We start from the raw sequence: 144,179 nt of genomic DNA on the forward strand, positions 1-144,179 counted from the left end.
CTTTCGGTGATGTGTATATTTGCCAAACCCCCAGCCTTGTGCTAGGTGTGTTACTCAGCCAACCCAGCCCCTGACCTTGGCAATGTAGTTTGGGTTTGTGGGAAAAGCAGGTACCGTCAGGCGGGCGTTACGGACCCCTCTATGTCTCATGACCAGAGGCACTGACGCTTAGATAAATACAGGGATGGATGCAGGGCGAGTCAGCATTCTAGAAGTCTGCAGAGGTACAGAAATGGCCCTGCTCCCTCTCCAGCATTCGGCCAGCAGCTTTGCCTGGTTTCCCGAGGCACCGTGAAATTCACACTCCAGTCTTCTCTTGGAAATCTTGAGGGAGCTGAGGTCTGGGTTCTAGCCCTGCCCTACCAGGGACCTGCTCTGCGGCTGGGAGAGGAGGACCCTGTGGCTCTCCCAAGTGTCCTTGGAACAAAGAATGCTTTGAGGGGAGGAGAGTCACAGAGCTCTGAGTGGCGCGGGGAGATAGGCCTGGGCCACGGGCTTCGATCCCGCCTGGGACGAGGTTAAACAGAACTAGGATGGGTTCATCATGACCTGGCAGAAAACCATCAGACCCAGATTTTTGCTTTTTCAGCTGTTTAACTTCTGTTTCATACAGGATAAAAAATGGTCAACCGTGATCTTAAATAATCGATGTAGTAGCCATGGGCACTTTGTCAGACCAAAGCAGACAAGGCGAAAGTGTTTGGAGTGCTGTCGGATCGTCACGAAACCTTAGCCCACAAGCTTTCAGTGAGACACAAAATAACGTGGATTTCTATCTTGCAATGAAGTCAGCACCACTGTCCATTCTGTGTTACACACTAACATTTCAGAGCTCCCTCCCTGGGGCTGCAGACATCCATGTGAGAGACACTTGAATGCTCTGTCTTTATAATTTAACTTAAATTAAATAAAACTTAAAATTCAGCTGTCAGTTGTTCTGGTGACATTTGAAGGGTTTTGTACCATATGTGGCTCGTGGACACCATCCTGTACCGTGTCTGTGGAGAACAGCGCCACCCCTGCGGGGAGTCATGTTTCACAGCGCCGCCCTGCATGCCCAGCAGCCTGGGGAGCAGGAGATTTCCTTCCACGTCAAAGACTGGCCACACGGTACAGAATCTGACAGATCCTGAAGTCAGCCCTTAAATATACTGCAAACTGTCAACGGCGTGTTCTCTGGAATGCCGGGGTGGATCAGAGGTATGCTACATTCAATGCTAGAAGATTTATAGAATTTTACTTCTGTTATCCTGGTGACTCAGAGCCCTGTTAAATCAGTTTCAGCATCAGGCTGCGGTCCTGGTTTTAAAGAGAATGATAGCAGCGAAGTTGGAATCGCAGTGATGTCACTCAGTGCCCTGGGTCTCTCCACTCACCTGGCCCTCCAAAATCCCAGGGCCTTGAGCGCATGGGCTCCTACTGGAGCCCAGTTTTGGCTGAGTGGGGGGCACTTCCTATGGGAGGGGGACCCCATCTCAATGCTGAGGCAGCCACTCCCGAAGACAATAGGCTGAGCTGTCTGGGGGCAGGTTCTGAGGCAGGCCATGAGACAGACTCAGCTGGATAACACAGATGGCAGGCTGGATTCACGTTGCCCCCACACCTCCCGCATCTGCTGATGACACCCAGAATTGTGGCCCTGGGCCAAACCTCAGCTCCCTGTCCCATGAAAGTGTGGGTTGCAGCTTGGGTGATAGAGCGGGGCTGCCAGTGCCCCCTAAGCTCCTGCTGTGGGTCCAGCCTGCAACTGAGGAAGCCACACACAGCTGTGCCAGAGTGTGTCTGTTTGAGAGTGCCTGTCTGCTGTGGGTCCTTGCTGTCCCCACCTTCTGGCTTCCTGGCTGAGGGAAGCTGAGTGGGCCAAAGCCCCTGTGCAGTGTTCGCCTTGGCTCTCACACAGCTCCCACGTGGCTGCTGCTGCTCCAGCTGCGATGTGACTCTTCCACACTGCTCTGCGTGGCCAGTAAGTCCTCTCACCCGCTCCTCGGGGGGCTGCAGAGCACAGCTGTGACTGTCTGTCTGACAGGGGTCTGTTAGAGCTAGAGGTTAGAGAGTGGGAGGCCCTCCAGGGAAGTGCTCTTGCTCTGTGGGTCAGATCCCCAGGCTTGCTGGGAAGGGTGGCTGAGGCTTTGTGTTGACGGTGCTGGAAGCCGGGACTTCAGACTCCAGGCTCTGCCACTCTGTTCCTCCTCCAGCCCCCAAGGCCCTTTCCCAGTGGCACCCACGTGGGGCAGGTCCTCGGGTCTGTAGTTTGTTGTCTGAGTGTGGAGCCTGCGCCTGGCAGAGCTCCCTTCTGTTACAGCAAGGGTTGGGCTGATGAGGGTGAGGACCCTATGAGAGACTGGGGCAGGTGTCTGCATGGTCGAGGGTGAGTGTGGGCCGGCAGAGCCTGCTTCCTGTAGTTAAGCCCAGTGTGAAAACTGGCATGTGGGGAGTGGGGAGGCACTTCTGCTGCCTGGTTGGGGAGGGGTCCCCTTTTGGCCTTTAAATATGTGGAAGCCTCTTTGGGCAAGCCAAGCCATGAGCCCTTTCGCTGGCCCCCAGGGATGAGACAGCATGGTCAGCTGAGCCTCTGGAGGCCGTTCAGATCAAGCCGGAGCACAGGATGGTGCTGCCTAGAGGCCGAAGCAGACTTCCCATGGGCCTCCTGTCCTGGCTCAGGAGGTTGGCAGGAGAACTGGATGGGCATCAACTATATGTGGATGAAAGTTCCTGGTAGCCGAGTTCTCCCCAGAAGATGAGCTGAGGCTGTGCTGAGGGGGACGAACTCGGGATTAGCATTCCACATGGGGCCAGATCACCCAGGAAGCAGGCTGGAATATGTGGGGCACCAGTAAGGCACACGTTTTTGGACAGATTTTAATGTTTTATTTTATTATTTTATGAGATGGAGTCTCACTGTCGCCCAGTCTGGAGTGCAATGGCATGATCTCAGCTCACTGCAACCTCTACCTCCCTGGTTCAAGCCATTCTCCTGCCTCAGCTTCCTGAGTAGCTGGGATTACTGGCACCTGCCACCACGCCCAGTTAATTTTTCTGGTATTTTTAGTTGAGACAGGGTTTCGTCTCGTGATCCACCCGCCTCAACCTCCCAAAGTGCTGGGATTACAGGCGTGAGCCACCGCGCCCGACCGACACTAGTGCTCGCGGGCTGCAGGGACAGGACGGACTAGAGGCGAGCACCCCAGCGGCACCTGGGATTCCCCGACCCAACCGGGTCGCCAGCCGCACGGCCCCTGCGGCTCAGAGCGGGGAGCCGCTGCTCGGCCCCATCCCCAGGCAGCGGGATGCCCAGAACTGGTCCCCTGGCTTAGGCACCAGCCGAGTAGGAGCTGGGCTGGCAGTGGCGTCGGGTAGGCCCTTCCCTGGGGGCGGGCAGCTCGCTTTGACCCAGCCGCCTGACTCGGCTTGTGTCCTGGCAGCGATGACTCTGGGGCAACTCCGCTGCGGTGGCTAGCCCGGGGCGGCCAAGCGATGGCGGCACAGGGGCGGGAACCGGTCCGCACGCCTGACCTGAGCAAGCCGAGGAGCAGGTGCTCGGCGGCGCTGTGAGGCGGCACTCCCTGATGACAGGCAGGCTGGACGGCGCCACCCGGAAGGACCCCCCAGCCCAGGCCGGCGCCGGAGCTGCAGCGCCACCTATGGCCAAGGAGTTTTCTCCGGTGACGGGGAAAGCAGGAAGCAGGCCGGAATGTGTGGGGCACCAGTAAGGTGTGCGCAGGTGCAGTGACGTCACAGGAGCAGGAGCAAGTGCGATGACGTCACACGCGAGGGCCTGGCCGTTACCCGCGTGGCTTGGCGTTACCCGCGTGGCTTGGCGTTCGTTGTCCGTGAGGCTTCGAGGCGATCGCTTGGCTTGGCGGTGGTCGCTTGGCTTGACATTTTTTACTTGGCTCGGCCGTAGTCCTTTCAGTGATTGGAAACCTCAGACTTTCCTCGTGGGAGGTTGTGGCCAAGGCAGTAACTCCTACTGTTGGCCTCCTGAGGTGGAGAAAAGCGGGGAGGGGCGGGGAGGGGCTGAGGGGGTCTCCGAAGGCGGCAGTCTCCGCCATGAGGAGGAGATACAGAGTTTGGAGCCCACCCGACAGCTCGGACAGCGGAAGCGAGCATGCAGCGGACGCCTTCAACCCGATTTGCTACTTCATCCTCCCCCCGCCTCACTATCACGTCCACCTGGAAGATCTCGGGGAGCTCCACAGAGCTGCCTGGCTGGGCGACGTCCCCGGGCTGGAGCGCGTCCTGGTGCCCGGAGGCCCTGGCGTAGACAAGAGGGACAGTGAGAATAGGTAATGGCCAGGCGAAGGAGGCGGGCGCGCCGTCCTGTCGGGGACCCGGGCTTTCTGGTGCCCACAGGTTCCATGGTACCCCGGATGGAGAAACCTCGGAAGGGTCGGGGGCCCAGGCCTCTCCATGAGCCAGGAGCAAATATGAATGGTTATTTCTATTGCAAAAGTGTTGCAGGCCGGGCGCGGTGGCTCACGCCTGTAATCCCAGCACTTTGGGAGGCCGAGGCGGGCAGATCGCGAGGTCAAGAGATCGAGACCATCATGGTCAACATGGAGAAACAAGAAGTGACAGATCTTACAGTAGGATTTCACTTCAAGGTGAACTGAATCCAGAGGCGAAGCATTTTTTTTTTCCTTTTTTTTTTTTTTTTTTTTTTTTTGAGATGGAGTTTCACTCTTGTTACCCAGGCTGGAGTGGAATGGCACAATCTCGGCTCACCGCAACCTCCACCTCCTGGGTTCAGGCAATTCTCCTGCCTCAGTCTCCTGAGTAGCTGGGGCTACAGGCACGCACCACCATGCCCAGCTAATTTTTTGTATTTTTAATAGAGATGGGGTTTCACCATGTTGACCAGAATGGTCTCAATCTCTTGACCTCGTGATCCACCCGCCTCAGCCTCCCAAAGTGCTGGGATTACAGGCGTGAGCAGAGACGAAGCATTTTCTATTCAAATAAGCTACATTTCATTAATGTAGTAAATAAGAGCTGGTAAATACTGTGCTTTCTTCTCAGGAAAATTAAATAATTGTTTTAAAGACAGAGGACTAACATTCTATCCAGTGCTATGGATATATGTGAATCATTGTGTGTTTTCAGATAGTACAATACAACTTCCTAAAAAGTCTTCTTACTGTCATAGGACGGCTCTGCATTTGGCATGCGCCAGTGGACATCCAGCAGTGGTAGCTCTCCTGGTGGACAGAAAATGTCAACTTAATTGTTTTGACAGCAATAAGAGGACAGCTCTGATAAAGGTATATAGTAACCAAGTATTTCAGCATGAGATGGCTCTGATTACATAGTAGAATGACTGAGAGCAAGCTCGGCCGTAGAGACTCCCACCCAGGCAGCACTGAAGAAAATGAGAGGCAGACACCCAGATAGAACAGCAAAGTGGGTCAATCAGGGGGACCAGCAGCCTTCCAAACTGAGAGGCTCAGGGCTGACAGCATTCCAGGCTGAAGGCCCCAGGTAGACTCTGACCCATGCAGTTAATCTCTCTGAACAGGTGATCATTATTAACAAACAGGTGTTCAGTATTTTCTCATAACACAAAACACCAAGTAGGCAGCTGGTGCCCAGTTACCACTGATCAAACAACCTAAAATGTATTCTTCATGAGGGAGCCACTGGGGCAGGGTCAGATAGCTTAAAGAATAGTTTTAACAGGTGTATGATATTTACATATTGTCCTGCCACTTTGGAATGCACCAAGTGGTTTTCTGTGGTGGGGGGTGGAGCTGCTAGGTTTTCCTTGCCATTGTTCTTCCTAGCAAACAATATATTCTATCATACACTTAGCATTAATCAGTATTCATAAACTTTACATTTCTCAACAGAACAAAAATGAATTCATCTCATTTAAATGTAACTCATTAGCAAAACCTCTATTTTGAATTCCTAGCATTTGTAATCTATTTCTTGGTCTAATAATGACAGGCCGTACAATGCAGAAAAGAGGAATGTGCAACTATTTTGCTGGACGGGGGTGCTGATCCAGACCTTCCCGATATCTACGGCAACACCGCTCTGCACTATGCTGTGCATAATGAAGACGAATCACTAGCAGAAAAACTGCTTTCATACAGTACAAACAAGGAGGCAAAAAATGAGGTATTGACCAACCAACTTTATTTTCAAACTATTTGAAATGCATTTAACACTGACATATGTAACTGTCAGTTTCCATATTTGGAAGCTCAAGAACCCCCTGAGTAAGAATATTTTGAAATAATTACCTAATATTTCAAATCTTGATACTTTTAAAGCAGCATTAGAGGGCACAGCTTTCTTTTATGCACATATGGTAAATATTTTTGAAAACACTGAATTTGTCAAAGTTAATACTTAAAAATTGTTTTTTCTTCCCAATTTTTTTTTCTAAGGAAAAACAACACAAGAAAGCAAAATTTGCCCTGGAAATAGACTTCATCCTAAAACTCCAAGAAAAAACAAGTTCTTAAATAACACACATTCAAGCAGTTTAGCTCTTAGTGGCAAAGCTTAGGAGGGCAAAATGGAAAGGGCAAAAAAAGCAGCTACCAACCTCCAGCTTGGAGGTTAGGTAATTGAGGGAAAAATACCAAGGTGACCTTTTTTTAAATGTGTTTTGTTGTTATTACTATTTCTTTTTTCTAGTTTATATGTTTAGACAAGGTTTTCTTCAGTTTTGGGGATAATCGGATCATCGTTTTCAGTTTGGAAGAGAGTGAGTTGTGAACTTGCCTAGGAATCCAATTTAGGAGGACTCTGAGGAAACAAGATTAGCTGCGACTAGGTGGTGATGAGTAGGAAACAGTCACTTAGATAAGCGTCTGCGCTCAGCCCTCAAATCTAGAACGTCCTGATGGGAAGATGGGCGAGGCGGAGTTTAGAAATAGCAAAATCAAGTTGGATTTTGAGTTTACTAGTCCCTGTGCTACTCCTACCCAGGAAAACTAAAATGGAGTTTTTAGCAAATGACTGTCTCTTATTCTTTCCTCTTTTTGACAAAATCCTCAAATGTTAAAGGGAACTGGTCACGTGGGTGAGAGATGAGACTGAAGTAATTGTTGTTCTAGTTCTCAGCTAGAGTTGTGCATCACAGCAACCTGAGGAAATGAAAACAAATCTACAAGTCTAAGCTCTTCCCTGAATACTTTTGATATAATAAGTCTAATAAAGCCTGAACAAGTTTATGTTTTAAAATATTTCCTTGATGCCAGGCATAGTGGTACTTGGCTGAAGTCCCTGCTAGTTGGGAGACTGAATTGGGAGGATTGCTTGAGCCCCAGAGTTTGAGTCTAGCCTGGGCAACATAGTGAGACCCTGTCTCTAACAACAGCAGTAAATTCCTAAAACTTCAGATACAGTCCTGGTTAAGAGCCAGTGAATAGGTAGGTGTAATATGTAAATGTCCATTCTCAGAAATGTAAGAAATCTCTAGAGGAGTTGGAGTTTGATAGGTGCTACTTCCTTTAAATCTGTCTCTTTTCAATACTATTATCCTGACTTTTATCTTTCTTTACCTCTGGGTTGGGAAGTTAAAAGGAATGTTATTGGTAATATCTCTCAGCTTCCAGAATACGTTTTCCTTCCCAACCTCATAGCCCTTCAGTAAGCAGAGGCTGACTGCTTTAGGATTTTCTGTCTTTTTTTACCATCCAGGTGATTATTGTTTATTACAAGCAGCTTAATCTTTATTACAAGCAGTTTTCTCGATTAGAGCTGGCAAACACTTAGCCTTTTTTTTTTCATTGAAGCTCTGTTATGAACTATCTCAGTATCTCTGTTAAGTTCACAGAGTTTTGAAATAATCAAGATGGCAGTTTTAAGCACTGAAAACCCTGAAATTAGTAAGAGTACAAATATTGATTCTTTTAACAATTTAGTTTCGGCAGTCATGTGGACTAATTATCCATTTGGTTAACAAGCTGGGAAAAATAAATACAAGTAGATTTTAATTGAATAAGTATTGGAAAAATTCTTGAAGTGTGAGTGTTTTGAGCATGTGAGTGTTTTGGGCCTGTGAGCATTTTTTTTTTTAATTCTGAAGAAACAGGGTCTCACTGTGTTCCTCAGGCTGGTCTCAGACTCCTGGGCTCAGGTGATCCTCTTGCCTTGGCCTCCCAGGGTGCTGGACTTGCAGGTGTGAGCAACTGTGAGTTTTAATAGCATTTTTTATTACATGTTGGGGCCTGATTTGTTTTGGTAAAACATCTGAAATTAAAGGAAATGTTTTACAAGTAAATACTTTACACACAACCATTTTGAAACACATCTATAACAAGTATAAAAACACAAGGGCTGTAGTCAAAATGTGGCCCACAGATATGTTTAATTTGCCTCCACAAATTGTGTCAATGTGTAAAATTTAGGAGACTCATGCACAGACCTGGATTTCAGGCTTCTCTTTAAGAATCAAGCCTGTTGTCCCTTGAGCCCATGTCACTGTTCGGTGTGCTGCGACTAGGTTGCCCCTTCGTATGAGGTATATGTTCTCTGGTTTGCTGCTGCGCCCACCTAGGTACTTCACTCAGGTCCCTTCCTTTGCATTGGTAAGATTTGAGTTTACAGCTCCTTTCATGGCATATTTTGATAAAGATTTGAAGTTTTTCAAAACAGTTTATATTTGTTTATAAAATATAGCCTAAATTTTATAGATATCCCTTAGTAATGGGGTTGAACTTTAGGGTTTGGAAGTTGTTTTTTAAAAACTCTTTTGCCGGCCCGGTGCGGTGGCTCAAGCCTGTAATTCCAGCACTTTGGGAGGCCAAGACGGGTGGATCACGAGGTCAAGAGATCGAAACCATCCCGGTCAACATGGTGAAACCCCGTCTCTACCAAAAAATACAAAAACAATTAGCTGGGCACGGTGGCGCATGCCTGTAATCCCAGCTACTCGGGAGGCTGAGGCAGGAGAATTGCCTGAACCCAGGAGGTGGAGGTTGCAGTGAGCTGAGATCGCGCCATCGCACTCCAGCCTGGGTAGCAAGAGCGAAACTCCATCTCAAAAAAAAAAAAAAAATCTTTTGCCTTATAGCTACCACAAAGAGTCACCTTCCCATTAGCATGCCTGTAAGCCTGTTTGGGTTATTCCTGACTGTAGGTGGCTGGCTATTCATATTGCAAAAAAAAATTATATTTTTCTCCTCAGCATTGTTTCATAGAAATGCAGGTGACTTAGTGGCTTTCATTATTATAGAAACAATCCAGATAGATCAGTATTAGATAGTTTTATTGATAAGCCATTGTATTTGTATTTCTGATTTACATTTTGCCTAAAATGAAAGATAGTTTTAAGAGGCAGTAAAAATGGAAACAAAATTAACAAAGAATTTTAACAGTAGATGTGCATTAGGGTCTTAGTATTATAATTAAAAACAGAATTTTATACTGTGCTTTCTAACATCTAAGATAAAAATCTCTCCTCTTGTAGGAGAAAACCCGTGAGCCTTTTAGTAATAAGCAATGGAAGTTCATTTGAAGCTGATTTCTGTAATTCACAGACCATTTTCTTAGTGATCCATTTGTAGTAGAAGGGCCTGACACTGGGCTCTGACATTGGGCATCTGGGATCCTGACACCACTGGTAGAAGAGAATTAAGCAAGTTTGTGTAACCTGGAGGACACACCCGCCTTTACTGGAAAGCTCTCACCACGGTATTCCCGAAACTCTAGATCCTCAAATGTTACTGTTTGCCACAAAGAAAGTATTGCCAAATAGGAATTCGGCAAAATTCAAGAGATTTCTTGAATACTGGATTTTTAATGTGCTGTTTAATAATATTTCCCAAATGTAGATGATCATGGAATCTTCCTGTTGGGAAGATATACAGTCTATAACTTCTGGTAAAGTAAATATTTTGGAATGTAGCTTAAGAAACACTGATCTAAAGGCAAATACATTAGATCATTAATTTAGTAAAAATACTTGAAGCATTTACTGGTATGTCTCAGGGATTGGAAATATGGAGCTAAATACAGAGACATATATAGCGATAAAGAGCCTGCCCTCCAAGAAGCTCTTGGTTTACATTGGAAGCAATACCACCGTTACAATATTCCATGCTAAATGCTGTGATAGAAGCAAAGATTTTTGGAACCAGTAATATTTGAAGGGAGTTTTGGAGATGACTAGAGTTGATGTGGTGAGGCAGAGGAAGGTGGCCTCTAAGGGAAGGAGCAGCGCATGGGAAAACACAGAGTGAGAAGGAAGAAGCTATTTTTAATTTACTTTCTGTTTTACACATTTAAGTCTATAGGATCTTATGTAAGGTTTCCAGTCCAGTTGAGAAATAAGAATTTTGTGAATTGTAAATCGTTGTTGGTGTATTACAGAATGACCTCACACCACTTCTATTTGCCGTAAGTGGAAAAAGACAGCAAATGGTAGAATTTTTACTGGAGAGAGGAGCAAATTTACTTGCAGTTGATAAGTGTCAAAGGTATGTTTTTTTTTTAACGCTCAGTGTGGTTCTGGAGTGAAAACAGTCAAGTCAGAAATATTAAATTAATAAAAAGATTAATAAAATTATTGGGATATAGTAAAAAATATAAACACAAATCATCTGGTGGAAAATTATTTGGACTGGGCGACATGAACAGTGTATAGTGGGATTCATCTTCTCTTCTTACACTGACTGGTGTTTGTTATTTGTAGTTGGATGTTTTGGGTCATATGATCTTGTATTAGCTACAGAGGTCTCCTATTAGTTTATTAGTTTATGGAGTGTGGACTTTGTAATTTTTACTTTACGACTTGATACTGAATTTCTTAACCCTTTTATTAAAAAAATTCTCCTTCTTACATGATTTTCTTTAAACATGCTATGTTAAATAAACATGAATAGAGTTAAAAAGAATTTTGCCTTTTGGATAACTCTTTGCTTTATTTCTTTGAAAAATATTAATGTTAGATTATCTCTACATGACTGTGAATTGCCATAATCAGATATGTGGGTTTCCTTTTTCACTTCTAATGTATTTTGATGTTTTTTAAATTGGCATGGGCAGAGGGAGAAAATACAGGTTTCGGTGGATAAACTTTTCCTTTCACGAAGGCAGCTCATAGGTGGATGATAAAGAGAAAAGAGTTAAGCTTCAGATTCACACAAGACTGAGTTTAAATTTCTAGCTTTCCCATTTGCTAGGTGTGTGACCTTGGGAACATTACTCATCACCAAATATGTTTTTCTGTATTAAAAAGAGGATACGAATATATCCTTCCAGGGTTGTGTATGTAAGAAAGATGGTGTGTGTAGCATTTAATTCAGTGCCTAGCACATGCTTATCAGTATCAGTAACTGAAACCACTGTGACTACTAATATTACCATTGTTATTGATATTATTGTTTTTCAGCCTGCAGATAGTTCTCACTTATCTGACCCCTGGCTGATTTTGAATTACAGCATATTGGTCTAGGGAAGCAGTGGTGAAATCTTCACTTAAATCTTTGCCTACTTTAGATAAGTGACCTCAGCATAGTTTCTTGCTAATCAGTGGACTGAAAGTTAGTAACTTCTACTATGACATACCCCACTGGGACAAGAGACTTCCTCTTTGTCCCTTCCTTTTAGCCTTGGTGGTAATTTACAAAGATGAACACTTGAGCACCCAAGATGCTGGTGTCTGTTAGTACAAGTAAATGTTTAGTTCTACACGGATGGGCAAGCTATTAAGTTGGTAAAGTATATTGAATAAGCTTTTTAAATAGCTTTTTACAGTTCCTAAGGGAGAAGTTATCGCTCTGTCATTTTAGAACAGCGCTCATTCTCGCTGTGCAGTGTGGATCAGCGAACATAGTTAGCCTTCTTCTGCAGCAACAAATTGACATCTTTTCTCAAGATACATTTGGGAGGACTGCAGAAGACTATGCAGTTTTAAATCAGTTTACTGGGTAAGTGTTTACATTAAAAGGCTAGTTAACACCAAACTGAGGTTTAAAATAATTATAATGATTGTATTGTATACATCAGGTGAGATTTTATAGTTTGGTTCAGGTAGTTTTGGAGTGGCAATGAATTATTCCATGTCATTAGCCTGAAATCCAGCAAAAGGCCAAACTAGTTAAAAGTAGCAAAGGGTACAGGCTTCTTTATCTCAGGACTTTAAAGACCTTTATCCTTAGGGATCCCAGCATTGTCCATTTCATTCCAAGTGTAACCCCTGTGCATGAGACAAAAAATAGTGTCACAGCTTAGGGTTTTCTAATTAGGTATTTGGGTCTTGAAATGTCCAGTGTAGCAGAAAATGTTGTACTGTCTTCTGGGAACTGTCTCCTCTACCCTCTTCCTTGAATTTTTTCAGAATTTATGGGGTTCTTTAAGTTTCAGAAGACAATCCTCTTTTGCAAGTCAGAAGGAGGGAAGAAAAGGTCACTGTAATCATCCTGTTGTTTCTGCTGTTGTTTCTGTTGCTGTGTCATTGCACTGAAACTGGTCCTGCAGTCCAGTAATGGTTGACCTTTGCCACCAGGATGCCCTCAAGTCTTCATGGTGATCCATACATAGATTTCAAAGCTAAACTTTTTTTGCTTTACATACATATGCTCAGGCATTGTTCCCAGCATCCTGCTCTGGCAGCTGAGCCTCCTAGCATTATCCACACACATAGTGAGCCAACCGACCCTTCACCCCTCACTCAGAACCTAGGTGGAGCCAACATCTTAGCTTAGACTTAGCCAAGACCTTTATGTTAAGTTATCCTTTAGGCCCTCTGGTTCAGTTCAAATAATGTTGCAGAAAGAGATGAGTTTCCTTTTTTCATTAATACCAGATCTGTACGCTGAGGGCCCTGTATATCCAGTATAGTACCTTTTCTTAGATCGTGGAAGGTCCCATATTATTTTTCCCAAGAGTTGTGGCAGGAAGCCATCAGCAGAATTCAGAGTCTCAAGTATGTTAGTTGGATTTAACAAAGCTAAGCCTCATTCATGACTCACGAGTATCCATGTAGAAAAGGAGAGTTTTGTACTTGCTTCACCAGCAAATATATGCTAAAATTGAAACAAAATGCAGAGAAAATTAGTATAGCCCCTGCATAAGGATGATGCACAGATCTGTGAAGTGGTCCATATTTTGCACCATCACTGGAAGTTCATTTGACTATTTGCTGACTAGCTCCAAAGAAACAGTGTAGTCAAAGCAAATTGGGTGTAACCTAATATTAAAATTGTGATTTTCACCACAAAATATGCAGTAAGGTAATCTATGGAGTGAGAATTGAGCTGAGTAACATGTGGGATGTGTGTGCAAATATATTGTTAGTATGTATCTCAGAAATGAGAGAATGTCAACTTGTATCTCTTTCAGGGAACTGAAAAAATAAAAGTAGAATTTTGTTTTCTGTGTCAGCTGGAGGTTAACATGGGATTGAGCATCATTCTAACAAGGATCTGCCAATTCAGAGTTTGAGTCTGGAACAGTAGTTCAAGCTAGGTCTTGACATGTTAGCTTTCTGCCCTTAGTGTGATTGATGAGTTCAGTCATAGTGGACAGGGAAGTTATCTAGTTTGCTGAAATAATATATTTATTAGAAAATTTAGTTACAAAGTATGAAATAGTTGTGATGCCCTGAATTATAAGCCACAAAGAATGAAACAACTGATAAGCAAAACTAGGACTTAATAACAGTTTCAGAAAACTGCAATGGGAATTTTAGAACCTCTGAAAAAATACACATTGGGAGATAGTTTTGGCAATAAAGTTCAAGAACAAATTATTTTATTGCTTCACTGTTTATCTGAGCATTTTCAAAACATTATTTCATTAAATCTTTAACAACCTAGTGAAATAAGCCAGTAAAATCCTTGCTTTCTAGAAGAATACATTGAGCCTAAGAGAAGTGACTTGTCAGACAACAAGTAGCTGCTGATAATAGGGCTAGGACACTTTCCATTATGTCAAGCAAATGTGAGTTAATTTATACTGAGCTATACTCCCTTCAATTTAGGAGTACTTCATCTGTTTTCTTCATTAAAAGCTTAAAGAAAAGTTGGTAGAACTCGCAAATTAGGATATAGGATAAAGTTCTAATATTAACCCTAATATTGTTTGAAATACTCTAAAAATTTAATATATTTGGTATTTTTCATTTCTTTTAAAATAGTAATTTCATTTATTACATTTTTATCTATAGCATTCAGCAACTAATTTCTGAATATAAGGAAAAACAGACACCTGAAAGTCTTCCTCAAAATAACAATCCAGGTAAGACTTCTGACTGTGAATTATTTTTGGTGGTCCTATAGATAAAAAAGTAAGAGTAAAGAAGTTTTGATCATGAAAAGCAGTTTTTTTAAAAGCCCTGTGTGTGTAAGTTGCTTGTATATTTTTCTCTTAATTTCTTTCTTGGTAGGTTAGATTTCACAATAATGTAAAAAGTTAATTGCAGGTCATTTATTATCTCAAAAAATCTTGTCTGAAAAAAAAATTATTCAATTATGGTTCCTAAAATCCTATATGCTATCTTTGTATAAATAAGAAAAAGATACTTTTTTCATTGCATTTTAGGTTTGGGGGTACATGTGCAGAACATGCAAGATAGTTGCATACGTACACACATGGCAGTGTGTTTTGCTGCCTTCCTCCCCTTCACCCACATTTGGCATTTCTCCCCAGGCTATCCCTCCCCAGCTCCCACCCATCGCTGGCCCTCCCCTATTCCCCCAATAGACCCCAGTGTGTAGTACTCCCTTCCCTGTGTCCATGTGTTCTCATTTTTCATCACCCGCCTATGAGTGAGAATATGCGGTATTTCATTTTCTATTCTTGTGTCAGTTTGCTGAGAATGATGTTCTCCAGATTCATCCATGTTCCTACAAAGGACACGAACTCATCATTTTTGATTGCTGCATAAAATTCCATGGTGTATATGTGCCACATTTTCCCAGTCCAATCTATCATCGATGGGCATTTGGGTTGGTTCCAGGTCTTTGCTATTGTAAACAATGCTCCAATGAACATTTGTGTGCATGTGTTTTTATGGTAGAACGATTTATAGTCCTTTGGATATATACCTAGTAATGGGATTGCTGGGTCAAATGGAATTTCTATTTCTAAGGCCTTGAGGAATTGCCACACTGTCTTCCACAATGGTTCAACTAGTTTACACTCCCACCAACAGTGTAAAAGTGTTCCTATTTCTCCACATCCTCTCCAGCACCTGTTGTCTCCAGATTTTTTAATGATCGCCATTCTAACTGGCGTGAGATGGTATCTCAATGTGGTTTTGATTTGCATCTCTCTAATGACCAGTGATGATGAGCATTTTTTCATATGTTTGTTGGCCTCTTGTATGTCTTCTTTTGTAAAGTGTCTGTTCATATCATTTGCCCACTTTCGAATGGGCCTGTTTGTTTTTTCCTGTAAATCTGTTTGAGTTCTTTGTAAATTCTAGGTATCAGCCCTTTGTCAGATGGGTAGACTGCAAAAATTTTTTCCCATTCTGTTGGTTGCTGATTCACTCTAGTGACTGTCTCTTTTGCCATGCAGAAGCTGTGGAGTTTCATTAGGTCCCATTTGTCTATTTTGGCTTTTGTTGCCAATGCTTTTGGTGTTTAGGTCATGAAGTCCTTGCCTACTCCTATGTCCTGAATGGTTTTGCCTAGATTTTCTTCTAGGGTTTTTATGGTGCCAGGTCTTATGTTTAAGTCTTTAATCCATCTGGAGTTAATTTTAGTGTGAGGTGTCAGAAAGGGGTCCGGTTTCTGCTTTCTGCACATGGCTAGCCAGTTTTCCCAACACCATTTATTAAACAGGGAATCCTTTCCCCATTGCTTGTTTTTGTCAGGTTTATCAAAGATTGTATGGTTGTAGATATGTTGTGTTGCCTCTGAGGCCTCTGTTCTGTTCTGTTGGTCTATATCTCTGTTTTGGTACAAGTACCATGCTGTTTTGATTACTGTAGCCTTGTAGTATAGTTTGAAATCCAGTAGTGTTATGCCCCCCGCTGTGTTCTTTTTGCTTAGAATTGACTTGGCTATGCGGGCTCTCTTTTGGTTCCATATGAATTTCATGGTGGTTTTTTCCAGTTCTGTGAAGAAAGTCAATGGTAGCTTGATGGGGATAGCGTTGATTCTGTAAATTACTTTGGGCAGTATAGCCATTTTGATGATATTGATTATTTCTAACCATGAACATGAAATGTTTCTCCATCTGTTTGTGTTCTCTCTTATGTCATTAAGCAGTGGTTTGTAGTTTTTCTTGAAGAGGTCCCTTACGTTCCTTGTAAGTTGTATTCCTAGGTATTTTATTCTTTTTGTAGCAATTGTGAATGGCAGTTCATTCTTGATTGGGCTTCCTTTAAGTCTGTTGTTGGTGTGTAGGAATGCTTGTGATTTTTGCACATTGATTTTATATCCTGAGACTTTGCTGAAGTTGCTTATCAGTTTCAGGAGTTTTTGGGCTGAGGCAATGGGGTCTTCTAGGTATACTATCATGTCATCTGCAAATAGAGACAATTTGGCTTTCACCTTTTCCATTTGAATACCCTTTATGTCTTTTTCTTGCCTGATTGCTCCAGTACTATATTGAATAGGAGTGGTGAAAGAGGGCATCCTTGTCTAGTGCCGGATATCAAAGGGAATGCTTCCAGTTTTTGCCCATTCAGTATGATATTGGCTGTTGGTTTGTTGTAAATAGCTTTTATTACTTTGAGATACGTTCCATCGATACCAAGTTTATTGAGAGTTTTTAGCATAGAGGGCTGGTGAATTTTGTCAAATGCCTTCTCTGGGTCAATTGAAATAATCATGTGGTTTTTGTTTTTGGTTCTGTTTATGTGGTGAATTACCTTTACAGACTCGCATATGTTGAACCAGCCTTGCATCCCCGGGATAAATCCTACTTGATCATGATGGATAAGCTTTTTGATGTGCTGTTGCAATCGGTTTGCCAGTATTTTATGAAGATTTTTGCATCTATGTTCATCATGGATATTGGCCTGAAGTTTTCTTTTCTTGTTGAGTCTCTGCCGGGTTTTCGTATCAGGATGATGTTGGTCTCATAAAATGAATTGGGAAGGATTCCCTCTTTTTGGATTATTTGGAATAGTTTCAGAAGGAATGGTACCAGCTCCTCTTTGTGTGTCTGGTAGAATTCGGCTGTGAACCCGTCTGGACCTGGGCTTTTTTTGTGTGGTAGGCTCTTAATTGCTGCCTCGACTTCAGATCTTGTTATTGGTCTATTTATAGTTTTGGCTTCCTCCTGGTTTAGGCTTGGGAGGACACAGGTGTCCAGGAATTTATCCATTTCTTCCAGGTTTACTAGTTTATGCGCATAGAGTTGTTTGTAATATTCTCTGATGATGGTTTGAATTTCTGTGGAGTCTGTGGTGATTTCCCCTTTATCATTTTTTATTGCATCTATTTGGTTGTTTTCTTTTTTTTTTTTTATCAGTTTGGCTAGTGGTCTGTCTATTTTGTTGATCTTTTCAAAAAAACAGCTCTTGGATTTATTGATTTTTTGAAGGGTTTTTCGTGTCTCTATCTCCTTCAGTTCAGCTCTGATCTTAGTTATTTCTTGTCTTCTGCTGGGTTTTGAGTTTTTTTGATCTTGCTCCTCTAGCTCTTTCAATTTTGATGATAGGGTGTCAGTTTTGAATCTCTCCAATCTTCTCATATGGGCATTTATGGCTATATATTTTCCTCTGGAGACTGCTTTAAATGTGTCCCAGAGATTCTGGTATATTGTGTCTTCGTTCTCATTGGTTTCAAAGAACTTCTTTATTTCTGCCTTCATTTCATCGTTTATCGAGTCAACATTCAAGAGCCAGTTTTTCAGTTTCCATGAAGCTGTGCGGTTTTGAGTTAGTTTCTGAATTCTGAGTTCTAACTTGATTGCACTATGGTCTGAGAGACTGTTTGTTATGATTTCAGTTGTTTTGCATTTGCTGAGCAGTGCTTTACTTCCAATTATGTGGTCAATTTTAGAGTAGGTGTGATGTGGTGCTGAGAAGAATGTATATTCTGTGGATTTGGGGTACAGAGTTCTGTAAATGTCTATCAGGTTTGCTTGTTCCAGGTCTGAGTTCAAGCCCTGGATATCCTTATTGATTTTCTGTCTGGTTGATTTGTCTAATATTGACAGTGGAGTGTTAAAGTCTCCCACTATGATTGTGTGGGAGTCTAAGTCTCTTTGTAAGTCCTTAAGAACTTGCCTTATGTATCTGGGTACTCCTGTATTGGGTCCATATATATTTAGGATCATTAGCTCTTCTTGTTGTATTGATCCTTTTACCATTATGTAATGACCTTCTTTGTCTCTTTTGATCTTTGTTGCTTTAAAGTCTATTTTATCAGAGGCGAGAATTGCAACTTCTGCTTTTTTTTTTTTTTTTTTTTTTTTTTTGCTCTTCATTTGCTTGGTAAATCTTCCTCCATCCTTTTATTTTGAGCCTTTGTGTATCCTTGCATGTGAGGTGGGTTTCCTGGATACAGCACACTGATGGGTTTTGGGTTTTTATCCAACTTGTCAGTCTGTGTCTTTTGATTGGTGCATTTAGCCCATTTACTTTTAGAGTTAAAAGGTATTTTTAAGTTAGTAAGTTATATGTTTTCTTTATGGTCACATTATAATGAATTAGACTTGATATGAAATTGGAACTTTTATTTAATTTTTAAAATAAATGGCTTGTGTTTAGTAAATAAATATCAATCACAGTTGACCCTTAATATCATGGGATTTAGGGATGCTTGATCCCCTCTGCATTCAGAAATTTGTGTATAACTTTTGACTCCCCCAAGAAGGTGACCAGCAGCTTATTGATAACATAAACAATCAATTAAGATGTGTTTGGTGTGATGTATGTATTAATATGCTGTATTCTTACAATAAAGGAAGCTAGAGAAATAAACTGTTATTAAGAAAATCATAAGAAAAAGTAAGTTTACTATTCATTTAATGCAAGTGGATCATTATGTAACTCTTAATCATAGTCTTCAAGTTGAGTAGGCTAAGGAGGAGGAGAAAGATTGGTCTTTGCTATCTGAGGTGGGAGAAAATCTGCCTATAAGTAGACCCCTGCAGTTCAAACCTGTGTTGTTCAAAGGCTTACAGTATTACATAGTGATTTGTGTCACTCAAGTAACACAAAGTAGTTTCAAAACTGGAAAATTAACAATGCCTTTCTGGCACCATAAACAAATGGCAATAAGAACTGCAAAACGGCCGGGTGTGCTGGCCCACAGCTGTAGTCCCACACATTGGGAGGCCTAGGCAGGAGGATTGCTTCCATCGGGAAGCTCAAGACCAGCCTGGGCAACATAGTGAGACCACATCTCTACAAAAGCAAGTAAAAACTTAGCTGGGTGTTTTGGTGCACACCTGTAATCCCAGCTACTTGGAAGGCTGAGATGGGAGGATCATTTGAGTCTGGGAGTTGAGGCCGCAGTGAACTATTATTGTGATCATGCCACTGCACTCCAACCCAGATGACAGAGTGAGACCCTGTCTCCGAAAAAGGAAAAAACATGAAAAACCTATCCAGTGTGCATACTAATAGGAAATTATTTTTTTAAATATCTACTGAGTGCAGAAGTCAGAAAAGCAATTTCTTGTTGAGAAGTACAGGTCATGTTACATACTTATAAACCAACAAGCTCTCACTATTATTAACTTTTCCCCTAATTTGAAATCGAGGCTGGGCACAGTGGCTCACACCTGTAATCCCAGCACTTTGGGAGGCCCAGGCGGGCGGATCACAAGGTCAGGAGATCGAGACCATTCTGGCCAACATGGTGAAACCCCATCTTTATTAAAAATACAAAAAAAATTAGCTGGGCATGGTGGTGCATACCTGTAATCCCAGCTACTCAGGAGGCTGAGGGAGGAAAATTGCTTGAACCCAGGAGGCGGAGGTTGCAGTGAGCCGAGATTGCGCCACTGCACTCCAGCCTGGCACCTGGCAACAGAGCAAGACTCTGTCTCAAAAAAAAAAAAAAAGAAATCGAATGAGGTATATTTACTTCATTAGAACAAGATGTGTTCTTCTACCTGCTGGTTAGTTGTTATGATAACAATAATTTTGTTAGCACAAGATATCCTGTTACCATTAGCCAAAAGATGATCATAATAAATATTCAAGTAGCCCAACTCTAGGCTCAACAAATTATAATAAAAGTATAAAAATGTTTCACAATAACAAAAATGCTACTGTGCTACTGAGATGTGCTGCCTCATGCATTGGACAACCTGAATTGTAAGAGGACACCTTTAATTTAGTACATATTAATCAAAGAACTTCTGTAAGTTAGGTTTTGCAAGTTATTGGAGACAAACATGAAATAGACATAGTTTTAGTCTTTGAGGTAGTCCTAATAGAACTTTCTCCATTTAATTTCTGTGTTTTTTTCAACAGAATTTTCAAGGAAATCATTCACTTGTCCACTTAACAAATAATTATCAAATGTCTGTTAGATACTAAGCATTTTTTCTAATGTTACAGAATACAAACATTTAAAAATATAGCCAGGGCCAGCTCAGTGATGCATGCCTCTAATCTTGGCAATTTGGGAGGCTGAGATGAGAGGATCACTTTAGCCCAGGAGTTTGAGACCAGTCTGGGCAGCGTGACAAGACCTCATCGCTACTAAATTTTTTTAAAATAATAAAACATTAGCTGGGCACAGTGATAGGTGCTTCTGTTTCTAGCTACTTGGGAGGCTGAGGTGGGAGGATTTCTTGAGCCTGGGTGTTTGAGGTTATGGTGAGCTATGATCATGTCACTGCACTCTTGTCTGGGTAACAGAGTAAGACCTTGTCTCAAAAAAGAAAAAAAAAAAAAAAAACCCAGGAGCTTGTTATTATCATTGTCATTTTATTTATTTGCTGAATTATTTATTCAGTGCCTACTACTGTGGGCTAGATGCCCTCTGAAGCGTATAATGATAATTTATTGTGTTAAATATGTGCCAACACTTTATGTGGTGAGGAATGAAAGCTGTAAAACAGTGGGTAGGATTTAAGGTAAGCATGCAGAGAAAGTAGAACTTTATTAGGTAAAGAGGCAGAAGGATGATGTGGGCAGAAGAAACATCTAACAAGATTGTGTGTTTGGCAGAAGGAGAAGCAAGTGCAAAAGTCAGATGCCTGAATGAACTTTGCAGGGTTTATGAGCAGTTCAGTTTTGCTAGTGCAAGTCGTGTGAGATGTGAATGCTTGGGAATGAAGTGAATACCTAAGGCAAGCTTACCACAGACTTCTTTTTCTTTTTTTGAGACAGAGTCTCACTCTGTCATCCAAGCTGGAGTGCAGTGGCATTCTCTTGGCTCACTGCAACCTCCACCTCACAGGTTCAAGTGATTCTCGTGCCTCAGCCTCCCAAGTAGCTGGGATTACAGGTGCGAGCCATCATGCCCAGCTAATTTTTGTATTTTTAATAGAGACAGGATTTTGGCATGTTGGGCAGGCTGGTCTCGAACTCCTCACCTCAAGTGATCCATCCCCCTTGGCCTCCCAAGTGCTGGGATTAGACATGAGCCACCACTCCCTGCCCAGACTTTTTAATACTGTAGAAATGAGTAGATCTTTTCCTGTAGGCCATGGGAAATTTACCAGGTGGAATACTTTGGGCTGCAAATACTAGATGACCTAACTAACAGTGGCTAAAACAGTAGGGACCAGAGTCGTTTTGACTGTTCAGTGACATCACAGTGTTTTGTTCATGTCTCTTTTCATGGCTGGCTAATTAGCAGCAGCTCCAAACATCATGGTCTCACTGACAATATCTGAAGCTGAAAGGGTGGCTTTTGTTTACATTTTCTTTTAATTAGGGAGAAGACTCAGAAGCATGCAGTGGACTTCCTGTAACATTTTATTGGCTGCTACATGCTCATTCCTACACCAGGCACTGGGAAAGCAAATGTAATTACTGTGATAAGCTTAGAATAATCATTTCTTCTTTTGGAGTTGGGAGGGCTATTGGCATGATAAATATCCAAATAGATGTGTGTTTCTCCAGCAACACGAGTAGGGAATCGGGTAGGGAGACAGCAATGTTTACTGTAGGGGTTCATTGGAGAATTGTGAGCTGGGAGTCACACAATTAGATTGGAGCATTAGGGCATTCTGGTTATGATATAAAGCAGGGAATGGGAAGCTTTTTCTATACAGGGATTTTTCATGTTCTCTGTCATTCCTACTCAACCCTACCACTGAAGTATGAAAACAGTCATAGATAACAGGTAAGCAAATACACATAACTGAGCTCCAGTAAAACTTTATTTACAAAACTATAAGGCAGACTGGATTTGGCCCATGGCCTGTAGTTTGCTGACTCCCTCATATGGAGGGCAGCTAGAAGATCACCATATAAAGAGACAGGAAAACAAAGGAAGCATTTGCAGTTAGCAGAGCTATAGTTCCCTTGTCCTGTCCTCAGACTAGTAGCAGTCTGTTGTGAGGTTTTCACCCAGCCCTGGTGAAATCAGGAAGAGTAAGGAGCTCAGTTACTCATTTAAAAATGTTGGTCTCATTCTTGGCATGATGCCTTTTTAATTTATTTTACTTAAACTTTTTTTTTCCATTTAAGAAATAACATTAATAGTTGTTTTTTCCCTATAAAAGCCACTACTTAAGAACCCATGTTTAACTAGGAAATATAAGCATAAAATGAATGTGTGGTGGTGGAAATATAAAGCGGATGCAGAAAAGAGGTACAGTTAAAATGATTTAGTGATTATTGAATGTAAAACAATAGGGGATAAGGAGAAATCTCAGATGATTCTCATGTTTCTGGCTTATGCCCTCGCACCTAACCGGGACACGAAGTAGGCAGTTTTCAGGTGTGTAAAGGAGAGCAGGTCAACAGGCATGACTAGCATTTCTCAGCATTGTTAAGTTTCCTGGAATGTCCATGTAGGATATTTTCAGTAAGTAATTGGATAATAGGCATTTATGGCTGGAGAAGGAACTCTGAGGTTGGAGATGCAGACTTGGAATAACGGAGGCAAAATCATAGATTTGAGTGAGCTTATCCATGATGGACAAGGTATAGAATGAGCAGAGGGCCAGTGACAGAACCCTAGGAATATCAGCATTTCCCAGAGGAGTTAAGAAAGAAGCCTGAGCAGTAGCTAAAGAGAAAGAGGAGAGGAATCAAAAGGGATGTTGCAAAAACTTACAAAGGTGAGAATTTCAGGGAGGGAGTATAAATTCTAACCGATAAGATTACTAAAAAGTCAAGTAAGTTAACCTTTTAAAAGCTCTTCAGTGGGCCGGGTGCGGTGGCTCACGCCTATAATCCCAGCACTTTGGGAGGCCAAGGTGGGTGGATCATGAGGTCATGAGATGGAGATCATCCTGGCAAACATGGTGAAACCTGTCTCTAAGTAAAAATACAAAAATTAGCTGGGTATGGTGGCACATGCCTGTAGTCCCAGGTACTCAGGAGACTAAGGCAGGGGAAGCGCTTGAACCCAGGAGGTGAAGGTTGCAGTGAGCCAAGACCACACCACTGCATTCCAGCTTGACGACAGAGCGAGGCTTCATCTAAAAAAAAATAAAAAATAAAAACCAGAGAGAGAGAGAGAAAAGCTTTTCAGTGGTACTCTCTTCTAAAGAACAATCATGGAGTTGCAGGGTTGGCTGATTACGTGATCAGTACTTCTGGGGTTCAAATGTGGAAGAATACACCTACCAAGGTCCTACCTAACTTTTGTAACTGCAGCAGCTCCCTATACAGGATCAGGGAAAATGGGCAAGACTGGTGAGTTCATGTACCACCACTTTCCTAGAATTGTCTAAACCTAAAGGTCCTATGTGAGGAAGAGTGTAGTCTTTCTTACCTGTTGTTTTGTGGAAATGCTTGTTTTGTACTCAAATTCTTGATAAGGTCTTCTGGATGCATTCCCAAACAAACAGTGGCAGCAACTTGAAGCCGCTATCAGACGGTACATATATCCCTCCTTTGACATGGAATCATAATATAGCAACGTTTTGACAAAATTTAAAGTTTTAATTAGAAATAGTTTACAGACCAGCACTTTAGTGGAACCAGCATTAAAAAAATAGTTTATTGCAGGAAACTAATATAATGTCCTGGAGAAAAATGTACAGTGAAATGCTGAATATAGTAGTTCTGTATTTGGGGAACACTGGTCACATCGGTAGAAAAGTCAGTGCCTGACTCTTTGTTAGTGCAGTTCCCTTTGCAGTTACCCTTGTGATACTTCTGCTTTTACTGCTTCCTTTTGAATTTTATTTCTAAAAAAAAATACTATTAAAACACATTTCAAATACACTTCTTTATATCTGCACCACAATGACACAATGATGATGGTCTGCGAAGATTTTAAGTGTCTTCTGGTTGTCAAATACAAATTGTTTTATCTGACATAGTTTAAATGTAAAGTGCTTTTCTAGTAATTGCATTTCTTCAGAAATGGGTAATCTGTGATTTAACTAGAATATGTGGTCTATTGGATTATCACACTTTTAACTATCTATGTGTAAGATAAGTCTCTTCTCCTGGCCAGATAAGCTAAAAAGTCCTGTTGATCCTTACTGATCAGTTCCACTATATGGAGGGAGAAATGGATAATTTATACTACATTTTGGATGCGGTCTTTCTTTTTGAACAGGTGATTAGGAGCTTTAGTTTCCAGCCTCAAACCTCCTGAATAGGTGCAGCTACAGATGTGTGCCACTGCACCTGGCCTGCTGCACACTTATTGTAAAAGTGAATTAAACCCTACCGAGTTGGAGAAAATTTACTATGATCTTTTAATTTTTTGTGTCAGAAACTTTTATACTATAGAACATACTGTCAATCATCAAGATTTTCTATTTTTTAATTGGGTTAATATAGGATTGTTGCTTTTAAAAATTACTTTCTGACATCATTGATGCATTTTTAATGCCTTTAGTTCATTGGATACGGAAGTGCAGGAATTTCCAAGGCAAATGTCAAAAACTAAAAAATTAGTATATTAAAGAAAGGTATTCTGTGAAACAAGCTTCTGATTGCAGTCAGATGTAACATATCAACTTAAAAAAAAAATTATATGATGCAATTGTATCAGGGGTTCCCAAGACCACCCCAGGTTTGGTAATTTACTGAGAAGGACTCACAGGACTCAGCAGATAGTCATTCTTAGAGCTTTGATTTATTACAGTGAAAAGGCACAAAGCAAAATCTGAGAAGGGAAAAGGTGCATGTGTCAAAGTCTGGAGGAAGCCAGGCACAAGCTACAGGAGTCACCTCCTGTGTAGTTACCAGGATGTGCTTAATTCCCCCAGCCTCAAATTTTGAAAACACACGTACGATGTTGTCTACCTTACCAGAGTTTCTTTAGAGGCTCAGCACCCATCTTTTAGATGGAGGCTAGTCATGTAGGCATCCTCTCCTCTCCTTCACATGTACCAAAATTCCAGACTCCTAGGAGGAAATGAACTGTTCATAGTAAACCACATTTATATTTGCATTTGCACAAACAGTTTAGGCACGGTGAGCCATTCCCTTCTTCTAAGTTAGGGAATGGTGGGAGCCCTCCCAAATTCAAGGTCCCGAACACCAGCCAAGGACCAGCCTTGCAAGCAAGCTCTCTAAGGATGGCTGTCTCGTGCCTGCTATATGCAATCCTTGCTGCCCAGCAGCTATGGCCCTGACTAAATTTTTGGTGTTATCATAAAACTTGATGTAATATGATAGCAAATAATAGAATGGTAGACCATAACATGGTACTGGTTTCAGTTGCATCATTCATATTAAGTAGCAGTGCTGCTTACAGTTTTGACATTTGGTGAATACTTAACAGGTAATTGTACATAAGTCACTATGGCAATATTAAATAATTATAACCTGTCCTTATCTGATTAAACTTTCAATAAAATTGTGGATAAAATGGGCATAATAAGTTCTGATTTAAAATTAGAATAAAAATTGTGTTTCATTTTATGTACATGGATGGACCAGTTTTGATTCATATTGTATTAAATCCCTGTTTATAATTGTGAAATAATGATTTCAATCATTTTTATCAATTTTTTTGCCTATGTGTGCAGTTAAATTAATTGCTTTATGTGTTTTTATATGCTTCAATTTGGGAGCTTATACTCATATTCTGTTACCTTGATCTTTAGTGATTCACAATTTTCAAGGTGAAAATTGTCTTTTTATGATTTAGGGTAATAGCAAGTTTAGTATGTTTTTTATAATTCATAACATTATTTTCCAAGCAGTTTTAGATTCACAGCAAAATTGGGAAGGTATAGAGATTTTCCATATTCCCCATGACCCCAGACATGTGAGTAGCCTCCCCATTATCAGGACCCCCCATGAGAGTTACAGTTGAGGAACCTACTTGGACAGACACATCACCCCCAAGGTCCACAGTTTTTGTTAGGGCTCACTCTTGGTGTTGTAAATTCTCTGCTGTTGGACAAATGTGTAATGGCATGTATATATCCTTGTAGCATCATAGACAAAATAGTTTCCCAGCCCGAAATATCCTCTGTCCTCTGCCTTTTGATCACTTCCTCTCCACTGGCTTCAGGCTACCATTGGTCTTTTTGGTGTCTCCATAGTTTTGCTTTTTCCAGGCTTGTCATATAGTTGGAATGAAAGAGTGGATATCTTTTTGAACATTTAAAAAATAAAGTGCTGGAGGACTCAAGATGGCGCTGTGAGAATAACCCAGGATTGGAGCTCTTCTCGTTGAATCCGCAAACGGTGAGTCAGAGCGGCATTTCCAGACTGATCTTTGTTGCCCACAGAACGGGGAAACTCCCAAGTATAAAAAAGACACGGGACGCCAGACAGTAGGTCTGCCTGGCAAAGCCGGCAGCCGGGGCGGCGGCGGCCGGCCCTACCCAGCAATCCCCACAGGGCGCGCTTGTCCGGGTGCCCTGTTGAACCGGCAACCTGAGACTTGAGAGGGCTGGACTTGAGACTGAACGAGACTTGCACAGTAGGCCAGCCCAGGGGATTGCAGGGATTGGGATACCCAGTGGGACAAACAAAACCGCAATTTCAAACTATCCCGAGCAGACGGTCCGAGACGCTCTGTGGGGGAGGGGCGTCCACCACTACCGAGGCAACCCGCCCCAACTGAGATACACGCCCACTGCTGACGCAGCCAGCCGTTGCCGAGGCAACCCGTCCCTACTGAGATACATGCCCACTGCTGACGCAGCCTGCCGTTGCTGAGGCAACACGCTACAACAAAGAGACTCCGCCGCAGGGCGTGGCGGAGACCACAGCAGAGCCGGCAGGAACAGCGCGAATCACACAACAGCAGGGCGGAGCCTCAGCAGCCAAACAGTGGCTAGTCTGCCTTCTAGCTGGGCAGGACACCTGATCGGACATCCAAAAATAAAGCCCAAACCCCTCAACACAGAGCATTTGAGAAAAAAAAAAGGGGGTTTTTTAATGAGCTGTGTTGCAGCAGAATAAAACATAGCAGCCTAACAGCCCTGAATGAACAATAGAGTGCACAGCTCAGCAATTAAACCCCTATAAAGTACAAACTATCTCCTCAAGCAGCTCCCTGACCCCTCTATATCCAAAAGACTGACATTAGGCAGGCATCATCCTGGGACAAAGCAGAAAAAGAAACTGGTAGCATCCCTTGCTGTGCCACAGCTACTAGAGGTGCACCCCAGACAAGCAGGGTCTGGAGCGGACCTCAGCAGTCGTACAGCGAAGGGGCTAGACTGGTAGAAGGAAAACCAAGCAACAGAAATACTTCATCATCAACATTCTGGGTGTCCACTCAGAGACCCAAACGAAAAGTCAGCAACTACGCAGACGACCAGCGGACAAATCCACAAAGATGGGAAGAAACCAGCGCAAAAAGGAGGAAAACACCCGAAACCAGAACACCTCACCTCCTAGAAAGGACCAAAACTCCTCACCAGCAAGGGAGCAAAGCTGGACGGAGAACGACTGTGACGAAATGACGGAATTAGACTTCAGACAAACCGACAGCCAATATCATACTGAATGGGCAAAAACTGGAAGCATTCCCTTTGAAATCTGGCACTAGACAAGGATGCCCTCTGTCACCACTCCTATTCAATATAGTACTGGAAGTTCTAGCCAGAGCAACCAGGCAAGAAAAAGAAATAAAGGGTATTCAAATAGGAAAGGTGGAAGCCAAATTGTCTCTATTTGCAGACGACATGATAGTATACCTAGAAGACCCCATTGCCTCAGCCCAAAAACTCCTGAAACTGATAAACAACTTCAGCAAAGTCTCAGGATATAAAATCAATGTGCAAAAATCACAAGCATTCGTCTACACCAATAACAGACTTAAAGAAAGCCAAATCAAGAACGAACTGCCATTCGCAATTGCTACAAAAAGAATAAAATACCTTGGAATACAACTCACAAGGAACGTAAGGGACCTCTTCAAGGAGAACTACAAACCACTGCTCAACGAAATCAGAGAGGACACAAACAGATGGAGAAACATTCCATGTTTATGGTTAGGAAGAATTAATATCGTGAAAATGGCTATACTGCCCAACGTAATTTACAGAATCAACGCCATCCCCATCAAGCCACCATTGACTTTCTTCACAGAACTGGAAAAAACCACCACGAACTTCATATGGAACCAAAAGAGAGCCCGCATAGCCAAGTCAATTCTAAGCAAAAAGAACACAGCGGGGGGCATCACACTACCGGATTTCAAACTATACTACAAGGCTACAGTAATCAAAACAGCATGGTACTGGTACCAAAACAGAGATATAGACCAATGGAACAAAACAGAGGCACCAGAGGCAACACAACATACATACAACTATACAATCTTTGATAAACCTGACAAAAACAAGCAATGGGGAAAGGATTCCATGTTTAACAAATGGTGTTGGGAAAACTGGCTAGCCATGTGCAGAAAGCAGAAACTGGACCCCTTCCTGACAGCTTACACTAAAATTAACTCCAGATGGATTAAAGACTTAAACATAAGACCTGGCACCATAAAAACCCTAGAAGGAAATCTAGGCAAAACTATCCAGAACATAGGAGTAGGCAAGGACTTCATGAACAAAACACCAAAAGCATTGGCAACAAAAGCCAAAATAGACAAATGGGACCTAATGAAACTCCACAGCTTCTGCACGGCAAAAGAAACAGTCACTAGAGTGGATCGGCAACCAACAGAATGGGAAAAAATATTTGCAGTCTACCCATCTGACAAAGGGCTGATATCCAGAATTTACAAAGAACTCAAACAGATTTACAGGAAAAAAACAAGCCCATTCAAAAGTGGGCAAAGGATATGAACAGATACTTTACGAAAGAAGACATATATGAGGCCAACAATCATATGAAAAAATGCTCATCGTCACTGGTCATCAGAGAGATGCAAATCAAAACCACATTGAGATACCATCTCACGCCAGTTAGAGACAACAGATGCTGGAGAGGATGTGGAGAAAAAGGAACACTTCTACACTTTTGGTGGGAGTGTAAATTAGTTCAACCATTGTGGAAGACAGTGTGGCGATTCCTCAAGGCCTTAGAAATAGAAATTCCATTTGACCCAGCAATCCCATTACTGGGTATATATCCAAAAAGACTATAAATCGTTCTACTATAAGGACAAAATGTGGCACATATACACCATGGAATATTATGCAGCAATCAGAAATGATGAGTTCGTGTCGTTTGTAGGGACATGGATGAATCTGGAGAACATCATCCTCAGCAAACTGACACAAGAACATGAAAAATGAGAACACATGGACACAGAAAGGGGAGTACTAAACACTGGGGTCTATTGGGGGGAAAAGGGGAGGGCCAGTGGGAGGGGGAGGTGTGGAGGGATAGCCTGGGGAGAAATGCCAAATGTGGGTGAAGGGGAGAAGAAAAGCAAAGCACACTGCCATGTGTGTACCTACTCAACTGTCTTGCATGCTCTGCTCATGTACCCCGAAACCTACAATCCAATAAAAAAATTAAAAAAAAATAAAAATAAAAATAAAGTGCCATGGTAATTTCATTCTGTCATTTTAGATGTTCTTTGTCCTTGCCTTTGTTTTCCTCATGTCTTGTTCATCAGCATAGGATCTGATGACATATGACTTGACGTGCTGAGAAAGTGTGATTTCTATAGACATTTGCCATGTAATGGGGAGAGGGGGAAAATGGCATCATGCAGTACTCCACAGCAGGAGATGGGTCCAGAGAGACTTTAGCAATGGGGCAGGATAATCTCAAGAGCTGGACTTTATAAACCTGGAATCACAAAGTCTTTCATACTTACCTGGCATTTAAAAAGATCGGGCAGTGAATATGACAGGTGAAACTAAATATGTTCCCCACCGATTCTCTTCCTTTTAGAGATGAGTTTGGAAACTCATTTCTATATTATTATAACATGGCTCATCTACAGTTAGATTCCCTGTCATAGGAAATGCCAGTGTTTTGCTTTACAAGAACTGAAAAATAATTTTGTTTTCACCAGCGAGAGCAACAACTGTTGGCCCATTCTGGTAGTGTGAGTGAGTTGATAGTTGTGTTCGTATGTATTTTTCATATCAGATCGCACTCCCTGGCAACCTGCCACCATTGTGGTATTTCTTCTTAAGCTTCTCTCTGAATGAGTGGTATGGCTCAGAGTGAATAAGCTCTTTAAGGGAGTGATCTTTCCAGTGGTTCTTTCCATGGGAGGTAAAATGGGAGTGAATTTGAGCCTTGTTTGTGCTAGAGAAAATAGCCAGAAGTAAGTGAACATAACCAGCATCTGCCCCACAAGAGGATTATTGAGAGTGAATACATTGATGTCCCTTGAGCTCTTCTCCACTGGCAGTGAAAGTCTGTGCAAAGATCCTTGTCCCTGGTCTGTTTCCTATGTTTTGCCATATGACATAGCACAGTACCCATAGACCTAGCTTCCTTGTGCTAGGATGTTTTTTTCCTAAACGGAACAGTTTTAACTGAAGATCTGGAGAAGTTAGGTTGTGACACAACAAAATGTACAGTTTCCCCACTTATCCACGGGGGATATGTTCCAAGACCCCTGGCGAATGCCTGCAACTGTGGATACTATTGAACCCTAGATATGCAATGTCAGATTAGAAGGAAGAGGTTAAGAGTAAAAGGGGGAATAAAGAACGAGGAAGGCAGAGAGTGTAGGGAGCAAATGAAGGGAAAAGAAGCAGGTGCATATGATGGAGGGTGGTAAAATGAAATAACACCTCCGAAGAAGGAAGAGTGGGTATTAGGAAGGTGGAAAGAATGTAAGGTCAACATGTAGCACCAAAACTTATCAGATAAGACAAACTTTACCTGCCAACATGTGAGCTGTGCTTTAAGTTTAATTATTTCTTCATACTGTGGCTATACTGATGATTTTAAGCCAGTCAGATATTCTAGTTAGCAGACCGTGTGTGTGAGTGTGTGTGTGTGTGTGTGTGTGTGTGTGTGTGTATTGGGGGGAGGGTATCTTTGATTATCAAGAATGAGGAAAGTAATTAATCACTCTTTACTGAGTATGTGCTGGACATAGTCTTTTAAAACACTGGTTCCAAAACTTTCTGGCCTGAAGTTTCTTTTATATGATTAAATATTATTGCCTAGAGGTAACTGATACCCCAAATTATTATTTCCATTTATCATTTTCATTCTCTTTTAAAACATTTTATTACATTTTATTACATATGTGTATGGTCATAAATAATATGTAGAATTTGTTTTTATGTCCTAAAAGTGCATATATATGGTTGTACACTCTAAATATTTTGCAACTTTCTTTTGTCTGGTCACATTACATTATTGAAGTCAGTCCTTATTGACACAGGAAGCTCTGGTTTTCTATCAAATTACTGAATCTCAGTTAAACCATCTTCATAATGATAAATGAAATGATTGCATTTTAAAAATGATTGATTTTAAAAATGATTGCAGATTCCAAAGAGCTTTTAAGTTGGTTATATCTATTGATATTTACTATTTTAGAAATAAAAACTAAAATATTTAAAAAACAAGCATGCACAACGATACATCCCAATAGATATTAGGACTATGACCCATTCACCATTAGAGCTATGCCGTTATGACACATCATGTCTATGAAAAGCTCCACTGTCCACTTAAAAGAGAATGAGAGGCCGGGTGCGGTGGCTCAAGCCTGTAATCCAGCACTTTGCGAGGCCGAGGCGGGTGGATCATGAGGACAAGAGATCGAGACCATCCTGGTCAACATGGTGAAACCCCGTCTCTACTAAAAAATACAAAAAATTAGCTGGGCATGGTGGTGCGTGCCTGTAATCCCAGATACTCAAGAGGCTGAGGCAGGAGAATTGCCTGAACCCAGGAGGCAGAGGTTGCTGTGAGCCGAGATTGCGCCATTGCACTCCAGCCTGGGTAATGAGAGAAACTCCGTCTCAAAAAAAAAAGAGAGAATGAGAGTGAAAATGGCAAATAACATTTTGTATTATTTGACCTTTTAGACCTCCTGCCTGGATCTTGAACTCCAGGGATTCTCAGATCACAATTTAGAGTCAACATTTTATTTTTTATTTTTTTTATTATTTTATTTTTTTTTTTTTAATTTTTATTGGATTTTAGGTTTTGGGGTACATGAGCAGAGCATGCAAGACAGTTGCATAGGTACACACATGGCAGTGTGCTTTGCTTTTCTTCTCCCCTTCACCCACATTTGGCATTTCTCCCCAGGCTATCCCTTCCCACCTCCCCCTCCCACTGGCCCTCCCCTTTTCCCCCCAATAGACCCCAGTGTTTAGTATTCCCCTTTCTGTGTCCATGTGTTCTCATTTTTCATCACCCACCTATGAGTGAGAATATGCGGTGTTTCATTTTCTGTTCTTGTGTCAGTTTGCTGAGGATGATGTTCTCCAGATTCATCCATGTCCCTACAAATGACACAAACTCATCATTTCTGATTGCTGCATAATATTCTATGGTGTATATGTGCCACATTTTTCCAATCCAGTCTATTATCAATGGGCATTTGGGTTGATTCCAGGTCTTTGCTATTGTAAACAGTGCTGCAATGAACATTCGTGTGCATGTGTCCTTATAGTAGAACGATTTACAGACTTTTGGATATATACCCTGTAATGGGATTGCTGGGTCAAATGGAATTTCTATTTCTAAGGCCTTGAGGAATCGCCACACTGTCTTCCACAATGGTTGAACTAATTTACACTCCCACCAACAGTGTAGAAGTGTTCCCTTTTCTCCACATCCTCTCCAGCATCTGTTGTCTCCAGATTTTTTAATGATCGCCATTCTAACTGGCGTGAGATGGTATCTCAATGTGGTTTTGATTTGCATCTCTCTGATGACCAGTGATGATGAACATTTTTTCATATGATTGTTGGCCTCATATATGTCTTCTTTCATAAAGTATCTGTTCATATCCTTTGCCCACTTTTGAATGGGCTTGTTTGTTTTTTTCCTGTAAATCTGTTTGAGTTCTTTGTAAATTCTGGATATCAGCCCTTTGTCAGATAGTACTGGAAGTTCTAGCCAGAGCAATCAGGCAAGAAAAAGAAATAAAGGGTATTCAAATAGGAAATATGGAAGCCAAATTGTCTCTATTTCCAGACGACATGATAGTATACCTAGAAGACCCCATCGTCTCAGCCCAAAAACTCCTGAAACTGATAAGCAACTTCAGCAAAGTCTCAGGATATAAAATCAATGTGCAAAAATCACAAGCATTCGTCTACACCAATAACAGACTTAAAGAAAGCCAAATCAAGAACGAACTGCCATTCACAATTGCTACAAAAAGAATAAAATACCTTGGAATACAACTCACAAGGAGCGTAAGGGACCTCTTCAAGGAGAACTACAAACCACTGCTCAACAAAATCAGAGAGGACATAAACAGATGGAGAAACATTCCATGTTCATGGTTAGGAAGAATTAATATCGTGAAAATGGCTATACTACCCAAAGTAATTTACAGAATCAACGCTATCCCCATCAAGCTACCATTGACTTTCTTCACAGAACTGGAAAAAACCACCATGAACTTCATATAGAACCAAAAGAGAGCCCGCATAGCCAAATCTAAGCAAAAAGAACACAGCGGGGGGCATCACACTACCAGATTTCAAAGTATACTATAGAGTCAACATTTTAAACCACATACATATGTGGTTTAAATATGGATAAACGGGCTCTTGATGATGAAATGGCTTTTAAAGTTTCACCTCTGTGTTTTTTTGCTTTTTTTTCTTTCACCTGTCTTAAAAAATTTAAAACACAACAATTCTATTTAGATAGAAAAACATATGGAAAAAAAGCTCTTCATCACTGGTCATTAGAGAAATGCAAATTAAAACCACATTAAGATACCATCTCACACCAGTTAGAATGGCAATCATTAAGAAATCAGGAGATGTTGGAGAGGATGTGGAGAAATAAGAACACTTTTTCACTGTTGGTGGGAATGTAAATTCGTTCAACCATTGCGGAAGACAGTGTAGTGATTCTTCAAGGATCTAGACCTAGGAATACCATTTGACCCAGCAATCCCATAACTGTGTATATACCCAAAGGATTATAAAACATTCAATTATAAAGACATGTACACGTATGTTTATTGCAGCACAGTTCACAATAGCAAAGACTTGGAACCAACCCAAATGCTCATTAATGATAAACTGGATAAAGAAAATGTGGCACATATATGCCATGGAATATTATACATCCATAAAAAAGGATGAGTACATGTCGTTTGCAGGGACATGGATGAAGCTGGAAACCGTCATCCTGAACAAACTGACACAAGAACAGAAAACCAAACACCTCATGTTCTCACTCAAAAGTGGGTGTTGAACAGTGAGAGTGCATGGACACAGAGAGGGGAACATCACACACACCAGGGCCTGTTGGGAGGTGGGGGGGTGGGGAAGGATAGCAGGGGATGGGAGGATAGGGGAGGAATAACATTAGGAGAAATATCTAATGTAGATGACGGGAGGATGGACACTGCAAACCATCATGGCACGTGTATACCTGTGTAGCAGTAACAAAGCTGCACGATCTGCACATGTAATCCCAGAACTTAAAGTATAATAATTTTTTTAAAAAAGTTGTTTCCATACAAAAAAGAAAAAAGGAAAATGTTTTTTTATATATTCCTTTCTCATCTCATGGTACTGCGTGCTCTTTGGATCTAATGTGGTCCTAGACTAATCCTGTTTTTATATGGGAACAATTAGGTCCCTTAAGGCTCTCATTTTGCATATAAATATATGAAGTTTATCCAAGTATTTGAAAGTGAATTCTGAAGACAGTGGTACATTCAGGAAAGACTATCTCATTATAATTAAAATAGTTTCTAAAATATATTATGACTTTTTGTGAATCCTGTAAGTCTGTTTTTTATTAATAAACAAGAAAAGATGAGCATTGGAGTTACGGTTCTCTCAGGGAATACTACTCTCCATGACGTGTTACAATCACAGCTGTCAGAAAGCGAAGAGAGCGAAGAAGGTAACAAAGAAGCAGGGAGAATTCAGTCCTAGAGTGCCCCTGTTTGGCCGCATAGTGCTATGGTTCTAACTTTAAAAACTTATTTCCTGGTAACATGTGCGTTGTGTTTACTCTCCTTTTGCACTGAACAGAATACCTTTTGGCAGGACATTTGTATTCTTCCTTTAACTAAAGCGACAACTAAATAACAGAGAATTAGGGGAAAGCACGATTTTCTTTAGAAAGTAGGATTAAAGTTAGAATGTAGAGACTAAATATTTTAGGGACTAACATTGGTTTATATTTAGGATAACTCAGTAGAGACCTAAAGATTGCTGGCTCCAACACAGTCTGGTTTCTTTGCTTTATTTTTACAGCTCTGAATTCACAGCTGTTAGTGATAACTATATGCACTACAAACTTAAAAGGCACCTTCCAAAAGCAAATATTCAGTGACTTCCTATCCTGTCTATGACTTTATGTATTATAGAATTGATTTTCCAAGTAAGTGATTAATGAGAATCATAGAAAATTAGCTGCATAGTATCTCCTCGGCTGTGTCCCCGTGAGCTACCACCTGTGTTAATAAATGTGTTCACTAGGAATGTTGGTTTTGGCATTGAGAGTGTTCTCTGGTCAATGCAAATAGGACTCTTGAGAACATTAATGTCCAAGTGTTTTTAAATTACACATAAGGCTTTCATAACGTGAGTTCTGCTCAGCTCTCCATCTTTAGCCCCTTCCCCTGTGTGCCTTACTGAACTGCTGGTCCTGTCCTCTTCACCCATCCCTCGATTGTGGGCAAATACATATACCCTTTCAGGCCTCTCTCTGCCTTTCGTTGCTGCCTGGCATGCTCTCACCCTTTCCTGCCCCCTACCCCTTCTAATTTGGCTCTCATTCTTTAAGTGTCAGCTTGGGCAGGATCTCTAGAAAAGTCATCTCTGACATGCTGTCTTTTCCCTCTTTAAATCCTTGTGCTTAGCACATAGCAAGACTCAGTAAAAAAATTGCTGAGGGAAATAGATAATGACTCTTTGTACAAAGATGATTTTCCAGATTGTTCCTATAGCGTAGGAGCAAAGGGAATAGATGTGTAAAGCAGTTATAGACAGTTCAGATGGTAGAGATGCAGTAGAAAGATCAGTAAAGTCCTAGGGGAGCCCCAAGGAAGGAGATACCGAGATACCTGTTTACCTGGGGAAAGACAGCCAGGAGGAGGGTTAATTTCATCTAGCACTCTGTTTTTATTTATTTTTAGCAGTCCATTTTAAAAGATGAACAGATCAATACGTTTGTCAGAATAATACAGGAAAACATTTCAGATGTTAGGAAGAGGGTGTACACCGATAAAGGTGTCCACAGACATTCTGGAAATCATTAGTAGGGTACTCCTATGAAGTAGAGAACAGTATACAGCACTGCCTAATAATATTGCTCCTGCATTCCAAAATGCCTTGTTTGTGATGGCTTTGTTCATTGACGTTCGGTGGATGAACCTGTTAGTGAATCTTCGACATGATTGTATTTCTTTAACCTGGTGGCATCTAGTGTCTCCCACAAAAAGGTTTGTTGAAGTGTTGGAGAATTGGAAATATTTCTTAAAGAAGGAAGTATTCCACTAAAGATCAAGCTTCATTTAAACTCTCAATTTATGAAATAAAATGAAATGTAATTTAAAATCCATTTTTGTAAAGACTCTCTTTTATCTAACTTCTAAGTAGTTTAACTAAACATTTGGATTTCGTAGAAGAACAAGACTTGGAGCTGCCATCAGAGGAAGAGGAAGAAAGACTTAACGGATGTGAAAATAAGCAGACGCAGGTGTGTAAACATTTAAATTAAATCTAAATTTCTGGTTTAATACTGTTTTCTTTGCTTTAATAATTTAAGATAGCCCAAATCTTTTTTGGCTTTGTTCCAGTTATCAATAGATAGTGGGCTAAAGTAGATTCTTTTTTTTTTTTTGTATCTGACAGCAATAGATTTATTAAGTATCCCCAAAAATATAAACACAAACCAGTAATAAACAAAACCGTAAAACATCAGGCCAGGAGCTGCAATAAAACAGACAGGAGCAGCACACAGGTGGCCTGGGTGGGGAGGAGGAGGCTGTAAATACTGCAGAAGGCGGCACGGGAGCCTGAGGGTGGGGGGATAGCAGGGGTGGCAGCAAGATGGCTCTGGGGGTCAGGTACTGCTGGCATTGGCCCTGGCCGCCACCTGCCCCTCATGCCAGCTGCAAGCACCTTCACTTCGGGCCCTGGGCCTCTGACTCCTCGTCCTAGTCTTCATACCTCTCGCCCTCCTCCTCGGCCGTGGAGTCCTAGTACTGCTGGTACTCGGACACCAGGTCGTTCATGTTGCTCTCGGCCTCAGTGAACTCCATCTCGTCCATGCCCCCGCCCGTGTACCAGTGCAGGAAGGCCTTGCGCTGGAACATGGCTGTGAACTGCTCAAAGATGAGCTTGAACAGCTCCTGGATGGCAGTGCTGTTGCCAATGAAGGTGGAGGACATCTTGAGGCCGTGGGGTGGGATGTCGCACACATTGTTGGGGATCCACTCCACGAAGTAGCTGCTGTTCTTGCTCTGGATGGCCAGCATCTGCTCGTCCACCTCCTTCATGGACATGCGGCCCCGGAACACAGTGGCCACGGTCAGGTAGCGGCCATGGCGTGGGTAGCAGGCGGCTATCATGTTCTTGGCGTCAAATATCTGCTGGGTGAGCTCGGACACGGTCAGGGCCTGGTACTACTGGCTGCCCTGGGCCGTAGGGGCGCAAAGTTGGGCATGAAGAAGTGCAGGCGGGGGAAGGGCACCATGTTCACCGCCAGCTTGCACAGATCGGCGTTGAGCTGCCCTGGGAAGCGCAGCGAGGTGGTCACCCAGCTCATGGTGGCCGACACCAGGTGATTGAAGTCCCCGTAGGTGGGCGTGGCCAGCTTGAGGGTGCGGAAGCCGACGTCGTAGAGCGTCTTGTTGTCGATGCAGTAGGTCTCATCCGTGTTCTCCACCAGCTGGTGGATGGGCAGCGTGGCGTTGTAAGGCTCCACCACTGTGTCGGACACTTTGGACTAGGGCACCACGCTGAAGGTGTTCATGATGCGGTCGGGGTACTCCTGGTGTACCTTGCTGATGAGCAGCGTGCCCATGCCAGAGCCTATGCCCCCGCCAAGCGAGTTGGTCAGCTGGAAGCCCTGCAGGCAGTCGCAGTTTTCACACTCCTTCCGCACGACGTCTAGGGCCGAATCCACCAGCTCCGCACCCTCCGTGTAGTGGCCCTTGGCCCAGTTGTTGCCGGCCCCACTCTGACCGAAGATGAAGTTGTCAGGCCTGAAAAGATGTCCGAAGGCTCCAGGGCAGGCGCTGTCCATGGTTCCAGGCTCCAGGTCCACCAGGATGGCCCGAGGCACATATTTGTGAGAAGATGCCTCATTGTAGTAGACGCTGATCCACTCCAGCTGCAAGTCAGAGTCGCCCACATAGTTGCCACTGGGGTCTATGCCATGCTCATCACTGATGACTTCCCAGAACTTGGCCCCGATCTGGTTGCCGCACTGGCGGGTCTGGATGTGCGCAATCTCACTCATGCTGGGCGCCTCTGGCGGGTTGCTGAGGACTGATGCGGGCAGCCGGGCTGGCTGCTCAAGTAGAGTCTTATCCTGTATATCCTCCAGCTACAAACTTTTATGGCTATTGAATGTGAAATTTGGGAAGCATCTCATTTCCATAATTCCACACTGGCAGCTTAGCAGTTTCACTCTGCTTTTTGTATTGAGGCAGACTTGTATTTCAGTGAGCTTTGGCATCCCAGGATTCAAATGAAAAAAAAAATGACAAAAGTTAATGGCGGAAAAGAATAGCTTAGTGCAGAAAAGAGAAAGCTTCCTTTCTGTTCCTGAAGCCCCACAGTGTCACATCCTCTCAGTCTGGCTGTTAATGTTGAAGCCAGGTGGTGAAGACAGAAGAAAAGACATGCTTTGTGTCTTTGTCTTCTTATTTATGTCTTTGTGCCAGTCAAATGAGGTAAAAATTCATAATACATAGTGAAGTGTGGTTGGGAATAAAAGCACAAAATTAAGAAGGGCACTTGTTGAAATTTTGGAAAATTCTGTCTCATTGATAGAAACAGAAATAAAGCTGACTTTACAAAACGGTTAATGATACAATTATAATAATTATAATTCTATTATAGTTTTAGATATGATAAAGTAAGCACAAAGTATTTTAATGACTAAAATTGTGATAAGTAAACTGAGTCAAGTGATGAAATCAATGAAAACAGAACAAAATTCTTTGTATTGAATAAAGTAATAGCAATCATCCTTAACATCAAACTTTCACTCAAGGTCGAAGAAGAAATGAAGCAGCACACAAGTGATGACACGGAGTTATCCGGAAGCCTACCTGACGGTGCCGCTGCTGGCAGTGATGATAATGGACTTAATCAGCAGTTTCCTAGGAAGGAGAATGAAGTGCATGACAGGTAAGCCTATAGCAACACTTAACAGGAGACAATTGGGTGGGAATGGTGGCTCAGGCCTGGAATCCCAGCATTTTGGGAGGCTGAGGCGGGCAAATCACCTGAGGTTGGGAGTTCGAGACCAGCCTGACCAACACAGAGAAACCCCATCTCAAATAAAAATACAAAATTAGCTGAGTGTGGTGGTATATACCTGCAATCCCAGCTATTCGGGAGGCTGAGGCAGGAGAATCACTTGAACCCAGAAGGTGGAGGTTGCAGTGAGCCAAGATTGCGCCATTGCACTCCAGCCTGGGCAACAAAAGCAAAACTCCATTAAAAAGACAATTATGTGCTAGGACATGAATTCTAATTTTGGCTAATATTCATGCTGAACAAATTTTATACTTTTACTAGGATATTAGCCTTTTTCAGTTATCAGAAAAATGAAAATTAACAATGAGATGCCATGTTTTCCAATCATATTTTTATTTATAAAAATAGGAAGCATTGGCAAATATGAGGAAAAAGGCATTTTCATACACAGTTGTTAAATGAAATTGGCAAATCCTTTTTGCAGGGTAGTTTAGTAGCATGCATCAAAATTTCAAACATGTCACTCGTTTAACGGCTTCACCTTTGGGATGAGAGCCCAGAGGAAAATATTACTTGTGTAAACACATACACATATGCATTAAGGACATTTATTACATGTAGTATATAATATACGACAGGCTAATGGGTAAATATGTCGTAAGTATGACATATGTACGTTAAGGTTACTTATATGTGTTCCATATGTACTTATGTATAAAGATATTTATTATAGCATTTTAATATCAAAAAGTTGGAGATAGGCTAAATCCTTAGCAATAAGGAAATAGTACAATTGTCATAGCTGGAAAATCATGTAGTATGCAGTCATTTTAATAAATGAAGTTCTTAGATCTAGAGTGTCCTGATTATTTCACAAAGTGTATTTAAAGCATTTAGTTTGGTGACACATCTTAAGCCAGTTTTGTTGAAATTCTCGTAATACCTGCTCAGTTACAACAGGAAGCTAGCTACATGCTACACTGACACCGTACCTTGTTAGCAACAGAACTGCTAGTTATTAAATTTTTGTTTTTTTTTCTCAGTGTGTGGGTGCTGAAATACCAGACCCTCAAATTAATCTGTATATTGCTAAGGGATTGCACAAGGGGATTCATATTCCACATAAGTGTTTCAGTATATCGGGTAAAACTTGCTAAAATACATCAGAGGATCTTAGATGTACTGAACCAAGAGTTAGACAGCCCTTTTTGTAAAGAGCCAGTTAGTAAATATTGCAGGCTTTGTGGATTATAAAGTGAGTGTGTTTCAAGGAAATTTCCTCGTGAAACGGGCAGCGGTCTGGATTTGGCCCACAAGCGCCAATTTGCTGACCCTTGTGCTAAAACCAAGGTGCTCTTATGCAGTGAATCCTCTTTTTAAAGGTGCCCTACATGCATGCCATTATCCTTGCTTTTAAAAGATAATATATTTCAGTAGGTAGCACACCATATTTTTCAACAGTGGCTTCATATAATTTCAACAAATTTGGTTTACAAAATAAGACTATTTTCTGCATTTGTCCCCTTTTATTCCTGTTAATAGAATTCTGTATTTTGACTATTGTTTTTGTATATTTGATGAGTATAACATATTCTAGAGTTGGATTTTTATCAAGCAAGAAATGCTTCTTCTGAAACTTTTAGTCTTCCTGGATCTTTATGTATAAGCATGAGCACAATGATCATCAGCTTATGTAATCTAGAAAAGTTCAATCTTTTGGTTCTACAACTTCATGAATTTTTTATTCAATACCTTGATCTGGCATTGCAAAAATACCATATAGACATAATTTTAAAAACTTTTAAAGGGTAAAAATATACTATATAGTAATATAAGAATTGAAAAATACAGCTAAACAAAAAGAAAATAAGGTCATCTACATCATGTCCCTAGGTATGTTGGTCTTAAAGGAATGGTTTATACTCATGGATTTAGATTTCCTGTCCATTCACTCTTGAGCTGACACCAGTAATTTTCACTCCCACCGCTCTTCCAGGATTGTTGTTCTCAGTTTACCACTGATTTGCACTTCAGCAAATCTAGACATTGTTTCTTAGACCTCATTTTATTTAACCTGTCAGCGATATTGGACCTGGTGGAAACCTCTCTCTCCTCCATAGCAGTGTCTTCACTTGGCTTTCAGGATCTTCCTTACTCACCTGGCGTTTCTTCCTGCCTTTCTAGTCCATCTGTCATAATCTGTTTTGGTTTCTTCTCATATCCCACATTTTACACATTGATGTGTCCCGGGGCTCAGTCCTCAATCTTCTTTCTCGTGGCTTACCACCTTGAGTGTGCTAATGATTTCCAAATGCGTGTCTCCTGCCTCGATCTCTCTCCTTAATTCCAGACTTCTGTACTAACCTGGCATCTCTGTTTGGTTGATCACAAACTGTTGGGTATCACAATCTTACCAGGTCCAATATTGGGGTACCAGTGTTCTTTCTCATACCTGCCCCTCACATAGTCTTTCCTACTTGCATTCATGGCACTCTTGCAGTTGCTCTGCTAGAAACTAAAGCGTCATCCTTGACTCACCTCTCTCTCTGACACCTCATGTCTAATCTGTCAGCAGATCTTGTCAGGAGTACCTGAAGAATATATCCAGGAGCCAGTTGTATCTTCCATGTCCAAGTCACCACCATCTGCTGTGTAGATGCAAGTAATAGACTGTTAATTGGTCTTTCTGTTTTCTTAAAAGAATCTTCTTTTCATCAATCGTTAACTCAGTGGCTGTCTTTAAAACATAAGTCAGATGATGTCATTCCGCTCCTCAGACCCATCTGATTGCTCCCCTTTCACTCTGAGTATGTGTCAGGGTTCCTCCTAATGCCCCTCTCTCAACTTAAATTTCTGTTTCTTACTCCCTTTGCTCTGCTTCAGCCATGCTGAACGTCTTGCTCTTTCTTATATATCACTCTTGCTTAAACACTCCAGGCATACCTCTGTACCAGGCAGTTCCCTGTGTCTGGGATGCCTTTTCCTCAGATAGCCTCCTGGCTTTCTCTTTCCACTCCTTCAGTTCTCTACTTAAAAGCCCCTTTCCCAGTCAGGACTTTTCTGGCCATCCTAAAATTCCCACCACTCCTCCTCTCAAACCTGTAAACATTTCATTTTCCTGCTTCAGTTTTTCCCTCTAACATTATATATTTGCCGAATCTATCTACTGTCATTGTGTGTTTATTTCACTCATGAGTAGGATTTTTGTTGTTCTCTACCATATCCTGTGTGCCTAGAAAAGGGCCTAGCATGCAGTAAGTAGCTACTCAACAAATACTTACTAAATGAGCAAGTGAAGTTTACCCTTTGGTGTATTTTAAAAACATTAGACTGATTCTCATGTAAAAAAAAAAAAAAAAGAAAAAAGAAAAGAAAAGAAAGAAAGACCGAGCACAGTGGCTCATGCTTGTAATCCCAGAACTTTGGGAGGCTGAGGCAGGTGGATCACGAGGTCAAGAGATCGAGACCATCCTGGTCAACATGGTGAAACCCCGTCTTCTACTAAAAATACAAAAAAAATTAGCTGGGCGTGGTAGCACGTGCCTGTAGTCCCGGCTACTAGGGAGGCTGGGGCAGGAGAATTGCTTGAACCCAGGAGGCGGAGATTGCAGTGAGCTGAGGTCGTGCCACTGCACTCCAGCCTGGCGCCTGGTGACAGAGTGAGAGTCTGTCTCAAAAAAAAAAGAAATGAAGAAAGGTTTGACATGGGTTCATTCTAACACTTTTGCTTGGCAATTATATTCCTTTTTGGATTTTTTTTTAGCTCTTTGTAATAGGCTGCATTCTTTATATTAATAGTTTTCCATTTAGAGACTAAAGCTTAATATTATGTTTACTCAGTATTTACTGTTTTAGTCATAATCATGATAGTTTTACTTATGATAAAATGAATCAAAGGAATTACAAACTTCACTGGTAATTTATAAAGAAAAAAATATAAGGGTGGTAAATTTAATGGACTTAAAAATTGTTTCCAAGCAATTAGGAACCTTCAGTATTTGAAGTTAAAAGACCAAGTCGGAATGTATTGCTTTGTACCAGAGAGCTGTGCTGATCAGGCACTCTGAGCAGCTGTGGCTCTTACATAGGGTATTGGGAGGAGTGGACTTGAAGGATTGGCAGACTCTCAGGGCATAAGAGAGTCTGGAGAAACATGGCTATGTGAGGGAGGCTGCTGTGGGTTGGTCAGCACTCCCAGGCTTGTGGATTGGAGTAAGTTTGTGTTTGATCGCCTGTCTTTCAGAAGCAAGTGGCCCACATTGATACTGGTTGATTGATTGACTGTATTTAGAACTGGCTGTGGGTGGTTGCTTGTTACTACCGTGCTTCGGGTCAGTTCTTTCCTAAGGCTGAGGCAACTTTAAACTGCAGTTTTCTGTTTAAAAGTTGCCTTCCATCAACTATGTCCAAAATGAAAGTGATTTCATATTCCAGAACTATGTAATTAATTTGGACTATGGGTCAAGAGGAATTGTTTAATAATTGGTCTCAGCAAGATTACTGTCTCTTTTTTTTTTTTGATTAGTTTTAACCAGAGTTCTCTACATAGTTAAAAACAAACAGCAATTATTAGTTTTGTTTCAGTTTTTGGTATTTTCAGAGGCTTCTGCTAAACTCCTAACATAATCTTCAGTGGTAAATGTTTGTCTCTTTGTTAATGTGTATAGCTATATGATAGTGATACTTTTTTTTATTCCTTAATCTATTTTGTTGTTGTTGTTCACTTTCTGTTCCATGCAATGGCAGTGATGCTATGTGTTTACTTCATTAAAAAAAAAAGGCATTATAATTTTCAGCTGGCAAATTCAGCTTTCTGTGTTAAGATTTAAAAACTAGGCTATGGGCCGGGCACGGTGGCTCACGCCTGTAATCCCAGCACTTTGGGAGGCCGAGGCAGGTGGAGGCCGAGGTGGGTGGATCACGAGGTCAAGAGATCGAGACCATCCTGGTGAAACCCCATCTCTACTATAAATACAAAAATTAGCTGGGCATGGTGGCGTGTGCCTGTGGTCCCAGCTACTCGGCAGGCTGAGGCAAGAGAATTGCCTGAACCCAAGACGCAGAGGTTGCAGTGAGCCAAAATCATGCCATTGCACTCCAGCCTGGGTAACAAGAGCAAAACTCCGTCTCAAAAAAAAAAAAAAAAACTAGACTAAACATATAGAAAATTTACCAAATTATTTTCAAACAAACTTCTGTAACTAACAAAAATATTGCTATTTTTGAACTGTATACACTGACATTTAGGAATTTTAACAGTAAGATTTTTTTCTTCCCAAGACATTTTTCTGATTTCTTTAATGTAATTTGTGCCTGTTATTTTTAAAACCTTGTTTAAACTGTTTAAATATTATTCTATTTAAAAACAAAACCCAAAACATAGAACAGATCTAATTATGAGTTTCATGTCTAAGAGTCATTGTCTGTATGCTCCAGCTGTCTGATGTAGCATTCATTTTCCATTCTTAGTTTCCTTGTGTTTTACACTCTTCCTTTCAAGTTCCTAGGAATCACCTAGACTCCATGGGACTAATCTTCGTGCTCTCATTCTGTTCTCTGAGTGGAGTCGTTTTCTCTATTTTTCCCTGGTGAGCTCCTATTTTGCCTCTTCTGTAAAGCCTTTCTTGTGCTAAAATATAATTTTTTATATATCACCTCTTAAACAACACATTGTATCATAATTGTGTATTACTTGTTTTCTGAGGCAGGAAATATATATATTTTTATATGTTGGTAATTCATAACTGTTTTTTTAAATTAATGAATTGAGATAGGGAAGAGTTGGAATTTTATTGTTTTTTATTTGTTATCAAAATTATTATAAAACATTGGCTTTTTATAGATTTTTTTTTTTTTTTTTGAGACAGAGTCTTGCTCTTTTGCCAGGCTGGAGTGCAGTGGCCCAATCTCGGCTCACTGCAGCCTCCATCTCCTGGATTTGAGTGATTCCCCTGCCTCAGCCTCCTGAGTAGCTGGGACCAGAGGTGCATGCCACCATGCCTGGCTAATGATTTTGTATTTTAGTGGATACAGGGTTTCACCATGGCTAGGATGGTCTCGATCTCCTGACCTCATGATCTACTTGCCTCGACCTCCCAAAGTGCTGGGATTATAGGCATGAGCCACTGCACCTGGCCAGATTTTTTTAAAGTTGTGGTTCTGTATTACATATGAAGGAAGTAAAGAAAAATGAAAATAAAAAATGGACCTCACAATAATGTGATTACACCAATGTTTGAGAAGGCTAATTTAGTAACTCATGGTCTGCTGCAAGTAGATGATGACAGTGGTTTAAGTGAAGTAGATGAGGATGAAAGGAGGTGAAATTTAAATGTTCTTTATTTCTCTGAGAAGGAACATTTGCAGTGGTTACTTTTTCTGGAAATGGAATAGTGTAGACTGCCAAAGCTAGAGGATACTCAACTATCAACGCTGAAAGACCGATTATTCTGAGGGTTGGTGACTTTGACAAGGAGCAGTTTCAATAAATAATTGCTGTGGAACCCTGACTATCATGGATAAGCATAGACACCCCTTGGGGAAATGTTTACTGGGAAAGAGAGTAGAGAAACGGGTGATAACTGAAGAAGAATATGGAATTCAGGGACTTTTCTTTCTTTTTTATTTTAAAATAGAAGCTTTTAGAGTGTGTTTGTATGATGCTGGCAATGATCAGGAAAGAAGCACATGTTTATGAGATTTAGTTTTGTTTGCATGTCTCAGTGCTTGAAAGCTCGACTCATTATCTTTTATAGGCTTTTAGCAACTAATTGTCCTTAAAATGTTTATTCATGTAGAGTTTTATGGTAAGAGTTGTTCCTTCAGCATTGCTTCAGAAATGTAACATTAGTCTAACTGAGCATGTAAATGTGAACTAAAATTCAAACTGTTATGTACAGATTTTTTTTAATTGTGAAATAATAAACATGCGAACACTTGGGCCATACTAACAGAATTTAAACATCCCTTGATGAATAGGTATGATTTACTAAGGTACTCTAAAATGCCAGGCGTATCAACTTTAGAGTTGTTTAGATTCTGGGGAGAAGGGGAGGTTTTTGTTCAAGTACTTTAGAAAAACTAATTGTTGACAGTCTATCACAGATTATTACTTCTGAGTTTAAAAAAATTTTAATCAAGTTGACCCACAATGGATTCTAAAGTTCTAAAGTATCAAAACACCATGTTTCCCTGGACCAGCATTGCCATCAGGATGTATTGTGTGCTTAATTAGTATTTATTTGTTAAATGTGCAAATAAATGGGTGAATACATGAAGGAATGCCTGTTGATGAATTTCATTAAAAATGATTTTTAGTTTTTGAACGTAGGCTTCCAAACTTGCCTCTGTATAGTTTATCAGAAGAAATTGCAAAATTCTGAAATTATTATTTATAGTTAGAAATGGAATGACAGTGTGGATTAATTTGCTGTTATATCTCTTTAAAACACTTGAAAATGAAAATAAAGCTTACCTTCACAGCATCTCATGAAACACATGTTTTTGAGGTGGAATTCTTGGGTTTGAGTGCTGGGTCTGCTACTGGCCAACTGTATCGGCTGAGGAGAGTCATGGGGTCTTTCTGTGCCTATTTTCTTTCTTTATAAAATACCTAATACGTTACCAACCTCATAGTGTTACCAACCTCACACTGTTAAAAGGATTATATGAGTTTGATACATGGACAGTGCTTAGAATGATGCATGATGCATAGTACCTGCATAGTAAGTCCAGAAAAAGCTAACTAATATCATCATTAAAAAAGGGATTTCCCTTATATAAGAATGTGAGTAGGCTGGGCGCGGTGGCTCACACCTGTAATCCCAGCACTTTGGGAGGCCAAGGTGGGTGGATCACGAGGTCAAGAGATTGAGATCATCCTGGTCAACATGGTGAAACCCCATCTCTACTAAAAATACAAAAAATTAGCTGGGCACGGTGGCACATGCCTGTAATCCCAGCTACTCGGGAGGCTGGGGCAGGAGAATTGCCTGAACCTAGGAGGCGGAGGTTGCGGCGAGCCAAGATTGTGCCATTGCACTCCAGCCTGGGTAACAAGAGCAAAACTCCGTCTCAAAAAAAAAAAAAAAGAATGTGAGTAATATTTTCCAAATAGGTTTTAGGGCCTGTAAACACTGTTTTTATTGAAAAGGACAACAATGAGAAGAACTTGATGTATATCTTTTTATTACATAATGCAGGTAACATGTTTTTTTATTTTGGTTTTGATCTCAGAAAGCTGGACCTAAATTTAATTATTTGGGGTAGTAGTAGATTTCTTTATTCCTTAATGTCAATGTTTATGTTTATAATTTAATGTTCATTGTAGAAAATTACTGTATTTTGCATTACCTGTAAAAAAAATTGCCTGTGCACTTGATGAATAGCAGAAGTAATACAAATGCAGATATTTTATATGATAAAACAATAGTATTAGATATTCTTTATATTTTACGTCTTTGCTATTTTTCTAATAGGAATTGTTTCTTTTTCAGGGCTGAAAGTAAAACATCTACTGAAAAGAACCAGGTATTGTAAAAAAAGTAAATGATCTAAAATATTATTTTAAAAAAACATTCTAAAAGGTAAGGTGGAAAAAAAGAATGTTTTGTTATAAAGCTGTTTGCTTAGAAAAAGTGATGAAAAAAACAGCCATTGATTACTGTATCTTCTAAGAACAGTCTGTTTCTTTAAGAAGTACCTGTGTTTTTGCTCATACAAAAAAAAGAACACAATGGAGAAATACTACTTCTGTACATTTAGCATATGTGATAAATCTTTCTAGGACATTGTGAAACAGTATTATTTATCTTATAGGTCAAAAACCAAATACATTTTGAGGCTGACTTTGCTGACTCAATGCAACCATCTGAAACAGACTCACAATGCGAGTTGTCTGACTCTTCCTATAAGAATATTTTGTTGCAGATTGAACAACTTAGAATGAAGTGTAAAGGTAGGACCATTGCATAAATGCAAGGCCTTTTAATGTGTCCTGCAGTAATGTGTGTATACATTGCTGAGAACTGATGCATGATAGTGAAGCTCATCTCAGAAATATGCTCAGTGTTAAAATAAAAAGAGAACAAATGTATACTGTACACCAAAGAGCTATGATAACTCCACTGTACTTTTCTCGGTGTGAATGGCACTCCCAGTCTTTTTGTTGGCTCTGTTTCTCTCCTGTGCCTTCCCCCAATGTCAGGTTACCATTTTTGTCCACCTGGAATGCTACAGGAATCTTAGGAATCATAGAACTCTTTTCCCTAATACCCTATCTCCTAAAACCATGGTCTACTCTGCAATCATAACTATATGTTTTTAAATATTTGGATCTGATCATGTTATTCCTTTGCTTATAACTCAGCTTCTTCTACTCATTGCTATAAGGTTAGAGATCTGAATCGTCTAGCTTTATCCTGCATCGTTTTTACCCTTCTCTTTCTCTGTGTCCCACCCAGTGTCTTAGATGATTGTTCCAGCAGTCGATAGTTTCAGTGAGGTATAACTGACACACTATAGACTGCACATATATAAAATGTACAATTGTATAGATATGAGAAACCATCACCATAATCAAGAGAGTTAACATGTTGATAATCCATCAAAGTCTTTTCCTGTCCCTTTGTATTTCTTTATTAAGAAACTGCTGAATTGTTTCCCAAGGTATTTGAATTGATTTTCCATTCCAACCAGAGGTATATCACATTTCTTGTTCTGTAGCATCTCAAGATCTTATTATTGCTGTTTTTTTAATTTTTAAATTTCAGCCATTATAATGGATATGTATTCATATCATTATGGTTTTAATGTGCATTACTCTAAGGACTAATAATGTTGAACATCCTGTTTGGGCTTATTTGCTGCCTGTATATCTTCTTTGGTGAACTGTCTTTTCCAATTGGGGTAGCTTATGAACATTTAAAATTGAGATTTGAGTCAATCAGCTTTTATACATACACCAAAGGTTGTCAGACCTTTTCATTTTGAAACTAACTTGTGGCAAAATGGCCTCTGTCACAGCCAATCAACTCTGCCATTGTAGTATGAGACCAGCTGTAGACAATGCATATGTTAAAAAGCACAGCTGTGACTGTTCTTCAAGATGGCCAAATAGGAACAGCTCTGGAGTGCAGTTCTCAGTGAGAATGCAGAGGCCACCACAGGTGATCCTCAGGCAAACAGGGTCTGGAGTGGACTTCCAGCAGTCCTACAGCAGAGGGGCCTGTTAGAAGGAAAACTAAAAAACAGAAAGAAATAACTTCATCATCAACAAAAAGGATGTCCACTCAGAGACCCCCATCTAAAAGTCACCAACTACAAAGACCACAGGTAGATAAATCCACAAAGATGGGAAGAAACAAGCACAAAAAAAGATGAAAATATCCAAAATCAGAACCCCTCTCCTCCTCCAACGGATCACAACTGCTCACCAGCAAGGGAACAAAGCTGGATGGAGAATGAGTCTGATGAATTGACAGAAACAGGCTTCAGAAAGTAGGTAATAATAAACTTATTTGAGCTAAAAGAACATGTTTTAACCCAATGCAAAGAAACTAAGAATCTTGAAAAAATGTTAGACAAAACGCTAACGAGAATAAACAGCTTAGAGAACATAAATGACTTGATGGAGCTGAAAAACACCACACGAGAACTTCGTGAGGCATATACAAGTTTCAATAGCCCAATCGACCAAGCAGAAGAAAGGATAACAGAGATTGAAGATCAACTCAATGAAATAAAATGAGAAGGCAAGATTAGAGAAAAAAGAGTAAAAAGAAATGAACAAAGCCTCCAAGAAATATGGGATTATGTATAGCAGCCTAACAGCCCTAAATGAACAACAGAGTGCACAGCTCAGCAATTAAACTCCTATAAAGTACAAACTGTCTCCTCAAGCAGCTCCCTGACCCCTCTATATGCAAAAGACTGTCATTAGGCAGGCATCATCCTGGGACAAAGAGAGCAGAAAAAGAAACTGGTAGCATCCCTTGCTGTGCCACGGCTACTAGAGGTGCACCCCAGACAAGCAGGGTCTGGAGCGGACCTCAACAGTCATACAGCGAAGGGGCTAGACTGGTAGAAGGAAAACCAAGCAACAGAAATACTTCATCATCAACATTCTGGGTGTCCACTCAGAGACCCAAACGAAAAGTCAGCAACTACGCAGACGACCAGAGGACAAATCCACAAAGATGGGAAGAAACCAGCGCAAAAAGGAGGAAAACACCCGAAACCAGAACACATCGCCTCCTAGAAAGGACCAAAACTCCTCACCAGCAAGGGAACAAAGCTGGACGGAGAATGACTGTGACGAAATGACGGAATTAGACTTCAGAAGATGGATAATGAGAAACTTTTGTGAGCTAAAAGATCATGTATTAAATCAATGCAAAGAAACTAAGAACCTTGAAAAAAGATTTGAAAAAAGATTCGAGGAAATGATAACAAGAATGGATACCTTAGAGAGGAATATGAATGAATTAAAGGAGCTGAAAAACACAATACGAGAACTTCGCGAAGCAAACGCAAGTTTCAATAGCCGAATTGACCAAGCAGAAGAAAGAATATCAGAAGTCGAAGACCAACTCAATGAAATGAAACGAGAAACCAAGATCAGAGAAAAAAGCGCAAAAAGGAATGAACAAAGTCTCCAAGAAATGTGGGACTATGTGAAAAGACCTAACCTACGTTTGATAGGTGTACCAGAAGGGGACGAAGAGAATGAATCCCAGCTGGAAAATACTCTTCAGGGCATCATCCAGGAAAATTTCCCCCACCTAGCAAGACAAGCCAACACTCAATTGCAGGAAATACAGAGAACACCACAAAGATATTCCGCAAGAAGAGCAACCCCAAGGCACATAATCGTCAGATTCAACAGGGTTGAAATAAAGGAGAGAATACTAAGGGCAGCCAGAGAGAAAGGTCAGGTCACCCACAAAGGGAAGCCCATCAGACTCACAGCAGATCTCTCGGCAGAAACACTACAAGCCAGAAGAGAGTGGGGGCCAATATTCAATATTCTTAAAGAAAAGAACTTTCAACCCAGAATTTCATATCCAGCCAAACTGAGCTTCAGAAGTGAAGGAAAAATAAAATCCTTTGCGAACAAGCAAGTACTCAGAGATTTTGTCACCACCAGGCCTGCTTTACAAGAGCTCCTAAAAGAGGCACTACACATAGAAAGGATCAATCAGTACCAGCCATTCCAAAATCACACTGAATGCTAAAGAGCTTCAACATAATGAAGAATCTACAACAACTAACAGGCAAAACAGCCACTTAGAATCAAAATGGCAGTATCAAATTCACACATAACAATATTAACCCTAAATGTAAATGGACTAAATGCACCAATCAAAAGACACAGACTGGCAAATTGGATAAAAATCCAAAACCCATCAGTGTGCTGTATCCAGGAAACCCATCTCACATGCAAGGATACACAAAGGCTCAAAATAAAGGGATGGAGGAAGATTTACCAAGCAAATGGAGAGCAAAAAAAAGCAGGAGTTGCAATTCTCATCTCTGATAAAATAGACTTTAAAGCAACAAAGATCAAAAGAGACAAAGAAGGCCATTACATAATGGTAAAAGGATCAATACAACAAGAAGAGCTAACGATCCTAAACATATATGGACCCAACACAGGAGCACCCAGATACATAAGGCAAGTTCTTAATGACTTACAGAAGGACTTAGACTCCCACACAATAATAGTGGGAGACTTTAACACTCCACTGTCAATACTAGACAGATCAACCAGACAGAAAATCAACAAGGATACCCAGGGCTTGAACTCAGACCTGGAGCAAGCAAACCTGGTGGACATTTACAGAACTCTCCACCCCAAATCCACAGAATACACATTCTTCTCAGCACCACATCACACCTACTCTAAAATTGACCACATAATTGGAAGTAAAGCACTGCTCAACAAATGCAAAACAACTGAAATCATAACAAACAGCCTCTCAGACCATAGTGCAATCAAGTTAGAACTCAGAATTCAGAAACCGACCCAGAACCGCACAGCTTCATGGAAACTGAACAACTGGCTCTTGAATGTTGACTGGGTAAACAACGAAATGAAGGCAGAAATAAAGAAGTTCTTCAAAACCAATGAGAATGAAGACACAACGTGCCAGAACCTCTGGGACACATTTAAAGCAGTCTCTAGAGGAAAGTATATAGCAATAAGTGCCCATATGAGGAGAATGGAGAGATCCAAAATTGACACCCTATCGTCAAAATTGAAAGAGCTAGAGGAGCAAGATCAAAAAAACTCAAAACCCAGCAGAAGACAAGAAATTACTAAGATCAGAGCTGAGCTGAAGGAGATTGAGACACGAAAAACCCTTCAAAAAATCAATAAATCCAAGAACTGGTTTTTTGAAAAGATCAACAAAATAGACAGACCACTAGCCAGATTGATTAAAAATAAAAGAGAGAACAACCAAATAGATGCAATAAAAAATGATAAAGGGGAAATCACCACAGATTCCACAGAAATTCAAACCATCATCAGAGAATATTACAAACAACTCTATGCACATAAACTAGTAAACCTGGAAGAAATGGATAAATTCCTGGACTCCTGTGTCCTCCCAAGCCTAAACCAGGAGGAAGCTGAAACTATGAATAGACCAATAACAAGGGCAGAAGTCGAGGCAGCAATTAAGAGCGTACCTCACAAAAAAAGCCCAGGTCCAGATGGGTTCACAGCCGAATTCTACCAGACACACAAGGAGGAGCTGGTACCATTCCTTCTAAAACTATTTCAAACAATCCAAAAAGAGGGAATCCTTCCCAAATCATTTTATGAGACCAACATCATCCTGATACCAAAACCCGGCAGAGACCCAACGAGAAAAGAAAACTTCAGGCCAATATCCATGATGAACATAGATGCAAAAATCTTCAATAAAATATTGGCAAGCCGATTGCAACAGCAAATCAAAAAACTTATTCATCATGATCAAGTAGGATTCATCCCAGGGATGCAAGGCTGGTTCAACATACGCAAGTCTATCAACATAATTCACCACATAAACAGAACCAAAAACAAAAACCACATGATTATCTCAATTGACGCAGAGAAGGCATTTGACAAAATTCAACAGCCCTTTATGCTAAAAACCCTCAATAAACTCGGTATCGATGGAACGTATCTCAAAGTAATAAAAGCTATTTATGACAAACCAACAGCCAATATCATACTGAATGGGCAAAAACTGGAAGCATTCCCTTTGAAATCTGGTACTAGACAAGGATGCCCTCTCTCACCACTCCTATTCAATATAGTACTGGAAGTTCTAGCCAGAGCAATCAGGCAAGAAAAAGAAATAAAGGGTATTCAAATAGGAAAGGTGGAAGCCAAATTGTCTCTATTTGCAGACGACATGATAGTATACCTAGAAGACCCCATCGCCTCAGCCCAAAAACTCCTGAAACTGATAAACAACTTCAGCAAAGTCTCAGGATATAAAATCAATGTGCAAAAATCACAAGCATTTGTCTACACCAATAACAGACTTAAAGAAAGCCAAATCAAGAGCGAACTGCCATTCGCAATTGCTACAAAAAGAATAAAATACCTTGGAATACAACTCACAAGGAACGTAAGGGACCTCTTCAAGGAGAACTACAAACCACTGCTCAACGAAATCAGAGAGGACACAAACAGATGGAGAAACATTCCATGTTCATGGTTAGGAAGAATTAATATCGTGAAAATGGCTATACTGCCCAAAGTAATTTACAGAATCAACGCTATCCCCATCAAGCTACCATTGACTTTCTTCACAGAACTGGAAAAAACCACCATGAACTTCATATGGAACCAAAAGAGAGCCCGCATAGCCAAGTCAATTCTAAGCAAAAAGAACACAGCGGGGGGCATCACACTACCGGATTTCAAACTAGACTACAAGGCTACAGTAATCAAAACAGCATGGTACTGGTACCAAAACAGAGATATAGACCAATGGAACAAAACAGAGGCACCGGAGGCAACACAACATACATACAACTATACAATCTTTGATAAACCTGACAAAAACAAGCAATGGGGCAAGGATTCCATGTTTAACAAATGGTGTTGGGAAAACTGGCTAGCCATGTGCAGAAAGCAGAAACTGGACCCCTTCCTGACACCTTACACTAAAATTAACTCCAGATGGATTAAAGACTTAAACATAAGACCTGGCACCATAAAAACCCTAGAAGGAAATCTAGGCAAAACTATCCAGGACATAGGAGTAGGCAAGGACTTCATGAACAAAACACCAAGAGCATTGGCAACAAAAGCCAAAATAGACAAATGGGACCTAATGAAACTCCACAGCTTCTGCACAGCAAAAGAAACAGTCACTAGAGTTGATCGGCAACCAACAGAATGGGAAAAAATTTTCGCAGTCTACCCATCTGACAAAGGGCTGATATCCAGAATTTACAAACAACTCAAGCAGATTTACAGGAAAAAAACAAACAAGCCCATTCAAAAGTGGGCAAAGGATATGAACAGATACTTTACGAAAGAAGACATATATGAGGCCAACAATCATATGAAAAAATGCTCATCGTCACTGGTCATCAGAGAGATGCAAATCAAAACCACATTGAGATACCATCTCACGCCAGTTAGAATGGCGATCATTAAAAAATCTGGAGACAACAGATGCTGGAGAGGATGTGGAGAAAAAGGAACACTTTTACACTGTTGGTGGGAGTGTAAATTAGTTCAACCATTGTGGAAGACAGTGTGGCGATTCCTCAAGGCCTTAGAAATAGAAATTCCATTTGACCCAGCAATCCCATTACTGGGTATATATCCAAAAGACTATAAATCGTTCTACTATAAGGACACATGTACACGAATGTTCATTGCAGCACTGTTTACAATAGCAAAGACCTGGAATCAACCCAAATGCCCATTGATAATAGACTGGATTGGAAAAATGTGGCACATATACACCATGGAATATTATGCAGCAATCAGAAATGATGAGTTCGTGACATTTGTAGGGACATGGATGAATCTGGAAAACATCATCCTCAGCAAACTGACACAAGAACAGAAAATGAAACACCGCATATTCTCACTCATAGGTGGGTGATGAAAAATGAGAACACATGGACACAGGGAGGGGAGTACTAAACACTGGGGTCTATTGGGGGGAAAAGGGGAGGGCCAGTGGGAGGGGGAGGTGGGGAGGGATAGCCTGGGGAGAAATGCCAAATGTGGGTGAAGGGGAGAAGAAAAGCAAAGCACACTGCCATGTGTGTACCTACGCAACTGTCTTGCATGCTCTGCTCATGTACCCCAAAACCTATAATCCAATAAAAAATTAAAAAAAAAAAAAGAAATATGGGATTATGTGAAAAGACCTAATCTACGTTTGATAGGTGTACCTGAATGTGATGGAGTGAGTGAATCCAAGCTGGAAAACACTCTTCAGGATATTATCCAGGAGAACTTCCCCAACTTAGCAAGGCAGGCCAACATTCAAGTCCAGGAAATCAGAGAACACCACAAAGATATTCCTCAAGAAGAGCAACCCCAAGGCACATAATCATCAGATTCACCAGGGTTGAAATGAAGGAAAAAATGCTATGGGCAGGCAGAGAGAAAGGTCAGGTTACCCACAAAGGGAAGCCCATCAGACTCAGCAGATCTCTCGGCAGAAACCCTACAAGCCAGAAAAGAGTAGGGGCCAATAGTCAACATCCTTAAAGAAAAGAACTTTCAACCTAGAATTTCAGATCCAGCCAAACTAAGCTTCGTAAGCGATAGAGAAATAAAATCCTTTATGAACGAGCAATTGCTCAGAGATTTCATCATCACCAGGCCTGCCTTACAAGAGATCTGAAAGAAGCACTAAACATAGAAAGGAACAACCAGTAACAGCTACTCCAAAAACGTACCAAATGGCAAAGAGCATTGAAGCAATGAAGAAACTGCATCAACTAATGGGCAAAACAGCCAGCTAGGATCAAAATGGTAGTATCAAATTCACACATAACAATATTAACCTTAAATGTAAATGGGCTAAAGGCCCCAATCAAAATACAAAGACTGGCAAATTGAATAAAAAGTCAAAAACCATTGGTGTGCTGTATCCAGGAAACCCATCTCATGTGCAAGGATACACATAGGCTTAAAATAAAGGGATGGAGGAAGATTTACCAAGCAAATGGAGAGGAAAAAAAAAAAGCAGGAGTTGCAATCCTAGTCTCTGATAAAATAGACTTTAAACCAACAAAGATCAAAAGAGACAAAGAAGGGCATTACATAATGGTAAAAAGGATCAATGCCACAAGAAGAGCTAATGAGCCTAAATATACACGCACCCAATACAGGAGCAGCTAGATACATAAAGCATGTTATTAATGGCCTACAAAGAGACTTAGACTCCCTACACAATAATAATGGTAGACTTTAACACTCTAGTGTCAATATTAGACAGATCAACGAGACAGAAAATTAATAAGGATATCCAGGACTTGAACTCAGATCTGGACCAAGCAAATCTAACAGACATTTACTGAACTCTCTACCCCAAATCCGTAGAATATACATTCTTCTCAGCACCACATCACACCTCTAAAACTGACCACATAATTGGAAGTAAGTCACTCCTCAGCAAATGGAAAAGAAGGGAAATCATAACAGTCTTTCAGACCACAGTGCAATCAAATTAGAACTCAGGATTAAGAAACTAACTCAGAACTGCACAACTTCATGGAAACCAAACAATTGGCTCTTGAATGTGGACTGGATAAACAATGAAATGAAGGCAGAAATAAAGATCTTCAAAACCAACAAGAATGAAGACACAACATACCAGAATCTCTGGGACACATTTAAAGCAGTATCTAGAGGAAAATTTATAGCAATAAATGCCCACATGAGAATCAAGGAAAGATCTAAAATCGACACCCTGTCATCAAAATTGAAAGAGCTAGAGGAGCAAGATCAAAAAACTCAAAAGCTAGCAGAAGACAAGAAATAACTAAGATTAGAGCATAACTGAAAGAGATAGAGACACAAAAAAAAACCTTCAAAGATTAATAAATCCAGGAGCTAGTTTTTTGAAAAGATTGACAAAATAGATGGACCACTAGCCAGATGAATAAAAAAAAAAGAGAGAAGAATCAAATAGATGCAACAAAAAACAATAAAGGGGGATATTACCACCAATTCCACAGAAATACAAACTACCATCAGAGATTACTGCAAACAACTCTGTGCACATAAACCAGTAAACCTAGAAGAAATGGATAAATTCATGGACACTTGCACCCTCCAGGCCTAAACCAGGAAGAAGTCAAAACCCTGAATAGACCAATAACAAGGTCTAAAGTTGAGGTAGCAATTAATAGCCTACCAACAAAAAAAAAAGCCCAGGTCCAGATGGGTTCACAGCTGAATTCTACTAGACATACAAAGAGGAGCTAGTACCACTTCTTCTGAAATTATTGCAAACAATCCAAAAAGAAGGAATCCTTCCCAAATTATCTTATGAGACCAACATCATCCTGATACCAAAACCTGGCAGAGACTTAGCACAAAAAGAAAACTTCAGGCCAATATCCATGATGAACATAGAAGCAAAAATCTTCAATAAAATACTGGTAAACTGATTGTAACAGCACATCAAAAAGTTTATCCACCATGATCAAGTAGGCTTCATCCCAGGGATGCAAGTCTGGTTCAACATACTCAAATCTATAAACATAATTCACCACATAAACAGAACCGAAGACAGAAACCACATGATCATCTCAATAGGTGCAGAGAAGGCCTTCAACGAAATTCAACAGTCCTTAATGTTAAAACTCTGAATAAACTAGGTATCGGCGGAACATATCTCAAAATAATAAAAGCTATTTATGACAAACCCACAGCCAATATCATACTGAATGGGCAAAACTGGAAGCATTCTTTTTTAAATCTAGCACTAGACAAGGATGCCCTCTCTCACCACTCCTATTCAGTAGAGTATTGGAAGTTCTAGCCAGAGCAATCAGGCAAGAAAAAGAAATAAATGATATTCAAATAGGAAAGGAGGAAGTCATATTGTCTCCATTTGTAGACGACGTGATTGTATGTTTAGAAGACCCCATTGTCTCAGCCCAAAATCTCCTTACTGATAAGATTCTTCAGCAAAGTCTCAGGTTACAAAATCAATGTGCAGAAATCACAAGCATTCCTATACACCAATAACAAACAGAGAGCCAAATCAAGAATGAACTGTCATTCACAATTGCTACAAAGAGAATCAAATACCTAGGAATACAACTAACAAAGGATGTAAAGGACCTCTTCAAGGAGAACTATGAACCACTGCTCAAGGAAATAGGAGAGGACACAAACAGATGGAAAAACATTCCATGCTTCTGGTTAGGAAGGATCAATATTGTGAAAATGTCCATACTGCCCAAAGTAATTCACAAATTCAATGCTATCCCCATCAAGCTACCTATGACAGCCTCTTCACAGAACTGGAAAAAAACACCTTAAACTTCATATGGAACCAAAAGAGACCCTGCAAAGCCAAGTCAGTTCTAAGCAAAAAGAGCAAAGCTGGAGGCATCATGCTATCTGACTTCAAACTATACTACAAGGCTACAGTAATCAAAGCATGGTACTGGTACCGAAGCAGAGATATAGACCAATGGAACAGAACAGAGGCCTTGGAGGCAATACCACACATCTACAACCATCTGATCTTTGACAAACCTAACAAAAACAAGCAATGGGGAAAGGATTCCCTGTTTAATAAATGGTGTTGGGAAAACTGGCTAGCCATGTGCAGAAAGCAGAAACGGGATCCTTTCCTGATACTTTACACTAAAATTAACTCCGGATGGATTAAAGACTTAAACATAAGACGTAACACCATAAAAACCCTAGAAGAAAATCTAGGCAAAACCATTTAGGACATAGGCATAGGCAAGGACTTCATGTCTAAAATACCAAAAGCCAAAATAGACAAATGAGACCTAATCAAACTCCAGAGCTTCTACACAGCAAAAGAAACAATCATTAGAGTGAACCAGCCACCAACAGAATGGGAAGAATTTTTGCAATCTACCCATCTAACAAAGGGCCAATATCCAGAATCTACAAAGAACTAAAACAGATTTACAAGAAAAAACAAACCCATTTAAAAGTGGGCAAAGGATATGAACAGACCTTTTTCTAAAGAAGACATATATGAGACCAATAAACCTATGAAAAAATGCTTATTGTCACTGGTCATTAGAGAAATGCAAATCAAAACCACGTTGAGATACCATCTCATGCTACTCAGAATGACGATCATTAAAAAATCTGGAGACAACAGATGCTGGAGAGGATGAGGAGAAATAGGAACACTTTTACACTGTTGGTGGGAGTGTAAATTAGTTCAACCATTGGGGAAAACAGTGTGGCGCTTCCTCAAGGACCTAGAAACAAAAATTCCATTTGACCCAGCAATCCCATTATTGGGTATATATCCAAAGGATTCTAAATCATTCTGTTATAAAGACACATGCACATGTACGTTCATTGCAGCACTGTTTACGATAGCAAAGACGCAGAACCAACCCAAATGCCCATCAATGATAGACGGGACAAGGAAAATGTGGCACATATACACCATGGAATACTATACAGCCATAAAAATGATGAGTTTGTGTCCTTTGTAGGGACGTGTGTGAATCTGGAAGGCATCATTCTCAGCAAACTGATGCAAGAATAGAAAATCAAATGCCACATGTTCTCATAGGCAGATGTTGAACAATGAGAACACATGGACACAGGGAGGGGAGCATCACATTCTGGGGTCTGTTGGGGGCAAATAGGGGAGGGACAGTGCAGGTAGAGAGGTTGGGGAGGGATAACCTGGGGAGAAATGCCAGATATAGGTGACGGGGGATGGAGACAGCAGACCACATTGCCATATGTGTACCTGTGCAACAATCCTGCATGTTCTGCACATGTACCCCAGAACCTAAAGTGCAATAAAATATATTTTAAAAAACACAGCTGCATTCCAGTAAAACTTTATTTGTAAAAATAATAAGCTTCCCCACAGGTTGGATTTTACCTGTCCCTATTATGTGATCATGATTGTGAATAAGGACAGTTTTACTTCTTCTTTCAACCCAGATAGCTTTTATTTCCTTTTCTTGCCTAACTGCGCTGGCTTCAGTACACTGCTGTTCAAACAGTGAAAGGAGACATTCCTGTGTTCCTGATCTTACAGGGAAAGCGTTCAGTTTTTCATCATGATGCATGTTAGTTGTAGATTTATCAGAGATGCTCTTTATCATGCTGATGGCCTTCCCTTGTATTCTTTAGTTACTAAGAGGAAATTTTTTTAAAAAATCAGGAATGAATGTTGTATTTTACCAAATGCCTATGTCTACTGAGATGGTCAGATGGTTCTTCTCTTTTAGTTTGTTAATGTGGTGAATAACTGACGGCAAACCAACCTTGTGTTTTGGGATCAACCTCACTTGTTTATGATGTATTATCCTTCTAGTGTATTAGATTTGACAAAATTTTATTTAGAAATTTTTAGAAGACCATCTTTTAGAGTAGTTTTAGCTTCACAGCAAAACTGAAAGTAAGGCACAAAGATTATCCCTGTACTACCTGCCCCACACACGTTCATAGCCTCCACAATTATCAGTCTCCCTCACCAGAGTGGTACAGTTGATCTCATTGATGATCCTGAATTGACATATCATAATCACCCAAAGTCCATAGTTTATATTAGAGTTCAGTCTTGGTGTCTTAACTGCTGTGAATTTAGACAAAGGTATAAGGACATGTATTTATCATTGTAGTATTATCCAAAGTAGTTTCAGAGTTTCGAAACTCCTTTGTGCTTCATCTGTTCAACTTTTCCCACCTTCCCCAACTCCTGGCTACCACTGATTTTTTTTTTACTGTCTATAGTTTTGCCTTCTCTAAAATGTCCTATAGTTGGTATTATACAATGTGCAGCCTTTAGACTGCATATTTCACTTGGTAATATGCCTTTGTGGTTCCTTCATGTCTTCCCATGACACGAGAGCTCATTATTGCATGACTGTACCAGAGGTGGTTCTGTCACCTAAAGGAGGGTATCTTGGTTTCTTCAGAAATTGGTTAAATTTTTATGTCCACGTTCATGAGGAAGTTTTTCTTTTTTGTAATATCACTGTCAGATTTTGGTTCAGGGTAATGCTAGAGTGATAGGATGAGTTGTATTTTTTTTTTCTTTTGAGGGCTAGGAGAGAAGCCATGTAAAATTGTTGTATTACTTATTAAATATTTGGTAGAATTCACCAGAACATAGCTATCTGGGCCTGGAGTTATCTTTCTAGGAAGGCTTTACTTATGCTTTATTTTCTTTTATAGATATAGAACAGTCCAGGTTATTCCTTCTTGATTGAACTGTCATAGTTTTTACTTTTCAAGGAAAGTGTCCGTTTCATCAGAGTTGTCATATTTAGTCACATAAAGCTGACCTTATTATACTGCTAATCGTTGAGTGTCTGTCGAATCTATACAATGCCGTATGACTATGTTTCTGAAGTTAGTCATTTGCATCTTCTTTTCTATGACCACCTGGCTAGAGAGTTTCATCACTTTTTTTGACCTCCTCAAAGTGTTTGGTTGTAATTGATTTTTTTCCTATTGTGTTTGTTTTATTGGTTTCATCTTTGATGTTATGGTCTGTTCGGCTGCTGTAACAAAACACTATAGGCTGGGTGGCTTATAAACAACAGAATAGATTTCTCACAGAAGTCCAACACCCAGGTGATGCAGATTTGGTGTCTGGTGAGGGACCAATTCTGGGTTCATAGATCCCTTTTTGCCCCCTGTGTCCTCACATGGCAGGATGGGTAAATGAGCTCTCTTTGGTCTATTATATAAGAGCACTAATCGCTTTGGTGGGGGCTTGGTTCCCACGTGCTAATCACCTCCACAAAGCCGCAACTCCTGATAACATCACCTCTGTGATTAAGTTTCAGCATAAACAACAAACTTAAGTTCTGGGAAGATGCAAATGTCAACCATGGCATATGTTTATCTTTTATTCTTTTGCTGGTAGGGTTTTTATTAGATGGTTATTGCTGTACTATAGGGCCAGATGAGCACTGTTTAAGCAGTGTCAGAGGCCTGTGTGTTCAGGCCAAGAATGTGGATCTTCTCTCTCTGTTGATCACAGTGGATAGGTTTCTTCAGAAAAGCCCCAGAGGCAGGGACCCATGAGCCCCAAGGTTAGAAGTGAAACTGGAAGGCCTCAGTCACATGCTGCTTCCATGCTTCCAGGCTGGGCAGCAAGGAGGAGATGCCCATGATGTGCCAGGTCTCCCCATCTGACACCAGTAAAGTCTGATAGGAAAGCAGCCGCATGCCTGCCTCTGCCAGGAGGCCAATCATGGTAGGCAGCATTGCAGGGTCAGAAGCCTGAGTCCAGAATAGGAGCAGGGGCAGGCCCCTGCAGAGAGGCACTTCTGGCCTGAAGACAGCTCCATTGAGCCCTTGCAGCACAGGTGTGGTGCCCTGGACCAAACCCGCAGCCTGGTAAGGGGTGCCTGCCAGGGCCACGGCCAGGAGACATTCCCCAAAGCCCTGCTCCCCTGGTGCTGCCGGGCTGTGGGAGGTGGTGACACTGAGGCCAGCCTCTTTCACCAGCAGCTTGGCGTTCACCAAGTTCACATCCGCCTGCTTGGAAGCCTCCTTCAAGAGGCCGATGATGACTACAGGGCTTAGGCAGTTCCCAGCATTCTTCAGGGATGTTCCTGGTGTAATCACCTGGATGATCCCTTTGGGAGACCCAGCCCAGGCTTGCATCAGTGTCCCCAGAGCTTCTGCCAGACCGATCCAAGGCTTGGTGTGTGGAGAGAAGGCGCTGGTAATGGTCTGGGCATTTACAACCCCTGTGAGAGATTTCCCCTTCACCATGTCCACGAACGGAACAGCAATTTCCTCCCCACGGCAGCTCTGTGCCTCCTTGGTGCTGGCGCCCAGGTGGAGACAGCTGATGATATTCTCATGGTCCACCAAGTTTCAGTCCTGTGGTGGCTCTTCGGTAAACACGTCCAGCGCAGCCCCAGCACACTGGCCCGACTGCAGGGCCCAGAGCAGGGCGCCATCGTCCACGATGCCTCCGCGGGCGCAGTTCACCACACGTACCCCCTTCTTGCACTGGACAAAGGTGCTATTGTTCAATAAGCCTGTCGTGGAGGGCAGGAGACGAGTGTGCACAGTGATGAAATCACAGAGAGGCCAGATCTCCTCCAGGGGCAGCTACTGAACACCAAAGGAGGCCAAGACCTCTGAGAAAATGTTGGGGTCATACCCTATGGTCTTCACCCCAAAGGACTGCATCCGGGTAGCCACCTTCCTCCCAATCCCTCCCAGGCCCAGAATTCCCAGGATCTTTCCATTCAGCCCTGTTCCCATGAACTGCAGCTCGGCTATCAGCTCCTCTTTGCTAAGGTTCTGCTTCTCCACTACCTGCAGCCCTCCATCTTGCAAGATCCTACGGTAGCAAGGGTCCAGGCTGTCACCGATGAGCACTTTCCACAGATTTGCAAAGGCCATTGCTGGAGGTGGCCTCGGAATCGCCGCTGCAAGTAAAGGTGCTTAAGCCGAGAAGCTGCAGTTGGGCCTGGCGCGCCGGATTCCACCTATGTTTATTATGTCATTTCCTCTGTTTGCTTTGGGTTTAATTTGTTCTTTTTTTAGTTTCTTCTTCTTCTCTTTTTTTTTTTTGAGACGGAGTTTCGCTCTTGTTACTCAGGCTGGAGTGCAATGGCGCGATCTCGGCTCACCGCAACCTCCGCCTCCTGGGTTCAGGCAATTCTCCTGCCTCAGCCTCCTGAGTTGCTGGGATTACAGGCACGCGCCACCATGCCCAGCTAATTTTTTGTATTTTTAGTAGAGACGGGGTTTCACCATGTTGACCAGGATGGTCTTAATCTCTTGACCTCGTGATCCACCCACCTCGGCCTCCCAAAGTGCTGGGATTACTGGCTTGAGCTTCTAATATAGACATTAAGTGCTAAAAAAAATTTTAAGCCTGTGGTGGAGGGCAGGAGAGGAGTGTGCGCAGTGATGAAATCACAGAGAGGCCAGATCTCCTCCAGGGGCAGCTGCTGAACACCAAAGGAGGCCGAGACCTCTGGGGAAATGATGGGGTCATACCCTATGGTCTTCATCCCAAAGTACTGCATCCTGGTAGCCACCTTCCTCCCAATCCTGCCCAGGCCCAGAATTCCCAGGGTCTTTCCATTCAGCTCTGTTCCCATGAACTGCAGCTCGGCTATCAGCTCCTCTTTGCTAAGGTTCTGCTTCTCCACCACCTGCAGCCCTCCATCTTGCAAGATCCTCGGGCAGCAAGGGTCCAGGCTGTCACCGATGAGCACTTTCTGCAGATTTGGAAAGGCCATTGCTGGAGGTGGCCTCGGAATCGCCGCTGCAAGTGGAGGTGCTTAAGCCCAGAAGCTGCGGTTGGGCCTGGCGCGCCGGAGTCCGCCTATGTTTATTATGTCGTTTCCTCTGCTTGCTTTGGGTTTAATTTGTTCCTTTTTTTAGTAGTTGTTGTTGTTGCTGCTGCTGCTTCCTCCTCCTCCTCCTCCTCCTCCTCCTCCTCCTCCTCCTCCTCCTCCTCCTCCTCCTCCTCCTCCTCCTCCTCCCTCCTCTTTCCCCTCCTCCTCCTCCTTCCTCCTCTTTCCCCTCCTCCTCCTCCTTTTTGCTTAAGATAGAAGTCAAGACCATTGACTTGAAAGTCTTCTAATATAGACATTAAGTGCTAAAAAAATTTTAAGTACTGTCGTAGCTGTGTTCCACAGATGTTGATACTTAGTATTTGCATTTTCATTCCCTTCACAATACTCTTAATTTCTCTTTGCATCGTGTCTTTGACCTAGGGTTGTTTAGATGTGTGTTACTTTGTTTTAAAATATTTGAATATTTTGATGAGATATTTTGTTACTGATTTCTAATTTGATTGCTTTGTGGTCAGAGAACATACTTTGCATGAGTTAAATTTTTCTGACTTAGTTCTTTTGCTAAGCTTGATTGCAGAACCTAGAATGTGGGGTGTTTTGGAACGTGCTCCCCGGGTACTAGAGAAGCATGGTGTTGTTCAGGTCTACCTGCTTCTTGCTGTTTTGCTGCTCCCTTGTTTTAATCACTTACTAAGTAATATTCAAATGTCAGACTGTACTTGCGAATTTGTCTATTTGTTCTATCAATTTTTGCCACATATATTTTGAAGCTGTTATTAGGTACACAGTCACTTAAGATTATATGTTCTTGATTAACAACTTTTGAAATTCATGAGGAAATGACTGTTTATAGCTGGTAAATATTTTTGCTGTGAAATTTACTTTGGCGTTAACATAGCCATTTCTTCTCAGGCTTCTTTTGTCAACTCTTAACCTGGTATATCTTTTAACGTCTTTCTGAACAATTTGTCTTTTTAAATTTAAAGTGTTTTTCTTTTCTTTCTTTCTTTTCTTCTTTTTTTTGAAACAGAGTCTCACTCTGTTGCCCAGGCTGGAGTGCAGTGGTGCAACCTCGGCTTACTGCAATTTCTGCCTCCTGGGTTCAAGCGATTCTCCTGCCTCAGCCTCCTGAGTAGCTGGGGGTTACAGTTGCATGCCACCACACCCAGCTAATTTTTTGTATTTTTAGTAGAGACAGGTTTTGCCATGTTGGCTAGGCTGGTCTTGAACTCCTGACCTGTGATCCTCCTGTCTCAGCCTCCCAATGTACTAGGATTATAGGCGTGAACCACTGCACCCGGCCTAAAGTTTTTTTTATATAGGAAGCATGTAGTAGGTTCTTGCATTTTTATCCAATCTGATAATCTGCCTTTTAAATGAGATTTTTAGGCCAGTTTCATTTATAATGTGCTTATTGATACAGTTAAGTTTATCTGTCATCATGCTTTTTGATTTCCATCGATCCCTGCAGTTCTTCATTCTCTTCTTTTTCTGCTTTCTTCTCAATTAGTCTAGTAATTTTTGTTTTTTATTTTTAATCTCCCTTTTATGGCTTATTAGCGATAACTATTTTTTTTATCTCAGTGGTTGCACTACAATTTATAGTATATGATTTTAAGTGATCACAGTCCATCTTCAAAAATATTATGCCATGTCACATATGGCATAAGAAAATTACAAATTAAAAACCAAACACCATATGTTCTTACTCATAAGCGGGAACTATGCTATGAGGATGCAAGAACATAACAATGATACAATGGAGGTTGGGGACTTGGGGGCAAAGTTTGTGGGGGGTGAGGGATAAAAGACTATGGATTGGATATTGTGTATGCTGCTTGTGTGATGCTTGAGTTCACCAAAATCTCAGAAACCACCACTAAAAAATTGATTCATGTAACCAAAGACCACCTGTTCCCCAAAAACCAATTGACATTTTTTTAAAAAGGAAAATTAGAATAATATACTTTAATTTTCTCTCTCCCAGCCAGAAGACACTTCTGGATTTGTAGGGTTATAGTTTTCTTTCAATTTAAAAAGTTTTGGCCATTCTCTTTATATTTTCCTGTCTCTCTTTTTTCCTCTTTTGGGACTTATTTCTGCTTGAAGTTTTCACGTAGTTCACTGATGTCTCAAATTTATGAAACTTCTCTTTGGTGATGTCTAATCTGTGTTCACTTCCATCCATTGTAGTTTTCATTCCTGACATTGTAATTTGAATCTCTACAAGAGCATTTTGCTTTAAAAAAATATGTATCTTCCATGCCTCTGCCAATCTGCTTGAGCTTAATTTTGATATAAGTTGAGTTCCATAGGAACAGCTTGATCTTTCCGGTCTTCCCTTTATGATTGGGTCGAATCTCCCACTCCTGAGGCAAGATCTTTGTGATGGCTCTATTCATTCCCATGTGAAGTCTGAGTTTTCCCAGCATCACTCATGGGAATGAACACTCTTTTTGGCACCTTATGAGCAGCTGGCGTGTTTCTTTCCAGTTTTTTTTAGATGTTTCTTCCCCTTGGTCTGGGGCAGTTTTCTGGCACACATGCACTGTTCAGTACTCTGCTGGATACCCAGGAGGTATTTTTGCAGATCTTCAGTGTTCTTTCCCTGTACTCTGTCTCCTTTCCCGTGTTCTGTTTTGTAACCTCTGCCTGCCTTGGCTTTACCAGACTCTCAGCTTCATCGTCTCATCTCAGGGAATCTGGTAGACTCTACGTCACTTTTTTCTCTGTGTGTGATAGCCTGGAAACTCTGTGAAGGCAGGAAGCTGGAGCATCGGTATGAATTCCATTTGTTTCCTGTCTTACGGGATCATGGTCTTCATTACCTGAAGTCCAATGCCTGGTAAATCATTGTATAATATATTTTTTCCGTTTTCCTTTTGGTTATTTCAGGCAAGAAGGTAAATCAGTACTTGCTGTCCATCGTGGCCAGAAGCAGATTGCAGCAGAGCGTCGGCACCTGCTGTCAACTGCTAGAATGCTTTTCTACCCCTTTGCTTAAGTGCTTCCTTCTCACCCTTGATTTCTTGGTGAAGTCATCTCTTCCTCAGGGAAATCTTTCGTGGGCCCAGTATAGATCAAATTCTCCTATGTGATCATGGAACTCTGATTTCTTACACCATCTATGTGAATTTATAATTGTCACTTTTGTTGTCTTCGTTCCCCACTACACTTAAGACTAAATGAGAGTAGAGGTCTCATTTGTTTTACCTGCAGAGCTTAGTGGAATATCTGCCACACTGTAGGCACTCAGTGCCTGTTTGTTCTGTGTATGAAGGAGACAGTGTTTAAAAATGCACAGTCCTTTTTACCTAAAAAGTACTCACATATTTTATTTCCACCTTGTTTTCTCCCTGACACAGAGTCTGTTAGCCTATCAAGAATTGAGGGTGCATTTCATTTATATGAAGACCTCCTGGAACTTAAGAATAATGAGGATGAACGACTTATAGCAGAAATTAAACAAATGGAAAATATGGTTAGTGTACTACAAAAGGAAATCTCTAAAACAAAAGAGACAGAATTACAATTAGAGCATCAGAAGACCAAATGGGAACTAGAGCTGCGCAGGTTGAGGTATGACACTCTAGTTTTTGTTTGTTTTGTTTATTATTATACTTAAATTCTGGGGTACACGTGCAGGACATGCAGGTTTGTTACATAGGTATATACGTGCCATGTTGGTTTGCTGCATCCATCCCCCCATCATCTACATTGGATATTTCTCCTAATGTTATCCCTCCCCTAGCCCCCCAACCTCCTGATATCCCTCCTGTAGACCCCAAACCCCCAAATAGGCCCCGATGTATGATGTTCCCCTCCCTCTGTCCATGTGTTCAACATCCACTAAATGAGGGAGAACATGAGGTGTTTGGCTTTCTGTTCTTGTGTCAGTTTGCTGAGAATGATGGTTTCCAGCTTCATCTATGTCCCTGCAAAGGACTTGAACTCATTTTTTATGGCTGCATAGTATTCCATGGTATATATATATGTGCCACATTCTAGTTTTAAAGAAATATTTATACTAAAGATAATATATTAGAATTTTTATAATTTCTGACTTGCCTTCTGGGGATTAATGGAAGAAACCTTCTTGGTCTTGTGGAACATGAAATTCTTGGAAATAATAAATTATTTTAACTGTGAACTATTCTGCTAACAAAATAAATGCATAGTCTTTGCAATCTTAATGGCCATGTAGAAGTCCATCATAGGAAATCTTGTTATTCATTTAATGAATTGCAATTTGAGTTTTGAAATTATCTTGTATTTATAATTAATGATGTAAGGAGCATCTTTTCTCATTATTATTATTTATAGACACAGGGTCTCACTCTGTGCCTGAGGCTGGAGTTCAGTGGTGTGATCATACCTCCCTGCAGCCTCGAACTTCATCCTCCTGCCTCAGAGTCGTAAGTAGTTGGGACTACAGGTGCCTGTTCCCATGCCTGGCTAACTTTTTAAGTTTTTTGTAGAGACAGGATCTCACTACATTGCTCAAGATGATCTCCACCTCCTGACCTCAAGCATTCCTTCTACCTTGGCCTCCCAAGTCATTAATATTACAGGCATGAGCCGTCATGCCCAGCCCATAACATTTTTTATATAAATCTCGCATTTCTAAACTGTTTGATTTGAATAAATTATCCAATATAGAATTATTAGGTTGAAATACAGGAACTTTTTAAAAAAGACCTTTGATCAATATTCATTTTTCTCAAGAATGTTTGTGTTAATTTACAGTCCAACCAATAGAGCATGAATTGACCACTTTTCTAAAACCAAAGTAATTTTTAAAAAATGTCAACACTTTTATGGTTTTTCAGAACGTTGGTGTATTTCATCGCTTTAGGGGATGCAAGTGGTTTTTGGTTACATGGATGAATAGCTTAACTCCCTATTATGAATGAGAACGTGTTTTTATTTGGCTTTCCATTCCTGAGTTACTTCACTTAGAATAATGGCCTCCAGTCCCTTCCAAGTTGCTGGAAAAGGCATTACTTCATTCTTCTTATGGCTGAGGAGTACTCCACGGTGTACGTATACCACGTATCATTTATTCCATTCACTGGTTGATGGACACTTAGGTTGATTTCATATCTTTGCAATTGCAAAATGTGCTGCAGTAAACAAACATACATTTGCCGGTGTCTTTTTGATGTAATGATATCTTTTCCTTTGGGTAGATACTCAATAGGGGACTGTTGGAGTGCATGGTAGCTCTATTTTAGCTCTTTGAGAAATCTCGCTACTGTTTTTCATAGAGGTTGTACTAATTTTCATTCCCATCAGCAATGTATGAGCAGGCATTCCCTTTTCACCACATCTGCACCAACATCTTTCTATTGTTTTTCAACCTTTTAATAATGAGGATGCTGGCTGGGAATACGGGGATATCTCCTTGTTGTTTTAGTTTGCATTTCCCTGAATATTAGTGATGTTGGGAATTTTTAACTGTGTTTGTTGGCCATTTGTGCATCTTCTTTTGAGAAATGTTTGTCCATGTCATTTGTGTACTTTTTGATGGGATTATTTGTATTTTTCTTGCTGATTTGTTTGTCCCTTGTCAGATGCATAGTTTGCAAATATTTTCTCCTATTCTGTAGGTTGTCTGTTTACTCTTATGATTATTTCTTTTGCTGTGCAGAAGACTTTTCATTTAATTAGGTCCCATGTATTTATTTTTGTTTTTGTTGCTTTTTGTTCTGGGGTCTTTGTCATAAATAATTCGCCTAGGCCAGTGTCTAGAAGAGTTTTCTCCTACACTTTCTTCCAGATTTTTTTGTGGTTTCAGGTTATAGATTTAAGTTTTTAATTCATCTCTTTTTTAATTAAAAAATATTTTTTGGTAGAGACAAGATCTCACTATACTGTCCAGGCTGGTCTTGAACTCCTGGGCTCAAGCCATTCTCCAGCCTTGGCCTCCCAAAGTGCTGGGATTACAGACAGAAGCCACCATGTTAGGGCCTAATCCATCTTGAGTTAATATTTATATATGGTGAGAGATAGGGATCCAGTTTCATTCTTCTATATGTAGCTATTCAATTTTCCCAACACCATTTATTGAATAGGGTGTTCTTTGCCCAGTTTATGTCTTTGTACACTTTGTGAAAGGTCAGTTGGTTATACATATTTGGTTTTATTTCTACGTTCTGTATTCTGTTCCACTGGTCTGTGTATCTACTTTTATACCAGTACCATGCTGTTTTGGTTACTTTAGGCTTGTCGTGTGGTTTGAAATCTGGTATTGTGATGCCTCTGGCTTCATTCTTTTTGCTTGGGATTGCTTTAGCTAGTCGGGCTCTTTTTTTATTCCCTTTAAATTTTAGAAGTACTTTCTCTAATTTTACAAAGAATGACAGTAGTATTTTGATAGGAATTGCATTGAATCTGTAAATTGCTTTGGTTAATATGGTCATTTTCAATATATTGATTCTTCTATGAACAAAGGGCATATTTCCATTTGTTTGTGTCATCTGTGATTTCCTTTTTTCCTATGAAAGATGTCTTCAGCAGTGCTTTGTAGTTCTCCTTTTAGAGATCTTTCATCTTGGTTACCAAGGAGGTGAAAGATCCTAAAAGGTTACGTTTTTGTTGTTGTTGCCATCACTATCATAAAAGGGACTAGGTTCTTGATTTGATTCTCACCTTGGCCATTCTTGATGTATACTAGTGCTACTGGTTTGTGTACATTGATTTTGTAACCTGAGACGTTTACTGATTTCATTGATCAAATCCAGGAGCATTTAGGGTGTTCTAAGCCAAAAGATTATCTCTTAGGCAAACAGATAGTTTGACTTTCTCTTTTCCAATTTGGATGTACTTTCTTCCTTTCTCTTGACTGATTGCTCTGGCTAGGACTTCCTAGTTTCATTCTAAATATGCATGAAATAAAAAGTAAAATGGAAAGTAATTGATTATTAGTTTATTCCACATCTTCGTATGCAGATAAAATTAACTCCAAATTAGATGTTGAAACACACATTATCCTTTATTTTAAATTAAATATTAGATCCTGTCTTGTTCCAAAAGGAATTTAAACATTGTTTATAAAATGCATAAGAATCAAGAAGATAAGTTGAAAGTGTTACCAAAATGAGAGACATAAAAAGTATGGAGGTAACAGTTATTAAACAGCTTAGCCTAGTCTTGGATTTTTTTTTTTAATTTTTTATTGGATTATAGGTTTTGGGATACATGACCAGAGCATGCAAGACAGTTGCGTAGGTACACACATGGCAGTGTGCTTTGCTTTTCTTCTCCCCTTCACCCACATTTGGCATTTCTCCCCAGGCTATCCCTCCCCACCTCCCCCTCCCACTGGCCCTCCCCTTTTCCCCCCAATAGACCCCAGTGTTTAGTACTCCCCTTTCTGTGTCCATGTGTTCTCATTTTACATTACCCACCTATGAGTGAGAATATGCGGTGTTTCATTTTCTGTTCTTGTGTCAGGTTGCTGAGGATGACGTTCTCCAGATTCATCCATGTCCCTACAAACGACACGAACTCATCATTTCTGATTGCTGCATAATATTCCATGGTGTATATGTGCCACATTTCTCCAATCCAGTCTATTATCAATGGGCATTTGGGTTGATTCCAGGTTTTGGGTATTGTAAACAGTGCTGCAATGAACATTCGTGTACATGTGTCCTTATAGTAGAACAATTTATAGTCTTTTGGATATATACCCAGTAATGGGATTGCTGGGTCAAATGGAATTTCTATTTCTAAGGCCTTGAGGAATCGCCACATTGTCTTCGACAATGATTGAACTAATTTACACTCCCACCAACAGTGTAAAAGTGTTCCTTTTTCTCCACATCCTCTCCAGCATCTGTTGTCTCCAGATTTTTTAATGATCGCCATTCTAACTGGCGTGAGATGGTATCTCAATGTGGTTTTGATTTGCATCTCTCTGATGACCAGTGACGATGAGCATTTTTTCATATGATTGTTGGCCTCATATATGTCTTCTTTCGTAAAGTATCTCTTCATGTCCTTTGCCCACTTTTGAATGGGCTTGTTTGTTTTCTTCCTGTAAATCTATTTGAGTTCTTTTTAAATTCTGGATATCAGCCCTTTGTCAGATGGGTAGACTGCGAAAATTTTTTCCCATTCTGTTGGTTGCCGATCCACTCTAGTAAATGTTTCTTTTGCCGTGCAGAAGCTATGGAGTTTGATTAGGTCCCATTTGTCTATTTTGGCTTTTGTTGCCAATGCTTTTGGTGTTTTGTTCATGAAGTCCTTGCCTACTCCTATGTCCTGGATAGTTTTGCCTAGATTTTCTTCTAGGGTTTTTATGGTGCCAGGTCTTATGTTTAAGTCTTTAATCCATCTGGAGTTAATTTTAGTGTAAGGTGTCAGGAAGGGGTCCAGTTTCTGCTTTCTGCACATGGCTAGCCAGTTTTCCCAACACCATTTGTTAAACAGGGAATCCTTTCCCCATTGCTTGTTTTTGTCAGGTTTATCAAAGATTGTATAGTTGTATGTATGTTGTGTTGCCTCCGGTGCCTCTGTTTTGTTCCATTGGTCTATATCTCTGTTTTGGTACCAGTACCATGCTGTTTTGATTACTGTAGCCTTGTAGTATAGTTTGAAATCTGGTAGTGTGATGCCCCCCACTGTGTTCTTTTTGCGTAGAATTGACTTGGCTATGCGGGCTCTCTTTTGGTTCCATGTGAAGTTCATGGTGGTTTTTTCCAGTTCTGTGAAGAAAGTCAATGGTAGCTTGATGGGGATAGCGTTGATTCTGCAAATTACTTTGGGCAGTATAGCCATTTTCACGATATTAATTCTTCCGAACCATGAACATGGAATGTTTCTCCATCTGTTTGTGTCCTCTCTGATTTCGTTGAGCAGTGGTTTGTAGTTCTCCTTGAAGAGGTCTCTTACGCTCCTTGTGAGTTGTATTCCAAGGTATTTTATTCTTTTTGTAGCAATTGCAAATGGCAGTTCGCTCTTGATTTGGCTTTCTTTAAGTCTGTTATTGGTGTAGATGAATGCTTGTGATTTTTGCACATTGATTTTATATCCTGAGACTTTGCTGAAGTTGCTTATCAGTTTCAGGAGTTTTTGGGCTGAGGCAATGGGGTCTTCTAGGTATACTATCATGTCGTCTGCAAATAGAGACAATTTGGCTTCCACCTTTCCTATTTGAATACCCTTTATTTCTTTTTCTTGCCTGATCGCTCTGGCTAGAACTTCCAGTACTATATTGAATAGGAGTGGTGAAAGAGGGCATCCTTGTCTAGTGCCAGATTTCAAAGGGAATGCTTCCAGTTTTTGCCCATTCAGTATGATATTGGCTGTCGGTTTGTCATAAATAGCTTTTATTACTTTGAGATACGTTCCATCGATACCGAGGTTATTGAGGGTTTTTAGCATAAAGGGCTGTTGAATTTTGTCAAATGCCTTCTCTGCGTCAATTGAAATAATCATGTGGTTTTTGTTTTTGGTTCTGTTTATGTGGTGAATTACGTTTATAGACTTGCATATGTAGAACCAGCCTTGCATCCCCGGGATGAATCCTGCTTGATCATGGTGAATAAGTTTTTTGATTTGCTGTTGCATTCGGCTTGCCAATATTTTATTGAAGATTTTTGCATCTATGTTCATCATGGATATTGGCCTGAAGTTTTCTTTTCTTGTTGGGTCTCTGCCGGGTTTTGGTATCAGGATGATGTTGGTCTCATAAAATGATTTGGGAAGGATTCCCTCTTTTTGGATTGTTTGAAATAGTTTTAGAAGAAATGGTACCAGCTCTTCCTTGTGTGTCTGGTAGAATTCGGCTGTGAACCCGTCTGGACCTGGGCTTTTTTTGTGTGGTAGGCTCTTAATTGCTGCCTCGACTTCAGACCTTGTTATTGGTCTATTCTTAGTTTCAGCTTCCTCCTGGTTTAGGCTTGGGAGGACACAGGAATCCAGGAATTTATCCATTTCTTCCAGGTTTACTAGTTTATGCGCATAGAGTTGTTTGTAATATTCTCTGATGATGGTTCGAATTTCTGTGGAATCTGTGGTGATTTCCCCTTTATCATTTTTATTGCATCTATTTGGTTGTTCTCTCTTTTCTTTTTAATCAATCTGGCTAGTGGTCTGTCTATTTTGTTGATCTTTTCAAAACACCAGCTCTTGGATTTATTGATTTTTTGAAGGGTTTTTATGTCTCAGTCTCCTTCAGCTCAGCTCTGATCTTAGTTATTTCTTGTCTTCTGCTGGGTTTTGAGTTTTTTTGATCTTGCTCCTCTAGCTCTTTCAATTTTGATGATAGGGTGTCAATTTTGGATCTCTCCATTCTCCTCATATGGGCACTTATTGCTATATACTCTCCTCTAGAGACTGCTTTAAATGTATCGCAGAGGTTCTGGCATGTTGTGTCTTCATTCTCATTGGTTTCAAAGAACTTCTTTATTTCTGCCTTCATTTCATTGTTTACCCAGTCAACATTCAAGAGCCAGTTGTTCAGTTTCCATGAAGCTGTGCGGTTCTGGGTCTGTTTCTGAATTCTGAGTTCTAACTTGATTGCACTATGGTCTGAGAGGCTGTTTGTTATGATTTCAGTTGTTTTGCATTTGTTGAGCAGTGCTTCCAATTATGTGATCAATTTTAGAGTAAGTGTGATGTGGTGCTGAGAAGAATGTGTATTCTGTGGATTTGGGGTGGAGAGTTCTGTAAATGTCTATCAGGTTTGCTTGCTCCAGGTCTGAGTTCAAGCCCTGGATATCCTTGTTGATTTTTTGTCTGGTAGATCTGTCTAGTATTGACAGTGGAGTGTTAAAGTCTCCCACTATTATTGTGTGGGGGTCTAAGTCCTTTTGTAAGTCCTTAAGAACTTGCCTTATGTATCTGGGTGCTCCTGCATTGGGTCCATATATGTTTAGGATCGTTAGCTCTTCTTGTTGTATCGATCCTTTTACCATTATGTAATGGCCTTCTTTGTCTCTTTTGATCTTTGTTGCTTTAAAGTCTATTTTATCAGAGATGAGGATTGCAACTCCTGCTTTCTTTTGCTCTCCATTTGCTTGGTAAATCTTCCTCCATTTCTTTATTTTGAGCCTTTGTGTATCCTTGCATGTGAGATGGGTTTCCTGGATACAGCACACTGATGGGTTTTGGATTTTTATCCAATTTGCCAGTCTGTGTCTTTTTATTGGTGCATTTAGTCCATTTACATTTAGGGTTAATATTGTTATGTGTGAATTTGATACTGCCATTTTGATGCTAAGTGGCTGTTTTGCCTGTTAGTTGTTGTAGATTCTTCATTATGTTGAAGCTCTTTAGCATTCAGTGTGATTTTGGAATGGCTGGTACTGGTTGATCCTTTCTATGTGTAGTGCCTCTTTTAGGAACTCTTGTAAAGCTGGCCTGGTGGTGACAAAATCTCTGAGTACTTGCTTGTTCACAAAGGATTTTATTTTTCCTTCACTTCTGAAGCTCAGTTTCGCTGGATATGAAATTCTGGGTTGAAAGTTCTTTTCTTTAAGAATCTTGAATATTGGCCCCCACTCTCTTCTGGCTTGTAGTGTTTCTGCTGAGAGATCTGCTGTGAGTCTGATGGGCTTCCCTTTGTGGGTGACCTGACCTTTCTCTCTGGCTGCCCTTAGTATTCTCTCCTTTATTTCAACCCTATTGAATCTGACGATTATGTGCCTTGGGGTTGCTCTTCTTGCGGAATATCTTTGTGGTGTTCTCTGAATTTCTTGCAATTGAGTGTTGGCCTGTCTTGCTAGGTGGGGGACATTTTCCTGGATGATGTCCTGAAGAGTATTTTCCAGCTTGGATTCATTCTCTTCGTCCCCTTCTGGTACACCTATCAAATGTAGGTTAGGTCTTTTCACATAGTCCCACATTTCTTGGAGACTTTGTTCATTCCTTTTTGCGCTTTTTTCTCTAATCTTGGTTTCTCTTTTTATTTCATTGAGTTGGCCTTCGACTTCAGATATTCTTTCTTCTGCTTGGTCAATTCGGCTATTGAAACTTGTGCATGCTTCGCGAAGTTCTCGTATTGTGTTTTTCAGCTCCTTTAATTCATTCATATTCCTCTCTAAGTTATCCATTTATGTTATCATTTCCTCGAATCTTTTTTCAAATCTTTTTTCAAGGTTCTTAGTTTCTTTGCATTGATTTAATACATGATCTTTTAGCTCACAAAAGTTTCTCATTATCCATCTTCTGAAGTCTAATTCCATCATTTCGTCCCAGTCATTCTCCGCCCAGCTTTGTTCCCTTGCTGGTGAGGAGTTTTGGTCCTTTCTAGGAGGCGAGGTGTTCTGGTTTCGGGTGTTTTCCACCTTTTTGCGCTGGTTTCTTCCCATCTTTGTGGATTTGTCCGCTGGTCGTCTGCGTAGTTGCTGACTTTTCGATTGGGTCTCTGAGTGGACACCCTGAATGTTGATTATGAAGTATTTCTGTTGCTTGGTTTTCCTTCTACCAGTCTAGCCCCTTCAGTGTACGACTGCTGAGGTCCGCTCCAGACCCTGCTTGTCTTGGGTGCACCTCTAGCAGCTGTGGCACAGCGAGGGATGCTACCAGTTTCTTTTTCTGCTATGTTCGTCCCAGGATGGTGCCTGCCTAATGTCAGTCTTTTGGATATAGAGGGGTCAGGGAGCTGCTTGAGGAGACAGTTTGTACTTTATAGGGGCTTAATTGCTGAGCTGTGAGCTCTGTTGTTCATTCAGGGTTGTTAGACTGCTATGTTTGATTCTGCTGCAACAGAGCTCATTAAAAAAAACCCTTTTTTTCTCAAATGCTCTGTGTTGAGGGGTTTGGGCTTTATTTTTGGATGTCCGTTGAGGTCCTGCCCAGCTAGGACACAGACTAGCCACTGTTTGCCTGCCGAGGCTTTGCCCTGCTTTGTGAGGCTCGCCCTGGCTCTGTTTTTCTGCTGTTCTCTGCCACGCCCTGCAGCAGAGTCTCTCTGTTGTAGCAGGTTGCCTCGGCAACGGCAGGCTGCATCAGCAATGGGCGTGTATCTCAGTTGGGGCGGGTTGCCTCGGTAATGGTGGCCGCCCCTCCCCCTCAGAGCGTCTCGGGCCGTCTGCACCGGGCTTGTTTGAAATTGCGGTTTTGTTCGTCCTACTGGTCCAACCCTAACGCTCTGTTCCTGCAATGCCCTGGGCTGGCCCACTGTCCAAGTCTAGCTCACTCTCAAGTCCAGCCCTCTCACATCTCCGGTTGCCAGTTCAACGGGGCACCCGGACAAGCGCGCCCTGTGGGGAGCGCTGGGTAGGGCCGGCCGCTGCCACCCCCGCTGCCGGCTTCGCCAGGTGGAAAATCTGCCTGGCGTCCCGCGTCTCCTCTTCACTTGGGAATTTCCCCGTTCCGTGGGCAACAAAGATCAGTCTGGAAATGCAGCTCAGACTCACCTCTCCGCAGACACGAGAACTCCAATCCTGGGTTGTTCTCACAGTGCCATTTTGAGTCCTCCCTAGTCTTGGATTATAGTAGTCTGCAGACACACGTTGTGTGAATGACATCTGAAGGTGTTATCTTACACTGTAAGTCATTTTTCAGGCTACACATACAATATTTCATAAAGAAAATGTATTTCTAGTGAATTTCTAAACTTGTTTGTAAATAGTAACTTCTTTTAAATTAGCTAACTCTAAATGATCTAATTAACTAATTTTCAATTTGCAAAACATGAAAAAGAAGTAATTTTCAACTTGTAACTTTGCTGAGAAAATTCAAATATGCTCTTCGCAGGTTTACTAGCAGAAACTTACCAATTAACAGAATGTTTCTTTCCTCGCTACTTCACTAACATATATGGCCCTCGGAAGAGAATGGAGTGAGAAATTAAAAACATGAGAACTAGAAAGGAAACAAGAACATAGGAGTTTTTATGAGGATTATAAACCACATGGAAGAGCCAGATGACAAAATAAACATGTTTATTTTCTAACAAAACACATTTTAATATCCATATTTAACTGCAGACTTGCCTTAAAACAAGAAAAAGAGAAGAAAGAAAATGCCGAAATGTTGTGTAATAAAGTTAATGAACAGTTAAGAATAAAAGAAGAGGAATGTAGGGGAAAGGCTGAAATGATTCAAGGACTTAAATGGTCTCTGAGAAAACTTATTAAGGAATTGAGGATGGTAAGAAACAACTTGGATCTGGTAAATTAATCTTTGGTGAAAACTTCATGTTTCTAACTTAATGTTTGATCAGTATTGCTTATACTTTTTTTGGCTTCGTGTATATCATTTAGGTTGAAAACAAACCAAAACTGTTATCTCCTCTTAAAAATGAACTATGACATTTATAGCTAAAATTATTTATTGTAAACCTTGGCATCTAAATAGATGCTCAGTTTATGTTTTCAGAATGGAAGAAGAGTTTAATCACTAAATGAGTTTACACATTTTTATGTTAAAATACAGGCTAAATAGCTTTGAAACTATAATGACACTAGTTAAATGTTTTGAAAGAAATTTTATTTTACAATGCTGTATCTTCCCGTATTTAAGAACTGTTTTTCCTCTTTGACAAATGTAATTGTTATGTATGCAATTAATATTTGAGTGATTCTTGAGGGATAAAAGTTCTTGTGTTTTAACAGGCTACTTTCTTTTTTTTTTTTTAATTTTTTATTGGATTATAGGTTTTGGGGTACATGAGCAGAGCATGCAAGACAGTTGTGTAGGTACACACATGGCAGTGTGCTTTGCTTTTCTTCTCCCCTTCACCCACATTTGGTATTTCTCCCCAGGCTATCCCTCCCCACCTCCCCCTCCCACTGGCCCTCCCCTTTTCCCCCCAATAGACCCCAGTGTTTAGTACTCCCCTTTCTATGTCCATGTGTTCTCATTTTTCATCACCCACCTATGAGTGAGAATATGCGGTGTTTCATTTTCTGTTCTTGTGTCAGTTTGCTGAGGATGATGTTTTCCAGATTCATCCATGTCCCTACAAACGACACAAACTCATCATTTCTGATTGCTGCATAATATTCTATGGTGTATATGTGCCACATTTCTCCAATCCAGTCTATTATCAATGGGCATTTGGGTTGATTCCAGGTCTTTGCTATTGTAAACAGTGCTGCAATGAACATTCGTGTACATGTGTCCTTATAGTAGAACGATTTATAGTCTTTTGGATATATACCCAGTAATGGGATTGCTGGGTCAAATGGAATTTCTATTTCTAAGGCCTTGAGGAATCGCCACACTGTCTTCCACAATGGTTGAACTAATTTACACTCCCACCAACAGTGTAAAAGTGTTCCTTTTTCTCCACATCCTCTCCAGCATCTGTTGTCTCCAGATTTTTTAATGATCGCCATTCTAACTGGCGTGAGATCGTATCTCAATGTGGTTTTGATTTGCATCTCTCTGATGACCAGTGACGATGAGCATTTTTTCATATGATTGTTGGCCTCATATATGTCTTCTTTCGTAAAGTATCTGTTCATATCCTTTGCCCACTTTTGAATGGGCTTGTTTGTTTTTTTCCTGTAAATCTGTTTGAGTTCTTTGTAAATTCTGGATATCAGCCCTTTGTCAGATGGGTAGACTGTGAAAATTTTTTCCCATTCTGTTGGTTGCCGATCCACTCTAGTGACTGTTTCTTTTGCCAGTGAAATCAGAGAGGACACAAACAGATGGAGAAACATTCCATGTTCATGGTTAGGAAGAATTAATATCGTGAAAATGGCTATACTGCCCAAAGTAATTTACAGAATCAACGCTATCCCCATCAATCTACCATTGACTTTCTTCACAGAACTGGAAAAAACCACCATGAACTTCATATGGAACCAAAAGAGAGCCCACATAGCCAAGTCAATTCTAAGCAAAAAGAACACAGCAGGGGGCATCACACTACCGGATTTCAAACTATACTACAGGCTACTTTCTTTTAACCATTTTATAAGAGGGGCTCTGCTCTTTTTTTTTTTTTTCCTTTTTTTTTAGGCAGAGTCTCACTCTGTTATCCAGGCTGCAGTGCAGTGGTGCAATCTCGGCTCACTGCAACCTCCACCTCCTAGGTTTAAGTGATTCTCCTGCCTCAGCCTCCGAAGTAGCTGGGACTACAGGCGTGCACCACAATGCCTAATTTATGTATTTTTAGTAGAGATGGGGTTTCACCATGTTGGCCAGGATGGTCTCCATCTCCTGACTTCATGATCCTCAGACCTCGGCCTCCAAAAATGCTGGGATTACAGGCGTGAGCCGCCATGCTCAGCCAAATGAGGCTCTGCTCTTAATTAACCCTTTAGTCTTTTTTTCAGTGCTATTAGACAAACACCTCTATGTTATCTCTATGTCAAGCAGCAGCAAACAGATGCCCAGCAGCAACTTTTTGAAGAACAGAATGCCAGAATAGTACAAGATCAGATTCTGACCAGTAAACAAAAGGAGCTAGAAACGGCTCAAAAGAAAATGGATTCTGAGGTATTTTCTTTGGCCATTTTCAGATATGTTTTTGTAGGTGAATGTAATTTTAAAAACAACTCTATGCAACTTGGAATTCTAATGGATTTTTGAATCTCACACACACACACACATATTTGGGGGTGGTGACAGTGGTTCTGGAACTTTTGGCCCATTGTATAACGTCATTTTCTTAATTCAACTTCATTTGTCTGCAAGGGTCAAGTAGTGACTTTCACAGTGGCCTTATCCAAAGGAGAAACATTTGTTATTATTCATAGGAATTGATGATCTTTCCACAATCTCAAAACCCTTGCTAACAACAAACATTCCAGCTTTCAGACATGATTTTATCTTTCTAATATATTAATGGAGAGGTTAGATAATTATTTCTACTGGTAGTAAGGATGAAATGTATAGCCAGTTCAGAGGCCGTACTTCAGATGCCATACCCCTTACTTTTGGGGACGTCACAGTTTGCTCCAAGTAGCATCTCATTTCAGCACAAAGAGCTTTGAAAACAATGATATGCCATAACAGAAACTTAGGGATGATTTGTTGATAACTATTTTGTTCTTAGAAAACTACTTCAGTGTATTTTCCCCTGTTTCATGCTTATTTCTGTTTCAAACACTGTAAAGAGGAAACAGAAGTTATTGCAATAGCAGATAGTCTGAGGATTTTCTAAGAAACGCTCTATAACTTCTTTTTTACCACTGGTGTTTTGAATTAAAAAGCTTCTTTTATATTTACATATTTACAACACAGAAGTAACCATGATTTGGTGGACGAGCACTAGAAGTAAAGTAAGAGGACCTGGGGAAAATCCTGCAGCTTGCATATTTTTGACCTCTCCTTTCAGAATTATGATATAAATGAGCTCAGTGATGTATGTAGAAGTGCTTGGTACAAGGCCAGGTGCAGTGGCTCATGCCTGTAATCCCATCGCTTTGGGAGGCTGAGGTGGGTGAGTCACTTGAGCTCAGGAGTTCCAGAACAGCCTGGGCAACATGGCAAAACCCTATCTCTACAAAAATTACAAATAAATTTAGCCGGGTGTTGGGATGTGCACCTCTAGTCTCATCTACTCAGGAGGCTGAAGTGGGAGGATCACCTGAGCCCAGAAGGCCAAGGCTGCAGTGAGTCTTGATTGTGCCACTGCCCTCTAACCTGAGTGATGGAGTGAGACCCTGTCTCAAAAAAAAAAGCAACTAATATAATGCTTAGATTTAGCATTTATGAATAAATGTAATTCTTATATAACTGACAATAAAAATGGTAGAAAAATAAAATAGCTACAGGATATTCTCAGGAAAAAAAAAGCACTTAAGGTACATTGGGAAATTTCCTCTGTCTGTTGTGGAAATTCATGCCAACAAGAACAGAGAGACCAAGAGACACAAGAGAACCTCTTTATTGGAGCTCCAGCTGACAATGGCCTTACTGCCTGTAATGCCTGCCAGCCCCAGTCAAAGGAAAATTCTTTGCTTATATTAGTTTTGGTATGGGAAGATAAAGCAGGAGAAAAAAATAGGTTTAAACAAAGACAGTTAGTCATTGACTTGTGACAAGTTTACAACCTTGAGAATATGTATATTTTCTGCGTGGTTATCTTGCTCCCATGGCTGTCTCACTCCCACGGCTGGTAGCTGGGGAAGAGAACAGGTTTTTTGTTTTTTGGGGGTTTTTTGGCAGAAATTATCTTGTGAGCTGTGGGTACAAAGATATGCTTGGGTACCTTATCTTGGAAGGAGGAGGCTATACTGGGTCTCCTTTAGCTAACTTTAGGCAATTTAGGCTGAGAGGGGTGGTTTACTTGCTCCTCTGCTCTTTATAACTATTTTTGTGGCTTACAGGACAAAATGAAGGCTGATATGTCTGACCTACGAGCTAGGAATGAGATTCTTTCTGAAAAACATTCTAATGTGGAAAATGAAATTAGCCTACAAATTCAGCTCGATAATGCAAGAGATGCTGTTGGAGAACAGAATTTGATTTTGGAACGTGTGCAAAGAGACCTCAGCCAAACACAATGTCAGAAGAAAGAAATTGAACAAATGCACCAAATTCAACGAAGAAAACTGAAGAAATACATTGCAAAGCAGGAATCTGTAGAAGAGAGATTATTTCAATTATAAAATGAAAATACGTTGCTTCGACAGCAACTGGATGATGCTCACAAGAAAGTGAACAGACAAGAAAAGACAATCAGTTCTCTCCATGACCAGTTTCAGGCTCTTGCCAGTAATATTCAATCTCAGAGTGAAAAGCCGAGTCTTCTACTACAAGAGACTGAGGAAGTAAGTATTAAGAAAGATAAATATTTTTCAACCTTTCTAAAAGAAAATTTAAAGTAATATTTGATTATGGCTAAATGTTTTATCTAGGTGAATATAAAAATATATAGTTTGTAAACAATGTGAATAAAGTATTTAACGTGTAAAAATATATAGATAGATAGATCATAAATGTATTTGCTGTTAAAACAAAGATACTTTACTTTGAGTAAAGAAATTGTGTTACTGTGAAATTGTAAGCTCAGTTAAAGTGTTAGTAGGTACAGATTAACGTTCATAGTGTTGTCTTATGCTGCTGAAATGATCATTGCAATGCCTTTATGGCCATGTTTGGAGACCATGGTGAAGCAGATAAACAGAAATGCTTATACCTGACATGGGTATTTTGAAATTAAGATTAAGCTAGGAGGGTTACTTTGACCATTAATTTCAGATTTTCCAGGTGAACTGAAGTATACTACTATACTTCAGTATATTTTTCCACAATACTTTTCCTTCAGTAGTTTTGCAATGTATGTAAGTTGGTATAACTTTATTTTTATTCATATCAATTTGACTTAAATCTGAGATGATTTCAGTCTCAAATTACTAGTTATGACCTCTCAATTCTTTAAAGGCATTTACTTTTTAATAAATCATAATTTGGGGCAGATGTGAATTTCAGCAAAGCTATGTTAAATGTAATCTTACCACTGGTATTTATAATTTCTTTGAATGTTTTTACAAACAGTTTGCTCATAATTTTCATTTCAAGGCTCACTGCCTGTCATTCGGATATAACTTTGACCAGTACAAAGGTAACTGTGTTTATCTGTGATTTATTTGTTTGGCATTGAGTCCCCATTTTTAAACTAATGAGAGGTGGCAGGATTCACATATAGTGAGAATGGACTGAGTAGGGGAGACACTTGTAGAAGCTGAGGTCAGGAGGGAGGTAGAGGCCAGGTAACCCAGAGCCTCAAAGGCCATTGCAATTTTACTTGTATTCTGAGATAGGAATCTTTTGGAAGGATCTGAGCAGGAAACTGAATACGCAAGGAACTCTGAAGTTGATTGGAGCTTCTAATAAAAAAGAGGGAAAAACATTTCACAGTGTGGGATGTACCACCAGCAGCCCCACCCGATTTCTTTTTGAGACTTCAGTAGGTTGTTAAGCATTGCAGATGTTTCAGGGATGAGTGAATAGTGGGTGAATCTATTGTCTAAGTTAACAGAAAACTGATTTGGCAGAAAGATAGCACCTTCTGTGTCCTTAACTGAATTCAGTAATAGACAAGAATGTGTACACACAAGGAAAAGGTGAATCCATATATGTGTTGATGTTTTTCAAAGTGTATATGTTAGAGCTAAATATTATTACCACAATTTAACAATAAGGTGATTGATACAATCAGTAACAAAAATACTTTCACAGGTAGTTATGAGACAACACCAACTAGAATGGACTGATCCCCTAAAACAACAACCTGCAGCAGAGGCTACATCATTTAATTTAGATGAGACACAGGATTCAAAGAAGAAATTGGGTCAAAGCAGCAGTGAAGTATGTATGAAACCTAACATGTCTACAGTTAATTTATAGGTGGTGAAATGGTGTCGAATGCTTTAGGATACTGATTGAAGTGGATGGCTTTCTTTTGTATTTTTAGGATAATTTTATTATCTTTATAATGCACTTTTTTCTTAACCTCTGGCTTTCATTCTATCCTTTTCTCCTGATAAGTACATACATTTTTAAAATAAGGATCATTTCCAAAGATCCTTAGGAAAGCTGGGAATTATTAGTATTCCTCACAGAAGTTGAGAGGCTTTTTTTTTCCTGTGAAGTATTTTTTAGTGATTTCTCTATTGCCATGGTTAGGCAAGCCAGATTAAATCACAGGATAATGTTTAATGGAATGTTTCAGAAATTGTCTTATTTCTTATCTTTACTTTTGTAAATGGATACAGAATCTGTGTATATTTATTTCATGAATTTCAGGATAACTTGTACAGAAAGGCCATAGTACTGTTCTCCAAAATGCAAATGTTTTAATTTAAAAACTACTTGAAATGTTAGGCACTTTCTTCATTTACCTTTCATTTTAAATATATTGTGCTTTTTTACAAATCACCTACAGTATGTATATCCAAAGTAGAAAATTAAGAGATGTATCTAGATCCTACCACTGAATTTTTTAAAAAACTTTACTGAGACAAAATTCTTATACCACACTGTTTACCCATTGAATGTGTACAAATCATGGTCTCTTAGTGTAGTCACAGTGTTGCATAAACATCACCATCATCAATTATAGGACATTTTCATGACCCTCAAAAGAACCAGCAATCTATTTTGTTTCCATACATTAGCCCATTCTGGACACCACATATCGACTGGATCACACAATATGTGGTGGTCTTTTGTGTCTGGCTTCGTCTACTTAGTATAACATTTTGAAGGTTCATTGTGTTGTAACATGTATCAGTACTTAATTTCATCTTTCTGCTGAGTATTGTTCCACTGTATGGACGTACCATTCATTTTATTTAGCCATTTATCAGTTGATGGACCTTTGGGTTGTTTCCACGTTTTGGCTATTAATCATCCTGCTGTGACCTTTTATGTACAAGTTTTTGTGTTTGCGTATGTGTTCTTCTCTTGGGTATATACTTAGGAGTTGAATTTCTGGGTCCTATAGTAACTCAATGCTTAAGCTTTTGAGGAGCTGACAGTCTGCTTTTCAAAGTGGTTGCACCATTTTACATTCTCATCAGCATTGTATGAAGGTTCTAACTTCTTCACATCTTTGCCAGCATTTTTCATATTTTTGATTTAAAAAGGATTCCAACCCAGAGGTATAAAGTGGTATCATGTCATTGTGGTTTTGATTTACATTTCCCTAATGATGAATGACTGTAAGCCTCTTTTCATGTGCTTATGAGCCATTTGTATATCTTCCTTGGGAAATGTCTATTCAAATCATTTGCCCACTCTAAAATTGGGTTATCTTAAATTTCAGAATTTTAAGAGTTCTTTATATACTCTAGGTGTAAGTCCCTTATCAGATATATTGTTTCCAAATATTTTCAATGGCTTTCCTTTTTACTCTCTTTCTTATGATTTATTATGTTTTAAAAATTTCTATAATTTTAAGTTGTAGAGAGAAGGTCTCACTAAGTTGCCTAGGCTGATCTTGAACTGAGGTCAAGCAATCCTCCCACCTCAGCCTCCCAAAATGTTGGGATTACAGATGTAAGCCACCATGCCCAACCTCCTTTTTCTTTCTCAATGGTCTCCGTTCAAGCACAGAAGTTTCGCATTTCGATGAAGTCCAGTTAATCTATTTTTCTGCAGTCACAAAGATCTATGGCTATGTTTTCTCCTAGGAATTTTATAATTTTAGTGGTTCTATTTTGTTAGTTTTATATATGACATTTGGTGGAAATCCACCTTTATTCTCTTGCACGTGGATATACAGTTGTCCCAGCACCATTTGTTGAAAAATCTATTTGTTTCTCATTTTTTTAATACCCTTGTTGAAAATCAGTTGACTATAAAAATGTAGGTTTCTTTTTGGATTCTTGATTCTAATATGTTGAGTTAGTACTGAATCACATTTATGCCAGTACCGAATCACATTTTAGGAGAATTCATTTTCAGTCCTGTTGCTTATTACGAGTTGTCTTATGTAAGAATAGAAATTCAAGTAGTAGAATGTCTTTAATTTCACTTTATGCTTCTTGAAGGAGTGTATGGCCAGCTTATGCCTTGCTGACTCCATGACATGATGAGAGTCAGGCTTGCAAAGACAGATCCCATTGATTTTTTTTCTCCAGTCACACCTTTTGTCTCCAACCCAGTGCCTCTCTCTTCACTCCCATTTCTGTCAATTCTTGGCCACAGAATATGCTGACTGTGTCAACTATTTATTGCATTATGTTTCATTAGCTCATTATAAGTCATGGAGTCATGTGTAGATTTGAACTATCTATGAAGCTCAAGATTAAATCTGGGCTGTCATCTTTCCTCATTGGAAACTGAGCTAATTTATCATGTTGCAGTTCACAGTTAGATCCTCTTTTGACCCAGCACCTGGTTCTCTTATACAACCCTGGGGCTAAATTCTATTCTTGCACAGATCCTACATTCGCAGAAACCAGAGTTCCCTGCATTTACCTCCTTTTGCTTAAATGTAGATGAGTAGCTATGCTTTTCTAGCTCAATACATAATTCATTGAATAAATACTTCAACCTATTCAAAGAACAACTTCCAGGAGTGCAGCAACTAGAAATCAGGTAATGTCCAGGCATTTATCAGGAACAAAGAGTCAAATTAGTTGTATGAATTTCAAAATTTCAGAGCCAATTTATATGATATGGAAAAGCATTTTGTTACAATATAAAGATGAGCTGCTCTTCCCTTCTCCATACAAATGAGGTAAAGGGGAAATCGCATTGAATAGCTTAACACTCAAATGACACTACATTTGTTTTACTTTTGAGATTGTTAAAACTGATTCCATAATTTTTTTAATTTCCTCATTGAGGAAATGAAAATGAAGATTGAATCCTAGACTGATGAATCCAAAGCTGCTGATCACTTTAAAAATTTTAGTTCCTTGAATCAGGTACAATGTCTGATTTTTGGTTATTAATCAAATATTTCTAGTTTTTTCAACTTTATACTTCAAATTATATATCTCCTTCCTTCCTCATCTTCCTTATTTCATAACTCAGGGGACAAATTCTAAAAGGCTCACTGGCTTAGTCATTGGAATTTGTAATCAATGGGAACTTTTTCTAAACTTCCTCCTCAGTAGTTCTTATGTCTTTCTTATGAGACCCAGCACCTGGTTTCTTTCTCATAAGAAAGACATAAGAACCACTGAGGAGGAAGTTTATCATATAAATTATATGTATTTATCATATAAATTTGCTTTCCTAATTCATACAGTTAGAAAAGTTCTGCTGCTTCCCATTAGAGTTGTCATTACTTTAAAGGAGAATAATTTCTACTGGGTCTGTTATTCTATTGCTTATTATATCCTTGTTTAAATTTATTTTTCTGGTTATTTTTTCCTAACAAATTACCCAAATTTGAGTGGCTTAGAACATTTGTTTAGTTCACCAATCTGTGGTTTGGGAAAACCTTGGCCAGGACAGCTTCCCTCTGCTCCCTTCAGCTTCACTTGGGATAAGTCAAAGGCTGAGGGACTAGAATCATCTGAAGATTTGTTCACTAAGATGTCTGTTGCTTACGGCGGCTATTGGTTGGAACTTTAGTTGGGGCAGGATACCCAAATATTCTACACTGGAACTCCTAGGCTCTCTTTGTGGCTAAGTTTTCTCACAACATGGGGGCTGGGTTTCAAGGCGAGCAGTCTGCGGTAGAGAACCTCTTCAAACCTAATGTAGGAAGCAACATCGTGTTATCACTTAACACATTCTGTTCATTAGAAGCAAGCCGTTAAGTTTCACCCATAGTCTATGTATAGGATGAATTATTTTGCTTTTACTTTTGTTTGTGTGTGTTTTTTTTTAAACATGATGACTTGCTATGTTGCCGAGGCTGGCCTTGACCACCATAGCTCAGGAATTCTTTCTGCCTCAGTCTTGCAGGTAGCTGAGATCACAGGCCTGTGACACCACACCTGGCTTCCTTTTGTTTTTTGTGGACTTGTATAACTACATATTTATGGTATACACAGTGATATTTCTATATGTGTAAACAATGTGTAATGGTCAAATAAGACTATAACATATCCATCACCTCAAACATTCACCATTTCTTTGTGCTATGAACTTGGAAAATCCACTCCTCTAGCTATTTAAAACTATTAGTTAACCAAACCAGGTGTGGTGGTGCACACCTGTAATCCTAGCTACTAGGGAGGCTGAGGCAGAATGGCTTGAACCCCAGAGGCAAAGATTGCAGTGAGCTGAGATTGCATCACTGTACTCCAGCTTGAGTGACAGAGTGAGACTCTGTCTCAAAAAAAAAAAAAAGAAAAGTTAACCATATTCACCCTACAATGCAGAAGAAGACTAGAATTCATTCCCCCTATCTAGCTATCATTTCGTATCCATAAAACAACCTCTCCCCATCTTCCACTCCCCCTTACCTTTCTCAGCCTCTGTTACCCACAATTCTACTCTCTACTTCCAAAAACTTTCTTTTAAATTTTAGCTTCCATATGAGTGAGAACATACAGTAATTTTTCTGTGCCTGAATTATTTCACTTAATGTCACTTAATGTTTTCATCCATGTTGCCGTCAATTGCATGATTTTATTTTTTTATGGCTAAATAGTATTCCACTGTGTACATATATCACATTTTCTTTCTTTTTTTGCTTCTCTAATTTATTTTATATATTTTTTATTGCATTTTAGGTTTTGGGGTACATGTGAAGAACATGCAACATAGTTGCATAGGTACACACGTTTCGGTGTGATTTACTGCCTTCCTCCCCTTCACCTACATCTGGCATTTCTCCCCATGCTCTCTCTTCCCACCTCCCCACCCCCAGCTGTCCCTCCCCTGTTCCCACAACAGACCCCAGTGTATCACATTTCCGTTACTCACAACCACAGTCATATATTGATGAACATTTAGGTTGATTCTGTAGTTTGGTTATTGTGAATAGTGCTGCAGTAAACATGGGGATACTGGTATCCCTTTGATATACTAAATATCTTTCTTTTTTTTTCTTTTTAATTTTTTATTGGATTTTAGGTTTTGGGGTATATGAGCAGAGCATGTAAGACAGTTCCATAGGAACACACATGGCAGTGTGCTTTTCTTTCCTTCTCCCCTTCACCCACATTTGGCATTTCTCCCCAGGCTATCCCTCCCCACCTCCCCCTCCCACTGACCCTCCCCTTTTCCACCCAATAGACCCCAGTGTTTAGTACCCCCTTTCTGTGTCCATGTGTTCTCATTTATCTTTTTTTTTTTTGTTTTTATTGCATTTTAGGTTTTGGGGTACATGTGCAGAGCATGCAATACAGTTGCACAGGTACACACATTGCAGTGTGTTTTGTTTGCTTTCTTTCCTTCACCCACATTTGGTATTTCTCCCCTGGCAATCCCTCCCCACCTCCCCCTCCCACTGGCCCTCCCCTTTCCCCCCTGTAGATCCCAGTGTTTAGTACTCCCCTCTCTGTGTCCATGTGTTCTCATTTTTCATCACCCGCCTATGAGTGAGAATATGCGGTGTTTCATTTTCTGTTCTTGTGTCAGTTTGCTGAGAATGATGTTCTCCAGATTCATCCATGTCCCTACAAACGACATGAACTCATCATTTCTGATTGCTGCATAATATTCCATGGTGTATATGTGCTACATTTTCCCAATCCAGTCTATCATCGATGGGCATTTGGGTTGATTCCAGGTCTTTGCTATTGTAAACAGTGCTGCAATGAACATTCGTCTGCATGTGTCCTTGTAGTAGAACGATTTATAGACCTTTGGATATATGCCCAGTAATGGGATTGCTGGGTCAAATGGGATTTCTATTTCTAAGGCCTTGAGGAATCGCCACACCGTCTTCCACAATGGTTGGACTAATTTACACTCCCACCAACAGTGTAAAAGTGTTCCTTTTTCTCCACATCCTCTCCAGCATCTGTTATCTCCAGATTTTTTAATGATCGCCATTCGAACTGCCGTGAGATAGTATCTCAATGTGATTTTGATTTGCATCTCTCTGATGACCAGTGACGATGAGCATTTTTTCATATGATTGTTGGCCTCGTAAAGTGTCTGTTCATATCCTTTGCCCAGTTTTCAATGGGCTTGTTTGTTTTTTTCCTGTAAATCTGTTTGAGTTCTTTGTAAACTCTGGATATCAGCCCTTTGTCAGATGGGTAAACTGCAAAACTTTTTTCCCATCCTGTTGGTTGCCGATTCACACTACAGACTGTTTCTTTTGCTGTGCAAAACGTGTGGAGTTTCATTAGGTCCCATTTGTCTATTTTGGCTTTTGTTGCCAATGCTTTTGGTGTTTTGTTCATGAAGTCCTTGCCTATTCCTATGTCCTGGATGGTTTTGCCTAGATTTCCTTCTAGGGTTTTTATGGTGCTGGGTCTTATGTTTTTTATTTTGGTTTTTTTTTTTTTAATTTTTTATTAAATTACAGTTTTGGGGTACATGAGCAGAGCATGCAAGACAGTTGCGTAGGTACACACATGGCAGTGTGCTTTGCTTTTCTTCTCCCCTTCACCCACATTTGGCATTTCTCCCCAGGCTATCCCTCCCCACCTCCCCCTCCCACTGGCCCTCCCCTTTTCCCCCCAATAGACCCCAGTGTTTAGTACTCCCCTTTCTATGTCCATGTGTTCTCATTTTTCATCACCCACCTATGAGTGAGAATATGCGGTGTTTCATTTTCTGTTCTTGTGTCAGTTTGCTGAGGATGATGTTCTCCAGATTCATCCATGTCCCTACAAACGACACAAACTCATCATTTCTGATTGCTGCATAATATTCCATGGTGTATATGTGCCACATTTTTCCAATCCAGTCTATTATCAATGGGCATTTGGGTTGATTCCAGGTCTTTGCTATTGTAAACAGTGCTGCAATGAACATTCGTGTACATGTGTCCTTATAGTAGAATGATTTATAGTCCTTTGGATATATACCCAGTAATGGGATTGCTGGGTCAAATGGAATTTCTATTTCTAAGGCCTTGAGGAATCGCCACACTGTCTTCCACAATGATTGAACTAATTTACACTCCCACCAACAGTGTAGAAGTGTTCCTTTTTCTCCACATCCTCTCCAGCATCTGTTGTCTCCAGATTTTTTAATGATCGCCATTCTAACTGGCGTGAGATGGTATCTCAATGTGGTTTTGATTTGCATCTCTCTGATGACCAGTGACGATGAGCATTTTTTCATATGATTGTTGGCCTCATATATGTCTTCTTTCGTAAAGTATCTCTTCATGTCCTTTGCCCACTTTTGAATGGGCTTGTTTGTTTTCTTCCTGTAAATCTATTTGAGTTCTTTTTAAATTCTGGATATCAGCCCTTTGTCAGATGGGTAGACTGCGAAAATTTTTTCCCATTCTGTTGGTTGCCGATCCACTCTAGTGACTGTTTCTTTTGCCGTGCAGAAGCTGTGGAGTTTCATTAGGTCCCATTTGTCTATTTTGGCTTTTGTTGCCAATGCTTTTGGTGTTTTCTTCATGAAGTCCTTGCCTACTCCTATGTCCTGGATACTTTTGCCTAGATTTCCTTCTAGGGTTTTTATGGTGCCAGGTCTTATGTTTAAGTCTTTAATCCATCTGGAGTTAATTTTAGTGTCAGGTGTCAGGAAGGGGTCCAGTTTCTGCTTTCTGCACATGGCTAGCCAGTTTTCCCAGCACCATTTGTTAAACATGGAATCCTTGCCCCATTGCTTGTTTTTGTTGGGTTTATCAAAGATTGTATAGTTGTATGTATGTTGTGTTGCCTCCGGTGCCTCTGTTTTGTTCCATTGGTCTATATCTCTGTTTTGGTACCAGTACCATGCTGTTTTGATTACTGTAGCCTTGTAGTATAGTTTGAAATCCGGTAGTGTGATGCCCCCCGCTGTGTTCTTTTTGCTTAGAATTGACTTGGCTATGCGGGCTCTCTTTTGGTTCCATATGAAGTTCATGGTGGATTTTCCAGTTCTGTGAAGAAAGTCAATGGTAGCTTGATGGGGATAGCGTTGATTCTGTAAATTACTTTGGGCAGTATAGCCATTTTCACGATATTAATTCTTCCTAATCATGAACATGGAATGTTTCTCCATCTGTTAGTGTCCTCTCTGATTTCGTTGAGCAGTGGTTTGTAGTTCTCCTTGAAGAGGTCCCTTACGTTCCTTGTCAGTTGTATTCCAAGATATTTTATTCTTTTTGTAGCAATTGCGAATGGCAGTTCGCTCTTGATTTGGCTTTCTTTAAGTCTGTTATTGGTGTAGATGAATGCTTGTGATTTTTGCACATTGATTTTATATCCTGAGATTTTGCTGAAGTTGCTTATCAGTTTCAGGAGTTTTTGGGCTGAGGCAATGGGGTCTTCTAGGTATACTATCATGTCGTCTGCAAATAGAGACAATTTGGCTTCCACCTTTCCTATTTGAATACCCTTTATTTCTTTTTCTTGCCTGATCGCTCTGGCTAGAACTTCCAGTACTATATTGAATAGGAGTGGTGAAAGAGGGCATCCTTGTCTAGTGCCAGATTTCAAAGGGAATGCTTCCAGTTTTTGCCCATTCAGTATGATATTGGCTGTCGGTTTGTCATAAATAGCTTTTATTACTTTGAGATACGTTCCATCGATACCGAGTTTATTGAGGGTTTTTAGCATAAAGGGCTGTTGAATTTTGTCAAATGCCCTCTCTGCGTCAATTGAAATCATCATGTGGTTTTTGTTTTTGGTTCTGTTTATGTGGTGAATTACGTTTATAGACTTGCGTATGTAGAACCAGCCTTGCATCCCCGGGATGAATCCTGCTTGATCATGGTGAATAAGTTTTTTGATTTGCTGTTGCATTCAGCTTGCCAATATTTTATTGAAGATTTTTGCATCTATGCTCATCATGGATATTGGCCTGAAGTTTTCGTTTCTTATTCGGTCTCTGCCGGGTTTTGGTATCAGGATGATGTTGGTCTCGTAAAATGATTTGGGAAGTATTCCCTCTTTTTGGATTGTTTGAAATAGTTTTAGAAGGAATGGTACCAGCTCCTCTTTGTGTGTCTGGTAGAATTCGGCTGTGAACCCGTCTGGACCTGGGCTTTTTTTGTGTGGTAGGCTCTTAATTGCTGCCTCGACTTCTGCCCTTGTTATTGGTCTATTCATAGTTTCGGCTTCCTCCTGGTTTAGGCTTGGGAGGACACAGGAGTCCAGGAATTTATCCATTTCTTCCAGGTTTACTAGTTTATGTGCATAGAGTTGTTTGTAATATTCTCTGATGATGGTTTGAATTTCTGTGGAATCTGTGGTGATTTCCCCTTTATCATTTTTTATTGCATCTATTTGGTTGTTCTCTCTTTTATTTTTAATCAATCTGGCTAGTGGTCTGTCTATTTTGTTGATCTTTTCAAAAAACCAGTTCTTGGATTTATTGATTTTTTGAAGGGTTTTTCGTGTCTCAATCTCCTTCAGTTCAGCTCTGATCTTAGTTATTTCTTGTCTTCTGCTGGGTTTTGAGTTTTTTTGATCTTGCTCCTCTAGCTCTTTCAATTTCGACGATAGGGTGTCAATTTTGGATCTCTCCATTCTCCTCATATGGGCACTTATTGCTATATACTTTCCTCTAGAGACTGCTTTAAATGTGTCCCAGAGGTTCTGGCATGTTGTGTCTTCGTTCTCATTGGTTTCAAAGAACTTCTTTATTTCTGACTTCATTTCATTATTTACCCAGTCAACATTCAAGAGCCAGTTGTTCCGTTTCCATGAAGCTGTGCGGTTCTGGGTTGGTTTCTGTATTCTGAGTTCTAACTTGATTGCACTATGGTCTGAGAGGCTGTTATGATTTCAGTTGTTTTGCATTTGTTGAGCAGTGCTTTACTTCCAATTATGTGGTCCATTTTTAAGTAGGTGTGATGTGGTGCTGAGAAGAATGTATATTCTGTGGATTTGGGGTGGAGAGTTCTGTAAATGTCTATCAGGTTTGCTTGCTCCAGGTCTGAGTTCAAGCCCTGGATATCCTTGTTGATTTTCTGTCTGGTTGATCTGTCTAATATTGACAGTGGAGTGTTAAAGTCTCCCACTATTATTGTGTGGGAGTCTAAGTCTCTTTGTAAGTCATTAAGAACTTGCCTTATGTATCTGGGCGCTTCTGCATTGGGTCCATATATGTTTAGGATCGTTAGCTCTTCTTGTTGTATGGATCCTTTTACCATTATGTAATGGCCTTCTTTGTCTCTTTTGATCTTTGTTGCTTTAAAGTCTATTTTATCAGAGATGAGAATTGCAACTCCTGCTTTTTTTTTGCTCTCCATTTCCTTGGTAAATCTTCATCCATCCCTTTATTTTGAGCCTTTGTGTATCCTTGCATGTGAGATGGGTTTCCTGGATACAGCACACTGATGGGTTTTGGATTTTTATCCACTTTGCCAGTCTGTCTTTTGATTGGTGCATCTAGTCCATTTACATTTAGGGTTAATATTGTTATGTGTGAATTTGATACTGCCATTTTGATGCTAAGTGGCTTTTTGCCTGTTGGTTGTTGTAGATTCTTCATTATGTTGATGCTCTTTAACTTTTAGTGTGATTTTGGAATGGCTGGTACTGGTTGATCCTTTTTATGTGTAGTGCCTCTTTTTGGAGCTCTTGTAAAGCAGGCCTGGTGATGACAAAATCTCTGAGTACTTGCTTGTTCGCAAAGGATTTTATTTTTCCTTCACTTCTGAAGCTCAGTTTGGCTGGATATGAAATTCTGGGTTGAAAGTTCTTTTCTTTAAGAATGTTGAATATTGGCCCCCACTCTCTTCTGGCTTGTAGTGTTTCTGCCGAGAGATCTGCTGTGAGTCTGATGGGCTTCCCTCTGTGGGTACCTCGACCTTTCTCTCTTGCTGCCCTTAGTATTTTCTCCTTTATTTCAACCTTGTTGAATCTGACAATTATGTGCCTTGGGGTTGCTCTTCTTGTGGAATATCTTTGTGGTGTTCTCTGTATTTCCTGCATTTGAGTGTTGGCCTGTCTTGCTAGGTGGGGGAAGTTTTCCTGGATGATGTCCTGAAGAGTATTTTCCAGCTTGGATTCATTCTCTTCGTCCCCTTCTGATACACCTATCAAACGTAGGTTAGGTCTTTTCACATAGTCCCACATTTCTTGGAGACTTTGTTCATTCCTTTTTGCACTCTTTTCTCTGATCTTTGTTTCTCGTTTTATTTCATTGAGTTGGTCTTCGACTTCAGATATTCTTTCTTCTGCTTGGTCAATTCGGCTATTGAAACTTGTGTTTGCTTCGCGAAGTTCTCGTATTGTGTTTTTCAGCTCCTTTAATTCATTCATATTCCTCTCTAAGGTATCCATTCTTGTTATCATTTCCTCAAATCTTTTTTCAATGTTCTTAGTTTCTTTACGTTGATTTAAAACATGCTCTTTTAGCTCACAAAAGTTTCTCATTATCCACCTTCTGAAGTCCAATTCCATCATTTCGTCACAGTCATTCTCCATCCAGCTTTGTTCCCTTGCTGGTGAGGAGTTTTGGTCCTTTCTAGGTGGCGAGGTGTTCTGGTTTCGGGTGTTTTCCTCCTTTTTGCGCTGGTTTCTTCCCATCTTTGTGGATTTATCCACCTGTCGTCTGTGTAGTTACTGACTTTTTGATTGGATCTCTGAGTGGACACCCAGATTGTTGATGATGAAGTATTTCTGTTACTTGGTTTTTTTTCTACCAGTCTAGCCCCTTCACTGTACGACTGCTGAGGTCCACTCCAGGCCCTGCTTGTCTGGGGTGCACCTGTAGCAGCTGCAGAACAGCAAGGGATGCTACCAGTTTCTTTTTCTGCTGTTTGTCCCAGGATGATGTCTGCCGATTGTCAGTCTTATGGATATAGAGGTGTCAGGGAGTTGCTTGAGGAGACAATCTGTAGGAGCTCAAGTGCTGAGCTGTGAGCTCTGTTGTTCATTCAGGGCTGCTAGGCTGCTATGTTTAGTTCTGCTGCAACCTAACTCGTAAGAAAACCCCTTTTTTTTCCTCAGATGCTCTGTCGGGGGGGGGTTGGGGCTTTCCTTGTGAGTGTCCGCCTCACTGTCCTGCCCAGCTAGGAGGCAGTCTAGTCACTTTTTGCCTGCCAAGGCTCTGCCCTGCTGGTGTGAGGTTCGCCCTTTTCCTGCAGGCTCCGCCCTTCTGCTGTGGTCTCCACCCTGTTGCTATGGGCTACGCCCTGCGGCGGAGTCTCTTTGTTGTACTGGGTTGCCTCGGCAGCGGCAGGCTGCGTCAGCAATGGGCGTGTACCTCAGTAGGGGCTGATTGCCTCGGTAATGGCTGACGCCCCTCCCCCGCGGAGCTGCGCTTTAAAAAAAGAACCTATTCACCAGGAGCGTTTGGAATCGCCATTTTGTTTGTCACACTGCGCTCCCCCAAACTCTGAGTCCCTAGGATTTCCTGGGCTGGGTCACAGTTCAAGACCCGTTCAGTCTCAAGTTCAGCCCTCTCGAGTCTTAGTTTGCCAGTTCAACAGGGCACCTGTAACAGTGCGCTTTTGTATGGAGCGCTGTGGAGCGCCTCTGCGCTCCGGCGCAGGCTGGAGCCACACCGGCTGCCTACTACGCCAGCGGAGACCTCTGCCTGGCTTCCCGTGTCTCTTTTTTTTTTTTTTTTTGAGACGGAGTTTCGCTCTTGTTACCCAGGCTGGAGTGCAATGGCGCGATCTCGGCTCACCGCAACCTCCGCCCCCTGGGTTCAGGCAATTCTCCTGCCTCAGCCTCCTGAGTAGCCGGGATTACAGGCACGCACCACCATGCCCAGCTAATTTTTTTGTATTTTAGTATAGACGGGGTTTCACCATGTTGACCAGGTTGGTCTCGACCTCTAGACCTCGTGATCCACCCGCCTCGGCCTCCCAAAGTGCTGGGATTACAGGCTTGAGCCACCGCGCCCGGCCCCTGCGTCTCTTTTATACCTGGGGATTTCCCCGTTCTGTGGGCAACTAAGATCAGTCTGGAAATGCTTCCCGGACTCACCCTCTCTGTGCGTCCAGTGAGAGCTTCAATCCTGGGTTGTTCTCACAGCGCCATCTTGAATCCTCTCCTTCCTTTCTTCTTTTTCTTCAAAATAGCAGAACCTACTCACTGTGGTACTAATTATGATTATTATAAATGGCCTTGCATAATTAATTTGAGTAAATATTTTCCTAACTATTATGCTGTTACCCCTGAGTGTGTGTGGAGTGAGCAGGGCAGGGCCCTACCTCCATGCTGTATATCAGGAGACTCGGGCCGGGTCTCACCACTCTCCTGAGGTTGCATAGCATGTACATGGCAGGAGCTGGGGCCGGGGTTGGAGGCTTGGTGTCTTCTGAAGATTGTTCCGGGCTCCTGTCTGCCTTCCTCAAGCTCCCACCACGCGTTGTTCACTGTGAGGCCGGGGTAAACTGTCCAGAGCAGAAGCCGTCTGGCTGCCCCCAGCCACCTGCCAGTGCCTGTGGACCTGGCCTCACGACTCTCAGTCTCATTTCTGTGACACCTGCTGGGCCCCGTTTGTTGTGAGGAATGAAGGAGAGTCAGGAGGCCTCACCTGCCAGTGATTTGCTGGATGACCTTGATGCAATCTCACTCTTCAGCCTTCTCACCCATAAAATGAGAGGTTGAACAAGGTCCCTCCAGGGTTTCCCTGGCTCTGTGCCTCTTGGTCTGTATCCCACTGAATTTTTCTGACCATCTTAGTGTCTAGGGCTCCCTCACCCCGTGTTCCTCCAAAGTTGTGGGTTTTTTTTTTTTTTTTGAGACAAGGTCTTTTTTTTGCCCAGGTTGGAGTCCAGTGGTGTGATCTCAGCTCACTGCAACCTCTGCCTCCTGGGTTCAATTGATTCTCCTGCCTCAGCCTACTGAGTAGGTGGAATAACAGGCACCTGCTACCACACCCAGTTAATTTTTGTATTTTTAGTAGAGACAGGGTTTTGCCATGTTAGCCAGGCTGGTCTCAAACTCCTGACCTCGTGATCCACCTGCCTCAGTTTCCCAAAGTGCTGGGGTGACAGGCGTGAGCCATGGCACTTGCCGGTTGTGGTCTTTGGTGGATCATTACCTGGGGCCACGAGGTTTGGCTTCACACAGGGAAAGAGGCTGTCACTAGCCTGAGTCTTGAGGTCTCAGCTCCAATTATAGATCTCAACCTTCTTAGCTGTACTGCTATTTTCTGGGGTCTCCTCCAGAGCAAGAGCCATTTGTAGACCAGGGAGGGGGATGAAGGGATAGATTGGTGTTCAGGCCGAGGGCACTCATTTTGGCGATTTCATCAGCAGCCTCCAGTGGTGGCAGCAACTGCGAAGAACCAGTCACGGAGTCCCATCAAGCGGCGGTCGAGGCTCTTCCCCCACCTGCACACAGGCTTGGAAGGCCAGGGGGACAGCCGGGCACGATGGTAACTGTTGGGAAACCCCTACTCCAGCCTGAATCATGGGGTCTGTCAACCCTCTCCACTGTACAGTGTTCAGTGCCCAACCTTGGGGGAGGAGCTTTGCCCAGATGGCCCTGATTTCAGGCACCTGCGTGTCCCCTGTCACTCACGCAGCTCTTTATCCAGAGGCTGACGGTGCCAGTCTCCGCATGGGGCTTTCCAGAGTTATTCTTGCAGTATTTTGACCCAGGCTAGAGACATTGCTGGATTCCTATTCCTTTGCTTCCTTTTTCAATGCTCACTCCAAAGGCCTGTCTTGTGGGAACCTTTCCTGATTCTGCCAGGCAGAGTTCCTTGCACCTTCCTTTAGACTTCTAAAAGTTCTGGGCTTTTTTCTTTTTAAGCAACTCATATATTACATTTAACCTGTTTTGATTCTTTAAAAAACAACACATAGTACTTGCACATTTTTGGGGGGTGCATGTGTTCTTTTCATAAAATGCATAATGGTCAAATCAAGGTACTATCCATCACCTCAAACATTTATCTTTTGTGTCAGGAACATTCCAGCTCTTTTCTGGCTCTTTTGAACTATGAAAACTATTACTATCAACTATTGTCTCTGTATTATACTATTGAACACTAAATTGTATTTCTTCTAACTGACTGTATTTTTAACCAACTTCTCTTCATCCTGCCCTCCCACCCCTTCCCAGCCTCTGGTGACACCAGTCAACTCTCTGTCTCCACAAGATTCACTTTTTCAGCTCCCACAAATGATGCAATATTTGTCTTTTTTTTTGAGACAGAGTCTTGCTCTGTCACCCAGGCTACAGTGCAGTGGCGTGATCTCAGCTCACTGTAACCGCTGCCTTCTGAGTTCAAGCAATTCTCCTGTCTCAGTCTCCTTGAGTAGCTGGGACTACAGCTGTGCACCACCACATCTGGCTAATTTTTGTATTTTTAGTAGAGACAGAGTTTCACCATGTTGGCTAGGCTGGTCTTGAATTCCTGATATCAAGTGATCCACCCACCTTGGCCTCCCAAATTGCTGGGATTACAGGTGTGAGCCACCATGCCCAGCCACGGTATTTATTTTTACATGTCTGGCTTTCACTTAACATAATGACCTCCAGTTCCACCCATGTTGCTGCAAATGACAGGATTGCATTCTTTTTCTGTGGCTGAATAACATCTGTTGTGTATGTCCACAACATTTTCCTCATCCCTTTATCCGCTGATGGACACTGAGTGATTCTGTACCTTGGCTATTGTGAGTAGAGCTGCAATAAACATGGGAGTGTAGATATCTCTTCCACCTACTGATTTCCTTTCTTTTGGATATAGTTACCCTGCAGTGGGATTTCTAGATCATACGGTAGCTCTGTTTTTAGTGTTTTGAGGACCCTCCATACTGTTTTCCATAGAGGCTGTGCTATTTACATTCCCACCAACACTGCAAGCATTTCCCTTTCTCTGCATTCTCACCAGCATTCATGATTTTCTGTCTTTTTAATAAAAGCCATTTTAACTGGGGTGAGATGATATCTCATTCTCTTTCCTGTGGTGGGGGTAGATGTCACAGACTCTGAATTATTAAAGACAAATAGTAACAGATGTCAGAGAGGATGTGGAGAAATCGGAACCCTTGATCATTGCTGGTAGGAATGTAAAATAGTGCAACTACTTCAGAAAACAGTCTGACAGTTCCTTAGAAGGTTAAACGTAGTTACTGTGTAACCAACAATTCCACTCCTACGTGTCTTCCCAAGAGAGTTGAAAACAACTGTCCATGAAAACAAAAATGTACATTTACATTTCCTTGATAATTAGTGATGTTGAATGTTTTTTGATATACCTGTTGACTATCTGTATGTCTTCTCTTGAGAAATATCTATTCATATTTCTTGCCCTTTAAAAAATCGTGTTATGTGTATTTTTGCTGTTGATTTTTTTGAGTTCCTCATAATATATTCAGGTTATTAATCCTTGTTGGATGGATAGTTTGCAAATATTTCCTCCTATTCTGCAGATTGGCTCTTGGTTGATTGTTTCCTTTGCTGTGCAGAAGCTTTTCAACTTGTTGTAATCCCATTTGTCTATTTTTGATTTTGTTGTCTGTGCTTTTGAGGTCTTACCTGAAAAGCTTTTGCCCAGACAGACCAACATCCTGAAGCATTTCCCCAGTGTTTTCTTCTAGGAGTTTCTTTGTGTCAAGCCTTAGATTTAATCCATTTTGATTTGATTTTTATGTATGGTGAGAGAGAAGGGTCTAGTTTTAATCTTTTGCATATGGTTATCTAGTTTTACCAGCACCACTTACTGAAGAGACTGCCCTTTCCCAATGTATATTCTCAGCACCTTTGTTGAAAATGAAATGATCATGTGGATTTTGTTCTGTATTATTAATGTGATGTATCACATTTGTTGATTTGTGGATGTCGAACCATCCTTGCATCCCTGGAATGAATCCCACTTGATCATGGTGAATGATCTTTTTGATGCATTGTTGAATTCTGTTTGATAATATTTTGCTGAGGATTTTTGCATCTGTGTTTATCAAGAATATTGGCTTGTAACACTCTCTTTGTTGTATCCTTGTATGGTTTTTATGTCTTTCTGATTCTTTAGTTGGTGAGCCCATTTGTTCTTTATTTCAGCAAGCAGCATTTCTTGAGTACCATGTGCTGGGTACAGTGCTGAGTGCTCAGACAAGTGCTGCAAAAACATGCAAGCCTGTCCTTTAGAAGCTCACAGTCTTGTAAGGGAAAGGGAGGCATTTGGTTGACTTCCAGATTCCTAGGTTGTCTGCCTGTAGCCCTGGGCAGTGGCACCATGTTCTGAAGTAGGGCTTGCAGGATAAGAGGCAGGGTTATGGAGAAGGATGAAAAGCTCTGTTTGGAACCTGTGCATGGGAGTTTTTGTGAACCATCAGTAGAGACATCCAGGGAGTGGTCAGAGTTGTAGGTTTTTATTTTATTTGTTTTTATATACTTTAAGTTCTGTGCAGAATGTGCAGGTTTGTTACATAGAAATACATGTGCCATGATGATTTGCTGTACTCAGCAACCTGTCATCTAGGTTTTAAGCCCCGCATGCATTAGGTATTTCTCCTATTGCTCTCTCCCTCCCCTTGTCCCCAACCCCCCAACAGGCCCTGGTGTGTGATGTTCCCCTCCCTGTGTCCATGTGTTCTCATTGTTCAACTCCCACTTATGAGTGAGACCATGTGGTGTTTGGTTTTCTGTTCTTGTGTTAGTCTGCTGAGGATGATGGTTTCCAGCTTCATCCATGTCCTTGCAAAGGACATGAACTCATTCTTTTCTGTGGCCGCATAGTATTCCATGTTGTATGAGAGGCCTTGACTAGAGAAGGAGAGTTGGGAATCAATAGGGTAGAGGTACTCTTTGACGTTGGCCTAATCAATGTGACCACTGGCGAGGCTGAGTAGAGTACCACATTTAAGGGCAGGTGGAGAAGGGAAGCTGGTGAAACTGACTGGAAAGGAAAGATGAGAGGAGAGGAGGAGGAGATGGAATCTCTGAAACCAGAGGAGGAGAAATTCCAGGAAGGGAGGACATCTGTGTCAGACACGCAGAGATGTCTGGCCCAGTGACCCAGACCCTGCACAGGTTGACAGGAGGTTATTAGCAACCTCATCAAAAGTGCATTGAGACACTTCACACCTCTAGCATGGCTTTAATCAAAAAGACAAATAATAACAGATGTTAGGAGGATATGGAGAAATGGGAACCCTTGCTCATTGCTGGTGGAAGTGTAACACAGTGCAGCTACTGTGGAAAACAGTCTGGCAGTTCCTTAGAAGGTTAAACATAGAGTTACCATATGACCAAGCAAACCCGCTCCTATGTATATACCCAAGAGAGTGAGAACAGTGGGCCATGAAAAACTGAGTCTACCAATACAGCTAGTACCCAGATGTTCATGGCAGCATTACTCATCCTAGCCCAAACTGGAAAGAATCCAAATGTCCATCATCTGGTCGATGGATAAACAAAATGCATTCTAGCCATAAAATGGATTATTATTAGAATCAAAAGGAATAAAGTGCAGATACAAGCTACAATATTGGCGCATAGGTGAACCTTGAAAACACTGAGTTTAAGAAGCCAGACAAAAATGCCACATTATATGATTCTATTTACATGGCTGTCCGGAAGAGGCCAGTCTACAGTGGTGGCTTAGGGATCAGGTGGGAGTTGCGGGAAGAGGAATAGGAAGTGATTACAGATGGCTCCAGGGTTTCCTTTAGGGGCCAAACGTGTTCTAAAATCAGATGGTGGTGATAGTTGCACAACTCTGAATATACTAAAAGCCATTACACTGTACACTTTAAATAGGTGAGTTCTGTTGTACATAGATTCTGTTTCAACAACACTACATTGATGGCAGGTGCAGTGGCTCACGCCTGTAATCTCAGAACTCTGGGAGGCCGAGGTAGGCAGGTCACTCAAAGTCAGGAGTTCAAGACCAGCCTGGCCACATGGTGAAACCCTGTCTTGACTAAAAATACAAAAATTAGCCAGGCGTGGTCACACATGTGTGTAATTCCAGCTACTCGGGAGGCTGAAGCAGGAGAATCACTTGAACCTGGGAGGCAGAGGTTGCAGTGAGCCAAGATCATGCCACTGCATTCCAGCCTGGGTGACAGAATGAGGCTCCATCTCAAAAACCAGTGCATTGAGGACACGGCCATCCTGTCCCACACAGAGCGCACTGTGGGCACTGTCCATGGTCTTTGTTAGACTATAGGAGAAGGAAACTCTTGGCTGAGAGTACCCTTGCTTCCCAGCTCCCAGGGCAGCCTCCTCATGTGGATCCAGGAGCGTATTCTCGTCTGTATGAAGGGTGGCCTCCTGGGACCTCCTGGGAGTTCATGTGTCTTGGGTGTTTCCTGCGGTGGGGGCAGATGTCACAGACTTCGCCATATTTCCTGCTGCATTCCCCACAGGGCCCTCTCTTGACCCATAACTTGGACAGGTGTGAGACCACAGCATGGGTGAGAGAGATCTGGGCTAAAGGCCATCAAGCCAGGACCCCAGTTTGGCAGCTCTGGACTTGACCATGAACCTAGAGTAGCCCTGTAGTGTAGGGATCAGGAAACCCTGCCATGTGCTGCCATCTCTGGGACCTCAGGTGGGAAAGGACTTCTTGGCAGTGATGCTTGGTGGGGCGTTTGACCCCACAGCCACCCCCTACAATGCTGGTCACCAGCTGGCAGAGGCTCTGCCTGGGGCCAGGGATGGGCATGGGTGGAGGCTGCCTCCACGGCCTCAGTCCTCATTTCTGTGCCCTCAGTGACAGTGTATCCAGCACGCCCAAGACCCCAGATAGCGGACACTCTTCTCAGGAGATAAAGTCTGAGACCTCATCCAATCCCAGCTCTCTGGAAATCTGCCCCAACAAGGAGAAGAGACTGAGGGTAAGGGAAAGGCTGGCTTTGGCCCAGAGCCCTGGAACACACTCTCTGCCTCTTGGCTGGCTGAGAGTGACCATCTCCTGCCTCTGGAACTCTCCAGAACACATATGCTGATGGGTGGGGGCGTGGGCAGCCACCAGAAGATAGGCTCAGATCTCCACAGGGGCTGCCCTGTCCAATCCCAGGAGGACCCGGGGATGGAGGGCTCTCGTGTGCCACCAGGGCCAGCTTTGCTTCTGTTCCCTGCAGGCCCTTTATGAAGTTGAAGAAGAATGGCCATGACATCTCCCGCTCCTCCTACAGCACCAGCAGTGTCAGCAGCACTGCTGGGGAGGGAGAGGCCATGAAGGAGGGTGACAGTGGGGTAGGTGTGCCTGTCTACCCTTGGGCAGGCACTCTGGGTGCTGGCCAGCCACCCTCCTTGCATTAGAGGCACTGTGGATTGAGCCCACTCCAGTCTTTGCAGAGGAAAGGGGAAGAATGGAAATGAGAGGTGGGCTCATTGGCCATCACCACCCTCTGGGCACCATGGGTGAGGGGGTCCCTCTCAAAGTGACATGGCAGCAGCAGCAGAGGGCAAGGGTCAGACCTGATGGTGCCCCTGCCTTGGGGCTCCTGGCTGGAGTGCTGAGTGGCTAGTGCTGGCCCAGGAGGCTGGGTCAAAGGTCCTTCTTGGAGCAGGAAAGCTTAGAACCAGGGTTAAAGTCAGCAGGAAAGAAAAGAGCAAATGGGGAGTGGGAGGCAGTGGCCGTCCTGGGCTTGTGGGTGCTATCTCAGACCTGTGTAATGTGGCTACCGAGGGTGGGCTGACCTCACTCACCCGGCCTCTCTCCTCAGAGCAGCCAGCCGTCCACGTCACCCTTCAGGCAGGAGGTGTTTGTCTACAGCCCGTCCATGAGCAGCGAGAGCCCCAGCCTGGGAGCAGCTGCTACCCCGATCATCATGAGCCAGAGTCCCACAGGTCAGTGGCATGGGTGGTGTGTGTGACATCACCAGGAGGGCAGGCTGTGCCCTGTCCACAGTTGGCCACCCACACCAAATTTTCTGGTCTTCAGCCCTCCTCCCCACTGTGAGGATTCCACTCTGTGAGCTTTCTCCATCTGTTCATCGGCCTTCACAGCCTAAGTTCCTAACCTCCCTACACAGAGAGTGGGAAACTGAGGCAGAGAGGTGAAAGCCTTGCAGGAGACCCTGTGGGAATTCACTCAGGGCAGTGGCAAAAATACTAAGGGAAAAATAGTAGAGAAAGTTACAGAATATAGTCTCAAACCCTTTTGGAAGGCCTAAAGGTTTTTTCATAGTTTCAGTAGAAGTTTCAGGTGAAGGCAGCCTAAATCCTCCTTACACTGAGTTAATAAGTAAAGCAAATAGTCACGGTATGTGGGGGAGTTTACCTAACTAACTTGTTTACTCATGTGGTCTTAAAACTAACCTTTGAGCCAGATGGTGCTCTCGGAGAGGTTGACCAAGATATCCACTAATGGTGTTTGCTTTGGGTGTCGGAATCTGTGCTTTAATCTTCACTCTAGTGGTGTTGACCCAAGCCTTTCTCAACTAAACTTTATTAAATAAATGCCAGTTTCTCTAGCTAGTGAGGGCTGGCAGTTGCAACTGTTTACAGCACTCTACAGGGTGCCTGTAAGCCACAGGGACCCTCAACCAAACTGGCAAAGTGTAATTATCTGTGTGTCAGTGCTGTGACCTGACGGTGCCCCTGCCTTGGGGCTTCTGTCATCTGTCGCTGGGTCAGAGTCTGCAGGACGGACTCCCACAGGTAGTTGCCCTGATTAGATCCCATAGTGGAGGAGTCGGGATTGGTGATGAGGAAGCTTATTTGCCACTGGCTGCCCTCCCCGCCTGCCAGCACTCAAGGGTCCCTCTGTCCTGGTGGGGGTCCTGATAACACAAGAGGGGGAAGGGCTGCAGGGGAAGGAACAGCAGGTGGAAAGGCCCAGAGGTGAGGAGAGAGCAGGCATTCTGGACCTGCACATGGTTCACAGCAGCTAGAGTCTACAGAGCCAGGCAGGAGACAGGCTTGAGCATTGGCAGGCCAGGGTCATCCCCAAGACCCTGGTGAGGATTTGTTCTCTGGCTGAAAGCTGCTGTTGGAGACTCTTCAGTATTTGAAGACTCTTAAGTAGGGAAGCACTGTCTGGAGTTGAGAAAGACCAGTTGGTTGCTGCAGCTGCTTGGTGGAGAATGGGTTAGTGGGGAGCAGGAACAGAGAGGAAGGAGGAGAGGGGATGGGAGGGGAACCGGGCTGTGGCAGAGTGCCAGGGTTTGGGAGGTACCAAGGAGATACAATGTAGGGGCTCAGTAGCAGGGCTTCAGCGAGAGCAGGAGTCTGGATTTAGGGTTCTGTGATCCCTGCAGCTGGGCAGAGTAGGGGAGCCAGCTCTGGGGAGAAGGTGGGGGGCCAGCATCTGGGAGCTGTGTGGGGGCACTGCTGGGCGGGTGCTGTGGGTTCCTGCTCTCGTGAGGGCGGCTGAGCATGGAGTGAGCACAGGACTCTGAGCCTGGGTCCAACTCTTGGGTCTGCTGCTCACTAGACATGATACTGGGCAAGTCACCGAGCCATTCTGTGCCTGTTTCTCTCCAAGCAAAAAATGAAGGGAGGGGAATAGTAGTGTCTGCCTCCGACAGCTGGTTGTATGAAGATTTAAAGGTGCTCATGCTTGTAAGAGGCACAGGACTGGTAACCTTGGCGTTTGTTAAGGAGTGGGAATGAGACAGGGCAGTCTTGCTCTCCTGTGGAGGTCTGGCAATGTCTAGACACATTTTTTATTTTCACGACTTAGGAAGGGTGCTACTGGCATCTAGTGGACAGAGGTCAGAGAAGCAGCTGAGCAATGTACATGTCAGCCCGCAACCACATTAGCCAAAGAATTCTCCGGCCTCAAATGTCATTTGGTTGAGAAACTCTAGTCTCAATGATAGAGACACAGGAAGGGCCAATGGGCCATCAGGGTGGCTGAAGCCAAAATATTCCTGGGGTCTGCATGGTGAAGGGGTGTTGCAAAGAGAACCTGCAGTGTCAGAGATAAAGGGAAGATGGTGATTCCACAGCCAGTGGCCCTCTGCCCTCGCGTGTTTCTCAGTGAGTGGAGGAGGTCACATGCCTCCTCTCATTCAGCCCCCTGAGGTCGGGCAGCTGCAGAGCTGGGTTTGAATCCCAGTTTTGGGATTGACAGGTCCACCTCTCTGAGCCTCAGCTGTAAAGGGGGGTAGTAATACAAATTCCCTCGATTTTTTTTTTAAATTAAGGCCGGGCACGGTGACTCACAACTGTAATCTCAGCACTTTGCAAAGCCAAGGCAGGTGGATCATGAGGTCAGGAGTTCAAGACCAGCCTGGCCAAGATAGTGAAACCTCATCTCTACTAAAAATTCAAAAAATTAGCTGGGCGTGGTGGCAGGCGCCTGCAGTCCCAGCTTACTCAGGAGGCTGAGGCAGGAGAATTGCTTGAATCTGGGAGACAGAGATTGCAGTGAGCCGAGATCAAGCCACTGCACTCCAGCCTGAGTGACAGAGCGAGACTTCATCTCAAAAAAAAAAAAAAACAAAAAAAAACAAAAAAAAAAACTTAAATATTGGAATGAATGAAAGAATCTGTAACCAAGCCTGGCTCCCACTTGGTTTAAATGAATATCCAAGTAAGGAAGGTTTTGAGTGAAGGAATGAGAGTTTCTGCAAGTTGCTGAAAGTCACCGGGGGCAGAAGGGACCTTGGATGGGTCTGGGGACTCTGGGCCGGTGCTTCCCACTCCCTACAGTGATGCTGCTTCTTACACACCTTTTCTCCACACAGTGTTTAACCCCCAGCCCCATGAAAGATGTGCGTGGTTCCCCCAGTATGCGGGTGGGCTTGGGGAGATCCAGAAACCTGTTTTCTGCTATTGGGCTGAGTTTGGGGAGAGAGGTGGTCTGGGAGGGCCTGACATGTATCCATCCATAACCTCAGATATCTGATCATTGGTCATTTCATCCCGGGGCTTCCTGGGGCCCAGCAGAGTACTGACAGGTGACACAAAGAAGTGTCACAGCCCTGGGTGGACCGCCTCTATTTGAAGCACCACGCACCAGTCAGCAGCTTCCAGGAAGGCTATGCTGAGCTGAGCTTTTGATACCCTTGGCCAGAGGAAAGCCAGAAACTCCAGTGGCCCTCCTGCCAGTAGGGCCTAGTGGAGCGTTTATACCTGGCTCTGCCACCACTCACACACTCACTTACTGAAACGTGTTATATGATGGATGTGAAACACAGTGTACAAACAGCAAATAGATGATATTCTCCACTATAAATCCCGTATGTCCAATTGACTCTCACAAAATGCTTTACTGGCATCTGCCTAACCTTTCCATCTGTAGCCAACTTAAGTCTGCCGGTGATGAATATATGTAATTCGGACATGAATGTGGACTGATATTACCATGTTAATGAGTATTTTGTGTGTGTGTGTGTGTGTATTTTTTTTTCTTTTTTTTTTTTTGAGATGGAGTCTCACTGTGTCACCCAGGCTGGAGTACAGTGGCACAATCTTGGCTCACTGTAACCTCAACCTCCCAGGTTCAAGCAATTCTCCTGCCTCAACCTCCCAAGTAGCTGGGATTACAGGCAAGCACTACTATGCCTGGTTAATTTTTGTATTTTTAGTAGAGACAGGGTTTCACCATGTTGGCCAGACTGGTCTTGAACTCCTGACCTCAGGTGATTCACCTATCTTGGCCTTCCAAATTGCTGGGATTATAGGCATGAGCCACTGCACCCGGCCATGAGTATTTCATATTAAGAGAACTTCATTGATCAGTGTAACACGAGTAATTTCTTTGCTGTATCCTAGAACAGTTTTCAAACGCTGGAAGGATATTGACTCAGTTTTCTTTTGTGCTGTTCACAATGTCATGCCTGCAGACACACGTTTTGAAGTTTAATGTACATTACTTTTTTCCTATTAGTTCCTTAAGTCTAGACTACAAAACAATGAATCAAGCCATGATTTGTAGCATGTGCCAATTTCTGTGGTGTAAATATACCTATCGTGGCTGATCTCAAGCTGCTGATGTGACATCCTTGAACGCGGAATTGGGAAGAAGATACACTGTAGCCACCGTCTTTAGGGTGTTTCTACCATGTGAATACAATAGACATAAGAGCATAGATAATCATAAAACAGAAAAATAACTAGGAAGTGATGAATTTCAAGTATTTCTTACATCTGTTGAACATAATTTATTGAATTCTAAGCTTATGTAATTCAACTTTACAAAATGGCCTGTATTGAACAACCTGCTCCCACATTTCTGTAATCCAGGAGTTGGCTCTTACGGACCGGTACAGGTCAGCTGGAGTGCTGGTTCAGGTGGGGGGCAGGAGGCCCCCTTCCCCTGGGCTCCCCGGCCAGTCCCCACATGCAGCCCCAGTGGCCTGTACAGCTCCACCCTCCTTTCATGGGTGTTCTTTTTCTTAGATGCCAAAAGCAGAAACTCCCCGAGATCGAACCTGAAATTCTGCTTTGACAAGCTCAGCCATGCCAGCTCCGGTGCGGTAAGGATGCTGTGAATGCCTCCCACACCCCACATAGAAGGCAGCCGCCCTTCTGCAGGCCAGAGGAGGAGGGTTCAGACACATCAGAGGGGCTCCCCATAGCGAGCAGGGGAAGTTCTGGGGAGGTCTGGCCCCAGCAGGCACAGGCAGTGACTCAGGGGTCCCGGCTACCTTTGCCACAACTGCTGAATTAGAGCTTCACCTCTAGACACGGCCAGGCCCACATGTGAGGTGTGAAATGCTGGTCCATTCCTGAGCTCACCAGACTGTCAGGAGCTGAGTGCAGAGTCGCTGCCGTGGAAGGGGACTGTGTTGTCTGGTTACTGAAACTCCTGTATGGGTTTTTGTTGAAACAGGGTCACTAATGTGAAGCAGGAGTCCTTTGCCTGTCCAAGGTGGGTTGAGTGAATGTTTGTCCCTCTGTGGTCATGAGTTGGGCCATGTGTTCCTTTTAGATCAGGGTTCAAGTGGCCTGTAGCCTCGGAATGGCCAGAGAGATGCTGCCAGCTGGGGAAGTCCAAAACGCCGCCTCACCCCTGAAGACCTGTGATGGGGAAAGAGGGGCAAGTGGCCTGTGTGGAGATGGGAAGGGGATTCCCAGTAATGCTGGACCAGACGTACTAGCTAGGTCTCCCATCCACTGATGGAGTCTGGTTTCTACAGGCAGAAGGGGAGTAGCCATGCCCACTTCTGCCCCTGGAGGGAGGAATTCCTGGGAGTGCTCCCTGGCATCCCTGCCCTCAGGCAGCTGTCCCCTCCTTGTGTCTTTGGCAGAGGCCCTGGGCTGGGTGTGCTCTCCTCCTCTCCAGGAGATGCCCCTGGCAGTCAGCACCGTGAGGAGCCACCCCAGGAGGCCTCTGCTTTTGCCTGCTTTGAGGGGACATGCGGTTTCAGCAGAGCGGCCCTGGGTCAGCTCGCTACCATCACGGCCTGGATGCCTGCTGGGGAGGTCCCCAGAGGCCCATCTGAGCCCCAGCCCTCTCCCCACATGGGGCTCCAGGGGTAGGAGTCAGTGCTGGAGCTGAGGGGAGGGGCATGGACGAACCCACTTTATGTTCAAACTGATTTATGAAAAGCAGAAGAAAAATGGGCATGTGTACCTTCCCTCTGCCTCCATCATGCACTTCAGATGCCACTGCCCACCAAAGCCATGGTGAGGTGCAGCTTCTTGGCCGTGAAAGGTGGGGCCCCCTGATATCAGGACCCTCCTGGTCCTAACGTCTCCACTGAGCTGCAGCCACAGGCAGGCGCGTTCCCCACCCTTTCCTCCCGATGTCTGCACTGTCCCTTCCTTCCTCTATGGAATGTTGGCTCATTGTCCCCCTCTCCTTGTCTCCTCAGGGAAGCCCTGTTCTGCCTGGAGAAGGCTCCTGTTCCAGCAGTTTGAGAGTGCCAAACACAACCCTGACAGCCCCAGGCCCGCCGCCCCACCGGCCACCTGCTCACATACCAGCCATCAATCTGGGTATCCCAGGTGGTCACAGCCCTGCCTGCGCCGCCACCGACATGCCCTCCAAGTACCTCCTGTCTCTGGACGAGGCCTCCTTCCTCAAGTTCCTCCTTCCTGACCTCCCAGTGTGATGTCCAGGTCCTTTGTAATCTTGTTCAGCCTGGAGAGGAAAAAAGTTGGGCAGGGAGGGGGGGGGAGTAGAGGGAGCTTGCACGTTTGGGGTGGGGGTAGAGCCCAGCGAGGGCCTTAGCCACAGGGCAGTGCCTTCCTGGACAGGGTGGGCTTTTCCACCAGGAACGCTCTTGGTGGTGGTGGTATCATGCTCCCAGGAGCCAAGACTCGGAGTGTCCTTGAGGCCATCCTGATAAAAGTCGGCACTATTGCCCCTGTATCTCTGGATCTCCAAAATGTCCATCTTTGCTTCTGTGCTGAGCATCTTTCCCATCTGCTGATGTAGGCCTGGGGCTGCCTCCCCGGCTGCCAGAGTACTGTGAGCAGGACTCCAGCCAGTTCAAGCTCAGAGACAGCTGGATGGGCCGGGGCCATGCCGCACACTTCCCGGATGGTGGCTGGCACTTTGTGTCCTGCCCAGCTTCTCACAGGCCCCTGATTATGGCTACTGTGGGGGAAGCCCTGAGGTGGTCTCTTCCCCTCGAGCAAATATTTATTCCACAAAGGGGTGGGGGGAGGCTAGGAGGGAGAAGGAATTCAGGGAGAGCGAAGGAGCCGTGCTGGGAGGCTGCTGTGTTGGTTGAGAGCCAGGCCGGGGCCCAGGTCTCCACTGGCAGGGGACGTTCCAGGAAGACCATTTCCCCTCCCCACTTACATGAGGGGAGAGTGAGGTAGGGAAGGTTTGCAGGTTCTGATGGGGTCCATGTAGGGGGAAGGGGCCCAGTGTCCCTCAGCCGCATATGCCTCTGGAGTCTTGGGGGGCCCAGCATGGCCTTGGGGCCTTTACCAGCTACTGTGACCTTCAGCAACTGTGTCTGGGGCTCAACCCGCAATCCTATTCCCCTCTCCGGCTGGGGTCTGAGGCAGCTGTCACATCTGAAAGATTCCTGCAACCTGGGCCCCATCTGGATGTGGTTCAGACCCCATGACCCACATGCTCAGCAGAGCTCCCTTGCTGGGGCAGCCAGCTCACCCCCAGGACATCTCCCTGGCTTCTTCCTTCTGAGCGTGCAGGCCCTGGACTTCTCTGCTAGTGGGCCTAGGTTGGGGTTAAGGTGGGCATCCTCCAGGTAAAGCAAGCCTGAAGAGCAGCTTTCAGTGCAGATGGGCTGTGGAGGGACGCTGGCTGGCCCTTGCTACTGGCTGCCTCCTAGGAGGACTTTGTCCCTGCCTCTGAGCTGGTAGGCAGGATGGCTGGGTGGCCCCAAAGAAGCACAGACCTGAGATGGAGCCTCTACCTCTGGTTTGCTTTTGGAGTGCTCTGAGCAGGACCCCAAAGGCCCCCTCTGGTCCTGTGTCACTGTCTCTAGAAGCTCCATCCTGTGGCTCCATCCCAGGCTGCCGGTGCTCAGAGGGAGGAGGAGAACGGGGATTGGCCCAGTCTCCCCTCCCTCCTCTGGCCTATGGGACAGGCAGCTTGGGTTCCTGGGGGTCTGCTTCCCCCATGCTCCCCTACATCTGCTCTGATCAAAAATGTCTTTTATGCTGCGCCCAGTCTTGGGGCTCGGATATTTGCTCAGACCTCACTGGCCCTTGCGACGAGACTCATTTAGATGGTGCTCAGGATGGTATTTGAGGGATTTCCACTGTGATGTCCATGAGTGGGTGTTGTTTGGGTCATGTCTCTGGCTCTGGGAACTGCCTGACCCACTGAAGAAACTGCTTTCCAGGCCCAGTGGGCCCAGCCATATGCCTCCAGCTCAGTTGATGCTTAAAACAGGTGCAGAAAAGCTAGAGATAGAAGGTCTTGATGGGAGTTTCTGTCTGTGCCAATGAATGTAAAGATGTTTCTTGAAAAATAGTCACTGGTTCAGCTTTGTCAGCATTATCTCAACACCCAAGCCTCTGGCTCCTTTTAGTACCTCAGCCAGCAATGTCACTGTCCAGATGAGAAATCTTAGCCCAAGTGAGGGGAATGACATGCTTGAGGTCACACAGCTGGCTGGTGGCAAAGCTGGGATTAGAACCCTCAACCCAGGATCCCTTCCTCTGCACGACCTATGTGCTTGGTTGAATATGTGGCTGTGTTTCCTGGGGCCCTGGGTTTTGGGGAAGACAGCTAGTGGTTTGGCCCTGGCGTGCAGCTGATCAGTCAAGGATGCTGGTGAGGCCTCGGTTTCTGCTTGCTTTCATCAGGAGGGATAGTCTTGGATTTTCCAGTGAGGACCCTCAGGCTTTGGATGGAAGGAAATGAGGAGGAAAGGTGATTGGGTGATGTTCCTTGGTGGGATTGGTTCTTCAGCTCCAGTGTGTAATGAGGATGGAGGCCAGGGAGAAGATGCTGCCTACCAGCCCACAGCCTCCCTTTTCATGAATTAGGAGGAAAAGTGGTCCAAGAAAACTTGTTATTTTTTTACAAAGTTGGTCAATAAAAACCTGGGCGAGCACCTGTCTCACTTTCCTCCCAGACCCTTGAAGGTGCCAGTGCAAACACTACCTTTCTCATTGGTTTCTAAGTCAGTAGAGACAGCTCTGTTTTGAGCAGTCAGGGGTTCCAGTAGATCTCATGGCTACAGGCAGCCAGCAGGGACCAGGCTGGCCAGCCAAGCTCAAGACCCCTCGGCTCCCCCCAGTCTCCAGCTACCCGTCATCAAGGCAAGGGAAGGCCAGTAAAGTTTGCCAAGGCTGATCCTGCGACCTGGTGGGGCTGGCTGGGGTATTCTTTTACCAAGCTCTGTTTTACCACCAGCCCCTGTCCACCCTGATCCCATGTCTCCCTCCCTTCAGCTGGGCCATGTGCTCCTTTGGAAGACCAGCCCCACCAGGGCCAAGGGCAGCAGAGCCCTGCTGAGTGGGGCCATGGCTCTGTCCTGCACCTTACTGGCTCTGGAGAGGGGGGCATTTGTCTGGAAGACTGGAATTGAATTGCCATAGTCTGATTTTGTGACGTTTCTGCTTGGACTCGTAAATCACCCTTCCTGCCCCTTAGCATGTGTGCGGCTCCTCCTTGTCATGAGTGCTCCCCTTGGACGGTGCAGCTCGGGGCACACTGACGTATGAGCGTGCAGATTCCCCTGTGTGAAGAACCTTAGGTAGAACCTCAGGACGGTGGCTTGGAAGAGATGCTTCACGGGATGATGACTTTCCTTTCTTTCCTCTTAGTGAGTGGGTGATTCTAGACCCCAACTGCCTATGTCATGTAAATAATGTACATTTAATTTATTGCTATGGTAGCACATTGTATTTGTTAATGTACAAAACACATTCTAAAAGGTTGACAGATGTATATTTTGTTGCTTAAATGTGTCTTTGCAGAAATTGACAATAAATAACATATTTTGTGTCCATCAGTGTTCAAACTTCTTTGCATGGGGTTCTGGGCCCGGGCAGCACTTTTCAGTTCACTGGAAGTTGCATATTCTCTGGCCTATTGATGTGTTACTTTGGCCTGGAATGTGTTTTTGAACATTTAAGTTGTTGATGTTTAAAATATTGACAGTTACAAAAGTGGCTGGGCATGGTGGCTCCCACCCATAATCCTAACAGTTTGGGAGGCTGAGGCAGGAGGATCTCTTGAGCCTAAGGGTTTGAGACCAGCCTGGGCAACATAGTGAGGCTACATGTGTACTCCTCCTTCCCCCACAAAAACAAAAAAATCCTAAAAAATTAGCTGGGCAGGTGGCATGCACTTGTGTTCCCAGCTACTCAGGAGGCTGAGACTGGAGGATCGCTTGAGCCTGGGAAGTCAAGGCTGTGGTGATCGGTGATTGCACCAGTGCGCTCCAGCCTGGGTGACAGAGTGAGACTGTTTCAAAACAACAGCAGTAACCAAAAGGTCGGGTGCCGGGCTCCCACCTGTCAACCCAGCACTGTTGTGGGAGGCTGAGGTGGGTGGATCACTTGAGGTCAGGCTTTCAAGACCAGCCTGGCCAACACGGTGAAACACTGTCTCTACTAATACCACAAAATTTAGCTGGGTGTGGTAGTGGTTTCCTGTAATCCCCACTGCTCAGAAGGCTGAGGCAGGAGAATCTTTTGAACTCTGGAGGTGGGGGTTGCAGTGAGCTGAGATCACACCACTGCATTCCAGCCTGGGTGACACAGAGCTGGGGTCTCAAAAATCAAACAAACCCTAGAAATTTTACATAAACCTTGAATTCTGCTGCTTTTATGAAATCAGAAGCTGAATCTCCTCCTCAGGCAGGAGTTGCTCAGAGTTCACCGGCGTCTTTCCCGGTGGTGTGGGCCCTTGTGTGTCCCTGTCTCCACAGTTCCCTGTTCATACTGGAACATTTCACTCATTCCTGTTGCCTGTTGCCCTCTGGCATGGCTGAGTTTGCAAGCCCTGCTCTTCACTGATTGTCTCCATCCTGCAACGCTCTCCCTCTGCTCACTTCTCAGATTCCCAGTTCTCTCCTTCCAGCTTTCTTTCTCGGCTGCATGCTCTCTCTTCCTGTCCTCCTCTGACTCCTGAATCACCAGTTTCATATACATCGAAAGAAACGTTTCGTAATTTCAACTTTGCACTTCTAGTATTTTGGAGCTAGTAATACATTTTTTTTTCTTTCAGGATTGAAGCATGTTATTAATCCTTGGAAAGTTTGTAGGCCTAAGGCACAGGTGCCTGTAGTGGCTGGTGCATAAAACTGTTTCTCCCAACCGTCTCAATGCGCACACACTCCAGGTTTTCATGAAATCGCTGGGTTCTGACTCAGGCAAAACAGGCCAGTGGCTACTTGGTTCCTGTTGAATACGCACACCCAGATAAAAGCTGAAGCCACACACGTCAGAATGGGAATAGTGAGGGCTCCAGCTGAACAGTCAAAGTGAATGTAGAATTTGCTGTATGAGCCAGCCCGGGTCTGCTGCTGGACCGAGACAGTGGTCTAGTCACAAGGACTTGCATCAGGAGGCAGGGGGCAGTTGGTGGTGCCACGTTGGCAACCTGGCAAAAGCGGCTCCAGCAGCATCACTTGCTCTATTTGGGTCACTGTTGTGTTACTCTGAACTGTGAACCACAAAGTTAACATGGAGCCTTATTGTGTTGTCTAGGTAATTTGACCTCGTGCATTCTGTGATCTCAAATGGAGACACAGGCTCAAGCCACTGGGCCAGAAAATCTGTGGAGGAAAGATGAACATCTGAAAGGATACACTTCCCCACTGTTGCCAGTGGCTACTGTGATGTCACAGTGGACGTGAGAAGTGGAAGGGTGCAGACAAATTTTATTAATTGATTGATTGAGACAAAGTCTCCCTCTGTTGCCCAGACCAGAGTGGCACAATCTCCATTCACTGCAATCTCTGCTTCCTGGGTTCAAGCGATTCATCTGGTTCAGCGTCCCAAGTCGCTGGGATTACAGGCACCCACCACCACTCCTGGCCAGATTTTGTATTTTTAGTAGAGACGGGGTTTCACCATGTTGGCTAGGCTGGTGTTGAACTCTTGACCTCAGGTGATCCACTCACCTTGGCCTCCCAAAGTCCTAGCATTACAGATGTGAGCCGACATGCCCAGCCTTTTAAAAATTATTATTTTACTGTTGACGGTATGCTTTTTAAAAACGAATACACAAGCAAAAATAAAAAAGAAAATGAAAATTAAAAACTTAAATAAAAACTAATACACCAAGTGTGGTGATGTATGCCAGTAATTCCAGTACTTTGGGAGGCCGAGATGGGCAGATCAGGAGGTCAAGAGATCAACACCATCCTGGCCAACATGGTGAAATCCTGTCTCTACTGAAAATACAAAAATTAGCTGGGCCTGGTGATGCCAGTTACTTGGGAGGCTGAGGCAGGAGAATCACTTGAACCTGGGAGGTAGAGATTGCAGTGAGCCGAGATCACACCACTGTACTCCAGCCTGGGAAACAGAGTGAGACTCCATCTCAAAACAAAACAAAAAACAACAAGGTAAGCATCTTACCTTTTCTTTAGCAGAGTATGCCATTCCCAGTTTCTGTCCTGAGACTTTCAGAGGCAACAACAACCATGTTTCATTCCATCTTCCAGCAGCCAGTACATAGTCATTTAAAATTCTTTGGTGGTTCTGCAGATTCTTTTTTTAATGTGTAAATTTTACATGAAAAAATATCTGCGGGGGGAGGACTCAAGATGGCACTGTGAGAACAACCCAGAATTGGAGCTCTCCTTGAATCCACGGAGAGGTGAGTCAGAGCTGCATTTCCAGACTGATCTTTGTTGCCCACAGAACGGGAAAATTCCCAAGTATAAAGGAGACGCAGGAAGCCAGGCAGTACCTCTGCGTGGCAAAGCCAGCAGCCGGGGTGGTGGCGGCCAGCCCTACCCAGTGCTCCCCACAGGGCGCACTTGTCCGGGTGCCCTGTTGAACCAGCAACCTGAGACATGAGAGGGCTGGACTTGAGACTGAACGAGACTTGAACAGTGGGCCAGCCCAGGGGATTGCAGGGACAGAGCGTTTGGGTTACACCAGTGGGACGAACGAAACCACAATTTCAAACGATCCCCGTCCAGACAGTCCGAGATGCTCTGTGGGGGAGGGGCGTCCACCATTACAGAGGCAACGCGCCCCAGCTGAGGTACACGCCCACTGCTGACACAGCCAGCTGTTACCGAGGCAACCCGCTACAACAGAAAGATTCCACTGCAGGGTGTGGCAGAGACCACAGCAGAACAGCAGAACCTGCAGCAACAGGGTGAACCACACAACAGAAGGGCGGAGCCTCAGCAGGCAAACAGTGGCTAGTCTGCCTCCTAGCTAGGCAGGACACCTCAACAAACATCCAAAAATAAAGCCCGAACCCCCCAACACAGAGCATTTGAGAAAAAAATGATTTTCTTAATGAGCTCTGTTGCAGCAGAATCAAACATAGCAGCCTAACAGCCCTGAATGAACAACAGAGCTCACAGCTCAGCAATTGAGCTCCAAAAAAGTACAGACTGTCTCCTCAAGCAGCTCCCTGACCCCTCTATATCCAAAAGACTGACATTTGGCAGGCATCATCCTGGGACAAAGATAGCAGAAAAAGAAACTGGTAGCATCCCTCACTGTGCCACAGCTGCTAGAGGTGCACCCCAGACAAGCAGGGCCTGGAGTGGACCTCAGCAGTCGTACAGTGAAGGGGCTAGATTGGTAGAAGGAAAACCAAGTAACAGAAATACTTCATCATCAACAATCTGGGTATCCACTCAGAGACCCAGTCAAAAAGTCAGCAACTACGCAGACGACAAGGAGATAAATCCACTAACATGGGAAGAAACCAGCGAAATAAGGAGAAAAACACCCGAAACCAGAACATCTCACCTCCTAGAAAAAACCAAAACTCCTCACCAGCAAGGGAACAAAGCTGGACAGAGAACGACTGTGATGAAATGAGGGAATTAGACTTCAGAAGGTGGATAATGAGAAACTTTGGTGAGCTAAAAGGACATGTATTAAATCAATGCAAAGAAACTAAGGAACTTGAAAAAAGATATGAGAAAATGATAACAAGAATGGATAAAGTAGAGAGGAATATGAATGAATCAAAGGAACTGAAAAACATGAGAACTTCGCGAAGCATGCACAAGTTTCAGTAGCCGAACTGACCAGGCAGAAGGAAGAATATCTGAAGTCAAAGACCAACTCAATGAAATGAAACGAGAAACCAAGATTAGAAAAAAAAGCGCAAAAAGGAATGAACAAAGTCTCCAAGAAATGTGGGACTATGTGAAAAGACCTAACCTACGTTTGATAGGTGTACCAGAAGGGGACGAAGAGAATGAATCCAAGCTGGAAAATACTCTTCAGGACATCATCCAGGAAAATTTCCCCAACCTAGCAAGACAGGCCAACACTCAAATGCAGAAAATACAGAGAACACCACAAAGATATTCCGAAAAAAGAGCAACCCCAAGGCACATAATCGTCAGATTCAACAAGGTTGAAATAAAGGGGAAAATATTAAGGGCAGCCAGAGAGAAAGATCGGGTCACCCACAAAGGGAAGCCCATCAGACTCACAGCAGATCTCTCAGCAGAAACACTACAAGCCAGAAGAGAGTGGGGGCCAATATTCAACATTCTTAAAGAAAAGAACTTTCATCCCAGATTTTCATATCCAGCCAAACTGAGCTTCAGAAGTGAAGGAAAAATAAAATCCTTTGCGAACAAGCAAGTACTCAGAGATTTTGTCACCACCAGGCCTGCTTTACAAGAGCTCCTAAAAGAAGCACTACACATAGAAAGGAACAACCAGTACCAGCCATTCCAAAATCACACTAAATGCTAAAGAGCATCAACATAATGAAGAATCTACAACAACTAATGAGCAAAATGGCCACTTAGCATCAAAATGGCAGTATCAAATTTACACATAACAATATTAACCCTAAATGTAAATGGACTAAATGCACCAATCAAAAGACACAGACTGGCAAATTGGATAAAAATCCAAAACCCATCAGTGTGCTGTATCCAGGAAACCCATCTCACATGCAAGGATACACAAAGCCTCAAAATAAAGGGATGGAGGAAGATTTACCAAGCAAATGGAGAGCAAAAAAAAAGCAGGAGTTGCAATTCTCATCTCTGATGAAATAGACTTTAAAACAACAAAGATCAAAAGAGACAAAGAAGGCCATTACATAATGGTAAAAGGATCGATACTACAAGAAGAGCTAATGATCCGGAACATATATGGACCCAATGCAGGAGCACCCAGATACATAAGGCAAGTTCTTAATGACTTACAAAGAGACTTAGACTCCCACACAATAATAGTGGGAGACTTTAACACTCCACTGTCCATATTAGACAGATCAACCAGACAGAAAATCAACAAGGATATCCAGGGCTTGAACTCAGACCTGGAGCAAGCAAACCTGATAGACATTTACAGAACTCTCCACCCCAAATCCACAGAATACACATTCTTCTCAGCATCACATCACACCTACTCTAAAATTGACCACATAATTGGAAGTAAAGCACTGCTCAACAAATGCAAAACAACTGAAATCATAACAAACAGCCTCTCAGACCATAGTGCAATCAAGTTAGAACTCAGAATACAGAAACCAACCCAGAACTGCACAGCTTCATGGAAACTGAACAACTGGCTCTTGAATGTTGACTGGGTAAACAATGAAATGAAGACAGAAATAAAGAAGTTCTTTGAAACCAATGAGAATGAAGACACAACGTGCCAGAACCTCTGGGACACATTTAAAGCAGTCTCTAGAGGAAAGTATATAGCAATAAGTGCCCATATGAGGAGAATGGAGAGATCCAAAATTGACACCCTATCGTCAATATTGAAAGAGCTAGAGGAGCAAGATCAAAAAAACTCAAAACCCAGCAGAAGACAAGAAATAACTAAGATCAGAGCTGAACTGAAGGAGATTGAGACACGAAAAACTCTTCAAAAAATCAATAAATCCAAGAGCTGGTTTTTTTAAAACATCACCAAAATACACAGACCACTAGCCAGATTGATTAAAAAGAAAAGAGAGAACAACGAAATAGATGCAATAAAAAATGATAAAGGGGAAATCACCACAGTTTCCACAGAAATTCAAACCATCAACAGAGAATATGACAAACAACTCTATGCACATAAACTAGTAAACCTGGAAGAAATGGATAAATTCCTGGACTCCTGTGTCCTCCCAAGCCTAAACCAGGAGGAAGCTGAAACTATGAATACACCAATAACAAGGGCAGAAGTCAAGGCAGCAATTAAGAGCCTACCACTCAAAAAAAAGCCCAGATCCAGACGGATTCACAGCCGTATTCTACCAGACACACAAAGAGGAGCTGGTACCATTCCTTCTGAAACTATTTCAAATAATTCAAAAAGAGGGAAGCCTTCCCAAATCATTTTATGAGACCAACATCATTCTGATACCAAAACCCGGCAGAGACCCAACAAGAAAAGAAAACTTCAGGCCAATATCCATGATGAGCATAGATGCAAAAATCTTCAATAAAATATTGGCAAGCCGATTGCAACAGCAAATCAAAAAACTTATTCATCATGATCAAGTAGGATTCATCCCGGGGATGCAAGGCTGGTTCAACATATGCAAGTCTATCAATGTAATTCACCACATAAACAAAACCAAAAACAAAAACCACATGACTATCTCAATAGACGCAGAGAAGGCATTTGACAAAATTCAACAGCCCTTTATGCTAAAAACCCTCAATAACCTCGGTATCGATGGAACGTATCTCAAAGTAATAAAAGCTATTTATGACAAACCGACAGCCAATATCATACTGAATGGGCAAAAACTGGAAGCATTCCCTTTGAAATCTGGCACTAGGCAAGGATGCCCTCTTTCACCACTCCTATTCAATATAGTACTGGAAGTTCTAGCCAGAGCAATCAGGCAAGAAAAAGAAATAAAGGGTATTCAAATAGGAAAGGTGGAAGCCAAATTGTCTCTATTTGCAGATGACATGAGAGTATACCTAGAAGACCCCATCGCCTCAGCCCAAAAACTCCTGAAACTGATAAGCAACTTCAGCAAAGTCTCAGGATATAAAATCAATGTGCAAAAATCACAAGCATTCCTCTACACCAATAACAGACTTAAAGCCAAATCAAGAACGAACTCCCATTCACAATTGCTACAAAAAGAATAAAATACCTTGGAATACAACTCACAAGGAACGTAAGGGACCTCTTCAAGGAGAACTACAAACCACTGCTCAACGAAATCAGAGAGGACACAAACAGATGGAGAAACATTCCATGTTTATGGTTAGGAAGAATTAATATCGTGAAAATGGCTATACTGCCCAAAGTAATTTACAGAATCAACGCTATCCCCATCAAGCTACCATTGACTTTCTTCACAGAACTGGAAAAAAACACCATGAACTTCATATGGAACCAAAAGAGAGCCCGCATAGCCAAGTCAATTCTACGCAAAAAGAACACAGCGGGGGGCATCACACTACCGGATTTCAAACTATACTACAAGGCTACAGTAATCAAAACAGCATGGTACTGGTACCAAAACAGAGATATAGACCAATGGAACAAAACAGAGGCACCGGAGGCAACACAACATATCTAAAACTATACAATCTTTGATAAACCTGACAAAAACAAGCAATGGGGAAAGGATTCCCTGTTTAACAAATGGTGTTGGGAAAACTGGCTAGCCATGTGCAGAAAGCAGAAACTGGACCCCTTCCTGACACCTTACACTAAAATTAACTCCAGATGGATTAAAGACTTAAACATAAGACCTGGCACGATAAAAAACCCTAGAAGGAAATCTAGGCAAAACTATCCAGGACATAGGAGTAGGCAAGGACTTCATGACCAAAACACCAAAAGCATCGGCAACAAAAGCCAAAATAGACAAATGGGACCTAATCAAACTCCACAGCTTCTGCACAGCAAAAGAGACAGTCACTAGAGTGGATCGGCAACCAACAGAATGGGAAAAAATTTTTGCAGTTTACCCATCTGACAAAGGGCTGATATCCAGAATTTACAAAGAACTCAAACAGATTTACAAGAAAAAAAACAAACAAGCCCATTCAAAATTGGGCAAAGGATATGAACAGACACTTTACGAAAGAAGACATATATGAGGCCAACAATCATATGAAAAAACGCTCATCGTCACTGGTCATCAGAGAGATGCAAATCAAAACCACATTGAGATACCATCTCATGCCAGTTAGAATGGCGATCATTAAAAAATCTGGAGACAACAGATGCTGGAGAGGATGTGGAGAAAAAGGAACACTTTTACACTGTTGGTGGGAGTGTAAATTAGTGCAACCATTGTGGAAGACTGTGTGGTGATTCCTCAAGGCCTTAGAAATAGAAATTCCATTTGACCCAGCAATCCTATTACTTGCGTATATATCCAAAAGACTATAAATCGTTCTACTATAAGGACACATGTACACGATTGTTCATTGCAGCAATGTTTACAATAGCAAAGACCTGGAATCAACCCAAATGCCCATTGATAATAGACTGGATTGGAAAAATGTGGCACATATACACCATGGAATATTATGCAGCAATCAGAAATGATGAGTTTGTGTCGTTTGTAGGGACATGGATGAATCTGGAGAATGTCATCCTCAGCAAACTGACACAAGAATAGAAAATGAAACACCCTATATTCTCACTCATAGGCAGGTGATGAATAATGAGAACACATGGACACAGAAAGGGGAGTACTAAACACTGGGGTCTATTGGGGGGAAAAGGGGAGGGCCAGTGGGAGGGGGAAGTGGGGAGGGATAGCCTGGGGAGAAGTGCCAAATGTGGGTGAAGGGGAGAAGGAAAGCAAAGCACACTGCCATGTGTGTTCCCACGCAACTGTCTTGCATGCTCTGCTCATGTACCCCAAAACCTAAAATCCAATAAAAAATTAAAAAAAAAAAAAGAAAAGACATCTGCAGCATGCAAGCCCCAGAAGAGTGGGGGAGTTTATCAAGGTGAGAAGTCACTGTTCTCTGCGTCAAACATGGATTGAATTTTTCCTGTCTGAGTGTAGCCCGTGGCCCCCACCTTGTGGGGGTAACATTCTCAGGAACTTCTCTTGTCCTAGTCCCTTCTCATTTCAAAAACAATATTAGTCTTTTGTTTCCCTTTTTCATTCAGTTGTTGTTTTATAACTTTTGTAGAGACTGACCCAAGTAGATGCTATGGGTATTAGACAAAAACACACATCCCCAGGGGCAAGCCATCCAGTGGTGAGGAATCTCTCCCATGTTCTCTTCCCTGCTGCCCACAGAGACTTCCTTAGTCTCCCCCTCCTCTTCCCCACTGAGGGGCAGCTTGTGGAGATGGAGGACTCATGCCCCTACATGCAGAACCCCTGCCAAGTTCAGTAATAGTTATCACCCTTCCAAAGCTCGAGTGACATTTTGAGATGACCTACCAGACATGCAGTGAAGGATATAACCTCACAGCCATTTTAGAAGCATTTCGAATAGCTACCAATGCCACTGGGCGTTTCACTCCTCTAACCCAAGTTAGAGTTTTGCTAAATCTGTAGCATCCTGAGTAGCATACAAATTTTAACTACATTAGTTGAATGCAGTTGATACATCTGTGGCCTCGTGTCTATTAAAGAGCACACTAGATTGTACCCAGCACTGTTAGGATATGACATGCTTATTAGATGTCTTTATTCACAGGAGAGTGTATGATAAACGACTATTTCTAATAAATATATTTTGTTTCTGTCTGATGATTTTTTCCCTTGGTGACATTTATCATTAATATTTTCTCAAAGTGCCATGCTTACAGAGTCTGTTTTCAAACCAGCATCTTCATCCATGTATTCCTTGTTGGGTCACAGTCTTCACTGCAGCTGCTCTTGTGGGCTGTGCTGGAATTTTCCGCAGAGGACTGGGCTCCTGGCTCCTCCGCTTCCCGTTTCCAGCTTTATTGCTGAGGCCACAGGCTCATGAAGATTGCCTTTCAAGGCCTACCCAGGATGCTGCTGAGCTGTGCAGATGTGCACACAATATGTGCAATGTCATGTGTGACTAAATGCCAACTGAGACCCTGGAAACCACTCATGGGGGAATCATGCCAAGATTGAGGAGGCAAGGTGAAGATAGTTTTTAAATGATTGCTTCCTTACCCCTCCCTAGTTCATGTTTTCTTATACATAATTACATTTCTTCCTTGCTATACTACAAATCCCTAATTTTAGTTGGTCAGAGATGGATTTGAGACTGAGCTCCCAACTCCACGGCTGCAACACCTGATTAAAGCCTTCTTCTTTGGCAATACTCATTTCTGTGATTGGCTTTCTGTGGGTGACAATGCAGGACCTAGGCTAATGCCCCGAGGCTTCAGTGACAAAATCTGTTTTTCATAATGCTTTACCTTCACTGTCCTCAAGAATTAGTATTTGAGTACTTTCTAGAGTCTCCTTTGCCACTTTTCTTTGAGAGGGAGTCTTGCTCTGTTGCCGGGGCTGAAGTGCAGTGGTGCAATCTTGGCTCACTTCGACACCCACCTACTGGGTTGAAGCGATTCTCCTGTCTCAGCCTCCCAAGTAGCTAGGATTACAGGTGCGCCATGCACAACTATTTCCATTTTTGGTAGAGACGGGTTTCACCTTGTTGGGCAGGCTGGCCTCGAACTCCTAACCTCAAGTGATCCCCTCGCCTTGGCCTCCCAAAGTGCTGGGATTACAGGCGTGAGCCACTGCACCCGACCGACGCTAGTGCTCGCGGGCTGCAGGGACAGGACGGACTAGAGGCGAGCACCCCAGTGGCACCTGGCATTCCCCGACCCAACTGGGTCGCCAGCTGCACAGCCCCTGGGCAGATGTGCGCAGCGGCTGCGGCTCAGAGCTGGGAGCCCCTGCTTGGCCCCATCCCCAGGCAGCGGAATGCCCAGAACTGGTCCCCTGGCTTAGGCACCAGCCGAGTAGGAGCTGGGCGGGCAGTGGCGTCGGGTAGGCCCTTCCCGCGGGGCAGGCAGCTCGCTTTGACCCAGCCGCCTGACTCGGCTTGTGTCCTGGCAGCGATTACTTTGGGGCAACTCCGCTGCGGTGGCTAGCCCGGGGCGGCCAAGCGATGGCGGCACAGGGGCGGGAACCGGTCCGCACGCCTGACCTGAGCAAGCCGAGGAGCAGGTGCTCGGCGGCGCTGTGAGGCGGCACTCCCTGATGACAGGCAGGGTGGACGGCGCCACCCGGAATGACCCGCCGGCCCAGGCCGGCGCCGGAGCTGCAGCGCCACCTATGGCCAAGGAGTTTTCTCCGGGAGGCGGGGACCTGTGTGCACAGGTGCAGTGATGTCACGGGAGCCTGAGCAAGTGCGGTGACGTCTCACGTGAGGGCTTGGCCGTTATCCGCGTGCCTGGCAGTTACCCATGAGGCTTGGCGGCGGTCGCTTGGCTTGACATTTCTTACTTGGCTCAGAGGTGCTCCTTTCACTGATTGGAAACAGCGAGCTTTCCTCCTGGGAGGTTGTGGCCAAGGCAGTAACTCGCTACTTTTGGCCTCCGGGGGTGGAGAAAAGCGGGGAGGGGCGGGGAGGGGCTGAGGGGTCTCAGAAGGCGGCAGTCTCCGCCACAGGGAGGATATTTAGAGGCGGGCGCCCTGAGGACCAATGGCCCTCGGGCTCCCTCACCGGCTGGTGGCCCGACAGCTCGCTCAGCAGAAGGAAGCGTGAAGCGGAAGTCTTCGCCCCGCCTCAGTACAGAGTCGACCCGATCTCGAGCTCCACAGAGCTCCCTAGCTGGGCAAAGTCCCCAGGCTGGAGCGCGTCCTAGTGCCCAGAGGCCCTGGCGTGGACAAGAGGGACAGTGAGAATAGGTAATGGCCAGGCGAAGGAGGCGGGCGCACCGTCCTGTCAGGGACCCGGGCTTTCTGGTGCCCACAGGCTCCATGGCACCCCGGATGGGGAAACCTTGGAAGGGTCGGGGGCCCAGGCCTCTCCATGAGCCAGGAGCAAATAAAAATGGTTATTACTATTGCAAAAGTGTTGCAGGCCAGGTGCGGTGGCTCACGCCTGTAATCCCAGCACCTTGGGAGGCCGAGGCACGTGGATCACAAGGTCAAGAGATCGAGACCATTCTGGTCAACATGGTGAAACCCTGTCTCTACTCAAAATACAAAAAATTAGCTGGGCACGGTGGTGCGTGCCTGTAATCCCAGCTAGTCGGGAGGCTGAGGCAGGAGAATTGCCTGAACCCAGGAGGCGGAGGTTGCGGTGAGCCGAGATCGGGCCATTGGCACTCCAGCCTGGGTAACAAGAGCGAACCTCCGTCTCAAAAAAAAAAAAAAAAAAAAAGGAGTTGTATTATAAAAATTATAATATCTAACAGTTACTGGGCGGTTATCTGTGCTAGGAACTGTTCTAAATGCTTTGCACAGATTCTCATTTAAGCATCATAGTGATGCCCAGAACATCACTGTGGACTGCTGATACTTTAATTCCCATTTTATTGATTAGGAAACTGAGGCCCAAAAAGGCCAACAGGAAGCGACAGGTCTTAAAGTAGGATTTCACCTCCAGGTGAACTGAATGCAGAGGTGAAGCATTTTCTATTCAAATAAACTACATTTCATTAACATAGTGAATAATAAGAGCTGGTAAATACTGTGCTTTCTTTCTTTTTTTAAATTGCATTTTAGGTTTTGGGGTACATGTGCAGAACATGCAAGATAATTGTGTAGGTACACACATGGCAGTGTGTTTTGCTGCCTTCCTCCCCTTCACCCACATTTGGCATTTCTCCCCATGCTATCCCTCCCCTGCTCCCCCCCTGCTGTCCCTCCCCTATTCCCTCCCAATGTGTATAGGGGAGGGACAGTGCACCCTTCCCTGTGTCCATGTGTTCTTATTGTTCATTACCCACCTATGAGTGAGAATATGCGGTATTTCCTTTTCTGTTCTTGTGTCAGTTTGCTGAGAATGATGTTCTCCAGATTCATCCATGTCCCTACAAAGGACAGGAACTCATCGTTTTTGATTGCTGCATAATATTCCATGGTGTATATATGCCACATTTTCCCAGTCCACTCTATCATCGATGGGCATTTGGGTTGGTTCCAGGTCTTTGCTATTGTAAACAGTGCTGCAATGAACATTCGTGTACATGTGTCCTTATAGTAGAATGATTTATAGTCCTCTGGATATATACCCAGTAATGGGATTGCTGGGTCAAATGGAATTTCTATTATTAGGTCCTGGAGGAATTGCCACACTGTCTTCCACAATGGTTGAACTAATTTACACTCCCACCAGCAGCATAAGAGTGTTCCTATTTCTCCACATCCTCTCCAGCATCTGTTGTCTCCAGATTATTTAATAATCGCCATTCTAACTGGCGTGAAATGGTATCTCAATGTGGTTTTGATTTGCATCTCTCTAATGACCAGTGATGATGAGCATTTTTTATATGTTTGTTGGCCTCATGTATGTCTTCTTTTTTAAAGTGTCTGTTCATATCCTTTGCCCATTTTTGAATGGGCTTATTCATTTTTTTCTTGTAAATCTGTTTGAGTTCTTTGTAAATTCTGGATATCAGCCCTTTGTCAGATGGGTAAACTGAAAAAATTTTTTCCCATTCTGTTGGTTGCCAATTCACTCTAGTGACTGTTTCTTTTGCCATGCAGAAGCTGTGGAGTTTGATTAGGTTCCATTTGTCTATTTTGGCTTTTGTTGCCGATGCTTTTGGTGTTTTGGTCATGAAATCCTTGCCTACTCCTATGTCCTGAATGGTTTTGCCTAGATTTTCTTCTAGAGTTTTTATGGTGCCAGGTCTTATGTTTAAGTCTTTAATCCATCTGGAGTGAATTTTAGTGTAAGGTGTCAGGAAGGGGTCCAGTTTCTGCTTTCTGCACATGGCTAGCCAGTTTTCCCAACACCATTTGTTAAACAGGGAATCCTTTCCCCATTGCTTGTTTTTGTCAGGTTTGTCAGAGATCAGATGATTGCAGATATGTTGTGTTGCCTACGATGCCTCTGTTCTATTTCATTGGTCTATATCTCTGTTTTGGTACCAGTACCATGCTGTTTTGATTACTGTAGCCTTGTAGTATAGTTTGAAGTCCAGTAGCGTGATGTCTCCCACTGTGTTCTTTTTGCTGAGAATTGACTTGGCTCTGCGGGCTCTCTTTTGGTTCATATGAAGTTCATGGTGGTTTTTTCCAGTTCTGTGAAGAAAGTCAATGGTAGCTTGATGGGGATAGCATTGAGTCTGTAAATTACTTTGGGCAGTATGGCCGTTTTCACGATATTGATTGTTCTAACCATGAACATGGAATGTTTCTCCATCTGTTTCTGTCCTCTCTTATTTCGTTGAGCAGTGGTTTGTAGTTCTCCTTGAAGAGGTCCCTAACATTCCTTGTAAGTTGTATTCCTAGGTATTTTATTCTCTTTTTAGCAATTGTGAAAGGCAGTTCGTTCTTGGTTTGGCTTTCTTTAAGTCTGTTATTGGTGTAGAGGAATGCTTGTGATTTTTGCACATTGATTTTATATCCGGAGACTTTGCCGAAGTTGCTTATCAGTTTCAGGAGTTTTTGGGCTGAGACGATGGGGTGTTCTAGATATACTATCATGTCATCTGCAGTAGAGACAATTTGGCTTCCTCCTTTCCTATTTGAATACCCTTTATTTCTTTTTCTTGCCTGATTGCTCTGGCTAGAACTTCCAGTACTATATTGAATAGGAGTGGCGAGAGACGCATCCTTGTCTAGTGCCAGATTTCAAAGGGAATGCTTCCAGTTTTTGCCCATTCAGTATGATATTGGCTGTTGGTTTGTCGTAAATAGCTTTTATTATTTTGAGATACGTTCCATCAATACCGAGTTTATTGAGGGCTTTTAGCATAAGAGGCTGTTGAATTTTGTCAAAGGCCTTCTCTGTGTCAATTGAGATAATCATGTGGTTTTTGTTTTTGGTTCTGTTTATGTGGTGAATTACGTTGATAGACTTGTGTATGTTGAACCAGCCTTGCATCCCCGGGATGAATCCTGCTTGATCATGGTGGATAAGCTTTTTGATGTGCTGTTGCAATTCACTTGCCAGTATTTTTGTTGAAGATTTTTGCACCTATGTTCATCCTGGATATTGGCCTGAAGTTTTCTTTTCTTGTTGAGTCTCTGCCGGGTTTTGGTATCAGGATGATGTTGATCTCATAAAATGAGTTGGGAAGAATTCCCTCTTTTTGGATTATTTAGAATAGCTTCAGAAGGAATGGTACCAGCTCCTCTTTGTGTGTCTGGTAGAATTCGGCTATGAACCCATCTGGACCTGGCTTCTTTTGTGTGGTAGGCTCTTAATTGCTGCCTCGAATTCAGACCTTGTTATTGGTCTATTCATAGTTTTGGCTTCCTCCTGGTTTAGGCTTGGGAGGACACAGGAGTCCAGGAATTTATCCATTTCTTCCAGGTTTACTAGTTTATGTGCATAGAGTTGTTTGTTATATTCTCTGATGATGGTTTGAATTTCTGTGAAATCTGTGGTGATTTCCCCTTTATCATTTTTTATTGCATCTATTTGGTTGTTCTCTCTTGTCTTTTTTATCAGTCTGGCTAGTGGTCTGTCTATTTTGTTGATCTTTTCAAAAAACCAGCTCTTGGATGTATTGATTTTTTGAAGGGTTTTTCGTGTCTCAATCTCCTTCAGTTCAGCTCTGATCTTAGTTATTTCTTGTCTTCTGCTAGGTTTTGAGTTTTTTTTGCTCTTGCTCCTCTAGCTCTTTCAATTTTGACGATAGGGTGTCAATTTTGGATCTCTCCACTCTTCTCATATGGACACTTATTGCTATATATTTTTCTCTGGAGACTGCTTTAAATGATGTCCCAGAGTTTCTGGTACGTTGTGTTTTCATTCTTGTTGGTTTCGAAGAACTTCTTTATTTCTGCCTTCATTTCATTGTTTATCCAATTAACATTCAAGAGCCAGTTTTCAGTTTCCATGAAGCTGTGCCATTCTGAGTTAGTTTCTGAATTCTGAGTTCTAACTTGATTGCACTATGGTCTGAGAGACTGTTTGTTATGTTTTCAGTTGCTTGCATTTGCTGAGGAATGCTTTATTTCCAATTATGTGGTCAATTTTAGAGTAGGTGTGATGTGGTGCTGAGAAGAATGTATATTCTGTGGATTTGGGGTGGAGAGTTCTGTAAATGTCTATCAGGTTTGCTTCTTCCAGGTCTGAGTTCAAGCCCTGGATATCCTTGTTAATTTTCTGTCTGGTTGATCTGTCTAATATTGACAGTGGAGTGTTAAAGTCTCCCACTATTATTGTGTGGGAGTCTAAGTCTCTTTGTAAGTCATTAAGAACTTGCCTTATGTATCTGGGTGCTCCTGTATTGGGTCCATATATATTTAGAATCATTAGCTCTTCTTGTTGTATCAATCCTTTTACCATTATGTAATGACCTTCTTTGTCTCTTTTGATCTTTGTTGCTTTAAATTCTATTTTATCAGAGATGAGAATTGCAACTCCTGCTTTTTTTGCTCTCCATTTGCTTGGTAAGTCTTCCTCCATCTCTTTTTTTTTTTTTTTTGAGCCTTTGTGTATCCTTGCATGTGAGATGTGTTTCCTTTTTTGTCTTTTTAAATCTTCATTGATTTAAAGTCTGTTTTATTACAAACTCGGATTGCAGCCCCTGCTTTTTTTGTTTTCAATTTGCTTCATAGATTTTTCTGCATCACTTTAGTTTGAGCTGATGTGTGTCACTGCATGTGATATGGGTCTTTTGAAGACAATATACTAATAGGTCTTAGTTCTTTATCTAGCTTGCCACTCTGTGTCTTTTAAATAGAGAGGAACAACACACACTGGGGGTTGTCAGGCGGTTAGAGGGTAACCTGTCAGGGAGGAGGAAAAGGATCAGGAAAAATAACAGGTACTAGGCTTAAAACCTGGATGATAAAACTATCTGTACAACAAACTTTCATGACACAAGTTTACCCGTGTAACAAATCTGAACATAGTCCCTGGACTTAAACTTTAAAAAGAAAAAAAAGAAAAATTGGTTTAAGTGCGTATTTCCTAATTTAAGGATGCACACTGAATTTCACTTAAAATATAGACAAAGACTAAATTCACCATTGAGAGCATAAAATCTTTTTGTGTATTTTTGAGTATGGGGGATTATACTCAATTGAGTTTCACATTGTCTTTCTTGTATACCCAGAAGACTTTTTTAGTAACTAATTTTACTTTCCTACCTTGGGAAAGAATGTAAGTACTTTTTTGTAATAGTTTGGTCTTATCATCCTTTGAGTTTTATACTCTTTTTCCTCAATTTAATTTTATAATTATCTCACACTACCTTGACAATGATTATTCTGATTCACCTTTATTATTTCCAAAGCATGCAATTTTCTTAATAGAACTCTTTTTCTAATGATTTTAAGTGCTTATTTAATTTAATTAATGCATGTAATTGAAAAGAGCAGTAACATTGGCTTTAACAGTTTTACAAGAGCTAGCTGAGTCTTAATAAGCATTAACATTTAATGCAGAGAGAAGTGTGAGGCTCACTAGAGAATAGCTACAAGCTTAGTGAGTTAAGAGAGCTTTGGACCCTAGCCAGGATGTGTAACAGAGGAGTGGTTCTCAAATATGGTTGACTTTTTTCCCCTCGGGGATTTGGCTATGTCAGGAGACATTGGCACGACTGCTGAGGGTAAAGTTGTTCTTGGTACCTGGTGAGTAGAAGCCAGGGATGCTAGCAAACATCATGGAGGGTACAGGGCTGTCCCCAAAACAAGGAATTGTCTGTTAATAGTTTCACTGTGACGGTACCTTGTTTATAGAGGAAATGGAGAGCTTCTAAACCTCTGAGCCCTTTAAGAGGAATACATATTGCAAATGCTATTGTTTCAACTACTAGGATTTGTTTGCATCCAGAGGCAAGTTGAAAAGTCCTATTTTCTTCAACCTTTCATAGTCCACACCAAAGTAAATATTAGGTTGTACACAGAAAGTACTCCAACTCTTGTTCAGTGATACAGAAACAGGATGCAAAAATGACTTGTTACAAGCTGAAGGGGAGGTAAAAAAACATTATAGTGAAAATAAAGATGGAGCATGTGAAAGCCTTAAGAAGGTGGAAAAGAGGCAAAATTCAAAAATATGTTTCCAAAAAATTTCAGTTATGCTCTCCTTTGTAAGCAAAAAGCCCCTATTACAAACTGTTTAAAACACCCTAAAATATCATGTTCTGTTATTTTAGAAGGTTACAAGTATGGTGGCAGATACACAATGTGTTTACTCGAGATTAACCTGAATTACTACTAAATTTAATCTTGCTTACACATAAATACAAGCTATACTAACAAGTTGGATTGTTTTCAAAAGAGATGAATAATATTGGAAATAATTTTATACCAATAGGAAAGAATAAAAATCAGGATATTTCTTTAAAATATAGTTTATGGTGGTCGGGGAGGACTCAAGATGGCGCTGTGACAACAACCCAGGATTGGAGCTCGCGTTGAATCCGCAAACAATGAGTCTGAGCTGCATATCCAGACTGATCTTTGTTGCCCACAGAACGGGGAAACTCCCAAGTATAAAAAGACATGGGACGCCAGGAAGTAGGTCTGCCTGGCAAAGCCGGCAGCCGGGGCGGCGGCGGCCAGCCCTACCCAGCAATCCCCACGGGGCGTGCTTGTCTGGGTGCCTTGTTGAACCGGCAACCTGAGACTTCAGAGGGCTGGACTTAAGACTGAACGAGACCTGGACAGTAGCCCAGCCCAGGGGATTGCAGGGACAGATCGTTTGGGATACCCAGTGGGACGAACAAAACCACGATTTCAAACTATCCCGAGCAGATGATCCGAGACGCTCTGTGGGGGAGGGGCGTCCACCACTACCGAGGCAACCCGTCCCAACTGAGATACACGCCCACTGCTGAGGCAGCCAGCTGTTGCCGAGGCAACCCGTCCCTACTGAGATACACGCCCAATGCTGACGCAGCCTGCCGTTGCTGAGGTAAAACGCTACAACGAAGAGACTCCACCACAGGGCGTGGCAGAGACCACAGCAGAGCCTGCAGGAACAGGGCGAATCACACAACAGCAGGGCGGATCCTCGGCAACCAAAGAGTGGCTAGTCTCCCTTCTAGCTGGGCAGCACACCTCATCAAACATCCAAAAATAAAGCCGAAACCCCTCAACACAGAGCATTTGAGAAAAAAAAAAAGCATTTTTTAATGAGCTCTGTTGCAGCAGAATCAAACATAGCAGCCTAACAGCCCTGAAGGAACAACAGAGCGCACAGCTCAGCAATTAAACCCCTATAAAGTACAAACTGTCTCCTCAAGCAGCTCCCTGACCCCTCTATATCCATAAGACTGACATTAGGCAGCCATCATCCTGGGACAAAGATAGCAGAAAAAGAAACTGGTAGCATCCCTCGCTGTGCCACAGCTGCTAGAGGTGCACCCCAGACAAGCAGGGTCTGGAGCGGACCTCAGCAGTCATACAGCGAAGGGGCTAGACTAGTAGAAGGAAAACCAAGCAACAGGAATACTTCATCATCAACATTCTGGGTGTCCACTCAGAGACCCAATCGAAAAGTCAGCAACTACGCAGACGACCAGCGGACAAATCCACAAAGATGGAAAGAAACCAGCGCAAAAAGGAGGAAAACACCCGAAACCAGAACACCTCGCCTCCTAGAAAGGACCAAAACTCCTCACCAGCAAGGGAACAAAGCTGGACGGAGAATGACTGTGACGAAATGACGGAATTAGATTTCAGAAGATGGATAATGAGAAACTTTTGTGAGCTAAAAGATCACGTATTAAACCAATGCAAAGAAACTAAGAACCTTGAAAGAAGATTCGAGGAAATGATAACAAGAATAGATAACTTAGAGAGGAATATGAATGAATTAAAGGAGCTGAAAAACACAATACGAGAACTTCGCGAAGCAAACACAAGTTTCAATAGCCGAATTGACCAAGCAGAAGAAAGAATATCTGAAGTCGAAGACCAACTCAATGAAATAAAATGAGAAACCAAGATCAGAGAAAGGAGCGCAAAAAGGAATGAACAAAGTCTCCAAGAAATGTGGGACTATGTGAAAAGACCTAACCTACGTTTGATAGGTGTACCAGAAGGGGACGAAGAGAATGAATCCAAGCTGGAAAATACTCTTCAGGACATCATCCAGGAAAATTTCCCCCACCTAGCAAGACAGGCCAACACTCAATTGCAGGAAATACACAGAACACCACAAAGATATTCCACAAGAAGAGCAACCCCAAGGCACATAATCGTCAGATTCAACAGGGTTGAAATAAAGGAGAGAATACTAAAAGCAGCCAGAGAGAAAGGTCGAGTTACCCACAAAGGGAAGCCCATCAGACTCACAGCAGATCTCTCGGCAGAAACACTACAAGCCAGAAGAGAGTGGGGGCCAATATTCAACACTCTTAAAAAAAAGAACTTTCAACCCAGAATTTCATATCCAGCCAAACTGAGCTTCAGAAGTGAAGGAAAAATAAAATCCTTTGCGAACAAGCAAGTACTCAGAGATTTTGTCACCACCAGGCCAGCTTTACAAGAGCTCCTAAAAGAGGCACTACACATAGAAAGGATCAACCAGTACCAGCCATTCCAAAACCACACTGAATGCTAAAGGGCTTCAACATAATGAAGAATCTACAACAACTAACAGGCAAAACAGCCACTTAGCATCAAAATGGCAGTATCAAATTCACACATAACAATATTAACCCTAAATGTAAATGGACTAAATGCACCAATCAAAAGACACAGACTGGCAAATTGGATAAAAAGCCAAAATCCATCAGTGTGCTGTATCCAGGAAACCCATCTCACATGCAAGGATACACAAAGCCTCAAAATAAAGGGATGGAGGAAGATTTACCAAGCTAATGGAAAGCAAAAAAAAGCAGGAGTTGCAATTCTCATCTCTGATAAAATAGACCTTAAAGCAACAAAGATCAAAAGAGACAAAGAAGGCCATTACATAATGGTAAGAGGATCAATACAACAAGAAGAGCTAACGATCCTAAACATATATGGACCCAATGCAGGAGCACCCAGATACATAAGGCAAGTTCTTAATGACTTACAAAAGGACTTAGACTCCCACACAATAATAGTGGGAGACTTTAACACTCCACTTTCAATACTAGACAGATCAACCAGACAGAAAATCAACAAGGATATCCAGGGCTTGAACTCAGACCTGGAGCAAGCAAACCTGATAGACATTTACAGAACTCTCCACCCCAAATCCACAGAATACACATTCTTCTCAGCACCACATCACACCTACTCTAAAATTGACCACATAATTGGAAGTAAAGCACTGCTCAACAAATGCAAAACAACTGAAATCATAACAAACAGCCTCTCAGACCATAGTGCAATCAAGTTAGAACTCAAAATTCAGAAACTGACCCAGAACCGCACAGCTTCATGGAAACTGAACAACTGGCTCTTGAATGTTGACTGGGTAAACAATGAAATGAAGTCAGAAATAAAAAAGTTCTTCGAAACCAATGAGAACGAAGACACAACATGCCAGAACCTCTGGGACACATTTAAAGCAGTCTCTAGAGGAAAGTATATAGCAATAAGTGCCCATATGAGAAGAATGAACAGATCCAAAATTGACACCCTATCATCAAAATTGAAAGAGCTAGAGGAGCAAGATCAAAAACACTCAAAACCCAGCAGAAGACAAGAAATAACTAAGATCAGAGCTGAACTGAAGGAGATTGAGACACGAAAAACCCTTCAAAAAATCAATACATCCAAAAGCTGGTTTTTTGAAAAGATGAACAAAATAGACAGACCACTAGCCAGATTGATTAAAAAGAAAAGAGAGAACAACCAAATAGATGCAATAAAAAATGATAAAGGGGAAATCACCACAGATTCCACAGAAATTCAAACCATCATCAGAGAATATTACAAACAACTCTATGCCCATAAACTACTAAACCTGGAAGAAATGAATCAATTCCTGGACACCTGTGTCCCCCCAAGCCTAAACCAGGAGGAAGCTGAAACTATGAATACATCAATAACAAGGGCAGAAGTCGAGGCAGCAATTAAGAGCCTACCACTCACAAAAAGCCCAGGTCCAGACGGGTTCACAGCCGAATTCTACCAGACACACAAAGAGAAGCTGGTACCATTCCTTCTAAAACTATTTCAAACAATCCAAAAAGAGGGAATACTTCCCAAATCATTTTATGAGACCAACATCATCCTGATACCAAAACCCGGCAGAGACCCAAAAGGAAAAGAATACTTCAGGCCAATATCCATGATGAACATAGATGCAAAAATCTTCAATAAAATATTGGCAAGCTGATTGCAACAGCAAATCAAAAAACTTACTCATCATGATCTAGTAGGATTCATCCCGGGGATGCAAGGCTGGTTCAACATACGGAAGTCTATAACCGTAATTCACCACATAAACAGAACCAAGGACAAAAACCACATGATTATCTCAATTGATACAGAGAAGGCATTTGACAAAATTCAACAGCCCTTTATGCTAAAAACCCTCAATAAACTCGGTATCGATGGAACGTATCTCAAAGTAATAAAAGCTATTTATGACAAACCGACAGCCAATATCATACTGAATGGGCAAAAACTGGAAGCATTCCCTTTGAAATCTGGCACTAGACAAGGATGCTCTCTTTCACCACTCCTATTCAACATAGTACTGGAAGTTCTAGCCAGAGCAATCAGGCAAGAAAAAGAAATAAAGGGTATTCAAATAGGAAAGGTGGAAGCCAAATTGTCTCTATTTGCAGATGACATGAGAGTATACCTAGAAGACCCCATCGCCTCAGCCCAAAAACTCCTGAAACAGATAAGCAACTTCAGCAAAGCCTCAGGATATAAAATCAATGTGCAAAAATCACAAGCATTCCTCTACACCAATAACAGACTTAAAGAAAGCCAAATCAAGAGAGAGGACTCAGGATGGCGCTGTGAGAACAACCCAGGATTGGAGTTCTTCTCGTTGAATCTGCAAACGGTGAGTCAAAGCGGCATTTCCAGACTGATCTTTGTTGCCCACAGAATGGGGAAACTCCCAAGTATAAAAAAGACACGGGACGCCAGGCAGTAGGTCTGCCTGGCGAAGCTGGCAGCCAGGGCGGCGGCGGCCGGCCCTACCCAGCAATCCCCACAGGGCGCGCTTGTCTGGGTGCCCTGTTGAACTGGCAACCTGAGACTTGAGAGGGCTGGACTTGAGACTGAACGAGACTTGGACAATAGGCAGCCCAGGAGATTGCAGGGATTGGGATACCCAGTGGGACGAACAAAACCGCGATTTCAAACTATCCCGAGCAGACGGTCCGAGACGCTCTGTGGGGGAGGGGCGTCCACCACTACCGAGGCAACCCGCCCCAACTGAGATACACGCCCACTGCTGATGCAGCCAGCCGTTGCCGAGGCAACCCGCCCCAACTGAGATACACGCCCACTGCTGACGCAGCCAGCCGTTGCCGAGGCAACCCGCCCCACCTGAGATACACGCCCACTACTGATGCAGCCAGCCGTTGCCGAGGCAACCCGCCCCAACTGAGATACACGCCCACTGCTGATGCAGCCAGCCATTGCCGAGGCAACCCGCCCCAACTGAGATACACGCCCACTGCTGACGCAGCCTGCCATTGCTGAGGCAACACGCTACAATGAAGAGACTCTGCCGCAGGGCGTGGCGGAGACCACAGCAGAGCCGGCAGGAACAGCGCAAATCACACAACAGCAGGGCAGAACCTCGGCAGCCAAATAGTGGCTAGTCTGCTTCTAGCTGGGCAGGACACTTGATTGGACATCCAAAAATAAAGACCAAACCCCTCAACACAGAGCATTTGAGAAAAAAAAAAGGGGGTTTTTTAATGAGCTCTGTTGCAGCAGAATCAAACATAGCAGCCTAACAACCCTGAATGAACAACAGAGTGCACAGCTCAGCAATTAAACCCTTATAAAGTACAAACTGTCTCCTCAAGCAGCTCCCTGACCCCTCTATATCCAAAAGACTGACATTAGGCAGGCATCATCCTGGGACAAAGAGAGCAGAAAAAGAAACTGGTAGCATCCCTCTCTGTGCCACAGCTACTAGAGGTGCACCCCAGACAAGCAGGGTCTGGAGCGGACCTCAGCAGTCGTACAGCGAAGGGGCTAGACTGGTAGAAGGAAAACCAAGCAACAGAAATACTTCATCATCAACATTCTGGGTGTCCACTCAGAGACCCAAACGAAAAGTCAGCAACTACGCAGACGACCAGCGGACAAATCCACAAAGATGGGAAGAAACCAGCGCAAAAAGGAGGAAAACACCCAAAACCAGAACACCTCGCCTCCTAGAAAGGACCAAAACTCCTCACCAGCAAGGGAACAAAGCTGGACGGAGAATGACTGTGACGAAATGACGGAATTAGACTTCAGAAGATGGATAATGAGAAACTTTTGTGAGCTAAAAGATCATGTATTAAATCAATGCAAAGAAACTAAGATCCTTGGGAGGGGACTCAAGATGGCGCTGTGAGAACAACCCAGGATTGGAGCCCGCGTTGAATCCGCAAACGGTGAGTCAGTGCTGCATTTCCAGACTGATCTTTGTTGCCCACAGAACGGGGAAACTCCCAAGTATAAAAAGACATGGGACGCCAGGCAGTAGGTCTGCCTGGCGAAGCCGGCAGCCGGGGCAGCGGCGGCCGGCCCTACCCAGCAATCCCCACAGGGTGTGCTTGTCCGGGTGCCTTGTTGAACCGGCAGCCTGAGACTTGAGAGGGCTGGACTTGAGACTGAACGAGACTTGCACAGTAGCCCAGCCCAGGGGATTGCAGGGACAGATCGTTTGGGATACCCAGTGGGACGAACAAAACCGCGATTTCAAACTATCCCGGGCAGACGGTCCGAGACGCTCTGTGGGGGAGGGGCGTCCACCACTACGGAGGCAACCTGCCCCAACTGATATACACGCTCACTGCTGACACAGCCAGCCGGTGCCGAGGCAACCCGCCCCAACTGAGATACACGCCCACTGCTGACGCAGCCAGCCGTTGCCGAGGCAACCCGTCCCTACTGAGATACACGCCCACTGCTGACGCAGCCTGCCGTTGCTGAGGCAACACGCTACAACGAAGAGACTCCACCACAGGGCGTGGCAGAGACCACAGCAGAGCCTGCAGGAACAGCGCGAATCACACAACAGCAGGGCGGAGCCTCAGCAGCCGAACAGTGGCTAGTCTGCCTTCGAGCTGGGCAGGACACCTGATCGGACATCCAAAAATTAAGCCCAAACCCCTCAACACAGAGCATTTGAGAAAAAAAATAGGGTTGTTTAATGAGCTGTGTTGCAGCAGAATCAAACATAGCAGCCTAACAGCCCTGAATGAACAACAGAGTGCACAGCTTAGCAATTAAACCCCTATAAAATACAAATGGTCTCCTCAAGCAGCTCCCTGACCCCTCTATATCCATAAGACTGTCATTAGGCAGGCATCATCCTGGGACAAAGAGAGCAGAAAGAGAAACTGGTAGCATCCCTCGCTGTGCCACAGCTACTAGAGGTGCACCCCAGACAAGCAGGGTCTGGAGCGGACCTCAACAGTCGTACAGCGAAGGGGCTAGACTGGTAGAAGGAAAACCAAGCAACAGAAATACTTCATCATCAACATTCTGGGTATCCACTCAGAGACCCAAACGAAAAGTCAGCAACTACGCAGACGACCAGCGGACAAATCCACAAAGATGGGAAGAAACCAGCGCAAAAAGGAGGAAAACACCCGAAACCAGAACACATCGCCTCCTAGAAAGGACCAAAACTCCTCACCAGCAAGGGAACAAAGCTGGACGGAGAATGACTGTGACGAAATGACGGAATTAGACTTCAGAAGATGGATAATGAGAAACTTTTGTGACCTAAAAGATCATGTATTAAATCAATGCAAAGAAACTAAGAACCTTGAAAAAAGATTTGAAAAAAGATTCGAGGAAATGATAACAAGAATGGATAACTTAGAGAGGAATATGAATGAACTAAAGGAGCTGAAAAACACAATAGGAGAACTTCGCGAAACAAACGCAAGTTTGAATAGCCGAATTGACCAAGCAGAAGAAAGAATATCTGAAGTCGAAGACCAACTCAATGAAATAAAACGAGAAACCAAGATCAGAGAAAAAAGCGCAAAAAGGAATGAACAAAGTCTCCAAGAAATGTGGGACTATGTGAAAAGACCTAACCTACGTTTGATAGGTGTACCAGAAGGGGACGAAGAGAATGAATCCAAGCTGGAAAATACTCTTCAGGACATCATCCAGGAAAATTTCCCCCACCTAGCAAGACAAGCCAACACTCAATTGCAGGAAATACAGAGAACACCACAAAGATATTCCGCAAAAGAGCGACCCCAAGGTACATAATCGTCAGATTCAACAGGGTTGAAATAAAGGAGAGAATACTAAGGGCAGCCAGAGAGAAAGGTCGGGTCACCCACAAAGGGAAGCCCATCAGACTCACAGCAGATCTCTCGGCAGAAACACTACAAGCCAGAAGAGAGTGGGGGCCAATATTCAAGATTCTTAAAGAAAAGAAATTTCAACCCAGAATTTCATATCCAGCCAAACTGAGCTTCAGAAGTGAAGGAAGAATAAAATCCTTTGCGAACAAGCAAGTACTCAGAGATTTTGTCACCACCAGGCCAGCTTTACAAGAGCTCCTAAAAGAGGCACTACACATAGAAAGGATCAATCAGTACCAGCCATTCCAAAATCACACTGAATGCTAAAGAGCTTCAACATAATGAAGAATCTACAACAACTAACAGGCAAAACAGCCACTTAGCATCAAAATGGCAGTATCAAATTCACACATAACAATATTAACCCTAAATGTAAATGGACTAAATGCACCAATCAAAAGACACAGACTGGCAAATTGGATAAAAATCCAAAACCCATCAGTGTGCTGTATCCAGGAAACCCATCTCACATGCAAGGATACACAAAGCCTCAAAATAAAGGGATGGAGGAAGATTTACCAAGCTAATGGAAAGCAAAAAAAAGCAGAAGTTGCAATTGTCATCTCTGATAAAATAGACTTTAAAGCAACAAAGATCAAAAGAGACAAAGAAGGCCATTACATAATGGTAAAAGGATCGATACAACAAGAAGAGCTAATGATCCTAAACATATATGGACCCAACACAGGAGCACCCAGATACATAAGGCAAGTTCTTAATGACTTACAAAAGGACTTAGACTCCCACACAATAATAGTGGAAGACTTTAACACTCCACTGTCAATACTAGACAGATCAACCAGACAGAAAATCAACAAGGATATCCAGGGCTTGAACTCAGACCTGGAGCAAGCAAACCTGGTGGACATTTACAGAACTCTCCACCTTAAATCCACAGAATACACATTTTTGTCAGCACCACATCACATCTACTCTAAAATTGACCACATAATTGGAAGTAAAGCACTGCTCAAAAATGCAAAACAACTGAAATCATAACAAACAGCCTCTCAGACCATAGTGCAATCAAGTTAGAACTCAGAATTCAGAAACTGACCCAGAACCGCACAGCTTCATGGAAACTGAACAACTGGCTCTTGAATGTTGACTGGGTAAACAATGAAATGAAGTCAGAAATAAAGAAGTTCTTCAAAACCAATGAGAACGAAGATACAACTTGCCAGAACCTCTGGGACACATTTAAAGCAGTCTCTAGAGGAAAGTATATAGCAATAAGTGCCCATATGAGGAGAATGGAGAGATCCAAAATTGACACCCTATCGTCAAAATTGAAAGAGCTAGAGGAGCAAGATCAAAAAAACTCAAAACCCAGCAGAAGACAAGAAATTACTAAGATCAGAGCTGAGCTGAAGGAGATTGAGACACGAAAAACCCTTCAAAAAATCAATAAATCCAAGAGCTGGTTTTTTGAAAAGATCAACTAAATAGACAGACCACTAGCCAGATTTATTTAAAAAAAGAGAGAGAACAACCAAATAG

The 144,179-nt window shown here is 42.5% G+C and overlaps 1 protein-coding gene, 1 non-coding gene and 2 pseudogenes across 6 annotated transcripts; 2 read left to right on the plus strand and 2 right to left on the minus strand.

Moving 5' to 3' along the window:
* The first annotated feature begins 3,819 nt into the window (after positions 1 to 3,819).
* Positions 3,820 to 116,054, plus strand: LOC128932085 (POTE ankyrin domain family member A-like). 5 transcript variants are annotated; one of them, XM_078375503.1, is made up of 17 exons: positions 3,820 to 4,286; positions 5,147 to 5,261; positions 5,947 to 6,120; positions 10,327 to 10,433; positions 11,748 to 11,885; positions 14,126 to 14,196; positions 37,146 to 37,219; positions 39,746 to 39,882; positions 42,527 to 42,616; positions 48,450 to 48,483; positions 48,772 to 48,910; positions 68,826 to 69,039; positions 105,487 to 105,610; positions 106,445 to 106,568; positions 111,072 to 111,148; positions 111,505 to 111,543; positions 112,490 to 116,054. In XM_078375503.1, exons 1-16 carry the CDS (start codon positions 4,051 to 4,053, stop codon positions 111,511 to 111,513), a joined length of 1,863 nt encoding a protein of 620 aa, XP_078231629.1. In that variant the 5' UTR covers positions 3,820 to 4,050; the 3' UTR covers positions 111,514 to 111,543; positions 112,490 to 116,054. The 5 variants fall into 5 exon arrangements, with proteins under 5 accessions (XP_078231629.1, XP_078231627.1, XP_078231630.1 ...); XM_078375501.1 differs by lacking the exon at positions 111,505 to 111,543; XM_078375504.1 differs by lacking the exons at positions 111,505 to 111,543; positions 112,490 to 116,054 and having other exon boundaries at positions 106,450 to 106,568; positions 111,072 to 111,481.
* Positions 12,960 to 13,068, plus strand: LOC118154251 (U6 spliceosomal RNA). The gene has a single exon (XR_004744137.1). It is a non-coding gene; the product is annotated as a U6 spliceosomal RNA (small nuclear RNA).
* LOC100403848 (tubulin beta-3 chain pseudogene) lies at positions 37,524 to 39,001 on the minus strand (annotated as a pseudogene).
* Positions 61,011 to 65,400, minus strand: LOC118153689 (D-3-phosphoglycerate dehydrogenase-like; annotated as a pseudogene).
* Positions 116,055 to 144,179: the final 28,125 nt, after the last annotated feature.

The sequence above is a fragment of the Callithrix jacchus genome, chromosome 5 (genome assembly GCF_049354715.1).
Source record: "Callithrix jacchus isolate 240 chromosome 5, calJac240_pri, whole genome shotgun sequence".
NCBI classification, from domain to species: Eukaryota; Metazoa; Chordata; class Mammalia; order Primates; family Cebidae; genus Callithrix; species Callithrix jacchus.

Coding starts and splice junctions, on each gene's coding strand:
- LOC128932085 (XM_078375500.1), top strand. CDS start 4,051: ATGAGGAGGAGATACAGAGTTTGGAGCCCACCCGACAGCTCGGACAGC. Junction 10,434..11,747: donor GCAGTTGATAAGTGTCAAAG/GTATGTTTTTTT, acceptor CTGTCATTTTAG/AACAGCGCTCATTCTCGCTG. Junction 48,911..68,825: donor ACTTAGAATGAAGTGTAAAG/GTAGGACCATTG, acceptor TCCCTGACACAG/AGTCTGTTAGCCTATCAAGA.